Raw genomic sequence first — 135945 nt, 5'->3', positions numbered from 1 at the left:
CCTTCCCTTTTTTGTTCTTTTCTTCAGTTTAAAAATATATCTCTGTTCTCCACCTTTTCCTGTCCTTGAGGTGGCCAGAGGTCATAGAGCCTGAGAGTCCAAGGCAAAGAGGCAGCTGGAGGTCAGGAGATTGATTATGTACAGAGGAAGTGGGCAAAGAGCTAAGAATATTGACAATATTGGGATTCAGGTTCCTCTCTGTCAGAGAAGGAAGCTGCAAATATGGAGAGGAAGAAAACTAGAAGATTTGCTGTGGTGTTCAATTGGAATTGGAGGAATCAGTATGAATTCATGGTTGGAGAGAGAGAGAGAAAGAAAGAGGGAAATGAAAAAAAAAGAAAGAGGGCAATAGATGTAGATGTGTGTGTGTGTGTGTGTGTGTGTGTGTGTGTATTCCTAGCTATCTGTCGAAAGATCTTAGTATCAGTTTCTTTCCAACCAACCCAGATTTTGGTTCTTAAATACCATTCTATATTAAAAGGATAACGTTTCTTAGAAAAGCAAGATTCCATAAACAGAGATTCCAGAACTGATGTAGAAACTACAAGATAGGCCTGGATGTCTTAATCTTCCAGAAAGTGAAGTGCTTAAAAAATAATGGGGCTTGTGAAATATACTCAGGAAGAAGCTTGAAGGGCCACCCAGTGGCCAAATTTACAATTTGAACATAAAAATAAATGAGGAGGAAGATTCTTGGAAGATGGCAGACTAGAAAGCACCAGGAAACTGTCTCCCCACTTAGACAATGATTATACTGGTAAGATCTGTTTGATGTAGCTACTCTGGAATTTTGGAGTCTACTGAAGGCTTCCAATATCTAGGAGAAGTCTTAGAAGGAAGACAAATTGCCATTAACTTCAGTTGTTACCTTGGATACCCATTCTCTTCTTCCCACCCTGCACCAGGCAGGTTTGCACATATTTCAGAGAACCTTACATAAAGCTATGGGAGCCAGAGTGGGCAATAAGGATCCTGTCATGCAAATATCTGTATTATGGTCACTGATTATTGCTTCTAAACATGGAGGTGCAGATACAGAGGAGCTAAGACTTTGTTATTTCACGTCCTTTCATTGTTGCAAGTCTTTCCTCCTCCGAGTGATGTCCAGAGAATTTGAAGATTTGAAGAGCTAACACCTTCCCCCCCCTTTTCATATTTCTCTTTTTCTCTTTTTTGAGACCCATACATTTAAGGCTAGAGCATCCAAAAGCAATGATATGTTCTGGAGAAATTAGAAAGTTACTGCACAAACCCAGAGAAAGTAGTAGGAACAAAAAAGACCATAAGTGTTTGGTTTTTTTTTTTTTTTCAGCATAACAGTATTCATTATTTTTGCACCACACCTGGTGCTCCATGCAATCTGTGCCCTCTATAATACCCACCACCTGGTACCCCAACATCTCACCCCCACCCCTTCAAAACCCTCAGATTGTTTTTCAGAGTTCATAGTTTCTCATGGTTCACCTCCCCTTCCAATTTACCCCAACTCCCTTCTCCTCTCTAACTCCCCATGTCCTCCATGCTATTTGTTATGCTCCACTAATAAGTGAAACCATATGATAATTGACTCTCTCTGCTTGACTTATTTTGCTCAGCATAATCTCTTCCAGCCCTGTCCATGTTGCTACAAAAGTGGGTAATCGTCCTTTCTGATGGAGACATAATATTCCGTAGTGTATATGGACCACATCTTCCTTATCCATTCGTCCGTTGAAGGGCATCTTGGTTCTTTCCACAGTTTGGCGACCATGACCATTGCTGCTATAAACATTGGGGTACAGATGGCCCTTCTTTTCACGACATCTGTATCTTTGGGGTAAATACAGAGTAGTGCAATTGCAGGGTCATAGGGAAGTTCTATTTTTAATTTCTTGAGGAATCTCCACACTGTTCTCCAAAGAGGCTGCACCAACTTGCATTCCCACCAACAGTGTAAGAGGGTTCCCTTTCTCCACATCCCCTTCAACACATGTTGTTTCCTGTCTTGCTAATTTTGGCCATTCTAACCGGTGTAAGGTGATATCTCAATGTGGTTTTAATATGAATCTCCCTGAGGGCTAATTATGATGAACATTTTTTCATGTGTCTGATAGCCATTTGTATGTCTTCATTGGAGAGGTGTCTGTTCATATCTTCTGCCCATTTTTTGATATGACTGTCTGTTTTGTGTGTGTTGAGTTTCAGGAGTTCTTTATAGATCCTGGATATCAACCTTTTGTCTGTACTGTCATTTGCAAATATCTTCTCCCTTTCCGTGGGTTGCCTCTTTGTTTTCTTGACTGTTTCCTTTGCTGTGCAGAAGCTTTTGATTTTGATGAAGTCCCAAAAGTTTATTTTTGCTTTTGTTTCCTTTGCCTTTGGAGACATATCTTGAAAGAAGTTGCTGTGGCTGATATTGAAGAGATTACTGCCTATGTTCTCCTCTAGGATTCTGATGGATTCCTGTCTCACACTGAGGTCTTTTATCGATTTTGAGTTTATCTTTGTGTATGGTGTAAGAGAATGGTTGAGTTTCATTCTTCTACATATAGCTGTCCAGTTTTCCCAGCACCATTTATTGAAGAGACTATCTTTTTTCCACTATATATTTTTTCCTGTTTTCTCGAAGATTATTTGCCCATAGAGTATAAGTTTTCATTTATATCTGGTCCTTGGTACAGAAACAGCCTACAGCAATAAAAATGAACAAACAAACAAAAACAAGCACACCAGGAAACACTGGGGAAGAAAGAGAATTTTATTTCCAGAGTTACTACATTATTAGATTTCAATGTCCAGTTTTCAACAACAACAAAAATCACAAGGCATACCATGAAACAGGAAAGTATAGCCTATTTAAAGGAAAAAAAATAAACCAACAGAAACTGTTCTTGAAAAGGACCTGATGATGGATCTACTACACAAAAACTTTATAACAACTATCCTAAAAATTTTCAAGGAACTAAAAGATGTGGAGAAAGTCAAGAGAACAAAATATAAACAAAGTAAAAATATCAATAAAAAGAAAACTTAAAAAGAAACAAAAGAGAAATTCTGAAGCTGAAAAAGTAAAATAACTTAGGTAAAAATTCACCAGAGGGATCCAAAGACACATTTGAACAGGCAGAAGAAAAAATCAGTGAACTGAAAGATAGTACAATTGAAGTTATAGAATCTGTGGAACAGAAAGAATAAAAATGGAAGAAAAATGAACAGAGCCCAAGGGACCTGTAGGACATCAAACACAGAACAATATATGCATTGTGGGAGCCACAGAAGGAAAGGAAAAAGGAGTAGAAAAAGTATTTGAAGAAGTAATTATCAAAAGTGTCCCAAATTTGATGAAGTACATAAATACAAATATCCAAGAAGCTCAATGAACACCACATAGGGACCCCCTACCAAGACATATAATAACCAAACTATTAAAAGCCAAAGATAAGAAGAGAATATTGAACACAGAAAGAGGTAAATGACTTATCACATACAAGGATCTTTAATAAGATTAATATTAATTAATCTTATTGAATAATTGATGGATTATTATTGAATTAATAATTCATCTTCAAAAACTTTGTAGGCCAGAAAGCAGTGGGCTGATATATTTAAATGCTAAAAGAAAAAAAGAAACTTTCAACCAAGAACCGTGCATCCAAAGCAAAACTGTTCTTCAAAAATGAGGGAGAAATTAAGACATTCCCAGAAAAACAGCAGCTAGGGAAGTTTGTTACTACTAGATGTACAAGAAATGTCAGTTGAGATCAAAGGACACTAGATGATAACTTGAAATGTGTTTTTTGTGTGTGTGTGTGTGTTTAAAGATTTTATTTACTTGAGAGAGAGAGAGAGAGATCATGAGAACGAGGGAGGGGTATAGGGAGAAGCAAACTCTCCACTGAGACAGAAGCCCCATGCAGGACTCAATCCCAGGATGCTGAGATCATGACCTGAGCTGAAGGCTGTTGCTTAACTGACTGAGCCATCCAGGCACTTGATAACATGAAATCTTATGCAGAAATAAAGATCACAGTAAAAGACAATAAATGGATTATTATAAAAGTTAGTATTGTAAAAATGATTTGTAACTTTACATTTTGTTTTCTACATATACATATGAAACTAATGCATTAAAAACCAATTATTCATTCATTTTTATTTTATTTTATTTATTTTAAAGATCCATTTACTTATTTTAGAGAAAGAGAGTGCACGCACACAAGTGGGGAGAGGGGCCGAGGGACAGAGAATCTTTAAGCAGAATGCCTGCTGAGCACAGAGCCTAATGCAGGCTTAATCTGAGGACCCTGAGATCTTGACCTGAGCTGAAATCAAGAGCCAGATGCTTATCAGACTGAGCCACCCAGGTGATCCCATTTGTTTTTAGACACATGATGTATAAAGATGTAATTTTATGATATCAACAACTGAAAGGGGTGGATAATAAAGCTGTAAAAAAGCAGTGTTTGTATGTTATTGAACTTGAGATTATATAAATTCAAACAAGAATCATAACTTTAGGATGTTAAATGTAATCTCCATGGTAACTATAAGGAAAATAGCTATATTTATACATAGCCAAAAGGATAAATCCAAAAGAAAATGAGAAGGGAATTGAAATGTTTCACTACAAAAAAAAAAAAAAAAAAAAAAAAAAAAACCATCCACACACAAATGAAGATAGTGATGCAGGAAAAGAGGAATAAAAAAGCTATACAGCATATAGAAAACAAATAATATGATGTCAGAAGTAAGTCCTTTCTTATCACAGTAATTACTAAATGCAAATGAATTACTCTTCAATCAAAAAACAACTTAGCAGAATGGTAAAAACACACTATTCAACTATACACTGGACAAGAGACTTATTTTGATACAAAGACACAAAAAGATTGAAAATTAAAGGATGGAAAAGATATTCCAAAAGGGAGCAGCATTGACTGTAATATCAGATAAAGTAGATTTTAAATCAAAAGAGTTTATAAGAGGCAAATAAGGACATTTTACATTAATAAAAATTTCAACACTGAAAGAATATATAACATTTATAAACATCTATACACCTAATAACAGACCATCAAAATATATGAAGTAAAAATTGATGGGATTGAAGGGAGAAATAGTTCTTTTTAAAAATTTTATTTAATTTTAATTTTTTATTTTATTTTATTTTATTTTTTAAAGATTTTATTTATTTGTCTGAGAGAGAGAGCATGAGGAGCAGGAAGGGATAGAGGGAGAGGGGGAAGCCGGCTCCCCACTGAGCAGGGATCCTGATGTGGGGTTCGATCCAGGACTCTGGATCATGACCTGAGCCAAAGGCAGACACTTAATGCACTGAGTCACCCAGGCGCCCCTAATTTTTATTTTTAAAAAGATTTGTTTATTTATTAGCAAGAAAGAGAGTGAGGGGAGGGACAGAGAGAGAGAGGGAGAGAGACTCCTTAAGCAGACTCCCTACGGAGCTTGCAGTCTGATGCAGGGTTCAATCCCAAGACCTCAAGATCATGACCTGAGCTGAAGTCCAGAGTCAACCTCCCAGCTGCTCCAGAAATAGTTCTATAATAATAGTTGGAGATGTCAATACCACACTCTCAATAATGGACAGAACAACCAAGCAGAAAATAAGTGTGGAAATAGAGGACTTGAACAACTCATTAAACCAAAGGGGCATGTACAGAACACTCTATCCACTAACAACAGTATACAATTTTTTCTCAACTGTGCATAGGATATTTTCTAGGGCAGACCATATGTTAAGCAATACACTAGGTCTCAAAGATTTTAAAAGATAGATGTGATACCAGGATTCTTCTGCGACCACAATAGGATGAAGTCACAAATGAATAGCAAAAGGAAAACTGGAAATTCACACATCTGTGGAAGTTAAGCAATACATTGTTGAACAATCAATGGATCAAAGAAAAAATCGCAAGTGAAATTAGAAAATACTTAGGTATGAACGAAATGAAAACATAACACAATGTGGGACACAGCAAAAGTGGTCCTAAGGGGGAAATTTATAGCTATAATCACATTTAAAAAGATGAAAAGATCTCAAATCAACAGCCTAGTTTCACAACTTAAGGAACTAGAAAAAAGAACAGCAAACTAACCTCAGTTGGTAAAAGGAAGGAAATACCAAAGACTATGGTAGAAATGAAAGAAATAGAGAATAGAACAGAAAAACTAGAGAAAATCAATGAACCCTAAAGTTGTTCTTTGAAAAGATCCATGAAATTGCAAACCTTTAGCTTGGCTGACTGAATAAAACAGAAAGAAGTCTCAAATTACTAAAATCAGAAATGAAAGGAGGAACATTACTGATTTTAAGAAATAAAAATGATTATGAGATTATTATGAATAATAGCATGTCGACAAATTGGATAATCTAGATGAGATGGACAAATTCCAAGAAACACAAAACCTATCAAGACTATATCATAGGGTGTCTGGGTGGCTCAGGTGGTTGAGTGACTGCCTTCGACTCAGGTCATTATCCTGGAGTCCTGGGATCGAGTCCCATATCAGGTTCCCAATTCCATGGGGAGTCTGCTTCTCCCTCTGAACATCTCCTCTCTTATGCTCTCTCTTGCTCTCACTCCCTCAAATAAATACATAAAATCTTTTTGTAAAAAAAAAATTATTTCATGAATGGGGTGCCTGGGTGGTTCGAGGGTTAAGCCTCTGCCTTTGGCTCAGCTCAGGTCATGATCTCAGGGTCCTGAGATCAAGCCCTGCATTGGGCTCTTTGCTCAGCAGAGAGCCTGCTTCCCCCCTCTCTCTGCCTGCCTCTCTGCCTGCTTGTGATCTCTCTCTCTCTCTGTCAAATAAATAAATAAAATATTTAAAAAAAATACTGTATCATGAAGAAATAGAACACTGGAATAGATATTTATTTTGTAAGGAGATTGAGTCAGTATTTAAAAATCTCCCACCATCAAAAAACCCTAGATCTGATGTCTTGACTGGTGAATTCTACAATATGTTTAAAGAACCAACACCAATCCTTCTTAAACTTTTCCAAAAAATTTAAGAGGAAAGAACACTTTCTAACTTATTCTGATACTTATTATATGATATCATACTTATTCTATGATATAAAGCCAGACAAGGATGCTGTAGGAAAAGAAAACTAGAAATCAATATCCCTGTGAATATTGATTAATAAGTCCTCAACAAAATACTAGCAAACTGAATTCAGCAGCATATTATACACCATGACCAAGTGGGATTTATTTCTGGAATGCAAAAATGGTTCTACATATGAAAACCAATTATTGTAATACACATTAACAGAATGGCAGAAACCCCCCACATGATCATCTAAATTGACACAGAAAAAGCATTTGATGAACTCCAACATTTTGTCTTTCATGACAAAAAAATCATTCAACAAACTAGGAGTGGAAGAGAACTACATCAATACAGTAAAAGCCATATATGAAAAACCCAAAGCAGAAATCATATTCAATGGTGAGAGACTGAAAGCTTTTCCTCTGCAATTAGGAACAAGGCATTCTTTCTTTATGGAATAGAAGACTTAATATTGTTGTGATATAAATACTACCCCAAACATTTTACAGATTAAATGTTACTAAAATCCCAACTTTTTTTCCCCATAAATAGAAAAAATCTTAAAATTCAGATGGAATCTCAAATGATCCTGAATAGTTAAAATCTCTTGACAGAACAAAGGTGGAGTACTCAGACTTCCTGATTTCAAGAATATGTTACAGATACCAAGAGTATGGTACTGGCATGAAGACAGATGCATACACCAATGGAATAGAATAGAGAGCCCAGAAATAAACACTTGCATATATGGTTAAATTATTTTCCACAAGGGGGCTAAGGACATTAAAAAAAGATAGTCTTTTCAATAAACTAGACTGGGAAAACCAGGTACGAAGACATAAGAGAATGAAGTTGGATTCTCACTCAATATCATATACAAAAATTAACTAAAAACTATTTAAAGACCTAAACTTAAGGCTAAAAGTAGAAAAAAAAACCTTAGAAGAAAACATAGGGCAGAAGCTTTATGATATTGGATTTGGCAATGATTTCTTTGATATGACATCAAGACACAGGCAACAAAAGCAAAAATAGACAAATTGAACTTAATGAGAATTAAAACTTTTGTGCAACAAAGGATACTATGAGCAGATTGAAAGGCAAACCACCAAATGCGAAAACATATTTGCATATCAGGTAACTGATAAGGGGTTAATATCCAAAATATATAGAGAACTCCTACAGAAGAAGAAGAACAACAACATGGAACAACAGAAGAATAACAACTACAGAAGAACAAATAACCAATTCAGAAGTGGGCAAAGGACTTGAATAGACTTTCCTGAAAAGAAATTATACAAATGGTCAATAGGCATATGAAAAGATGCTCAATATCACTAATCATTAGGGAAATGTAAATCAAATCTATAATGAGATTAAAAAAAAACCAACAACCTGGAAAGTAATAAATGTTGGCAAGGGTGTGGAGAAATTAGAATCTTCTGTACCATTTGTGGGAGTGTAAAATGGTACAGCTGCTATAGAAAACACTAGGGAGATTCCTCAAAAAATTAAACATAGAATTATCATATCTTCAATGGTGTTGGGAAACTGGACAGCACCTTGCAAAATAATGAAACCGGAGCACTTTCTTACACCATACACAAAAATAAATTCCAAATGGATTAAAGACCTAAATGTGAGACTTGACCATAAAAATTGTAGAAGAGAACACAGGTAGTAACTACTTTGGCATCAGCCATAGCAACTTCTTTCTAGATATGTCTTCTGAGGCAAGGGAAACAAGCAAAAATAACCTATGGGGGCTACATCAAAATAAAAACTTCTGCACAGAGAAGGAAACAATCAACAAAACTAAAAGGCAACTTGCAGAATGGAAGAAGATATTTGCAAATGACATATCTGATAAAGAGTTAGTATCCAAAATACATAAAGAACTTATAAAACTCAACACCCGAAAAACAAATAATCTACTTTAAAAATGGGCAGAAGACATGAATAGGCATCTCTCCAAAGAAGTCAACCCAGATGGCCGACAGATACATGAAAAGATGCTCAACATCACTCATCACCAGTGAAATACGAATCAAAACTGCAATGAGGGGTGCCTGGGTGGCTCAGTGGGTTAAAGCCTCTGCCTTTGGCCCAGGTCATGATCCCAGGGTCCTGGGATCGAGCCCTGCATCGGGCTCTCTGCTCAGCGGGGAGCCTGCTTTCTCCTCTCTCTCTGCCTGCCTCTGCCTACTTGTGATCTCTGTCTGTCAAATACATAAATAAAATCTTTTTAAAAAAATCTTTCTTAAAGAAAAAAAAAAAACTGCAATGAGATATGCTCTCATACCTGTCAGAATGGCTAAAATAAAAAACAAAAAACAACAGGTGTTGGTGAGGATGTGGAGAAAGGGGAACCTCCTTGCACTGTTGGTAGGAGTGTAAACTGCTGCAACCACTGTGGAAAACAGTATGGAGGCTCCTCAAAAATTTAAAAATAAAACTACCCTATGATTTTTCAATTGCACTACTAGGTATTGACCCAAAGAATACAAAAATACTGATAATTCAAAGGGATACAACACTCTGATGTTTATCGCAGCAGCATTATCTACAATAGCCAAAGTATGGAAACAGCCCAAGTATCCATTGACTGATCAATAGATAAGGAAGGTGTGGTGTATATATACAATGGAATATTACTCAACCATTAAAAAGAATGAAATCTTGTCATTTGCAACAGCATGGTTGAAGCTGGGAGTATAATGCTTAGTGAAATAAGTCAGTCAGAAAAAGACAAATACTGTGTGCTCTCACTCATATGTGGAATTTAAGAAATAAAACAAATGAGCAAAGGTCGGGGGGAGAGAGAGAGGCAAACCAAGAAACAGACTCTTAACTACAGAGAACAAACTGAAGGTTACGAGAATGGAGGTGGGTAGAAGGATGGGTGAAATAGGTGATGGGGATTAAAGAGTGCACTTGTGATGAGCACCAGATGTTGCATGGAAGGGTTGAATCCCTGTATTGTACACCTGAAACTAATATTACACTGTACATTAACTAATTGAAGTTTAAATAAAAACTTAAAAAGAAGAATTACTACATGATCCAGAAATTCCACATCTGACTATATACTCAAAAGAACTGAAAGCAAGGTCTTGAAGTGATATTTACACACCCATGTTTATAGACATATTACTTGCAACAGCTAAAATGTGGAGGCAACCCAAGTGTTCACTGATAGATGAATAAATAAGTAAATATGGTAAATACATAGAATGGAACATTATTCAGCCTTAAAAAAGAAGGAAATTATTGACATATGTTACAACATGTATGAATAGTGGACATTACGGTAAATAAACTAATCACGAAAGACAAATGTTGTATGATTTCACTTAAATGAGGCACTTGGAGTGGTTAAAATCATAGAGCCAGAAAATAATGGGGTAGTTACCAGGGGCTAGGGGTAGAGAGAAATGAGGAATTTTTGTTTACTGGATATAGAGTTCCAGTTTTTCAAGATAACAGAAGTTCTGGAAATGGATAGTCACAGTCACACAACAACATGAATGAACTGCACACTTAAAAATGGTTAATATGATAAATTTTATGTAATATGTATTTTACCACAAAAAAATTGAAAAAAAAATGATAGTAAAGGATTATAACCCACTGAGAAAGATGGGAACCCTGAGTCCATGCTGATAAAAACAAATAAAAGGAAATAAATAAATAACTGGAAAACAGGAAGCACTTGTTTACTTTAGAATGTCAATTGATAAAAGCACAAAGAATGATATAAGCAGAAAAATCGCTATTTGGCAACCAATATAGTAATAACTGATCAAGGCAAGAGACCTCAATGAATGTTGAAACTAAGCAGTGCCTGTCTGAGGAGGAATAAAATATTAAATAGTGTCAACATATCTTCCCACAAACTACTCATTAATTAAGAGGAAAATAAATTTACAGTGTAGAAATCTGTCAGATACCACCTTAACGAAGCAAAGTTAAGAGAATTGATAATGAAACAAGTCACTTTCATGTTCCTTCTAATGCAAACCTGAGAAGAAAATGAGTTTTATTTTTTCTCTTTAATTCTTTTATATATTATATTTTTTCGTACATGACTGGATTGGCAAGATCCACAAGTAAAATGTTGAATAGAAATGATAAGAGTAGAACTTTTTCTTGATCTCAAAGGGGAAGCTTTCATTCACCATTCTACCACTGAGTATGAAGATTTCATATATATAAAGAGAACATTTCTTTAAAGTATTTATATATATTACACACACACACACAATTGGATTAAACATGTTTCCTAGGATGAATCTGCCAAGAGGTTTTAAAAAGAATGGTTGCTGAATTTTAGCAAATGCTATTCCTGTACTGACTGATACGGTTATGTAATTTTCCTCCTTTATTCTGTTAATGTGACCAATTATAATGATTGATTTTTCAAAAGATAACTTGCATTCCTGGAATAAATCCAACTTGCTAATGATTTAGTATCCTTTTTAGATGTTGCTAACATTTTGCTTGGAATTTTTACATCCATGTTCATAAAGGTTACTTTCTTTTTATTTTCATATTTATATTTTATATTTTTATATCATGTCCTTGATGGTTTTTGCTTTCAAACTATACTTACCAGCCTCAAAAATTAGTCAGGGAGTGCTCCTTTTTTTTTTTTTTCTATTACCTGGGAAAGTATGTATAAGATTGTTATAATTCTTTTTAAATGTTTGGTAGAATTCATTAGTGAACTGTCTAGCCCTGGACTATTTGTGAAAAGGATATTTTTGTGGACTCCTCTGGGAAAAGAATGGGAGCCTGAGAATCTTCCCTTGTCCAGGGACTTCTGAGGGATAGGACTGAGACAGAGAGAGCTGGTGGTGTGTGGCATTTCAACCGCCTGACATTTTTCTAGAAGGACAGTGCCCTTGGTTCTCACCTCTCTCATTGCACTCTCCCTGAGCAGTGGTCTGTGGGATAGCGGGTCTATGAGCATCAGTTCTCAGGCTACTGATCACCACCTTACCAAAGATCCAGACTCAGGTCTTTCAGAGGAGAAGCCTTGGTGTTAGGCAGAAAGCAATGAGGGGGAAGGCAGAGAGGGACTGGTTCAACCAGACAGAAGTTCTTTGTTTGCTCTGCTTCTTTGTAAATGAGGCAACATTTGGAAACAACAAATATTGGTTCAGAGAGCCAATGCATTCCTGCCCATCCCTTTAGGTCAGCAACCCACCCCTCACCCCCTGCACGTACACACAAGTTCAGCTCTTTCTACAAGAGACGCAGTCCCACTGAAATTTAAGAGTTCTATTCAGACTTAGGAGATTTGAGTTCAGGTCCTAGAGCTCTGTGAAGGAGGAGCTGTCATTTTAGTATAGAGTCCACATCTGAAAAATGAGGAACTGACCTCATCTCTCCAGGTAATTGGTCAAGATCACAAAGATCTTGCCCCAGAACAGTGCTTGGAACATGGAAGGACAGAAAATGTGATACTTTTGTTCCATCTGAGCACAATAAATTGGTGCATACCTGAGGTTCTGCAGTTGGGGCACTCAGGCTACTTCCGGAAGGACAAGCCCCTCTGCAAACTGAAATGTGGGGTAGTGTGTCTGTGAAGAAATGGCAGGGCTGAGAGGACCCTGTCTGTCCTTTCAATGTGAGCCTCGATGAGTCCCTTGGTCTCTGTATGTCCCCGTTTCCTGGGAGAGTCATTGTCGTTGGTGGATGGGTACATGCACTCTGGAACCAGACTGCTTGATTATGCATCTGACTCACTAGTTGATTTTGGACAAGGTGTTAACCCCTCACAGCCTCAGTTTCCTCACCTCATCTTTAATAGGGAGTCTCTCACACTGACCAGAAGGTGCTCCCTGTAAGGGGCTCAAGCTTGGCTGTGGGTCTGACCCTGGAGGAACTGCCTCAGGAAAGGCTCACTATCCCTCTGGTCCAAGAGTAAGAGCACTAGGGGCCCAGGGGCAAGAATCAAGGTCTCTGTCTTCCATGCCCTCCATGGAGCTTCCCTGAGTTTGTGGCTTATTCAACATTGGGCAACTCTCCTTCCTGCTTCTAAGCAGACACTGCAAGCTCTGTGCACAGCCTCAGGAGGCATCAGCTCCACAGGAGGCTTCTCCCAGCCAGGACTTCTCATTTTCTCCTCCTGTCTTCATCTCAGTACCTTAAGGTCTCCCACAGGAAGAGAGGTCACCCCCTAATACACCTGCTGCAGGGGGAAGTAGGAGTATGCCCTTCCTGCCATGATTCTGGGTTTTCCATGGCTTACGCAGGAGTGTCCATGAGGGGCAGGAACAGAGGGAGGGCAAGCAGCAGCTTCTCTTCCTCGGTGGTGAGGCAGCCTGGTTAGGCTTGTCTTCCGTCCCTACTGTAAACAGAAAGTCCCCGCTATAGCAATACTTTCTAAAGTGGGGTGTAGGTAACCCCTCGTATGTGAGACAATCTACTGAGGTGTGGGAGAATATAGCCTGACTTCCAGTTGTATTTATTCTTAATACAAAAGATTAACAAATGGACATACATTACTATTTTGTGTGAGGATTGGCACTGTCTCCCACTGGTCTGTAGGCCAGACAGACACAGGTCTTGTAGAGCCTCTGAAGTGTCCTGAGGAAAGGTGAGGAACACCTCAAAAGGGCAGGGGTGGGAAAGAGGGTGCTGGATGTTTGTGACTCTCTGACCTGTCCTTTGCTTTTGGCTTTTGTCGTTCCCTATTTTGTGGTGTTTGTGTGCCCAGGAAATTGGATGTACAGATGATGTGATGTGGTTTAACTCACCAAACCTCATAAAATGCACAAGTGCCTTAAAAAGATTTCTGCAAAGAAACTAGAATTAGAAGATGATTCTGATAACACAAACACAAGTGAACAAAAATAAAATGACGATACTGACATCTTCTAGGCCTGGTATAGATTAATTAGTGTAGCTAGAGCCCCAAACCACAATCACCTGATCAGACTGGGTAAGTAACTTTTCGAGAAACCTAAAATTATCTTGAGGACTTTCTGGAGTATTGACTTTTGTCTACTATCAGGACCCTTGCCCTTTCCCTAAGTGTATTATTTTGCCTTGAGATATTATTCAATGTATACAAGGCAGAATAAACAAAGGAACATTAAAAAAAGAATGTTTTATCTTTGCTTTATTGCTTCATAAATTTCTATTCCTCATATGGTTGAAATGTACACAATATATTAGTTTAAAAAATACACACACAGAATGTATAAGCTCACTATGTTTCCTGATAAGGATGGGCAATCAAAGCCAATTGGAAACCACTTAACTGGAGGGAGCCAGGGATGACCCAGGCATTGAGACCAGGCTACATCCTCCTCTGGGCCTGTTGCTTTGGGCTGGAGTGTGGATTTGTTCTGAGTCTCTAGACTTTGTCACGTTTCTGGGTAGCATCTTGTGGGAGAGAGTTTGTCTCCCCTGTGACTCTGTCCCTAGGCCGAGGTGTCTGTCAGGCTGCATGGAGGGAAGGAAGGTTTTCAGTCCAGAAGTTTTAGATCAGTGGGGCATATCAGGGGAGAGCAATGCCTCAGTTAGGAGGGCCTTTGAGAGCCCAGGAGCAGTGTTTCTGGGGACAGCTGGGAAGAAGTGAAGGGTGTTGACTCGACGCCAGCTTTATCTTCTCTGACATCCTCTGTAAGGAAGGTCTTTGCTTGTCATTCCGCATCTCTAGTCTGGATCTAGGGTAGTTCCTTCCCTCTTTTATCCATGGAATGAATGTGTCAGACTGGTGCAGGACCAGCTCTAGTAGCATCCCGAGATTTGGGAGCAGAACCACCCTCCCCAACACGCGCCCCCCCTCCCAAGCCCCGCTGTGGCCCTGCTCCTGGCACAGAGAGAGCACACATTAACAAAGGGTTCATTTTTCCTTAATTCCCTTACAATCAGCATTTTTGTGCTGGATTCCATCCGTGGGTCTCTCCGGAGCTCAGGAAATGAGGTGATCGGCCAGGGGAAGGAATGAAGGGGGAGGGGTGGGGGTGATTGGGCAAGCGGGCTGCGCAAACACAGGAGGTCAAAGATTCTGCTTGGCCCGCTGGGCCGGACATAAAGGGGCACTGGACGCGGGGAGGCGGCGCAGAAGCCCACAGGTCTGTGCTCCCGGCTCCTAGACACAGACCCAGGAAGATGAGGCTTGCTGTCCGCACCCTGCTGGCCTGCGCGGTCCTGGGTGAGTGCCGGCTCCGGGAAGGCTCCCAGAGTCGCCAGCTCGGTAGCTTTTTTGCACCCTCCACTCGGCCACACAGGCTCCGGGATTCCATCCACGCTTGGGCTGGAAAGCCTAGAGAACTTCCTTCGCTCTTCTCCGCCGCATCCCTGCACCTGGTTGAGAACTGCCTTAGGGTCAGCTCTGCGCCTGTGCGCAGCTGCTTGTCCTGCTAGTGCTTCTGCCCCTTTTCGTGCCCTCCATGCTTCCTTGCTTCCTCTCCTTGCTCTCCTCCTTGTTGTCCAGTAAATCCCTTAGTATTAGAATGCAATAAGAGCACTTCCATCATGGTTTATTAGATCCCTTCTATGAGGTCTCCTGAGTTGTGTCTGAACTGCTAAAAATGGCTTTCAAGCCCTCCTGAATCTGACTGCGCCCCCATCCTTGGTGGTCTGATGGCCCGTGGGTGCCCTTGGCACTGAAGATGTCCTGCTAAGAAGCAGGGCCACTGACGGATCCAAAGCATATTTGAATCCAGGCTTCTTGTGTCTGCACCAGTGAGAAGGCTGGGGCGGGGAGGGTTGGGTGAGGGTAAATGAGGCCATGGGTCCAAGCACCAGTGGAGTGGAGTCTGTGCACACATCCGTGCTGCGGGGTCTGTAACTGGAAGCCCTCTGCTACACGCATCACCTCCTGAGATTGTTTGGCGTCCTCTGTTCTTTAACTTCTGCCTCTCCTGGTGCATTCGTTATACCTTTGGAGCTTTGTGTTTCGTTATTTGTCTCTCCTGGAAAAGTTTACCCTTGGGAGTTGGCCCTGCATTACTTGCCTTTGGCCCTGGTCCCCTCCCACCCTCAAAGCACCTCACAGGGCTGTGCAAGGTAAATGCAGGACTCAGGACAAACTCCTGCCCATGAGACCTCAGGAAGGGCAGTTTGGGGTTGGGGGGGTTTGGGGCAGGGGTGTCTGCCACTGAATCCTGATGCCTCCCATGACTTCTCATGGGCAGAGGTGGGATAAAGGGTGGCTGGGACAGTAATTTCACAGTGGCTCCTCCTTATGCAACCTGGAGAAGTGTTGCCCTCCCCACTTCCTGCTTTGCGCTTTGTGGATATTCATCAGCTTCTCTGAGTCAGCCCTGTGCTCTTCTCCACAGAACGTGGAGATGAAAAAGAGGTCTTTGGGAGCAGTGCAACCACATGATTTTAATAGCTGCAGACACGGCTGCTAATGGCAGCCCAAAAGACTGATGAAAATTGAGGGAGGGGTCACTGGAAACAGAAAGAGCCACTGAATATGTGGAGTTCTACTTATTCCTGGAACAGAGGATGATAGATGAGATTCAAAGGCAAATTCATTATTTCATCAGTCATTTACCCCTACCTACTGGCCAAGCAGATGGAAAATAACTCAGAATGTCATCTTCTTTTCTTCCCTGGGCAGAGACCAAAGGCTGGAGACCTGGTTTCTAGGCCAGTCTTGGCCACTAACAGGCTGGATGACCTTAGGTAAAGCATCACTCTCTAAGGCCAGTTCCATCATCTTTAAAAGATGGTAATTCCTACCTTGCTAGCTTCCCCAAGTTGTCATATCGAGCCAATGCCTTCAAGTGGCTGAAAATGCTCTGTCACACTGATGAGGCTTATGTCCCAGGGCAGTCTCATGATGGTGAGATAAGGAGGCAGGGAAAACAGAGAAAAGCAGATTATTGTGGTCTCCAGTTAAGAGCTGATAGTCAAGCCAGCATCCCTCTGACTAGCATAGGGTGGTAAGCAGGTGACTAGGGGACCATTAGGGTTCCATTCTCTTGTCCCCAGCCTCAGAAGGCAATGGAATCTGTGCGCTGGGGTGTTAATAGGAGGAATGGGAGGAGGACAGGTTGGGAGAGATGGAGACTTCAAGAGCCTTCAGGGGGTGCTCTGTCTCTCCCACTAACACAACCTCTGAACTCTTTCTCCTAGGGCTGTGTCTGGCTGTCTCCCCTGAGAAAACTGTGAGATGGTGCACGGTCTCAAATCATGAGGCCAGTAAGTGTTCCAGTTTCATGGAAAATATGAAAACTGTCCTTGAAAATGGTCCTTTTGTCAGCTGTGTGAAGAAAACCTCCTACCTTGAGTGCATCAAGGCCATTTGGGTAAGCCACTGTTGCCTAAAAGAGAGTGGAATAAAATCCAAACCTTCTCTTCTGACATTTTGGAACAACTCTACTCAGGTGGGAGGCTGGTGTGTGGGACAGTCAACCCCCAGTGCTAATAAAGTCACTTCAGAAAGGGAAATTGGAGTAGATACCTTTAAAGAGTCTTAAAAACAAAATCCAACACACTCTGAAAAGGAAACTATTTTGAGGCACCAAGTTCTCTGAATTCAGGGGAAAAAACAAGAATGTTTACTATCAAAATTTCCATATGACATTGTTTTGGAAGTTCGTGGTACATCACGGGGACTAGATGAATGACGCTCATGGAGAAGAGGAACACAGTGCCAACGGCAGATGGTTGCTGATGTCTTTGTTTTTCAGATTTTCCAAAAACACTTTACTCCTTCATTGTTGTCCCTGCACATCTGAATGGGGGTCAGACCCTGTGCTGAGCAATGGGGCTGCAGTGGGGAATTTAAACACATCTGGCCCTTATTCTTGACAAGATAACATTCTAGTGGGGAGAGAAGAAAAATATGCAAACAAATAAATTGTAAATTTCAAAGTGTGTGATATACGATGAAGGGAAAGAGTACAATGCTCTGACAGAGACTTTCAGAAGAAACTTACTTTGGCCTGCGTGTCAGGCACAACCTCCTTGACAGGGAAGCAGTGAAACTAGGACCCCAACGATGAGCATGGGTACACCTGCCGGGTGCCACAGGTAGAACACGTCAGGAAGTGAAGAACAGTTTGTGCAAATGGCCCAAGATAGCAGAGCGGGAGTTTCTGAGGTTGCTGTAGGGAAATCGGGGTGAAGGAGTAGAGCAAGTAGGAAGGAGAAATGAGGAGTAATGAGGTGGGAAAGGTAGACTCAGCCAGACGGAGGATGATCGACTGAAGGAATCAGTGATTTGGTAAAAACAACTGGCCTGTGTGTGTTTTTTAGTTGGATCTGTTATGATCATGCTTTAAATGATCACCCTTGAATTGTGACACTTGTTTAGCTCTAGTCCATGCATGCCCCTTTTCATTTTTAAATTGCTGATAATATAAAATGATACTACACAAGAACCTAACACAGTTTCTCAAAACTTCATCAGTACCAATAGCTTACTTCTAGGGCTGCTGTGTGGTAGCACTGGATTCTATGGGAATGACAACCACGTAGTGTGGTGTAACCCACTGGCCCTACTTACAGTTACCGATGTCTTTCTCCATCCATTCTCAATCTTACAACTTTCTTGCCTTGTATTAGTTCTAAGATGTATATGAGTATGTGTGAATGACTATATGGTTTTGATTCGTAAAAAGTTTCATAAACATGGCATTACTATATGTTGTCTTCTCCTTGTTTTTCCCTCCTCAATATTATGCTAAGATTCACCCACATTGTTGAATATAGCTATTGTTCATTCATTTTCAGAGCCCACAATAGTCCATTATGTTAGTATAACACAATGTATTTTTTCTTTCCTGGTCATTAGGCATTTGGGTTCTTTCCAGCCTTTGGTTATTCTAATCAGGGCTTGACAAAAAAATTTTTTTAAGATTTTATTTATTTATTTGACAGAGAGAGAGAGAGATCACTAGTAGGCAGAGAGGCAGGCAGGGAGAGAGGGGGAAGCAGGCTCCCCGCTGAGCAGAGAGCCCTACATGGGGCTTGATCCCGGGACCCTGATATCATGACCTGAGCCGAAGGCAGAGACTTAATGCACTGAGCCACCCAGGTGCCCCGACAAATATTTTTTAACATATCTCCTAGGACACAAGTATTAATAGTTTCTCTTCAATATATATATATGTAGGAGCAGATTTGCTGTACCATGGGATATGTATTTGTCTTCTAAGACAATGCCAAATGTTTGATTTTTTTTTTAAATGAATTAACATATAGTGTGTTATTAGTTTCAGAGGTAGAGTTCAATGATTCATCACTTGCATATAACACTCAGGGCTCATCACATCACGTGCCCTCCTTAATGTCCATCACCCAGTTACCCAATCTTCCACTCTCCTCCCCTCCAGCAGCCCTCAGTTTGTTTCCTATAGTTAGGAGTCTCTTATAGTTTGTCTTCCTCTCTGATTCCATACGATTTTATTCTTCTTTCCCTTTCTTTACGATCCTGTATTGTTTCTTAACTTCCACTTATGAGTGAAATCGTGTGACAATGGTCTTTCTCTGACTGACTTATTTTGTTTAGCTAAACCCTCTAGTTCCATCCACATCTTTGCAAATGGCAAGATTTCATTTTTATGCCTGGGTAATATTCCATTGTATGTATACACACCACATCTTCTTTATCTATTTATCTGTTGAAGGACATCTCTGCTCTTTCCATATTTTGGCTATTGTGGACATTTCTGCTATAAACATTGAGGTGCAGGTATCCCTTTGGATCACTATGTTTGTATCCTATGGGTAAATAACAAACCTAGTAGTACAATTGTTGGGTCATAGGGTAGCCCTATTTTTAGGTTTTTGAGGAAACTCCATACTGTTTTCCAGAGTGGCTGTACAGCTTGCATTCCCGCCAGCAGTGTTAGACTTTTAAGCCAATTCAATGTGGTTCTTCCTTTTTTTTTTTTTTTTAATTTACCTATTTTGTTGGTTACCTTCATTTCTTTAAAAAATTTTTTTAAATTTAAATTCAATCTAATTGACATACACTGTATTATTAGTTTCAGGGGTAGAATTTAGTGACTCATCAGTTGCATATAACAGCCAGTGCTCATTACATCAAGTGTCTTCCTTGATGCCCATCACCTAGTTACCCCATCCTCCACCCACCACCCCTCCAGCAACACTTAGTTTGTTCCCTATAGTTAAGAGTCTCTTATGGTTTGCCTCCCTCTCTGTTTTCCTCTTATTTTTTCCTTCCCTTCCCCTATGTTCATCTGTTTTGTTTCTTAAATTACACATATGAGTGATGTAATATGGTATTTGTCTTTCTCTGATTGATCTATTATGCTTAGCGTAATGCCCTCTAGTTCCAACTATGTCATGGCAAATGGCAAGATTTCATTCTTTCTGATGGCTGAGTATTATTCCATTGTGTGTGTGTGTGTGTGTGTGTGAATGGACATCCAGGCTCTTTCCTCCTTTTTTTTGGAGTGTAGTTTTGGAGTGACCGTTAATGTGATTATTTCAATTTCTACTCCTACCACCAGCATATGAGTGAAAAATCCATACCATTCTTGGTGAATTTGGTATTTTATCTTTATGAAATTATCTGGCAGTGCTTTTTGACTAAACTCTATTTTTCTATTAACATACTACATCAACTTTCTTTGCTTAGTAGTCTTCTCCTGTGATTTCTTTCATTCCTTCATTTTCAGTTTTCTGTTGCTCCTGCTTCAACTGCATCTTTTGAAAGCTGTTTGTTGCTGGATTTTATTAATACAGTCTGACAATCAGATTTATTTACTTTACATGAAATCTCATTTATTTTATTATTATTACTGGTAAATTTGGACATAATTCTGCCATATTACTTTTTTATTTTAGTCCAGCCTTCCCTTGTTTTCTGATTTTTCCTCTTATGATTTTTAAAAATTGAGTTTGCACATGTGTGTGTTCATTTGCATTGTTTTCCCTTTATTCCACTTTCCCACCTACTGGCAATGAATTTAAACACTTTATTTATATTCCTTTTGAGTTCCTTAAATTTTTACTACATACTTTTATCTTACCAATGTATTACAGTAAAATAATCCTGGCCCTCCTTCTCAAACAATAAAATGACCCTGGGAAGCAGCCGCTCAGATTTCCCTCTTCCCTGTTTAAATATTACCATTTAATATTTTATGTCTATCTTTTTAAAACCCACAATGTAAATACTTCACGTATTTGTAGACACTATATAAAAATATATGTGGGGGGGGGCTTGTGGGTCTATGTCTATGTGTGTGTGTACACACACCCCAAAATTTAGAAAGAGTGACGGAATATTTGGATTTAACTATATTTTTGCCATTTAGTCTGTTTCCCATTCCTTCTCATTTTTCAGACCATCCTTCTGGGATATGTTTCCTTCTTGATATATATATTTTGGGGGGATTCTTTAGAGCCAATATCTTGGTGTTAAACTCTCTCAGTTGTTTGCTTGTTTCCTCTACAAATGCTTTAATCTCATGAATGGTAGTTTTGCTGAATGTATAATTCTAGCTTGACATTTTTACCCTATTTTAAAATATTATTCCACTGTCTCCTGACTTCCATTGTAGTTGTGGAGAAGAGTGGTATTATCCTGTTATTGCTTCAGTCATTTCTGACTGATTTTGAGGTTTCATTTTCTTGGTCTGTGATGTTCAATAGATTCACTATGATTAATTTGCAGTTGTGAAAATCTTGGTACCTCTCCTGCTTAGTGTATATTGGGTCTGTGGAATTGTGTTTTTCATCAATTCTGAAAAATTTGCGGCCCTCATCTTTTTAAATATTTGTTTGTTTCAGTCTCTTTTTTTAAAAAAAAAAAATTCTAGGATTCCAAGATGACACATGTTGGGTCTTCTTTAATCTAACCTTTTAATCTTTCTTTCATAATTTCCATCATCTATACCTCTTTTTGGCAAGATCTAGAGTACATTTTTCAGATAGAGCTTCTACTTCACTAATTCTTAATTTTAACATGCCTAATCAACTTATTGCCCATTAATCACTTTTTATTTTTTTTAGATTTTATTTATTTGACAGTGAGAGAGAGATCACAAGTAGGCAGAGAGGCAGGCAGAGGAGCAGACTCCCCGCTGAGCGGAAAGCCAGATGTGGATCCCAGGACCCTGAGACCATGACCTGAGCTGTAGGCAGAGGCTTAACCCACGGAGCCATCCAGGCGCCCCTCCCTTCATCACTTTTTTATTTCAACAGTTATATTTTTGTTTCTAGATGTACCAGTTCAAATAATTTTTCTTTTTATTTCTGATAATTTCCTTTTCTATGCTTTAACTCTGATTGCAGCCTTCAATTTGTATAGAAAAGTAAATCCCTCACAGGCAGCTCTTCTCAACGCATCAGACAGCTTCAACCTCCCTCCAGTGTTTTGGTCCTCTTGACACTCAGGCATTGTGGTTTATATTTTTCTGTGTGCTGTTATCTGCACCTGTGGGGGTTCTACTTGATTTTAATGCTCCCCCTCCTTGCTGGTTCAGGTTCCCCTTGGAATCCCTGCTGCTCTAGTAGATCCCATGAGTTAGGCCTTGGCTCCTTGGTTCCTTTGCCCCTGAGGCCACAGTGATGCCTGATCAGTATCCTGGTGTCTTGGCCATAAAGCCCCAGCCTCACTGCTCCGGGAAAAGTTGTTTGTTTGCTTATTTGTTTTTACTCTGTGGTGTGTGGGGTGGGTGGGGGGAGGCTAGAGGTTGTACTTAACTTTTTTTGATACCAAGGAGGACACAAAGATTGCTTCATATTTGGTGTTTAGTTGTGGAATACAGCTATTCTTCACCAATGTGAATGCATCTAATGGCACTGAAATGTATACTTACAAAAGGTTATTAAACAGTAAATTTTATCTGATGTATATTATAACAAAAACAATACCAACCCTTAAAAGTTGCTCCAAGATTAACTACCTAACTAAATATCCAGCAAGTAACTGTAATGGAAGAAATAAATCCAGACAACCTGAATTTAAATCCCAGCTCCATGACTTACTAGCTATGTAGCCTGGGGGAAGTAACAAACTTCCCATGCCTTAGTTTTTCAACTGTAAAATGGAGCTGAGTTGAACAATGGTGACCTCGACATATCTGAATAGTTCATTAAACAAACAATGAGCCATAATAGAAATAATAATCAGCATTTTACCCTTAGTTCATAGTATAAGTGAGAGGTAAAGCCCAAAGAAAGTATCAAATCCTTGAACAAGACTGTTGTAGTTATGGGGTCCCAGGACAGGAAGAAAAAGTACTGAGTACTGAATCAGAGTGGACACAGTGTCTTTAAGGCTCCCCATCCCCATAAGAAGGGCTTGGAAAGTGCCTGAGGAAGACCTCAGCAGAAGGCTTAAGATAAAGAGGTTACCGAAGAAAGCAATGTAGTATGAGTATGTAGTATAGATATGGCTCGCAGTATAAATATGTGTAAGAGAATGGTTGAAACTTCCTTCAGTGTCTGTTGTGTTTGTGTATTGTACCCAGTCTAGGGTTCGGAGGGCAGCTTTCCCCCATGAGGTCTGCCAGGAAAAGCTCTTCTAATTCATGTTGATCGTGAAAGACCACACATAGGTTTCTGGGTCAAGAACCAGACTCCTTACCAGGGGAAAGAAAAACATAATCCATTCCTACTCTATGTGGGAGGAATAGGAAAATGGTGGCCAAATCTTCTTACCACGAAGGTGAAGTCAACTGAAACCCTTGGTGTGATGTGTAGTTGGGCCAAGGTGAGGATTCTTCTGGCCCCTTCTGATCTAAGAAGGCCTGCCAGTCACCCTCACTTGCCCAGGTAGAGGTAGCCCTTCCTCAGAAGTAAGGACTTCATCAGGGTCTGGTCTGTTATCTTACAGGCAAATGAAGCAGATGCTGTGACACTGGATGCAGGCTTGGTGTTTGAGGCGGGCCTGAATCCCTACAACCTAAAGCCTGTAGTGGCAGAGTTCTATGAGTCAGGAGGAGGTAAGTTCTTCCTGGGGACCCAGGGGAGAGTTTGTGGCTCTTGTTCTCTCCTGGTAGATGCTGAGTGTGTTTTGCCCAGGCAGCTAATGTAGACTAAATATTGATAAGCATTTCCCATTGGGTGTCAGTGGGGAATGAGAGGCCCTATCAGCTGCCATAGGCACAACTCAAGGCCTCTGGGGCTTTGGGATGGTTGAGGACTGGTGCTCCTGACACTGACCTTCTGGGCTATGAAATGTGATTCCTGGAGAAACAGAGCAGACTGTGCACAACCTGACTTGAACCACTAGAGTTTAGAGATACACAGTACATACTTGGAGCCCCAACAGCCTTGCATCTCCTCTGAGAGAAACCAGCTTTCCCTGGGCCTGTGTCAGGGAACAGGAAGTGCTTAGAATAAATGTGGTCTCTGTGCTACAACTTCAGTTTCCTTGTGGGCCTGGTTGGTATGTGTAGGCAGACACACTGCAGGGCCATGGTAGGCAAAAAGTATTCGGGCCACATGTTTATGTGGCCTTCTTGCCCCTGTGTTTGCTTGGGCTATTACTGCAAAAGTTCTCCCTGTGGTCCTTTCTTCCCCCTGCAAGTCTAGGCAGGTTTTCCTGATCTCTCGCCCTGTGGATTCCCTTTCTTTACTCAGGAACCCAGTAGTGATGAGCAATGTTTCCCCGTGGCCAAGGTTAAGGGTCTTTCATTCACATTGTCTTTTTGCAGATCAAAAAACCCAGTATTATGCTGTGGCTTTGGTGAAGAAGAGCAGTAACTTCAACCTGAATGAGCTGGAAGGCAAGAAGTCCTGCCATACAGGCCTTGGCAGGTCTGCTGGATGGAACATCCCTATGGGCTTACTTTATTGGAAACTGCCTGAGCCACGCGACTCTCTTCAGAAGGGTAAGAAGGCAAGAGGGTGACTGCTATCAGGCAGGCCTACACAGGCCACACTGGGATCACTCAGACATGATCAGGTGATCGTGTATGATGAGTCTGGGGGGTGGAGGGAGGAGGTTCACCAGGTTTAAACTGGTCAGTTCTGCCATACTTGCAGCCCTTGGCAGGTGTCAGCTGAGTTTCTTCTCTGAGCTCTTAACACCCAACCAAAGGCTATCCTGAGAAGTTCGGGGGGAAGGTCATCAAGCCCAACAGAGGGCTTCAGTTAGGGCCAAGTTTGCTGGGCCCTACTGATCACCTTCCTGGGGTTCATTCCTATCTGTGGCTGATCTGCTGGCCATGAACTTGGCTTGCACCTACCTGGGTTTCCCATCTCTCAGATATGACTCCCAGAGGAGACCTCTCTCTGAGCTGTTCCAGTCTGACAGTGACCTGAGACAGGCCTGGGTCAGTGGCAGGCACAGGTCTGGTTCTTGGGGAGGGTGGTGAGAGGACAAATGTTAACTCATCCCTTTTGGAAAATCTTGATCTTGATCAGTGAACATATGCAAGGGTCTGCTGAGACTGGGTGTATTCATTTTCCTTTAGTCACTCTCTATTCCCTAAAAACCCTAGACTGGGAGCTATAATTGCTTGTGCCCAGGGTGGCTCATGACCTGTGTTACATGCCTTGTGTTGAACAGCGGTGTCCAGTTTCTTCGCGGGCAGCTGTGTTCCCTGTGCAGATCGGACAGCCTTTCCCAAACTATGTCAACTGTGTGCGGGGAAAGGGGCAGACAAGTGTGCCTGCTCTAACCATGAACCATACTTCGGATATTCAGGTGCCTTCAAGTGAGTGAGACCAGCTGCTGCTCCATGATGGCCAAACTGTCCAATGTCCTTGGGCTGGGAGACCCTACCTGGCCCGTAGCAGAGCCCAGCCTACAAAGAGGCATCCAGAGGCCTAATGCCCTTGCAGTGACTCAGTGATCCAGCTCAGACTCTCCAGGCCAAGCCAGTGCATATACCTTTTATGTGACATTTGACAAGGGAGCCCCTCTCCTGGAGATCTTTTCTACCTCCCCAGAGCCCTGGAACCTGCCCAGTGTGTTCTTTCGCTGGACTGGGCAGAGCCTAAGGAAACAGGCATATCCTAGTGTTTGAACCATTCTTCAGTGACTGACTCTCTGCTTTCTATTGTAGCAGGGTCTCCTGTTCAATGCACTCTCTCCGGCCTTCCCTCATTGCCCCTGTGCTGACAGCTCATGTGGCTGATTTTTCTCTCCCTCTTTCACCTTGGTTATATACTAAAGTTTGATGCCAGCCAAGGGACATTTCCTCTCTCGGGAGACTCTAGGTCTTTATTTTCCATTTCAGAAATTTACAATCTCTTTTCTCTATTAAAATATCTTCATTGACTTTTTTTGCTACTATGGGGCATGTGGTAAGGGATTTCTAGTTCCCATGAGCTCATCGCTCCTCATCTTCATGGTGTATCAGTGCCCTGTAGTGCTTCCTCAGCTATGGGTCGCATAGAGGCCTCCATTGGTCTCTGCCCTTGTCCCAGGCTGGATGGTGTGACCGGACAGACCCTCAAGCCTGAGGTGAAGGGCCTGCCATTCAGGAATCCTCTTAATGTATTTTTTTCCCACAGGTGTCTGATGGATGACGCTGGGGATGTGGCCTTTGTCAAGCATTCAACAGTGTTCGGTAAGGAACAGGAGAATCTACAAATTCCCTCCAGGCAGTGGGCACCCCCGCCCTGTACCCCTTCTCATGGACAGTGGTCACATATAAGCATACTGTATTCCTCCTTTATCGTTGCTTGGGTTTCTACTTGTGCAGAGTTGTGTACCTATGGAGTCTACAACTGGACACCTGGGGCTCTGTCCATCCTTCAAACTCCTAGACAGGGGGATCCTTCTTCCTGGTCAATGTTGCCACAGCAAGGGATTGGGGGCACATCTGGCTGAACTTGGCCTAAGTTGGTCTGCTGAGATGAGACATGTTGTGGGGTATGGGGCAGTTACCCCTGTACTAGGCATCAGACGCTTTCTTGCCTATAACTGGCTGTGGGATCTCAAGCAAGTCAGTTCCCTTATGTGCTCTGGCCCTCAGTGTTTGTTCTAGGTATTTCAGCTTGCACATGCTATAATTCATTGGGATTGCAAGAGATGAGGAGAGAGACTACAGAGCTCATGACTCTGTCCTATCTGCAGTTGGCTCATCCAGGCTTTCTTCCCCCAGAAAACCTGCCAAACGAAGCTGATCGGGATGAGTATAGGCTGCTATGCCCAGACACCTTGCAGAGGATGACAGTAGATAAATATAAGGACTGCCACCTGGCCCGTGTCCCTTCCCATGCTGTTGTGGCCCGAAGTGTGGGGGGCAAGGAAGACTTGATCTGGGAGCTTCTCAACCAGGCCCAGGTACTGAATTCACTGTCCTCCCTCCTGCTTAGTAGTCCCTGCTTGGATTTGGGGCATTTTCCTACATTCCCTTTTGTCACTATGGAATAACTTTTTTTTTTTTAAGGACATAATGGGAAATGTGCCACATTCATCTATTTGTTTAAAAGTGCCCAGTGGGGACTCAGAGTCGTACAGAACCTAGTCCTGCATGATTGCCTAGTGACATAAAGATGCTCCTTATTGTTTAGTTCTGTTTCTTTCCATCTAAACTAGGACTTCTAGGCCAAGGGCAAATACTCCCTCCCCCATAAGGCCTTCCATGACCTCTGCAGAAGGAAATGATCTCTTTCCTAATGTCCTCTCAGCCTAACTGCAAAAAAGCCACAAACACAGCCAGGTTTATTTCCCTAGAGCATCAGAATGCCAGCCCTGAGCCAACCTCCTCTCGTCCAGCCCTCCCATCTGTCTATCAAGGGCTGAAGTGGTAACCACACAGTGTCAACTTCTGAAGGAGACTGCATTTCTTAGACTCAGTGAGTGGTCAGCCCAACCAAGGAGACAGGCACAGAAACATATTCTGTGAAATAGGTTGCTGCATGACTGCAAGAAGGCTGGGAATGGGGATGGTGCTGGGTGGAGAAGGAGGTCTGACTGCCCTTTCTCCTGGAATCTTGACAACTTCATGGTTTTAATTTCATTCTCTGGGGTTTTGTTTCCTTATTCCCCTTTCACAGCCTTTCTTGCTGCTGTAGCCAATCACTGTTGTGTTTTACTATACACAGGAACATTATGGCAAAGACAAATCTAAAGCCTTCCAGCTCTTTGGCTCACCTTTGGGGAAGGACCTGCTGTTTAAGGACTCTGCCCAAGGGTTTTTGAGGATTCCCTCTAAGATGGACACCTGGCTGTACCTGGGTTATGACTATGTCACTGCTCTTCGGAATCTAAGGGAAGATGTGCGTAAGTACTGGGAAAGAATCATGTGACATTTTGGAGCCTGGAAACCTGGTGGGGGCAAGGACCAGCAATAGATGCTTTCCAGGTACTGAAAGCGCACCCTGACATTTATTTGCCCTGCCTTGCTGCCTAGTGTCAGACTGATGCTAAATGGTGTCAGTCATCATGAGATGGGCCTGGACATCACCAGAAGTCATTGAAGGAAATTCATGCTTAAAATGACTTGGGTTGATACTAGCGATATTTTCCTTGTGTAAATCAGGGCGACGGAGGCAAGTAGCCTGGCACAAAGTAAGTGAAATAGGATATAACTGCTATGGACTTGCACACTTGCTGCCAGTATGATGACCAATGTGCGCAAAGCTGGCGCTCTAGACGGCTTGATCCTGCTCCCGAATTTCCCTGGGTCATTGGATGTTTGCTTGATTATATTCATTCATTCAACAGACACTTATTGATCATGTAGCCATAGACTGTGCTAGGTGCTGGGCATGCAATGGTGAGACAAACATATATTAGATTCTGCTCTCATGGAACTTTCTCACCAGCAGAGAAGACAAACATTCTATGAAGAGTCACTCTATTGAATGACTGATTAAAAATGAGAGATTTGCTCAGAAGAAGGGAAAGCAAACATAATAAAACAAAATATCATGGTGTGATGAGACCATGAAAACAAAGAAAAATAGCTCCTAGAGCTGCGGTAAGGCTTCCTTAAGGCAGTGACTTGAACTGAGCCTGTCAGTCAATAGATGGCCATTTACTCAGTAGACATTAATTGCAGTGAACACAAGCCAGGCATTGCCTTTGAACAATGAGTGTGCCATAAGCCCTTGCCCTGGCTGAGTTTATGTTCTCCACAAGGAGAAGACAAAAAATAATGAACATATAAGTAAGAACAACCCAGATGGTTAAGTGCTATTTCAAAAATAAGAAGAAGAAGAAGAAGAAAAAAAAAAAAAACCCAAAACAGCCTGAAGGGATAGAGGGGTTGGGAGGAAAGTTGGCATCTAGGAAGAGATTATTGTAAGCCCTATCTAAATGGTAAGAAGCCAACAAAGAGATTGTTACTGTCTTTTTTTTCTAAGATGATGAATTCCTGGAATGGGACCTGTTTGTATATTGCTGGCAAATCCCAGCATTTTCATAAAGACAGTTAGCAGCATTCATAACCAGCAGGAACTTCTGGGGCTTCATCTGAAATCTGGCTCTTTTTCTTATGTCCTAGGCCCGGATACCCCAAGGGATGAATGCAAGAAAGTGAAATGGTGTGCCATAGGTCACCATGAGAGGGTCAAGTGTGATGAGTGGAGTATAAACAGTGAAGGGAAAATAGAGTGTGAAACAGCAGAGTCCACTGAAGACTGTATTGCCAAGATCGCGGTATGTCACTCCTGCCTTCATAGAGCAGTATTTCTGCCCCTGCTGCCTGCCTGTCCCTAAGGCTGAGGGAGTGTTCTTGAGAAAGATATAAAAACCCGGGTTCCCAAGGAACCCTGCCCTCATGTGGGATCCCAGCCCTATGGAAACTTCAGTACTTTTGAACTTATGGATCTGAAGGGCTCTTTAGGTCTCTGTTTCCTCCAGGTGTCAGCACAGGGTGGAGGGCACTCTGAGCTTTGTCCACTTACGGGAGATTGGACCATGGTGTGAGTGTGCCTGAGACCCGTGGTGTGACATGACAGGTTTGACAGGGCTGCTGATTGTACAAGCAGGTAGAAGTTTAGCTTTGCGTTCATAAGATGCTAGGTGATCACAAGATCATTCCATGATCTTGAGCATTCCATGTTTGCTTTTAGAGTTTTGAAAATCCTGAATGATACAAAAAGAAAATGAGAAGTACTTGTAATCTTCTAACTCAGAGAAAACCCTGTAAAATGGGATCATATCAGATGCACAATTTACTATATATTTGTACCTGATATCTAGTTAGCTTTTCTTATGTCACAAATAATTTTTCTAAATTAGGATCTTTTATTTTTTTTTAAATTTATTTGGGAGAGAGCAAGTGAGAGAGCAAGTATGCGTGGGGGGAGGGGCAGAGAGAAATGGAGAGAGAGAAGCAGACGAGGAGGGAGCCTGACGTGGGACTTGATCCCAGAGTCTGAGCAGAAGGCAGACACTGAACCAACTGAGCCAGCCAGGCACCCCCAAAACATGATCTTTTAATGTAATCTCTTTCAGAGCGTGGATGTGATGCAATCCATTTAGCCATTTATCCACATTATCTATAACATCATTTAGTCTGTTTCTGTTTGTTTTTTTTTCTGTTATCAATTATACGTGCATGTTTTACATTGTATGAATCACACTTGCACTTGTACTTTTAATCCAAATAGTTTCCCACATATTTGATTACTCCTTTATGGTGTATTCCTAGAAAGTAGATTTCTAGGCCCAATGGAAAGCTTGGTAATCTTGTGGAATTTAAGCATCTCTATAATACAGGGCTTATAAACCTGAAAAATAGATCATTTGAGAATATTTTACTCATTAACACTTTGTCTACACCAAGCACTGAAAGAGCACTCATCCACATGGCCTGATTCGGGACTCAAGCCCCCATCAGAAGGTGCTCTATGCCACAGACGTAGCCTCCTGTCCCTGACTCCACTCATCTGTCTTACAAATAAGAACCCTTGGTGTCAGAAAGTTGTTGTGGAAATATCTCTGGGACAGTGCATCTTATGAGAGAACAGGAGGACTAACTGGGTCTTTGCTCCTGAAGAAACTAAGCAAGGTACTCCAAAATAATCCTTAGTTCATCATGGTTCGGGTGAAAATGAGAGTACATTTTATTTTCTCTGCTGGGTATTCCTGGTGATAGACCCTTGGGGGTCTGGCACTGCACCTGCTCTCTCCTGGGGCCTTCATGGCCTATGCTGGGAAGGCTGCCTTAAGGAAATGGTTGGAAGAGTGGATAGGACAGGAGATGGCCTCTTTTCACCTGTTGTAATGTGCTGTGTTTTTGCAGAAAGGAGAGGCTGATGCCATGAGCTTGGATGGGGGCTTCATCTACATAGCGGGCCAGTGCGGTCTGGTGCCTGTCCTGGCAGAGAACTACAGTAAGTGGGAGGGGGCGTGCCTCTCTGTGTTTTATTTCCTCCACACCAGGGAGAGAGGAAATGGGAAAATCATAGCCTGATTTATACCACATTGGCCAGAAAGCTTTTGCTTACTGAGCACCTCCTACTTCCTAGACTTTGGGCTCTCTCATCTCTAATCCCCACACTCGTCTTGAAGGATAGAGTCTTCCATCACACCTTCCACCAGGGGGATTGGAATCTTTGCACTGGGAAGTTCCAGCTACAGGGGACCTCTGCAAAGGACAGCTGGGATTCTCAGCTGGGATTCCTGGCAGGTCTTCCTGCTTCCCAAATTCACAATTCTGTTGCCATGGTATAGGGATTCAAGTATAGTTGGCAGGCACCACTGTGGCTACAGGTCAAACAGAGCAAGAAACTTGAAATTTACAATTTTGGGCTAAATTCCAGAGGCCAGTGAGCAAAAGTGAATTTGTATAATCCAGACAGCCTGGACTGTTTGGGAATTGGTGAAATGTAGATTGTCTTCCTGGTTCTTTTTATTCTGAGCTGCACATGGGAATGGCATGACTTCCAAAGAACATATGCTTAATGACTTCTTCATTTTTTCCTCCAGAAACTCAAGGCGCTCAATGTAGCAGCACAGTAGAGGAAGGTGAGTTGGGGTTGGTAACCTCATGAGTTTAATTTGTATTGCTTTTTGGTATGTTTAAATTCAAATCAAATGTAGGTAAGGTAATGGAAGAGACTAATTTTTAGAATGCAAAAGAACCACAGAAAGATGATAACTGATAATGTTGGTTACTCTTTTACACTTGCCATGCCTTACACACAGGATTTCTCATTTAATTCTGTAAGTGGGTACCGTCATCCTTTAAGGATGTCTAAGAGGACCAACAGCTCACAGAGGTTACAAGTTGTCAGGGTTCCTACATCCTGCAAGCAAGTTCACACCCTCCCCAGCACTCCCAACTCCTTCACATTACATAAGGCCTGTACAGTTTTAGACAAGAGTTATACCAGCCAGGGAGTCTTGCTTATATGTGCCTGGCAGGGCTGAGCAGAGAGGCTCACACAGGCAGATGTCTAGGAGCATGAAATTACTGAGCCTCCCAGCCAGGGCTGGGCCCAGGAACCCAGGCCAATCTGGCTCTCAGCTGGTGCTCTGGTTGGGGTGGGGGGGGGTGGATCTGGAAAGATGGGGCAGGAGCAAGACAGGAAATCTTGCCAAGGTGATCACTGGGTCCCACAACCCCAATGCTCAGATCTCTCTGGTCATTTCCCAGCCATTAGTGTGCAAGTCTGTCCTTGTGACTTCCCCTAGTACAACCTCTTAGCCTTTCCCCATCATTCTAGGACCCAGGCTCTTTGGCCAAAAATAGGAAGACTTGTTCTTGATAAGTCTTGATAAGGCTTCTCTTGTTTTCTGCTGTAAATAGTTGACTGAATTAGCTCATTTAAAAAGTTGAAATCATGGGTTGATCTTCTATTTGCAGTTAAGGAGCAACAAGTATTTTCTGCTAAAGATGGCAGCTGTCTTATTTTGAATTTCTACTTCATATATTTATTTTGGTGCAAACCATATTCTCCATATCCCAAAATACCTGGCCAGAATATTCCCTGTAGTTTATTGGTCACTTACTACTCTTCCCTAATTGTTATTGTATAAAATGTTGGGAGTCACGTGCTTCTCAGGATCCACTCCTCTGATATTCCACAGTGAAGGGTGAGTTGCTAGTTTATAACTTTCATAGTTTTATGCATTTAGGGAAGTGTTATATACCAGCCATTCCTTTGATGATGAGGTTTTCTTACTATTTTGTTTTTAATGTTCAGAATAATCTCCATCTGACAGAGTGACTGGTACTTCATCTCAGTTTTGGGAAAGACCCTTTCAAAAACAGAAGGAATGATTTAGAATAATTTTGCTTTCACAGGCAGATGGCAGGCTTTGATTGCAGACATTCTCTGGAGGGCCTAGGGATGTTAATACTTTCTTTTTTGGTGTCTTTCTTGTAGGGTATAAGGCTGTGGCTGTAGTGAAGGCATCAGCAGATGAGAGCCTCACCTGGAACAATCTGCAAGGCAAGAAGTCCTGCCATACCGCAGTAGAAAGAACGGCAGGCTGGAACATCCCCATGGGCCTGCTCTACAGCAGGATCAACCACTGTGAATTTGGTAAGTGAATCCTGGGAGGATGCTGTGATCAGGGCCAGGCTGGAAAGAGGTGTTCTGGGAAAAGAGTAGTATGGAATAAAATGCTGTGTCCCTGGTTCTTTAGTAGTAAATTTTGGTCAAAGTGAACCTCAAGGAGATATCTAAAAGAGATGGTAGGGTTGAGTCAGAATGGTACGGTTGAATCAGAATGGTTCTTCTTGGCTGCATATATGGCTTCAGTAGATATATGTTTACTTTCATCTCTCATGAAAAGGACCAGCTGAGCAGTCCAAGATTGATATGGTCATTAGAAGCCTAGACTCCTTATCTCTTTCTGAGCCACCATTCGGAGCCTGCAGCTTCTGTTTTCAAGGTCAACCATGGTTGACATTCACGTCTGTTATTCAGGCAGCCTCCAGGAGCAAGGAATAAGGACAACTTGAAGTATATGTCATCTGTGGTTATTGTATTAAAGAAGACATCCAGGAAATAAAAATCAGTTACTTCAAGGAAATTTTCATTGCTCAGAACTTAGACTTATAGTCATACCGGGTTGTCAAAGAGGTTCAGGGATGTCATCTTTTATTGGGCATGTCTCTGCCACACCTATTTTGACCTTTATTTAAAAATCAAAAATAGAATGACCATATGATTCATCAATTTCACTTCTGGGTATTCATCCAAAGGAAATGAAAGCATTAATTGAAAAAGACATATGCATCCCTGTGTTCATTGCAGCAGTATTTACTAGAGCCAAGATATGGAAATAGCTTAAGTGTCCATCCATTGATGAATGAATGCATAAAGAAAATGTCATATACATATACATGTATATATATAATATACATTATATACATATAAAACAAAATAAACTTCTATTCAGCCATAAAAAGGGAAGAAATCTTGCCATTTGTGATAACATGGATGGACCTTGAGGTTATTATGCTAAGTGAAATATATCAGGCAGAGAAAGACAAATATTGTATAATCTTACTTACATGTGGAATCTAAAAAAATCCCAAGCTCAAAGATACAGAGAACAGACTGACACTTGCCAAAGGCGGGGGATGGTGGAGCAGGCAAAATAGGTGAAGGGGCAAAAGGTATGAACTTCCAGTTATAAACTAAATAACTCCTGGGAATGTAATGTACAGCATGGAGACTATAGTTAATAATACCGTATTGCATATTTCAAAGTTGCTAAAAAAGTAGACCTTAAAAGTTCTCATCACAAGAAAAAAATTTTATAATGATGTATGGTGATTGATGTTAACTAGACCTATTGTGGGGACCATTTTGCAATATATTGCAACATCAAATCACCTTGAACACCTGAAACTAATGTAATATTGTATGTCAGTTATGTCTCAATAAAAAATAATAGAGAAAAAATTAAAAGAATAAAACAACTAAGTCTTTGTTACTAAGGAACAGGGGATCCAAATGGCTGTTGGGTGGAAAATCCCTCCCACAGGCTTTTAAGCCTATGAGCTAGAAATGTGAGTGTGTCGATCTCTTTAAGGTCTTGACAGTCTCACTGAGGGAATGTCCAACATCTAGACCGCTTGAAAGGGATGAGAAATCAGTTAATTTTATGTCCTCTGAATATCCTCAGGTATGAAAAGTCTACATGTAAGTTATCCACAGACAAATGCTTGCTTTCCTTTTTTTTTTTTTTTAAGATTTTATTTATTTATTTGAGAGTAAGCGAGAGAGAGAGAGGGAGAGAGAAACATGGCATGAATGAGCTGGGGGAGGGGCAGAGGGACAAGCAGGCTTCCTGTTGAGCAGGGAGCCTGATGTGGGCCTTGATCCCAGGACTCCGGGATCATGACCTGAGCCAAAGACAGATGCTTAACCGACTGAGCCACCCAGCTGCTCCAGACAAATGTTTTCTAATGTTTATTTACATCAGCTTCCCCCTTACTACTTCCAAATATGTATAACTGCTTTAAAAGAAGAAGTCTCTAAAGACAGTTATGAATCAGACAAGTCCTGTGTGTGGGGACTTGGAGATGAGACCAGATTTCTGCCCTGGAGTGTTCTCTGACATGAGAGGAAGCAAACTGCGGCGGGGGTGATATCCAGAAATCTCTGGATCCCCACCAGCAACAGCACTATCTCTGCTTGTCTGAGCTTCCTGGCAATTTCACAGCCATGGGAGAGCAACTAAGCTGTGAGTAAAATCCCCTAGCCTTTAACTGAGTTCAGAGTTTAAAGTTCTAGCAAAATTTCTTCTAAAAAATAACAAGGGAGGGATGCCTGTGTGGCTCAGTTGGTTAAGTGTCTGCCTTCGGCTCAGGTCATGATTCCAGGGTCCTGGGATAGAGCCTGCTTGGTAGGGAGCCTGCTTCTCCCTCTCTCTCTGCCCCTCAGCCCTGCATGTGCTCTCTTTCTCTCTCGCTCTATTTCAAATAAATAAAACTTAAAAAAAAAAAAAAGGCAAGGGAAGGAGATTTCTGGAAATAAGTAGCACAAGCTTGCAGAATGAGACTTGCAATTTTATCCCTTTTAAGTCAATTTTTACGTAATTTCCCTCTCTTCTTTCTTTAGATAAGTGGTGACACATATAGGGTGCCCATGGAATCCTCTCTACCTGAATTATAATGGTCTATTAACTTCTATTCTCAGCCTCAATTAAGTTTCCTTTTAAAGCCTACAGCCTGGCAGGTCCTGAGTTGGTGGCAGGTCACTGAATATGTTCCAAGTATCCTGGGCCATACACACCTGTTATGTATTAGATGAAGGCTATTCATATTGACTCAGGAGAAGCTGACCTACTCTTGTCCTTCTGTACAGATAAATTTTTCCAGGAAGGCTGTGCCCCTGGATCTATGCAAAATTCCAGTCTTTGTGCTCTGTGTATTGGCTCGGCAAGCAGTCCAGGAAAGGAGTGTCTTCCCAATAACCATGAGAGATACTATGGCTACACAGGGGCTTTCAGGTGAGTATTTTAACCCTGACCCAAATAGAAACACAGCCCTGACAAGATTTCTTTTTAGGGACTAAGGTGAGAGTCTTTCATTCCTGGCCTATTAGTCTTACATGTGTTAGGGTGCCACAGTTAGCAATCATCTGTAGAAGCCTGTGTGAAGGAGCATCCAAGCCCCTACAAGACACTCTCCAGACTGGCAGAACAGTGCAGATCAGAGATTCTCAACAGGCAACGATTTCCCCTTTGGGGGAATTTTGGCAGTGTCTAGAGATGTTTTTGATTATCAAATGGGGTTGGGTGCTATTGGTATCTAATTGGTAGAGGCTGCTAAACATCTTACAAGCATAGGACAGCACCCTACAATAAAGAATTGCATGGCTCAAAATGTTACTATTGCCATGGTGAGGAAACCCTGCCATAGTTGAATACAGGAGTCAGGGTTCTGGTTCATGCTCTTCCATGCACTTTTGGGGAACCTAGAGCCAGCCATACTCACCTGGGAATGTACAAAAGTAAAGAACATGATTTCTACATTTCCAAATACAATTCTATTTCATGGGGTGTTTATTACTTTTATAAAGACACCTGTGCACCTTATGACTTTATTACCTTTTTTTTTTTTAAAGATTTCATTTATTTATTTGACAGAGAGAGAGAGAACGAACAAACAGAGGGAGCTGCAGAGAGAGGGAGAAGCAGGCTCCCCAATATGTGGCTTGATCCCAGGACCCTGGGATCATGACCTGAACCAAAGGCAGACACTTAACCTGCTGAGCCACCCCAGGCGCCCCGACCTTATTACTTTTTAATTGTCTTTTCTGATCCAGACTTGTGTTAGTAATTCAGGAGTCCATCTACGGCACAATGATAGTGGTATTGTAATTGAGCTTCTCGGTTGTGAAGGAGAAAACAAAGGTTATCCGAATTCTCCAGTTAGATCCACCTTGTGAGTTTGTGCAAATGCAATTCACAGTCCACAAGTTTCCAATTTTTACAAAGTAGAATGTGAGTAGGTAATCACCTTAATGGAATACTGCCCCTCTAATACCTCTATTTGATGACAGGGAAATGCTGTAACTCTACTGTGCCAAAAGTTAGCATTCAGTGTGTGGGAACTGAGATTGCATGACCACAAAGCAAACTGGAGGTTTTTCTTGTCTGTATTACTTACATGAGTGATATGTAAGATTAGTGATAGAATGAGAGTCACAACTGCTGAAATCGGATGGTTAGCCCTGGGTCTACAAGCTGACTCTCCTGAATGACACATGTGTCTCTGACCGGCTCTCTTCTTTCTCCCTGTCTGGCACTCTGCAGGTGTCTGGTGGAGAAGGGAGATGTGGCCTTTGTGAAAGACCAGACAGTCATGCAGAACACTGAAGGTACATTCACATGCTCCTCTGTCCCCACAAATTGGGGTTGCTGGGCTCACTTATGCTTAGGATGTCTTTGTGGATGTGTTATGGACTGTTAGTTTCCAGAGCTCTGATTCTCAATCTGTTTGTTCAGTAAAGACAGAGGTGTTTATCGGGGTAAGCAGAATAGTGGGGAGCATGAGGTTCTGGTGGTTCTGAATTCTCTTCCAGGAACCTTCCCATAGGTGCAGACATTGCCTTTCCCCTAAATACTTCAGGGCACATTTCCCAAGAATGAGGGCATTCTCTTACTTACCTACAATGTGATTACCAAGATCAGGAAATTTAGACAAACATGGATTTAATACTCACTGTGTTCATAGTCCATATTCAGATTGGGTGAATTATTACCAAAAGGTCCTGTTAAACTATTTCCTATATTTCTGGGTCCAATACATATTCCAAATAAATTCTAGGTCCCCCCAAAACACGTAGAGACAATAGTACACCAGTGGGAATGAACACCAAGATCTTGGTTTCTAGAACCATTGTCCAATAGGATGAGCCAGGGCCCCTTGGAAAAATAGCTGATTCTATGGCTGGGCAGGAAAAATGAAGGTGAGCCTGGATCATTGTGCTGAAGATGTTGGGATATGTCAAAATATACAGGAGCCATTTAAAGCCCCCCTACTGGCCAAATCTGGGACATCTTGAACACTAAAAGAAATAATAATGGTAGTAAGAATTAAGTAGGAAGAACATAGGAATACATGAGTCTATCCTGATTAAACAAATAAAGGCGAAGGGAAAGATCTTCCTTATTGTAGAACAAGAATAAATGTAGAAATAATCATGAAGTTAAAAAACTATCATTTGGCAAATAATATAGTAATAATTGTTTCAAGCAAGAAGCATTACTAAAACTAGTGGGTGAATATTAGATGCTGTGACACTGAAATACCAAACAATTTTTTTTTTTTTAAGTTGGCAAGAATGAGCATTCCACCTACCCCCTCTGTGTCACTAACTGCTTAGAGAACCCGCTACAGGTCAGGCAGATATTACCTCACTTCCTTTCACATGTCCCTGTGCCCAACCTCAGCTCTTCCCAGAAACTCACCTAGAGTGAACTAGCTCAGCACTGACTCCTCCGAGAAGCCTTCTCAGATGGCATCCATCCTACAATAGAATCTTCTGTCCATATGGCTAGCATTATTGGGTTCATCTCATTCTGTAAAAAACTGTGGCCACAGAAACTCTTTTGAGCTCTTTTTTCCCCTCTTATATCCCAACACTAACTATACTAAATGGCACACAGAAGCTGCTAAGTGCTTACTTGAAGGAATACTGTGTTGGCTGATTTTTCTTTCTTCTCTCCTATTATTTCTGCTTTTTCCTTGAAAGGCTGTCTTTTTTCCTACTACCTGAGTGTTAAAATTTTTTTAACACTACCTGAGTGAAAAAAATTTTGGGGGGGTACTCCTCTGAGTGGGGCTACTTTTGGCTTCACCTCTCTACCCAAAAGCCTTATACCCTGACGGCAACATACAGCAGAGGCCTAACCTCCCATCTAAGTAACATCCCAGAGTCTCTAATTGCCATGTGGCCAGTTTTATGTACAAAGCTCACTGGCACTGCAATCTCAAACTCTGTAAGCCCAAATTCCTCATAGTTCTCTCAAAATCCACTCTTATTCTCAGTCTCTGTCCCTGTTGAGGACTTTATCATATGCCCAGCCAGTCAGGCCTAGATTAGTCTCTTGGTGGTCAGTACAGCGGTCAGTATGTGTAACACACCTTACATGCCTAAAACCATGCCTCCTCCAGCCAGCTCTCCCTAATGAATATGTTCTCAGCCAGCTGGTTTGGCTCACACAATATGCAGAATGTGCTCCACAAAATATAAAATATTATATATATTTTATTTTGTATAGCACATAATATATTATACATATTGTTATCTGTACCCATATACATATGGGTACAGATATATATATATATACACACACACACACAAATATATATATATATATTTGGTATGTGAGCTGTTTTTCTCCTCCAATAAGACTGCAGCTTGCAGAAGGCATGCAGCATAGTATTGCGTAAATTCTTACATTATGAAGTGGAACAGAATTGGTTTGGAGAGAATGATGGTGGGTTTCATTTGGAAGGAGCTGAGTTAGAGGGACTAGTAAGAAAGGGAAGGAGAAATATTAGAAGATGAGCAAAGATGTATGAAGTTACTTGTGGGAGAGGCACAGGCAATTTGGAGTTTTCTATTAAAACTGTAAGTATATATTTGAGGAGAGTAGGTATTTTTATTTTACATATAATACATAATTTTATGATAGTGAAATCACATATTAGTTGCTCATTTAAAAAATTAAATGAGCATTAAATAAAGAAAAAGATTTGCAATTCTGCCTTTTAGATGAGAACTAAAAATTGGGAAAACATATTTGAGAATTGCCTCAGGAGGAAGGAGCTGAAAACCTGAAAATGGGTGCGATTTTCTTTTCTTCAGAGAGAATACAGAAATCATGAAGCTAGGGGCTAAGAAAAGGGTACGGATCTGTATGCACAGAGGCATGTGCACATTTCCATCTAGAACCAGTATGAGTGTGTCAGATTTAGAACACTCGTCCGGTTTACAAAAGGGCCTTTGGGAAAGGTCTTTTGCTTGCTAATGCCAGATGGTATTGCACAGAGATTATGAGCCTGCTTAGAGGGTCGCATTCTTCATATGGTAAAGTAATAAGCCCTGATGCTTTGGAATTCAGTAGAAATGAAGATGTTTTTGAACATCATCCAAGAATATATAGCTCACTTTCTCCTGGTGAGGTGGGGCGGTTAGTTTGGAAGAGGTGGTTGCTAGGAATTCCTGGTTGAGTGTGAGTTGAATCTGACCTATGTAGATGGGAGTCTCTTCCTCTCCACATCACTGTGACCCCAGTGTGTGTACTTCTGCTGGCCAGGTCCTTCACTAGTCCGTGGGTTGGTCACCTCCCCTCAGTGAGGGCACCTTGACCAAAGCTGTAAGCTGTGACTGACCCACTTTCTCTGTCTCCAGGAAGGAACACTGAAGATTGGGCTAAGAATCTGAAGGAAAAAGACTTCCAGCTGCTGTGCCCTGATGGCAGTAGGAAGCCTGTGAGCGACGCTGACAACTGTTTCCTAGCCAAGGCCCCAAATCATGCTGTGGTCTCACGGAAAGATAAGGCATCTTGTGTTAGCAAAACATTACTTGAGCAGCAGGTATGGACCAGCCAGGGCCTCCCATTCTTTCCTCCTGGGTGGGTATTATTTTTGAGAGTTCAGTGCTAAATGCAGCCCATACTCAAGCATTCTCTTTCTGGAAACTAAGATAGGGAGGCTGGATTTCTTAGGCTCAGCTCTACTTATAACTCCAGGTCACTGGAGATTAGGTTCCATGTGATCCACCTGTTTTGGGTCTACACATCTGCTTTCTTGCTCAACCTTGACCTTGCTCTGTGGTACACTCAATTTTCTCCACCTCTGTCCTTTTTGAAAACGAAGGAGAGTGATCCCGTGTGCCAGCCCTCCGTGATATAAGTCATGAAAGGTGGACTGTATTTCTCTTGTTTATAGAGTCCAAGAACCATTCCAACAGCCAGAAAAACACAGGATCCCTGTCCTCAGGGAGCTTGCCCTCTGGGGAGAACAATCAATCCAGGGCAGCTCTGCCAGGGAGGTGGGGGTGGGGGAGGCTTCTTGAATATTCTAAGCATCCTCTACCCACAAACATCATTTTCCCCTCAACAACAGCTTCCTGCCTGCCATTAGTTGTTCTTTTTTTAAATTAAGGTAGCATATCTTTGTGGGTCCTCTTAAGGTAAATAATAATAATTAGCATTCAATGGACATTTTTTAGGTGTTAGATGTAAAACTTTCCATATTCATCATTTCATTATAATCCTACATTCATTCATTATAATCCTACAAGATCTAGAGTTAAGCCTCGTAGGATAGGATCAAAGATGCAGTCAGACATGAAATTTAACAACTACCTGTACCACCTCTCATTGGGGGCAGGGGATCACATTTACTATCTTTTTTGACAGTAATTACTTGGAAGGGACATGTTTCTGTTCTCTCATTTCCTGGAAGCAGTCCCCGAGGCCATAACCAATGAAATGGGGAAGAAGTGACTGGGTGGGTGGGAGGGACCTCCCAGAGGAGGTGAGACCAGGATGAACCCCATAGAGGATGCTGGGGCCTAAGAAAGTATGAAGCTGGGGCCAAAAATGGGTAAATGCCAGGTGAAGGATATGGAAACACCCTGAGGCATCCTCTACACCTCCCTTTCGTCCCAGGGCTGGTTCCCAGCTTTTATCCCCCTCAGCCCCATCCTTGTATTCTCAGCTGCTCGCTGCCACAGGTCCTCATGCATTTTCCATCCATTTGACAGACTATGTTTGGAGGAAATGGAAATGACTGCTCAGGCAAGTTTTGTTTGTTCCACTCGGAAACCAAGGACCTTCTGTTCAGGGACGACACAAAATGTTTGGCCAAACTTCCAGAAAGCACCACATATGAAAGTTACTTAGGAGCAGCGTATGTCAGAGCTGTTGCTAACATGAGACAGTGCTCCACCTCGAGTGAGTAAGGGGAATGCATGGGGGAAGCTGATATGCAAACACGGGGAGGGAGGGGGGAGCATTTCTGGGTGGTGGGTAGATAAGGAGGAATGGGTTGTGGCCCTCCCGGGATGAGCAATGGAAATGGGCAAGATGAGATGATGAGAGAACACGGTAATCCCCGTATGTGTGAAAGGTTACTTGTATGGGTAGGTGGTAAGGCAGACACAGGCTCAGGGCACTAAGGTAATGAACCACTCAGACATGAAGAAATTCCATATCATTACTAAGACAAGGAAGAAGCTGCATGTGCCCATGCCCACTGCTCTGCAGAAACTCCCCCTTTTTTTTTTTTTAAGATTTTTATTTATTTATTTGACAGAGAGAGATCACAAGTAGACAGAGAGGCAGGCAGAGAGAGAGAGGAGGAAGCAGGCTCCCTGCTGAGCAGAGAGCCCAATGCGGGACTCGACCCCAGGACCCTGAGATCATGACCCGAGTCGAAGGCAGAGTCTTAACCCACTGAGCCACCCAGGTGCCCCAGTAAACTCCTTTTTATACAGAGCTGCATCATCCAATAAATACAGTAGCCTCTAATAATCTATGACAATTTAAATTTAAATTAATTAAAATTAAACAAAATTAAAAATTTAGTACCTCAGCCACACCAGCCACAATTCAAGTGTTCAGTGGCTACACGTAGCTCCAGATAGGTGAGCAAAGAGAAAGTTTCCATCATCGCAGAAAGTTCTTTTACACAGCATTACTCTTGTGAGCTTAACAATGACAAGTTTTATAACCATAAAGTTGCCATACCTACTGCTCATCTAGAACACAATTTTTCTAAGCATTACAATACAATAAAACACACCTTTGCACTATAACTATGTTGGACATCATTTAATCACTGAAAATCATTTGGAAGATGTGGGAGAAGAACATGTGGTTGGAGGGAGGTTGTGCTATAACTTTTGTGTGCATGTAAGTGAGCCATGGTCTTTAAAATACTGATTCCCAGGCCCTGGGGATACTGATTCAGCAAGTCTGTGCCAGGGTCCCATAATTCCGATGTAAGAAATGTACTTACCCAGAGCCACTGCTGTAAACACCTAGGTTACATTCACCTACCCTATATGCTCCATAAGGGTAGAAAGTCTGGCTCTGCTCTTCTCTGCTCCTTCTCCAGACCCTAGCAATGGAAACTGGCATGTTCTAGGTGCTTGCTGTATTAGTTCCTCACCTCTCTAAGGAGGTCAGAGAGGACAGTCCTACCAGGCTCCTCCCAGCTACATGGATTTAGGTGTGGGAGCCCTGCCTATGAGACACAAGGTAGGGGGTGATACAGGGCAGGGAAACCATGTTACCATCTTTGCTGTGTGGTACTGCCCAGAAAGACACAGGAGCTGTGCAGGCAAGTGGAGAAGGCTACTGGGAGAACAGCCCGGTCCACGCATCAGTCCCCCAATGGGTCTGAGTGCTTTTATATCAGGCTTAACTAATCATTCTCTCAACAGAAAATAAATATAATAGGTTTTTGACTGCCCTACCTCTCTTCTCTGTCTCACAGAACTCCTGGAGGCCTGCAATTTCCACAGATTTTAAAATCCAAAAGATGAAGCCACACCAGATGGAGATGGGAGCTCTCATAACCCATAAGCTTCCCTCTGGGTCTCACTGGCCTGAATGGTTTGTTTGGTTTCACAGTTCGGCGGTGGTACCTCTGTAGAACATAAAATAAAAATTATTATTGGTGTTATCTTTTAAAAACTTCATTGTTTTCTAAATGTTTGGCTTGGGAGGATTTTTTTTTTTTTTTGAGTACTGACTAAATACATGTACAAATGAGCCCTTCCTTCAGAGTTTAATGTTCATCTGACCCCTTCCATGGCTTTGGTCTTGGTGTTACAGCCACACCTCCTGGGTACAGTTCAAGTATAAATTCTTTCTGAAAGGGGTCTGCATGCTTACTGTAATAGAATCAACTGTATGTGGCTGTATGTGTGTGTGTTGCTAGCGAGGGGTTAGGAAGGAGAGTGAGATACTGAAATGGAGTGTTCAGAAGAGGACAGAAAAAGAATATAGAAGACATATATTTTTAAATTATTTTAAATGAATTTCATCAGTATATTGAATCAGGTCCTGATTCTAGCAGGTCAGAAAAGTGAACCACTGGAACATCTGAAATTATCGCTTGACCCTGATTCCCACAGTAGTCACTGCCTTGTCTCCTCACTCTTTCCATGCCTCACTTATTAATGATTGAATACCCAGAAACCAGTCTTTTGCTCTACTCACTTCCCTGCAGCTACCCTGGCCAAGGTCACCGCCTATCTGCCAACTGTGAAAACCAATTTTAATTCTTTCAATCCTGAGTCTGTTAACTGCATTTGATACTGCTGACCACTCACCAATCACATGACTGGAGTCCCTGAGTATAAGATCGTTTCCACCATGCTTTGGAGCTACTGGGAATAGAAGAGGGAAAAATATGTCTGGTAAATGAGATATTTTAATTAATAAAAGAGATGGGAAAAATTGTGTCACTGCATTTATTTCATTGTAACTTTCCATTTGCTATTTGGACGAAGAAGCACGACACTTTCAGCAAGCAGCAGTCAGTATCCGCCTGTCCTTCCTCTGGGTTCATCTCCACATACCTCCTGGAAGTGTGTGTTGGTGCAGATGTGAGAGGACAGGAAGCAGCTGATCCTCTCCTGCTCTGATTCCTGAGAACCACACCACCTTCCCACTTGACTGTGGAAGGCGTGCCCATTTCTTCTGACTTTACCCAGGAAATATACTGGGGGGAAAAAAAAAGTCTGTGTCTTCTTAAAACCTTCTTTCTTTCATCATTCCCAAACTTTACCACCAAAGCAGATCTTTCTCATTCACATAGCTCTGACTAAAAATTCTTACACAGTTGGGATAGCAACAGTAGATGTTCCCCCGTCTGGCTCTTCCTCCTTCCCTTCACTTTTAGCTCCTAGCAGAGGAATCAATGGTTATTGTAAAGGAGCTCTGTGTGTGTGTGTGTGTGTGTTTGTGTGTGTGTGTGCACGCACATTGTGGGTGATGGATACAGAGCAGGGCCCAGGACCACAAGAAAGAAAGAAAAAGAGAACGTGGTAAAATTACTGTCATTTCTGATAGTCTTAACTGATAATGTTAATTGAAAATAAAGTAGTTGGTTTACTTTCTTTAGCCTCACTTCTTAAGTACCCTTTCTTAACCTAGAGTCCCTATTTGCCTACATTTATCAATGAAATGCCTGGAAAATGAATTGTACTATGTTAGAGCATATGGTTAAGCATAAAGGAGCCCACTGCCTGGGCTTAATGGATAAGTTATTTAACCCCTGCCTCATTTACCTCTGTAAAATAGAATAATGGGTTGCTGTGAGGATTAAGCAAATTAATAAATTAAAATGATTTCAAACAGTGCCTGGCACTAGCAAGCACTCATTAATGTTAGCAATTACCGTCTAACCCTCTTCTCCATCTATCACACTTGCTTCCAAACCCATCCCTCCTCTCCATTTCTCCCCTCACTCTTCCCTCCAAGTTCGCTTTTCATTCAAGTCCTCATCATAGGAGCCCCTTTCTTACAAGAGCTGCTGCTGACCACTTCCAGGACATGCCTTACTTCTGTGCCACTGACTCTTCCTTTTTAGGTATCTTTGTGGGTTCCTTTCTCCTCACTTTTCATTCCGTCCCTGATTTTAATGACAACTTACTTATGCCTGAAACTCGGAGGAAAATATAGCACCTACTGCTGAGACTTTACATCTGTTTATTCTATCACCTGGTTAATACAAGATTTTAAAATGCCCTGAGGCACCTGAAACTCAATATATAGAAAAGAGAGGAGATTTTCATTCTGGTTATGACCTCAACCCCTCTAATTCACTTTATGCACTCTATTCTTTTTAGTACAAAACATCAACTACTTCAGATGCAGTCTTGTTAACTCTCCATCTTAACTCAGCACACCCAAATAATCACCACATCCTATTTTCCTTCTACACATCTTTCAGATCTTTGGTCTCATTCCACACCTACACCTGTTTTCCTGGTTCAGACCCGGCACATCTTTTGCCAAAACACAGCAACAACTCCCAGCTGGTCTCCCTGCCTCAGTCTTTCCTCTCTCAAATCACCTTTCTCCATTTATCTGCCAATCATCTCTATTACCCCCAACCGAAACTTCTTATCCCATTCTGGATATTGTCTAGGTTCCTCAGCATAGCACACAATCACTTCCGGTCATACCTGCCAACTTTTCTGCTTCATCTCCTGCCACTTCCGCTGAAATGACATCAGCTTAGTGACAGACTGCAAACTAGCAGCTCCTAGGTGGGCCCCTTCTGGGCCCCCAAGGTGTTTTATTTGGGTGACAAATTTTTTTTGTTATTGTTGTTGGTGGTAGTGGGTTTGTTTGTTTTTGTTTTTAGTGTTTTTCATTATTGCTGAAATTTGAAAAGTGGAACATTTCCCTTCTGGCTTCTCTGGAAAAACAGGCCACTTTGGCCCCACATACCTGCCTGGCAGAAGTAGAGGCTGTCCACTCTGGGCAAGAACGACAGCCGCACTTTTCAACAGCTTCACCCCACGCACTGATTTTCCTAGCTGCTTCCCACAATGTCGAAATCTCAGTTGCAGCCCTAGACTTACAGTATAGGGACACTGAGTTGCTCGTTTTCTTCTACATAGAGCACTTTTTCTCCTTTTACACCTGCAGAGGCTGACCCATCCCTCATGACTCAGTTCCTCTCACTTTCCTCCACGAGCTTTTCTCTGAACCAGTGAAGGATTATAAGTCCCTTTCTGTATTCCCATATCGCACCGTACATTCTCCGTCACATCCCATGCCACATTATACTCAGATGAAATATTTGTGTAATCCTTGAGTTCCTCACAAGACTCACCTCGGGAAGGGAGAGACTGGAAATTCTCAGTAAAGATTTCTTAAGCCATTCATTTTATTCATCCATCATTTCGTCCACACCCATTAAGAGGGAGGCGATATCCAACTCCTATCTTAAGGGATAAGAAGGTCCCTCGTGAAATTCCGCGAAACGCCGCTGGTTCGGTGGAAACAGTGCGCAAGAGAACTGCAACTCCCATCAGGACCTTCGGGATCCCCGCCCCTGAAAGAGGAAATATAAATTGAGGACTACCACTCCCGTGATGCTCCGCTTCGGACGCCTGCGCAGAGTCTAGGGCCACGTAGTTTTCGCGGCGCTGGAGACCACGCAGCTCAGCCATGGCTTCCGCGGACACCCGGCGGGTGGCGAATGGCGGCAGTGTCGGGGGAGCCTTCCAGCCCCACCTAGACTACTTGCGGCAGGAGCTGCAGCAGAGGGATCCGACGCTGCTGTCAGCCGTGGTGGCGATTCTCGCGGTGCTGCTGACGCTGGGTAAAGAGGCGGTGGGTGGTTTTGACGGGTGTACGGCCGGCGGGATTCCGAGTTTGGACTGGGCTTGTGCAGACCGCGGCCGCGGGGCGGCGGAGGCACCTGGGGGGCATCTAGAAGGGAGACTCACCTCTTATACCAGCCTGCCTTGCTTCCTGAAGCACGGGGAGTAACGTTCCATTAAAGAAGATTCCCTGCGACACTTGCAGTGACATCCTGGTCCTTGGGGGCGCGGGTTATTCTTTCTTTGTGGGCCCTGTTACGCCTGAGCGCGCGGTCCTTCCCTCCTCCCCCCCACCCCACCCCCGCCGCCCACTTCTTTGCTCTTACTACCAAGACTCACGCGTTCTTCACTCCAAATTTGCATGCTGGGCGCTGGGGATACACAGTAAGTCAAGATTGCACTTGAGAAGTCCACAACACAGACGCAGACACCGAAGGGTTGACAGTTGATAGTGGCTGGCACTTAGAGGAGTCCCTAATGATAGAGTAGGCGGTTAGTTGGGAGGAGGTGGAGGCAAGGACATTGATAAGTGGGTTACACATTGAAAGCCTGGGGGCACAACATCACATTTATGGGAATCCAAGAACCCAGACCTCCGTTCACTTAGCTCGGACTCTCCCACCCGTAACACTAACAATAGTAATGATTATAGTGATGGTGAAAACAATAAAAGAATGAGGTGTTCTGTGATTAACTTCTGTTATTTCCCTACCCCAACAATACAGGTGTACTGTTGATGATCAGGGCATAATTTTGGTTGTTTTTCTCTATTCCGCAGTGTTCTGGAAGTTCATCCGGAGCAGAAGGAGCAGTCAAAGAGCTGTTCTTTTTGTTGGCCTGTGCGACTCTGGGAAAACATTGCTCTTTGTCAGAGTAAATGCTTTGATTTACACCTCTTCTAAAGTTAATGGGAAATGTTAGGCCATATCGTTATTCCTGTGTGGTCGTAGTTCATTCTGGAAAGGAAGCTGATACAATTTGGGAGGTTAATTCTTGATTCCCTTGGAAAGACTTGAAAAAGTTGAACAGGCTCTTGAAAAATTCATAAACTGGGATTTCTTGACCGTTTCTGTTTTCTTGACTTGCCAATTACTAACATTTAGTATTTATCTCAAAAGTTATATAGTTTTATGGAACTACTTTCCTGTGGTGTCCAAGGATGCCAGAACAGCTGAAGAGAGAGAAGACAGTGATCTGTATAGGGTGTATAATCTTGTTTAACAAACTCGTCTGAGAGCTTGTCAAGGAAATTTTTTAAAAGGTTGATTCTTTGACATATTGGGCCACTGAGCCATCTTTTCACTAATATTTAACCTACTATTTTAAACAATTTTTCATTATGGATTGTAGCAGAGGTTTTCTTATTATTCTTCCTTTTGAGAAGATAAATTATTTCCTTTCTACTACAGAAATATAACTTGTAATCATTTGTGATGATTAAAAATGGACGTTTGGTGAATTTGGCCAGTAAGGATTTGAAACTAAGTTTTTTATTTCTGGTTTTTTGTTTTTTGTTTTTTTGTTTTTTTTTTTCCCCATCGTGGAGCGGGGAATATAGATGCAATGAATTAGATTTTTCTACAAGGGAAAAACAGTTGTTGCAAGCAACATTCATTTATTTGACCTGACCAACTGGAGAGTTACTCTCTTTAGGTTTGCTATTTATATATTTACTCTGATCTCCCTCAAATTGTTTTTTTTTTTTTTTTTTTTTTTTACAGTTGTTAACTGGCCTTTACAGAGACACTCAGACATCTATCACCGACAGCTCTGCTGTGTACAGAGTCAACAATACCAGGGTAAGGGGTTTGTAGAATGTTGGGAGTCTGACAATTTTACTTTGGTGCATCAGGGAAGGATATTTGTTATATGAATTAGTCTGATGGTTTAGGTACCATTCGTAGCTTATTTTTATGGATAGATAGAGTTCATGTGACAAATTCTGCTTTTGGTCATCCAAGCAATCTTGCCATCCCCTGTTTTGTTGTACTTCATACACACTGATGTTTTATCATTTTACTAGTTTTTGTTTCTATGTCTTCTTTCCAACTTTACCGTGAGTTCTAGAGGGTGAGCATTAAACCTTTCCCTTTATATTTTGAAGTGGTAATATATGTATATGGGACAAAAATTCAAAAGGTTAAAAGGAATATTCAGTGAAAAGTAATTTTGCCTTTCTTGTCCCTACTAGGTCTTCTCCTTAGAGGTAATAACTTACTATTTTCCTATGGGCTCTTCAGATGGTCTGTGCATATGCAAACCTATCTATATATCTGTTAATTTTTTTTTCTTAAGATTTTATTTTTAAGTAACTTCTTCACCCAACACAGGGCTTGATCCCACAAAGCCGAGATCAAGAGTTGCCTGCTCTACCAGCTGAACCAGCCGGCATCCCAATTATTTTCTTTCTTAACTCTTTGTTCTGCCCACTGTTTTTAGGTTTTTTATTTTATTTTTTATTTTTTAATTTTTATTTTTTAATTTTAATTTTAATTTTTTTAAAAAAGATTTGTTTATTTTAGAGAGCAAGAGAGAGTGTGAGAGAGAGAGAGAGAAAACACCCATGCACAAGCCAGGAGAGGGGAAGAGGGAGAAGTGAGGGGAGAATCTCCAGCAGACTTCTTGCTGAGCATGGAGCCTGACCTGGGTTTGGATCCCAGGACCCTGAGATCAGGATCTTAGCTAAAACCAAGAGTTGGGTGCTCAGTCCACTGAACCACCCAGGTGCTCCATATTTTATTTTATTTTATTTTTTTAACAATATGACTAATACAGTTGTGTTGTTTTGTTTTTCTCCCTCATTTGTACACATAGTACCACCTGGTTGATTTGTGAGCCACATAGTATTCCATTATGTGGCTGCACTATTCAATTAAGTTCTTGTTTAAGAACTCTGTTAACAAACATTTAGTTTGTTGTTACAATCTTTTGCTTTTACACTGTTGCAGTGGACATCCTAAAGAGTATACATGAGTATATTTCAAAAATGCCAGTAAGGAGATCATGAGAAGAACTTTTTATATACCTATTTAGCTCCAGAGTATGGATAGTGACTGCCAAGTCTATTGTAATGAATAAGTATTTGGTGAGTGGAAGAAAGGCTGGGGGCTGGTTGGAGGGGTAGGTGTATAGACGAATGAATGAGAATGGTTAAGAGACCTTTCCTGGTACTTTTTTTAGCCCAGTCCTTTTTAAACTCCCAAGAGTTAGATTTTGAAAGGTCAGTTTTGGGAGATCTTTAATTCTTGGAGGACTTGTGCCAGATTTTTTTAAGTAGGATATTCCTGGGCATACTTTAGACCCTTACTTTACAATGGAATAGCCATTGGCTGTGTGAGACATATTGAGCATCTGAAATGTGACTAGTCCAAATTGAGGGGTTCTGTAAATGTAAAGTATACACCAGATCTTGAACTTGGGATGAAAAAGTAAAGTATCAACAATTTCTTGATTTTTTTTTTTTTTACTTGTTTAAAAGATACTTTAGATATGTTGGGTTAAATAATATATACATATATATTTTTAAAGATTTTATTTATTTATTTGACAGAGATCACAAGTAGGCAGAGAGGCAGGTAGAAAGAGAGAGGAGGAAGCAGGCTCCCTGCTGAGCAGAGAGTCCAATGTGGGGCTCGATCCCAGGACCCTGGGATCATGTCCTGAGCCGAAGGCAGAGGCTTAACCCACTGAGCCACCAAGGCACCCCAATAATATATATTATTAAATTAACTTTGTATCTTTTTACTTTTTTCCTTTTGGAAAACTTAGCATTATATATAAAACTTGCATATTGTTACTGAAAATGTAACAGTTTGTGGGTGGCTCAGTTGGTTAAGCAGCTGACTCTTGATTTCCACTCAGGTCATGATTTTAGGGTTATGAGATTGAGGCCTACGTATGGCTTTCTGCTAGGCATGGAGACTGCTTGAGATTTTCTACCTTTCCCTCTGACTCCGCCCCCTGCCTACTCATGTGTGCTCTTTCTAAAAAAGAAAATATAGAGCATTCCTCCCTTCTTTATTACCTCCTCCCACCCCCCCATATGTTTTGGATGTAGTCTGTCTCTCTCAAGTTAGTAATGTGTCCAATATTGTGTCTTTTGAATTGCTTGTGGTGGTATAGTGGTGATAATGAAATGTCCCTAGACTTTTGTCAGGATTTTTTTTAAAACTACCGTACATCATATTTTTACCCATGAAAGACTGCACAGACTACATGATGGCTCATAATGAATCCAACTATAATTATGTGAGATCAGTGCATGATACTGACTCCCTCCTGCTGAACAGTGGTTAAGGCTGGCTATGGATGAGGTAGAGCATCTGAGAAATGTTTGTGGGCCTGGTAATTGCACCAGGGTTATATCAGAGTCTTACTGAGCACAGCTACATCCACACTGAACCTGAGCTCAAGGCCTGAAATGAGTAGCTCTTAGGTGGGTGCTTAATGAGTCAGCTCAGTATGGGCAGAACACCTCACGGTTTGAATGATTGACACGAAATATTGACAGTTGGAACAAATAAATGGTGTGTCTAGTTGTCAGATATTCAAAAGTTAAATTATAGTGGAACATGTAAAGGAATGTTTTGTTTTTACAAAGGTCCCGTAATGGTAACATGGTATATAATAAAGTATAGATCTCCTGTCACATCATTTAGTTTGTGAATATTTACTGCTGTTTTCACATGTTTTTGTTTTTATTCATACTAATGTATTTCCCCAGGCTCAGGTGGACTACACTTCCATGACTCCCCCAGAGAGGGTCATTTTCTCACATACCCTGGGAACATTTATCAAAGTTGTAATTTTACATTTATTTGTAATTTTACATTATGTTGATATTTCTGATTATATTATAAACCCTGTTGGAATAGGGATTATATTTGGTTTTGCTCACTGTTAAATCCCCGGAGCCTCTACTAATGATTTATAAATACAGGATGCTTTGTGAACATTTGTTTGATTCATTAATTAATTATGGTGAACATTTTTTTGATTCATTGATAAAAATGGATGCTGTTCTGGTACCTGAAATCTCATATGAGAAGTTTATGTTGTGAATGTGAGCCAGGACCAAAACACTGATTTAATGTTATTGTTGCCATCCTTAGGCCACTAGCCTGACCTTGATTGATCTCCCAGGCCATGAGAGCTTGAGACTTCAGTTCTTAGAGCGCTTTAAGGCTTCAGCCAGGTAAGTAGGATTTGGAGTGAACTTGCGTGAATCTCTTATCAGTGCCACCCATACTTGCACCGGTGGGGAAAAGAGCATGGACCCTGGAGTCAACCATTTCTGGGTTGCAAGCCCACCTGTACTAGGATTTTATGAAGATTTTATGAGATAATGTTTGAAAGTATTTCTTTTTTTTTAAAGATTTTATATATTTGACAGAGAGAGATCACAAGTAGAGAGAGAGAGGAGGAAGCAGGCTCTCTGCTACGCAGAAACAGGCTCTCTGTCTCTCGGCCTAGCAGAGAGCCCGATGCGGGACTCGATCCCAGCACCCTGAGATCATGACCTGAGCTGAAGGCAGAGGCTTTAACCCACTGAGCCACCCAGGCAGTCCTAAAAGTATTTCTTAAGAGTGTTGAGAAAGTGTTAACCCTCACCATATTAGTAAATTTTTCATTTACTTTGAGGACAAATTTTAATGTGTGGAACTATTAAAATCTGCAAAATGAATTGGAAGGCTAGGTGAAATCCTAGAAGTTATTTAAATCCAACATTATATATTTCTGTTCTTAAATTACCTAAATTTAGTGTCTCAAAAGTAGAGAACAAATTTTTATATTTCTTTTACTATTGTCCTAATGTTACTCTTAAAATTCTTGTGCTGCAGTTGAAGATACTTGTTTCTTGTTTTGTCTCTAACACTGATAAGAACTTAAGAGGAAAATCAATATACCACATTTAATTGATATTAAAATATTTTAATGCCTGTGAAATTAGAATGCTAGTTATAGTTGTTTGTGTCATAGTTTAATTGGTAGTATTTTCCCTTTCTTAGTAGTACTTGAAATAATAATGTGTCTTTTAATTGGTGGAATCTTAGGTTTGATGGAATGAGGCAGTTGTTTCTTTCCTTAGTTTTGAAGATGTCTTGACTTTTATTTTGTTGTTGCTTCCTTGCCCACAAGATGGTGGTGATGAGCAATCTGTCTGTTCTGCAAATTAAAAAAAAAAAAAAAAAAGACTATTTTTTTGAGCAGCTTTAGGTTCACAGCAAAATTGAGCAACAGGTCCAAAGACTTCCTATATTACTCTGCACTCCACAGACATGCATAGCCTTTCCTGTTATAAGCATCCTTCTCCAGAGTGGTTTGTTACAACTGATAAACTCCTACACCGACACATCGTAATCATTCTGAATCTTTGTTTTACATTAGGATTCACTCTTGGTGTTGTATATTTCTACACATTTGAACAAATGTATAATGACATATTCACCATTTATAGTTTCACACAGAGTATTTTCACTGCCCTAAAAATCCTCTGCATTCTGCTAATTCATCCCTCTGTTCCCTAACCCTGACAGCTACTTAAATATTTTGATGGTCCCCACATGGTACTTTTTTTCAGAATATTTGGAATCATACAGTAGGTAGCCTTTCAGGTTGGCTTCTTTTACTTACTAATATGCATTCAAGTTACTTCCATGTTTTTTCATTGTTCAATAGCTCATTTCTTTTTAGTGCTGGATAATATGTCATTGTCTGGAGGTATCACAGTTTATTTGTCCATTCACCTATTAAGGACTTCTTTTTTTTTTCTTTTTTTTTTAGATTTTTATATATTTATTTGATAGAGATCACAAGTAGGCAGAAGGCAGGCAGAGAGAGAGGGGGAAGCAGGCTCCCCGCTGAGCAGAGAGCCCGATGTGGGGCTCGATCCCAGGACCCTGAGATCATGACCCGAGCTGAAGGCAGAGGCTTAAACCACTGAGCCACCCAGGCTCCCCTCACCTATTAAGGACTTCTTGGTTTCTTCCAAGTTTTGGCAATTCTGAATAAAGCTGCTGTAAACATCTGTGTGCAGGTTTTTGTGTGGACATAAGTTTTTGGGTAAATATCAAGGATTGCAGTTGTGGAGCCATATGGTAAGAAATATGTTTAGTTTTTATTTTTTTTTAATTTTTTTTTTTTTAAGATTTTATTTATTTATTTGACAGAGATCACAAGTAGGCAGAGAGGCAGGCAGAGAGAGAGAGAGAGGAGGAAGCAGACTCCCTGCTGAGCAGAGAGCCCGATGTGGGACTCGATCCCAGGACCCTGAGATCATGACCTGAGCCGAAGGCAGCGGCTTAACCCACTGAGCCACCCAGGCGCCCAGAAATATGTTTAGTTTTGTGAGAAATTGCCAAACTGTCTTCCAAAGTAGCTATACCATTTTGCACTCCCACCAGCAATGTATGAGTGTTCCTCATACTCCAATGGATGAGAGTTGCTCTGCATCCTCCCCGGCATTTAATGTTGTCAGAGTTCTTGATTTCAGTAGTAGATCCATAGTGATATATAACTGCTTTAAGTTGCATTTCCCTGATGACATTGATAGGATGTGGATCATCTCTTCATATACTTATTTGCTGTCTATAGATCTTGTTTGGCGAGGTGTCTAAAGATCTTTGACCCATTTTTTCATTGGGTTGTTTTCTATTGTTGAGTTTTAAGAGTTCCTTGTATATTTTGGATAAAGTTCTTTATCAGAAATATGTTTTGCAAATATTTCCTCCCAGTCTTTGATTCATCTTCATTCTTTTGCTGGTGACTTTTGTAGAGCAGAAATTTTTATCTTTAATAAAGTTCAGTTTATACTCTTTTCCCCATGAGTTATGCCTTTAGTGTTGTATCTAAAAAATCATTGCCAGACCCAAGATGTCTAGATATTCTCCTGTGTTCTCTCTCAGGATTTTTATGATTTTGTGGTTTACATTTAGATATGTGATCCATTTTGAGTTAATTCTTGTGAAAAGGATATGGTCTGTATCTGTTCATTGTATGTATTCATTTTTTTACACGTGGGTGTTTAGCTGTCCCAGCATCATTTGAAAAGATATCTTGTTCTGTTGTACAGATCTTACTCAACGATGAGGTTACATTCTAATAAACCTATAGTAAGTTGAAAATATCTCCAGTTGAAAATACATTTAATATACGTACTGAATGTCAGAGCTTAGCCTAGCCTACCTTAAATGTGTTCAGAACACTTAACACTGGCCTACAGTTGGGCAAAATCATCTAACACAAAGTCTGTTTTATAATACAGTGTTGAATATATCCATGTAACTTGTTGAATACTATACTAAAAGTAAAAATCAGAATGGTTGTGTATATTAGTTATTTACTCTCTTGATCCAGTGCCTGACTGGAAATGGTGGCTCAGTGCTGCTGCCCAGTATCACGAGATTGTACTCCATATTGCTAGCCCAGGAAAAGATTAAAATTCAAAATCCAAAATATGGTTTCTGTTGAATGTATATTGCTTTTGCACCATTGTAAGGTAAAAAGTTTTAAGTTGAACTGTTTTAAGTCGGGGACCATAGTAGGTGTCTCTTTCTGGACTTTGTTCTGCTGATCTCTACTGATCAGGACCATGCTTTCTTGATTACTAAAGCTTCATAGTAAGTCAGGCAGTGTCAGTCCTCCAGCTTTGCTCTTCAGTATTGTGTTGGCTATTCTGGGTCCTTTGCCTTACCATATAAATTACAGAATCAGTCTGTCAACATCTGCCATAAGTTACTAAGGTTTTGATTGGATTTCATTGGAATCTATAGATCAAGTTGGGAAGAACTGACATTTTGAAACTGTTTAGTCTTCCTGTCTGTGATGGTGGAATATCTCTGTTTATCTAGTTCTGCTTTGATTTTGTTGATCAGTTGTATAGTTTCCTCATATAGATCTTGTACATATTTTATTATATTTATACCAAAGTTTCATTTTGGGGGGGATGATAATATAAATGGTATTGTGTTTCTAATATTTTGTTGTTGTGGGTGCTGTTTTTTACTGCTATAGGATATGAAAGCCTCTCTCCAGAATGGGTTCATATTTCCTTCTGTTGGGGGCTCTTGGAGTTCATCGAATCTGGCCCCGTTTTTATATAAATCTTTCTGCATCTTACGCCGTGAAAGAGTAAATTCATACCCCTGACCCCCAATCTGTGTGGCACAGGAGGCCTGGTATTTCAGTTCCTTTTGCATTATTTTCCCACACCTCCACTAGACAGCTTTTAAGTTGTAGGCTTTGTGCAGAGGGTTCAGCTCCAGCTCCCTGACTGCATGTTGGCCATTGCTCGTTTCCAGATATTGCTGAGCATTCAAACCCTGGTCCCTACAGTCTGTTATCTGCTCTTTCTCCTGGACTGTTTTGCTTTAGCTTTGATACCTCTTTACTTGTGCCACATGAGGATTCTCACTGTTGCTGCCTTAGGTTGGGCCCTGCCCGGTCACTGTGCTTCTAGTTTGGTTACCCTCTTAGATTTATCTGTCTTCCATGAAGCACCAATATTCTTTATAATAGAAGGGCACAAACTCTGGAGGTCAGTGTCATTCCCCTTTGCTGCTTGGTCTGGTTTCCTCCCTGTGTACCAGCCTACCTTGAGCTCTGTAGGCCACGATGTTCCACTCCATTGTGCTCTGCACATACTACTTTCCAGGCAGTCTGTGTCCCAGTTTTTTTGTCTGGCTAAAATTTAGCCCAGTTGTTGACATCCTCCATTAAGTCATCTTGACCTTTTCTCATGTAAATGTTCTTGTTTGTTCCTGTTGGTGCATAGGTCTGTTTTAGCATTTTATGACATAGTTTTGTATATGATGACTTTGAAATGCCAATTGAATATTACCCCCACCTTAAAAGACCACCAGAGACGTGAGTCAAAGCCAATCAGCAAGGGTCGTTTATTGCAGGTTCGAACCTGGACCTCTGTGCCGGACCTCTGCGCCACTCGCTCGTTGCCGATAACGCCGAGAGGTCCAGAGCTGGGTTGGTGCAGGGGTTTTATAGACAGGTACAAACAAGTTTCGGGTGGGGCTGAGCTGATTGATTGATAGTTTGAACAGGCATACTTGGAGTCAGTGGATTGGGTCAGGGGACCGGTGTGCGTGAAAGCAGACAAAGCAATCTTACAGAAGCAGAACTGGCCGGTTAGCCCACGCATGCGGGGTGGGGGGGGGGCGGGGGGGGAGCACTATCAGGATATTGAAGGCCTGGTTACTATCAAGTAAAGACAATTGGGAGTCTCCTGGTGGAATGTTACATTCCTGCTATGAAGCATCCTTGTTAATGAGATTTAGGTTTAGAAGAAATTTAACTTTATTTACTTTTCCTTCTACCTCCGCCTCCTTCCGTTTTTCATGGAGGGGAGGGTGACATTAGGGCTATTGATAAGGTAACTTCTTTGTTGTAAATCTCAAGGACATTTGCAAACCAAGGGAGACTCCTACCTTGCAGGACTGTGATCTCTGCAAGTTAACTATTTATCGTTTTATGGCAGTCAGGGGTGCCTGAGGAATGCTACACGTATGGAGGGGAGCGGGTGAAGGGGGGGGTGCAAGGCGCCAGCTTTTGCTTTGTCCTCAGCCAGCCTCCTGCTCCTTCAATTTCCTGGTCTTTGGGGGGCAGGCATGATTTCCTTTTTTAACTTTTTGGATTACTCATTGATAATACATTAACACTAAGTAGTCCTTTGTTTTCTGTTGTTGTTTTTGCATTTTTATAAAACTTGATAAAAAAATTTCAAACTGTACAGTCATCAGAAATACATAGTTAACCAAAAATGCACACACTTGGCATCTCCTCAGTAGTCCTTTGTTAAATGAGTATTTGTATGGTATGATTACATGTGTGCACACTTGCATTTGAGCCTGCTGTGTGTTACTAATTAGGATTGAATTGGATGAAATTAAGGATATAACTTTTCAGTATAATGCTGTACTCCTGCTTGCTTACATGCTGGTTTTTCTTTCTCCTCCTTCCAGGGCTGTTGTGTTTGTTGTGGACAGTGCAGCCTTCCAGCGAGAGGTGAAAGATGTGGCAGAGTTTCTGTATCAAGTCCTCATCGACAGTATGAGTCTGAAGAACACACCATCATTCTTAATCGCCTGCAATAAGCAAGGTGCCATCATGTTTTCCAGCAATAATAATTGAGATTTTTCTGGGATTGCTACTAAGAGCTAATACATTTGTTATTATTGAGGATGAGAGATGATTGTTAAGGAACTATGAAGGATTTTAAATCTAAAAGTTGTTTATATACCTGCATTTTTATTAGGTTTTTAAAAAAATTTTTATTAATTTTGTTAGTTTTACCAGTCTGTTCTAAGGAGTGTCTGTTACCAGTTTTTCTTTGATACAGTGTTTTACATTTCACAAAATTATAAATCATTTTACTTTATTTACCAAGTTAAGTTTGTCAGATTGACAGTATGTCCTATCACACACAATTGTGGAGGGCCAGGGGACCATCTGTCTTTTCAGACACATTTACCTTCCAGCACATTTTATCAAGGAGGGTTTTTGTTTGCACAAGTTGTGTTTTCTTTAACCTCATAACCATTAAACATTTTCTATCACACCCAGTAATCTGAGGCTTCAGTTTCATTATCTCTAGCGTAAGATAAACTAGTTGATTTTATAGTCTTCTTTCAGATTAGAATTCTGATTCTACAGCATTTGTCAGAAGTGATCAGGTAGTTATAACCCTAACAATGCCTAATCAGGAAGTGGTGTTAGGATCATTACTGGCCTCTCGGTTTCTTTTCTTTGGTGTAGGAGAGAAGGTGATATTTATTTGGCTTTTGCTGGAAGCCAAACCAGCAAAGAGGGTGTTCCTCTCTTACCAAGGGGCAATTAAGTGACATAGTATCTTAGTATCAGCTGGAAATGTGCTTAGTTTACTTTTATATGACAAGTAGGATGTTTCTATTTATAATCAAAAAGCTCTTAGGTTTTCTCTCTGATAGGCTAGCTGGACTTACATATATTTTGTAAGATGTAGAAACTTTCATGAACTAGTCAATTTTAGGGATAGGAACTTAATATATTTGTAAGCATTATTATAGGAAAACCCATACCTGAAAATTAGAAAGCTTATTTTAGTAGTTAAGCTACTAATGGTAAAAAGCTCTTTAGGAAAAAAAAAAAGGGGGGGGAGAAACTTACTGGTTTAAATTGGAATTTTCCATATGTGCAAGAGGTCTTGGGAAAAGACCCTTTCCGGTTTAAACTATAACAATGTCTTTATTTCTTTACAGACATTACAATGGCAAAATCCGCAAAGTTAATTCAGCAGCAGCTTGAGAAAGAACTGTAAGTATGAATAAGTCATATTGATTAATGTAGATTTTAACACTTAGGAAATTTGAATATATTGCTTAAGGTCTTTGGTTGTATATAGCCCAAAGAATAGTGTGACATATATTTGTTAAATAATTGACAAAATTAATGGAATTCTAAAAGGCATCGGTGGGATGTTTATGGATGCTTTAAAAATTCGTGGAAAGAAAATCTCAGGTTTATTGAGACCATAAGCTCAATTTATTTTCCCACTGTTTCTAGTTCATTTATAGTAGATATGAAAGGTTTTAGAAACTAAAAAATTTGAAAGCCATGGAAATTTTTGTTGACAAAATAAGGAATGCTTTAAAAGAATTTAAAAATCTATTATACTATTTTATAGCTTATTTTATCATTTTCTAGCTACATTGCAATATCATTTAGCTTATTTTAGTGTTTAAAAATTTGTAAAGTGAGCTGTAACTTCTTGAATTTTAAGAAATCTACTAGCATGTCTATACTCTCCCAGTTTATAAGAGCTAGCTACAGCTTGCTTACCCGGGAGCTACCATCAATATTATATGAAGCAAGTAATTTTTTCTTGCTGCTGTTATGTAGACTTTTGTGTGTGTGTGTGTGTGTGTAAATTCAACTTTGAGAGGCACCTGGTTGCCTCAGTCAGTTAAGTGTCTGCCTTTGGAGCAGGTCATGATGCCGGGGTCCTGGGATAGAGTCTCTAAATCAGGCTCCCTGCTCTCCAGGGAGCCTGCTTTTCCCTCTGCCCTTCCCCCTGCTCATGCACTCTCTCTCAAATAAATAAAATCTTAAAAAAAAAAAAATTCAACTTCGAGCACATTTTTTTCCCCCACCAGGATTTACTTACTCATTTATACATTTAACATCTAGTATATGGCAAGCCCTGCTTTCAGGATGTGGCTGTAGGGGGAACTGTGATATGGTTCCTGTACTCAGGAGCTTAGGGTTGACAAACTCCTGCTCGGGGTGTGCAAACAAGAAATAGGTTAACATTTTTAAAGGGCAGGTTAAAAAAATAGGAAAAGTAGAAAAATATGTGACAGAAACTAAATGTCACCCACAAGCCCAAAACATTTAATTTATGGTTTTTTACAGAAAAATTTTATCAGACCTGGTCTGTCATTTTCTGTGTTTCTTTTTTCTTTTAACTGAGAATGATATATTTAATTTCATATGCTTTAAACTTTTTAATATATGAATAGAAGAGTAAAGTTAGCGGTTCAGTCAGATTTATCAAAGACCTCCTGCTTTCAAGTTGAATATCAAAAAAGATTTTTTTAAACACTTTTATGGGGAGCAATTGATATGTAAAAAGCCGTGCATATTTAATGTGTACAACTCCATGCATTTGTGGATAAGTATCCACCTTTGAAGCCATCACCACCATCGAGGCCCTAAAAATACCATTATTTTGTAGTTTCCTCCTGCTCTCTTTATTGTTTGTGTTTGTATGAGGGTGAGTGAGAGAAACAGAGTGTTTCATGAGAATACTTAAGATCTATAGTATTGGCAGATTTTAAGTATACAGTGCAGTATTGTTAGCTGTACACACTATGCTATATAGATCTCTAGTATATACTTACTTGCATAAGTGAACCTTTTTTTAAAAAAATATTTATTTGAGAGAGAGAGTTGGGGGAGGGACAGAGGGAGAGGGAGAAGTAGGCTTCCCTCCCTGCACGAGCTGAGAGCCCAACATGGGCTGGGATCATGCCCTTAGCCGAAGGCAGATGCTTAACCGACTGAGCCACCCAGACACCCCTGTATAACTGAAACTTTATAACTTTTGACCTAATAACCAAAGGCTCCCCATTTCTCCCTCTCCCCCCACTCCAGTAACCACCATTCTACCCTGCTTCTATGTGTTTGTTTTAGATTTCATATGTAAGTCTGATTATATATTATTTGTCTTAATTGGGTTTGTTATATCACTTAGCATAGTAGGTTTATCCATGTTGTTATAAATAGTAGGATTTCCTCCTTTTCAGGGCTAAATAATATTCATTGCATGTATGTTCCACATTTTCTTTATCCATTTATCCTTTGCTGAACATTTAGGTTGCTTCCATATATTGCCTCTTGTAGTAATGCTCCAATGAACATGAGAGTGCAATTACCTCTTCAAGAACCTGATTTTAATTCCTTTAGATAAATACCCAGAAATGGAATTGCTGGATCATATGGTAGTTTTATTTGTAATTTTTTGAGGAATCTTCATGGTGTTTTCCATAGTGGCTGTATCAATTTACATTCCCACCAACAATGTACCAGGATTGCCTTTTGTCTGCATCTCTACAACTTAACTTGTTTGTTTTGTTTTAATGTTAGTCACTATCTCAGGTGTGAGGGTTTATCTCATGGTGCTTCTGATTTGCATTTCCCTAATGATTAGTTATGTTGTGTACCTTTTCATGTACTTATTGGCATTTGTGTCCTCTTTGGAGAAACGTCTGTTCAGAAATGTCTATCCTTTGTCCATTTTTCAATTGGATTATTATTTTTTTTTTGTTGTTAGTGACTGGTAGGAGTTTCTTATATATTTTGGATATTAACCCTTATCAGATACATGGTTTGCAGGTATTCTCCAATTCCAGGTTATCCTTTTATTTTACAGATTGTTTCTTTTGCTCTGCAGAAGTTATTTAAATTAGCAATCACATTTATGTTTCCTTCTGTTGCGTATGCTTTTGGTGTCATATCCAAAAACTCACTGCCACAACCAGGGTCACCGAGCTTTTCCTTTGGTTTTCCTTCTTGGGTTTTTGTGGCTTAAGGTCTTATGTATAAGTCTTTAATTCATTTTGAGTTGATTTTTGTGTATAATATAAGATAAAGGTCCAATTTTATTCATTTGCTTATAGATAATCCAGTTTTCCTAGGACCATTTATTAAAAAGACTATCCTTTACCCATTGTATATTCTTGTCATCCTTGTCAAAGGTTTACTGACTGTATGTGTGGGTTTATTTTTGGCCCCTCTACTATATTCTACTGGTCTGTGTGTCTTCTTATGTCAGTATCATACTGTTTTGATTACTATAGCTTTTTTATATAATTTGAAACCTGCAAGTGTGATGCTTTCATCTTTTTTGTCTTTATTCAAGATTACTTTTATTATTATGGGTCTTTTTGTGGTTCCATATGAATTCTATCATTGTTTCTTCTATTTCTGCAAAAAATTATTCCATTGGAATACTGATATTGCACTGCATCTGTAGAGGACTTTGCATCATACAGACATTTTAACAATATTTAATTATTCTAATTGAGGAACAAAGATATCTTTTCCTTTATTCATGTCTTCAGTTTCTTTCACAGATGTCTTATAGTTTTCAGTATATAGATCATTTGCCTACTTTAGGGTTTACATTTATGCTTAAGTATTTTATTTTTGATGCTTTGTAAACAGGATTGGTAATTCCTAATTTCTCTGATAGATCATTAGTAGGGTAGAGAAACATAACTGATTTTTGTATGTTGATTTTGTATCCTGAAACTTTACTAAATTTTTTAGTAGTTCTTTTTCTTTGATGGTGATTTAGGGATTTATATATATAAGATTAAGTCATCTGTGAACAGAGAGAATCTTCTTTTTGATTTTCATGCTTTTTATTTCTTTCTTTGTATAATTGCTGTCTCTAGGACTTAAAGTACTATGCTGAATACACGTGATGAGAGTGGGCATCCTTGTGTTGATCTTAGAGGAAAAGCTTTCAGCTTTTCACTGTTGAATATGATATTTTCTGTGGACTTGTCATATATGACCTTTATTATTTTGAGCTATATTCCTTTTGTGCCTATTTCATTGCATTTTAATCATGAAAGGATGTTGATTTTTGTCAAGTGATTTTTCTTTATTGAGATGATTGTATGATTTTTATCCTTCATCCTGTTAATGTGGTGTATCACCTCTATTGGTTTGTATATGTTGAACTGTCTTTCCATCTTGAGTAAATCCCATTTGATCTTAGTGTACAATCCATTTAATGTTTGTACTGTTGAATTTGGTTTGCCAGTATTTTGTTGAGGACTTTTGTACCTATGTTCATTAGGTATTTTGGCCTATACTTTTCTTGTAGTATCCTTATCTGTCTTGGCTATCAGGGGAAGGCTAGCTAAAATGAGTTTGGAAGTGTTACCTCCTCTTTAATTAGGAAGAGTTTGAGAAGAATTGGTGTTGATTCTTCTTTAAATGTTTGGTAGAATTCACCAGTGAGCCATCACGTCTTCACCTGTTCTTTGCTGGTCGTTTTTGATTACTGATTCAGTCTCCTTCCTCATTATTGGTCTGTTCACATTTTGTTTTTTCAAGATTCAGTTTTGGTATGTTGTGTGTTTCTAGGAATTTATCCATTTCTTCTAGGTTGTCTAATTTGTTAATGGACTCTTATCCTTTGTATATCTGTTGAGTAATTACCCCTTTCATTTCTGATTTTATTAATTTTAGTCTTCTCCTTGCTAAAGGTTTGTCAATTTTATCTTTCAAAAAACTCCTCTTAGTTTCATTGATATTTTCTATTGTTTTCTAGTCTGTATTTCATTTGTTTTTGCTCTGATGTTTATTTTTTCCATCCTTCTGCTAGCTTCAGGGTTAGTTTTTTCTTTTTCTAGTTTCTGGGGGTGTAAACTTAGCTTGTTTATCTAGATCTTTCTTTTCTCCTAGACTAGATATTTATTGCTATAAACTTCCCTCTTAGAACTGCCTTTTGCTGCATTCTGTAAGTTTTGGTGTGTTGGGTTTCCATTTTCATTCATTTCAATATTTTTTTATTTGCCTCTGGATTTTTCCTTGACCTTTTAGTTGTTCAGAAATGTGTTATTAATTCCCCACATATTTATGAATTTTCCAGTATTCCTTCTGTTATTGAATCCTAGGTTCATATCATTGTGGTCAGAAAAGATACATGACGTGATTTCGGTCTTAAATTTGTTAACTTGTTTTGTCACCTAACATGTTATCTATGCTGGAGGACTGTTCTATGTACACTTAAAAAGAAAGCATCCTGCAAATGTTGGCTGGAATGTTCTGTTAGGAATATTTGGTATATAGTCTTGTTCAAATATGTTGTTTTATTGATTTTTGTCTGGATGATCTATTCATTATTGGAAGAGTGGTATTTAAATCCCCTCCTATTACTGTGTTGATATCTACTTCTCCCTTTAGTTCTATTGATATTTGCTTTATGTATTTAGATTCTCTGATGTTAGGAGCATATATGGTTACAATATCATACCCTTTTGATGAATTGACCCCTTTATTTTTATATAATGACCTGCTTTTCTCTTGTGACAATTTTTAACTTAAAGTCTGTTTTGATGTAACAGTTATAGCCAGGCCTGCCCTTTTGGTTGTCATTTGCATGGAATGTCTTTTTCTGTCCCTTCACTTAGAACCTTTAATCTAAAATGTGTCCTGGAGACACATTTAAAGATTTTATTTATTTTATTTATTTATTTGACACAGAGAGATCACAAGTAGGCAGAGAGGCAGGCAGAGAGAGAGAAGAGGAAGCAGGCTCCCTGCTGAGCAGAGAGCCCGATGTGGGACTCAATCCCAGGACCCTGAGATCATGACCCGAGCCGAAGGCAGCGGCTTAACCCACTGAGCCACCCAGGTGCCCTTGATTTTGTTTTTTAATACATTCATCCACTCAGTTTTGATTAGAGAATTTAAAGCATTTACATTTAAAGTAATTACTGGTAGGTAAGGACTTACTGTGTTTTGTTGATTGTCTTCTGTTTTATAATTCCTTTGTCCCTTTCTTCTTTCTTTAATGATTTGTTTGTGGTGTTATACTCAGATTCCTTTCTCTTTATTTTGTGTATCATAGGTTTTTTCTTTGTGATTATAATGAGACTTTTATAAAACATAGTATTGGTAATCTTATTTTAAGCTGATAACAGCTTTACTGCATGCAAAAATTGCATGCATTAACTTCTTCCCTTCATTTTATACTATTGATTCCACAATTCACATTTTTATCCACAGTTCACGTCTTTTTTTAAAAAGATTTTATTTGTTTATTTGACGGAGAGAGGAACACAAGCAGGGGGAGTGGGAGAAGGAGAAGCAGGCTTCCCGCAGAGCAGGGGACCCGTTGAGGTGCTCCATCCCAGGGCCCTGGGATCATAACCTGAGCTGAAAGCAGACACTTAACGACTGAGCCACCCTGGCACCCCTCCACCATTCATTTTTTATATTGTGTATCCATTAATAAATTACTGTAGCCATAGTTATCTTTAATACTTTTGTCTCTAGCTTTCATGGTAGACTTAAGACTTAAGTGATTTATGTGTCACCGTTATAGTATTAGAGTATTCTGAATTTGTCATAGTGAGTTTTATACTTTCCTATGTTTTCATGTTGTTAGTTAGTGTCCTTTTGTTTCACCTTTAAGAACTGCCTTCAGCATTTCTTCCAAGGCAGGTCTAGTGGTTATGAACTCCTTCAGATTTTGTGTGTCTGGGAAACTTTGTCTCCTTCATGTCTGATGGACAGTTTTGCTGGGTATGGTATTGTTGGTAGCAGTTTTTTTTCTTTCAGTATTTTTTTCTTTTTTTTTTCTTTCAGCACTTTGAATATATCATTCCATTCTGTACTATCATACAGCCTTTCTGCCAAGGCTAAGAAATTTAGTCTTACGGGGTTTCCCTTGTTTGTAACCGTTGTCTTTTCTCTTGCTGTTTTCAAAATTCTCTTTGTCTTTGTTTTTTTGTTAGTTTGATTATAGTGTGTTTTGGTGAAGCTCTCTTTATGTTTAATCTATTTAGGGTTCTTTGGGCTTAATGGATCTACCTGTTCATTTCCCTTTCTAGATTTAGGGTTTTCTGTATTATTTCTTTAAAAATAAGTTTTCTCTTTGTCTTTCTCTGCTCCTTTTGGACTGCCATAATGCATGTATTTGATTCCTTTAGTGATAAAAGTTATTTAGTCTCCCTTTACTCTTTTTTTTCTTTTTGTTCTTCTCATTAGGTAACTTCAAATTACCTGCCTCAGGCTCTCTGGTTCTTTCTTTGTCTTAATCAAGGCTGCTGTTAAAGATCTCTGAATTTTTCACATCAGTCAATTGTGTTCTTTAGCTCTAGAGTATCATAAAAACTTTTTATGGCATCTCTTTGTTGAGCTGCTGCTGTTGTTGCTTCTTCTTCTTCTTTTTTTTTTTTTTAAGTAGACTCCATGCCCAACATTGGGCTTGAACTCACAAACCTGAGATCAAGAGTCTCCTGCTTTACCAGCTGAGCTAGCCAGGTGCCCTGAGCTTCTTATTTTTATTCATATATTACTTTTCTCATTTTGTTGAGTTGTCTGTTCTCTTCTTATAGCTCAGTGAACTTTCAAATGATTATTTTGAATTCTTTGTCAGGAATTTCATAGATCTCCATTTCTTTAAGGTCAGTTATTGGTTCTTTATTTTGTTCCTTTGAACTCCAGCTTGCTGCTGGAGTGCTTTGGCAGACTGGCCTGGCTCCTAGGTCCATGGGTATGTGGGTCTACTGTCTGGGTTCATGGAAGTGGGCCCGGCACCAGGGTCCACTTGGGTGGCCTGGCCAGGTGCCTGGTCTACTGGGGCAGGTCTGGTGCTGGGGTCCATTGGGGTGGTCCTGGAGCTTGGGCCCATAGGAGTAGATTGGGGCCATTGGGGCGGTCAGCCTGGTGCTGAGTTCTGTGGCTTAGTGAGTGCTTACTTCACTGGCCTTCTCCCAAGTGAAGCATATTTCTCCGTGCTTGCAGGAAAAGTAACGTGGGTAATGTGAAACTGTCCTTCCTATCCTCTTTGAATCCATCCTTTCTTATTTCTGTGTAACACCCAGTTGTAATCTTGGACCCAGATGCCTGCTCTCTCATGCATGTGTGTGCTTATTCAAATTGATGGTTCTGTGAGAAGAATTGTGCTGGAAACCCCTATTCTGCCATCTTGCTAATGTCAGTGTCAGTGGTTTCTGTCCCTTCTGAAATTGCATGTTTATCATTTTTCCCTTACTTCTGATGGTCACTCTCTTAAGACTATAAATTGCTTGTTGTTAGGCTAAGGAAATTAGAACAATTAGATGATTTGGTTTTTCCAGAAATTCTGGTGCAATTGTTGGGAATTGGGGGGGAAAGTGATCATAATGTTTGTGTATCCATTTTGGCTTTTTCTTCTGGTATAGTCCAAGTCTTCCTAGGTTCAAAAAATGTATTTTCTTTAGTCCATTTGCTTTTCACTCTAAAGAGCCATAGAAAAGCAATACAGACAGAAATGCTATATTATAAGGTAGTGAGGTAAAAATGTTAAAAGTTGGGAAGGTGAACATCAATTAAATTAGAAGTCAGATTTGATTTGATCTTTAAAGTTTATTTATTTTTATTAGTAATCTCTACACCCATTTTGGGGCTCAAACTTATGACCCCAAGATCAAGAGTCTCATGCTCTTAGAACTGAGCCAACCAGGTGCCCCAGGAGTCTGATTTTTAATTAATGTGAGAATTCGGCCCTGTCAGCATTGAAGCATTTCATAGTCTTCTGAAAAACTTCTGAAAAGGCTATGTTCACATGGCCTTATGGTAAGAGCTGAATATAGGTGATGTTTGGCCTTTTATCCTTAAGTTTTTTTTAATTGTAAAATATCTTACATATAAAGGGATACATGACACATATATTGAATTTAAAGAATATTTAAATGAATACCCATGGACCCACCACCTTGCTTATTAGAAGGCTCTAGGGGCTCCTCCCTATTAATCTTGAATTTAGTATCTTGAATTTTGTATTAATTATTTTTTAAAGTACTTTTACCGTGTGTGTGTGTGTTTCTAAACCAAGGTATCAGTTTTTCCTGTAGATTCTTCACGAATTTTCATGCAGTCTTACAGCTCCAAGAAATGCTTTATTTTGTTAAGAAAGCACATTGGGAGCCTGTTTTCCAAGGCTTCTGGATTGCAGAAAGGGCGGGAGAAGTATATGCAGGAGCATTGCTGTGCACTCTTTTTTGGGGCCAGCAGGTGGCAGTAAGACAACTTAAGTTTGGGAAGGTTTTCCTGGGTAAAGAGGTTGGAGAATAGTAATTGTGCCCAAACTGGATATGAGAATCTGGAGTTTGTAGATTTACTAAGCTCTGTATCCACATAGACTCGTGATAAACATAAATACTCTATTTTCCCACACTTAACTTTCAGAGACTTAAGTTACTTTAACATTTATAGCATGTATTTAAAAAATATGTTCAAAAATGGCATCATGCAGATGATGTTAGAGGAAGGGGATAAGGTTGCCCTGGGTTGAGAGAGGTTGGTATGACCTGGGCACATGAGCGATCTGCTCTTATCAAGCCAAGTCTGGCTAGACCCCCGCCTCTCCTGTCGGAGAGCAATTTCTGAATGCAAGGGGTTAATCGAAGTCTTAATAGTGTAATTGACAGTTGAATGTCTGGTACTTAAATGAGTGCTGAAATGTTTAGGAATGTGTGTGGCTTCCTAAGGCCCTTAGTTGCTATATAAATGCTATTGCTCTTTTCCTGACTCATTTTTCTTTCATCTTACAGCAACACTTTACGAGTCACCCGTTCTGCTGCCCCCAGCACACTGGACAGTTCCAGCACTGCCCCCGCTCAGCTGGGAAAGAAAGGCAAAGAATTTGAGTTCTCACAGTTGCCCCTCAAAGTGGAGTTCCTAGAGTGCAGTGCCAAGGGTGGAAGAGGGGACACGGGCTCCGCAGACATCCAGGACCTGGAGAAATGGCTGGCGAAAATCGCCTGAGGGGCAGGGCCAGAGCTCAGGACATTAATGTGAATATGTGTGGCCCACAGTTTTGGAAAAGGGTTTGGTAGCCTGGAGATGATAAAGAAGTTGATAAAGAATGGGTACGAAATGTAATTAGAAACATTTTCTTGTTCTGGAAACAAATTATTGTTGAAAGTAACTTGGAATTTTTGTTTTTCAGTTTAGTTCTCCCTCAGTGTTTTCTAATCACTTACCTGCCTGTGTTTCTTCCCTTGGTTAAGGTTTATGTCATGTCCCTTTAGCAAATGCTTCACCTAGGGTCAAGGTCTTTGTGACCATAACAAGTGGATCCACATAGAGAGGATATTATCATGAGAGTACGGTTATCATCTGAAAAGTTTCTTATCCTCTGCTTCTGTGTGTTAGTCCCTTTTCCTGAAAACAAACCTGTCTGTGTATGGAACCAGTTGATTCCATTTGCCCTTGATGTTCATGGGCAGTACGTCATCTAGTCCTTTGTGACTTCTCCGAGGTGTGTGTGTAGTTACCATGCGGTTTCCCGACATATGAAGAAGACAGGTAGGAAACAGCAAGGCTGTGTTGACAGTGGGTCTGTTCTTCATCAATGTGGTGACTTGTCTACACTCCAGCCTCACAGCACTCAGGTTTTAAAAACTTGCCCTGAACCCCTGGAGTCATTCCCAGATGATAGAACTATAAATGCTAAATCCCCACATGGCGAGCATCTGATGTGCTCTCGTGGCTTCCCTTAACTGAGGAGTATATAAAGATTTAGAAGCTGTGTGTGGTTTTTTGGATGGCCGAGGGCCCTGGGGCTACGTTTCTATACTCTTTGACCAGCCCCTATTTTATACTAGGAGCTAGAATGCTGTGGAACCCACACGAATTAAAAAAGTTCTCCATAGTTTTTTAAAGTGCATATTCACTCATGGTTGAAAGAAAAGTCAGCTTTTTCAAAGTGGTATTCTTTGTTGTCTTCTTAAATGTTGACTTTTTTTTAATGGCTTTTATAAATTATTAATGCGTTTCTTGGTAAATAAACAACATGTCTGGCTCAGAGCAATCGAGTGGAATGGTAGAGTGAGTACAACTGGGAGCATGTGTTAGGGTGCAGGCTGAGCTCCATTATTTCCAGGGCCTGAGGATTGCAGCATACACAGGGACAAACTGCTGTCCCTACTTCACACACTCAGGGACAAGCCACACTAAAGCTTCAGAGGAGACAGGAGTAGCTGAGGTGAGGGAGAAGCTGGTCCCAGAACAGTGTGGTCAGAGCCAGGACAGGAGAGGTGTCAGGGCTCGGCAGGCGCACAACAGGGGCACCTCACCTGGCTGTGAGGGGTCAGGGAGAGTCAGATAGAAGCATGGGGCCGAAACCATCCCAGGGAGTGCAGTCCCCTTGTCTGTGCACTACAGCCCAAGCCTCTGCCTTCCTGCCTGCCTGTGGGTCATCCCAGCTCTGCGTGAGAGCCCTCCAGCTCCCCGCTGCCCCCAGCCCTGGATCCTACGCCTTGCTGCTCACTTGTGGAGGAAGTGCGGGCAGAAATGGAGAAGACAGTGGGCTTTGACCCACGCAGAGTTCTTATTTGAAAGCCTTATTGCTACTTGTGTTCTTACCATCCTTTGGATTCTTGGTTTTTGTCCTTTTTAGCCAGCAGTAATTTAAGGAAATAGGTAAGAATAATGAACCAGAAATCAACAGAGAATGTGATGCATGTGACACGTTCACATAGTCACAGTAGGTGCTTGTGTGAATAAAAATCAGAGGCTTGACGCTTCCATTAAGAGGCATGTGTGCTCAGCTTCGTTTTGTTTTCCTGGCTAATAAATTGTTTGCTTTACTGGAGGAAGCAATACACCAAAAAAGTCAAGTTCTCTCTCAAGCAGTGATTCTCAGATGCCAGTGGGCATCAGAATGATGTGTGGTGCCCAGCAGACAGGAGCTCCTAGGAGCGCCCTACATACTCACCTGCCCTGGAGTGAGTGCCATACGTGCCTTCAAGAAGCTGGATTTTTAAGTCCTTGGGGCCACATGTCCTGTTTAGTTTTTCTCACAGGGTGGGAAGTAAGCAAGCAGGTGTCAGAGTCCGTCCCAGGTGCTCTCATCCTGCTTCCTACTCCTGTGCTCTCGTTATCCCATTGGTGTGCATTTGGGCCAGGGGGAGATTGTGGAGACCAGTTCTTGGGTGCTGGGAAGGGGTTCCAAGAGGTCCCATGTGGTGTTCTCTAATCATGGTATCCTCTTGTGGCCCTGAAGCCGTTCAGCCATGGGGACTGGCAGACGAGGCACAGCTATGGGTCAAAGATGAGACCACTGTGGCTTGAAACAGCTCCTCCTTGGGAACACAACAGTGTCTGAGCCACTGGATATGTATGGGCCCTGACACCTGCTCACAGGCCAGCTGCCACCTGATAAAAATAACCCCATTCCTTGCTAAGGGAGAGGTGCAGGATGCAGGGAGGTGCCATTATGTGTGTGTGTGGGGGGGGTGGCTGTGATGAATATGCCGTGGGCACACCATTGCTTCTGGAATGGGGTCTTCCATGGGGTGTGGAACACGTGCAGACTGAGGGGTCGGGGTACTGTTGGCCTTACTGTTTATTCCAGCTCTTTTTTCAAGCCCTTTTCCGAGGGGTCTGGGGCCTTGGTAGCCCCGCCACTGCCAGTAACCTGCCCGTTTGCTGGAGTCCGAGTCAGCAACAGCAGTTCTTAGTAGGGAGTGCCACTTACTTTTTCCCATGGCTTCTGTCTCAGCACCTCCTGGGATTCGTGTCCCCCTGAGGTCCTCTTACGTGTGAGGCACTTAGTGTTCCATTGACTTGAGATTATTGTGTTTCAACTGAAATGTGTGTTTGTGGTATTTTTGGTATATGTGTGTATTGGTGTACTTTGGTATTTCTAAATACAGTTAAGCATAGGATTATCAAAGCTGCTTTCTCCACTCTTGCTCACTGGACACAATGCAGCTACAGTGATAAGGAAAGCCACCTCGAGCAGCATCCTTCGGACAGGTCATCACCAACCCTCTGTCATCTTCATATTTGTGTGGGGAATGTCAGGGTGCTCCGTTCTTCTGGCAGGGGCCGGGGCTGCTGGACGGTTTTGTTGATGCTGTGTCCTACATTATTTCCTCCCCTTGCTATCTCAAGTCCTGTTATCCCGAACACAGTAATCCTGGGAAATGGTTGTGGGCTTGGAAGAGCTTGCCTCTGGCTTCAGTCTGGTTTGTACAAGCGTGTGCACTTCGGCTGTCAAGCCTCTCCCCCTTGCTATCCCCTGGACCCCTCTACCTCATTTTACATCTGGCAGCCAGAGAAGTGAGGATTAGCGGACAGAGCATCCATTTCCTGTCTCTCCTAATTTAGAGGTGGCTTCTCTGAGATGGCAGATAGGAGGGTGTTCCAGAAACTTTAGAACCTTCAAAAGGGAAAAATACGTAGTGAGGTTGAACTCAAAAAAATGAGACCTGGTGAACTTAGCTTACTCCATAGCTCCAGGATTCCCAGCATTCTCAGGCCAGAGCTGTTCTGGGCCTGATCTTGGCCTTTGTGTTCTCTCTGGATTGGTCTCACAGTTGTTGAGGATTTCAGGGCATCTTTTAGTCTGGAAATGACTGATATCTGAAGGGGCCTCTCAGGGATGTTCTCTAATCAGTGTGGGGAAAAGCAGGAGGGCGTATGTGGCTGCTTGGTATCACACCAGGATGATTAGGCTCACCTTAAATTCTTTAATAGCTTTCTGGACATCACCAGAAGGGAGAAAGATTCAGTCCCTGCCCCCACCCTTCAAAACCCCCAGCCGTGGCAAGTGGGGACCAGGGATTAAAGAAGTTATTACACAGCCCTGAGTCTCAGTTCAGCCTGGGGCTTCCCTTTCCATTAGCCTTCAGACAGTGGAGATGATGGAAATGAGTGAGACTTTCGCCTCAGTGTGTCTGAGGATGTGAAGGGCCCAGGTGAAGAAGAGGAAGAAGCAAAGGGCATTGGGTGGTAGACCCCCAGACGGGAGACCAGGGTTTGTGGAGCAAGCAGGTGAAGAAATCTGGTTTGGCACAGTGCCCCCCCTCCCCAACTAGCCCCCCATATATGACTGCACCACTTAGAAACACTGGACAAGAGGTTTTGTGTTGAGAATCAGGACAGTTTATTGTTTGATCAACATGCTGAGTCTTCCACATTTTACACAGTTTTATGTAAAGTCAGTGTGGCCATTTATGTCTGCTGAGCCAGTAAAAGATGGAAATGCCACCCTCTGTGCTCCTCATGGCCAATTGCTTTCCAGGGATGGGTGAGGGAAAGTGAGAGGACAAGTTGACACACCACACGATGCAGGCTGGCCTTCCGCATCTGGAAGCTTCCTGCTGGAAGGAAGCTTCCCAACCCCACTGCAAGGATGAGCCATGCCCTCCGGGGAATGTCACCCATGCAGAGGTCTGGCGCCAGAGAGTTTACATGTGAGAGCCCAAGGTTTTGGAACACCTAGATAGTTCATTTCAAACAAAAACTCAGAGGGTGCCTTGGTGTTTGGGTGCCCATGACAATCAGAGTGGACTTGGGGACTGGCCCTTCTTGGCAATCAGGAGTGTGAAATGGACATGCATTCTTTCCCAGCTCACTCAGCTACGCTGGCCAGAGTCCTAACCAGAGTAGAGGTGGTCTGAGGAGCACCCGTGCCCGGCAGCCCTTTACGTGTAAGTGCACCATCACATCTGCACACACAGGTTGATGATAGATAGATAAAGAACAGAAACACCTTGGCTCTGATGGCTTCTGGCTTGCTGGATGACCAAAAGCAAGTGGCCCATCTCTGCCTTGGTCTTCCTGCCTGTGAGACAGGAAGGGTTGCAAGAGCTCCATGTCATGCTGCTATAGCGAGGTGGGGATGCCTCACGTGATCGGGGGAGAGGTAGTTTGGAAATTAGCATATGGCCCTGCTTGGTTGCTGCACCAAAACCTGTTGGGCTGCCCCTCACGTGGCTCCGATGGGACTTAACCCTTGGCTACCTGTTCTCACATCCTAACATCCTCACCTGCCTTCTGCCATATGAAGGAATGAGGCTGCTCTGCCTGCAGGACACCGAAGCCAGCGGTGCCTGGTGTCACACCTGGTACTTGAGGGCAGGCGCTCCCAGCACCGGCTTGCCATCGGGAGGCCAAAGACGTTGCACTCAAAAGAGGTCTGTACATTTAACTGCCATTTTCATTCTTGTTTCTGTTGCCTGAGATTCTCGAACTGACCTGGCCATTGCTCCGCAGACCAAGGAGTGTTCCAGAATGTTTGAGGATGTTGACAGGAGAGCGGGGACAAGGATGGCAGAGAGGCCTCTGACCAAGAAGGACTTGCTCCTAACTGCCCAGCTTGCTAACCGTGGCCTCCACGCGGCAGTTCTCACACTTAAGCTGCTGCCATCACACCTTTCTTCTGGCATGTGTGTGCACTTATAAATACGCTATCTGCTTCTTGCATCTTACACTCTTTTTCAAATACCTGTGGAAATAGGAGCTTAACTGACAGCTTTTGAGACTGCCCCCACTCCAAGGGGAAAAAAAAAGCCTGAAGAGGAGGACTCTGGCCATCTCCCAGGTGAGGGCTAGTCCTTAGGAAGAGGGACTGAACGACGGCTTTGCCTCAGGCTAGCCCATCTGGATTTGGCAGGGATGTACCACTTGCTGGGGATGTGGAGGCAGTTTCATCCCCTTTTCTTCAAGGGAACCTGACCATTATATTACTGGACCTTAACTCCCAAGTCAAGATACTACCTACAAGCAAGAGAACAGTGATGGTACCTGCTCAAAATGAGAGCCAGGGAACCAGCCCACTTCTATGCAAGAGCTCTGGCTGCCTCAACAGCCCAGGAAGGGAGGGGTGGAAATTAGGCCTGAGAGAAGGAGGGTCCCGGAATGGCATGGCACCACTAAGATAGGACGGCAAGAGAGACAACTGCCCTTGCCTGAAGCCCACAGGGCTGGGGAGAGCCTGGACTCAAGAGAGGACCTTGTGTATACGCTAGGAAGGAAGGCAGGGCTCACCAAGGCCACGTCAAGCCATGTGACATCTATCTACTGCATCTCTTACTGTTCCCAGGCTATGATGGTAGAAAAATGTTCGTGGTGCCTTAACTATGTGTGCACATGAGAAGGGAACTGAGTTTCTGCTTTGTTTTTACAGGAATGTTTCAGAAAAGCTACTCTTTAGTACCAAGAAAACTAAAATCCACCATTCATTCATTTACTGGGACCCAATGCAGATCCCAGCAAATGGGACTGTCCCAGAGGCCAAAAGCAATGGCCCTCACTGCCGACCAGGCCGGGCGCTATATTGTGGACTCTTATAAATTCTCACAAGGTAAGTAAGCACTCTTTCAACAAGCACCACTTGCGGGGGTGCCGTGGTTGGGGGTACTGGCCCACAGGGGCATGCACACCTATGCATATAAGTATAGAGAAAAATGGTGCACATATTCCCATGGCTATTTTTGCCTGTAGTTGAACACATCTATGCATTAGTTTATTGATGGCAAGACAATCACAAGTTTTTTGACAATATTAAGTATTTCTTATTTCAACACGTTGCAGTACTTTTGAATTTCCAAAACTGTTATCACAATGCAAGTTCCAACTTGAGAGCAGGAAAAACAAGAATATACACTGAGCACATGTATCTCTGTGAGAATGTGTGTGTGGAAGGTGTATACACAAGTCTATCTCTATATATAATTATGTACACACATATAAAAACTAAACACATGACACTGGAATTACGTTCGTACATCAGTCTTTGCCTTCTGGAAGAGGAGCTCAGTGAGAATCCTACTTCTCTTCTTCACCTGAAGATAAATTCCTCTCTAAAGATCAGCTCCGACATACACAATCTCCTTAAGCTGAGAGTGTGTGACAGGCCCACTGGACAAATACCAGTGAGTCCTGTCCACTTATTGGCTGCCATTTTGGATTAGTTTCTGAGAAGTTCCAAAATTCACTGCAATAACTTGTTAGAGTCCTGTTTTGTGGAGGAATTCCCCCCTCCCACTCCCAGATGGTCGTTTAGCTCACCTAGGACATGCCCAACAGCAGCCTGGAGGCAGAGGCCATGCCAGCTTGGGAGGGCAGGGTTTATGGGTTTCGGCCAGAGTTGCTTCCCATGGCCTGGCTCTACGCAGGGTCAGGTTCAGTAAACCTGGATCTATTTGGAATGCTGGCCAAATGGGTTGCATTCCCTTAGAATTCTCTTCAGAGATTTTATAGGCCCTTAGGACTAAGCCCTTCTCAGAAATGAGTCAAAATGGCAAGGATGGCTCTCTGGGCAGCCTTCTGGAAACCCCACATCAGCAGCACCCTCAGGCAACCAGAGCGCGGCTGCAATATCCTCAGGTACGTGCACAATGACTACAACTGCTTGATGCCAGTGGGGCAAGTCAGCTTTTCCAGAACAGTGCTCAATGGTATTAGCAACCAAGAATCTGAACATGCATCTTCAAAGTCGTGGTACCGGAATCCACACCCCCTTCCCCAGTCACAGACACATACCATGCGATATAGGCTCAAGCTTCCCTGGCGTGCAAGGCCGAGGGCTTCAGGGCAATACACACTGAATTTCTCTTTGCTGTTTCCTTAGACTCAACCCAGACACGGGTGCTGACTACTGGGAAGGTTGGTTAGAACATTTTCAGAACCACACATGGTGCCCCAAGGCTATGAACCACAGATAGACCTGTACAAGCCCACAGTTGCCAACAGCACCCCATCCTTCCTTCCGATGACCTTTTGCTCTGTCAGTCACTGAGTGGGCCACAGAGGGCACAAGATGCAAGGCAACTGCCCTCCATGCCTTCAAGGCTTGTCAGCGAAGGGAGAGGGGGAGGCAGGAGTAATTCCAGTGAGGCCTCTGGCTGGGCTCCCTGCCATCCACAAGGCCTTAATTTCAGCTCAGGGCCATGGCTGATGTCCCACTCTGGCCACAGAAGGAGGACAGAGTTAAAAGTTGCCTCTTCAGAGGCTATTTTGTTCACTGTTTGATTTAACCAGGTAGGGCCTGTTTGGTGGGTGGGGCTTGGGACTGGAGCCTAATTAAGTTGCCCCATTAATTGTAATTTATCGGGCTAGGGTGGAAGGAGGGCAGAGGTGATGACCATTCAAAGAGGGCAGGAAGGAGGAGGTGGAAAAGGTTCTCTGTAAGTTTACAAATATACAAAAACAAAAAGCACATCTTTTAAATAAAAATGACTACATTTTTATCTGGCAAAAAGTTGTATACACATGATTTAAATTTTTTTTTAAATTTTAACAGTTTTTGGCAATCTTAATAAAGTACAATATATTACAACCAAACCAAAAAATAGTTGTTTAAGTAACAGCTGTTAAGAGTGACGTGATCCCTGATGCCCAGCCTCCCTCCCCACCCCACCCTACTCCTAGAGACAGAGAGAAAAGAAAAATCCTCCCATCTTGATAAGCTCATTTCCCACCCCCCTTAGGAAGCTAACCAATAGGAAGCAACACAACAAGCGAGTAGTGTCAAAGGAAGCCGGCAGGTCAGGCTGCATTAGCAGGAGCAGCCGCCCTCACTGGCTGGGGGCTCCTGGGGTTTGTCCAGCTTGATGTCAATCACTGCGGGAGGCTGCGCTAAGGAAGATGACTGATGAGAAGCTGCCACCTGGCTCCTGTCCCTGGGCACCCCTCAGCTGCCCTGTGCAGATCCTCCGTCCTTCCACAAAATACCTAAGGACTCTTGTCTTTGCTGGGTCTGGGGAGGAAGGACGCAGTGTCACCAGCCCCCACCCCTCTTCTTCCCACAAGCCCTCCCCCTCATCCTCCTGAAGCAAAGCTGGTCTTGGGCTGTGGGATGACTGCACAAACACCAGCACCACGGGCCCTTCCTCAGAAGCCTTCTTGGTAACCAGTGCCTCAGCCTTGTCAGCAACCCCTTCCATCTTCAAGTGCACTGAAGTGAACAGCCTGCTGGTCAGGTATGAATCCCACATCTCAGCCCAGGGCGAGGTGGGCCTTGGCCTAGCCAGTCGCAGACACACTAACCCCTCGAGCTCTAGTCAGAGTGTCACTTAGACTCTGAGGATGCTGTTGGGGGAAGGCACAGCCCCAGGAAAGGCCTCCAGCCCTTCCCACTGGTGCCCTGAGACTGTGGGCGGGAGAAGCACCCATCAGAACCACCCAAAGAATGGCTTCAAAATGCAGAGCCAGGTAGCCCCTGTGCCCTCAGCAGGCTGACAGGGCAGCGGGCTTGCTGAAGGAACCCCCAGGGCAGCTGACAGGATGGAAGTGTAGGAAGTGCTGCCGTGGGACCTGCTGTGGCCATCCTAGGGATGTTTGCGTGGCCCCTGTTTCAGGCCTATGTACTATAAAGAGCCACACTTCTCCTAAAGACCCCCTTTTCTCTCCTTGCCACTCTCTGGCCAAGACATATATTTTGAATATGACTTTCTCTGACTTTCCCTATTTTTATTTTCCCTACACCTACATAACATTTTTACCTCATGTATATATACATGAACATTTTTTTTGGCAACATGGCAGAGAATAAACTGCCTTCCTTCCTACTTCCTTCCACTGGGCCCATCGGACTACCTCTCTGAACCTCCATTTCTGCTTTGGGGTCTGGTCTGAGGTTTGGGGGTGGGCTGTGCGAGTGGCGTGCAGACCCTGTCCCACAGGGTAGTGGGCATTCCAGGGCTGTGCAGGGCCGGGCTGAGGAAGTAGGCAGGACACAGGAGGGGGGTTTCTGCTGGGGAGATGGTCTCATGCAGACTAGGCTAAACCATGTTCTGGGTGTATAGAATCCTTCCACGCAGTGGAGAGTCTACTGGTACCCATGGAATACAAAGTGATGCTCACTGCGAACCTGGGCAGTTACTATTTCTCACTCCCCACCCTGCAAAGACATTCACATCCATCTGGTCCACAGCCCCGCACCGCCCCCAACACCCCAGCCCCAGCATTGTTTTGGAAATAGAAGCTTAGACTGTTCGAACTGGATGAGGTCTTAAAGCCCTTGGAGTTCAGCCTTGTCCCGGTCCAGAGGCGGGCCCACACCATACCTCTCAGCAGAGAAGGATGGGCTGGAGACCAGGCAAGGGCTCGCTCACTGTTCTGAAGTACTAAGTGAATACCTCAATGGATAAATGGCTTCTCTAGCACATCTTTCACTCACTTATCAAAGGAAAAGGATACTCCCTTCTTTGCTTTTCTCCTGGACATTCTCCATTCCAGGCAGAGCTGATGCCACACGTCGGAAGAGCTAGAGAGGGAGGAGACGCAGGATGAGCCCCTGGCCCCATCCTTCCTGCCCCACACTGTCTCCACCATCTTACCTCTTCTAATCCTGACCCAGGGCCGTGTTCTCTTGTCTGTCCCACTAACTGTGCCCTGGAGGGCAGGGGCTACACCAAACTCCTCTCTCCCTTGCCCCTAGGGCCTGTCATAGGTTTGGGCCCTGACAGGCATCTCAGGCAACGGCTGAGGTCACCAGGTTCATGGGTCACTAGGGGCTGAGTGTGGGTCATGCTGACTGTAAGGGACCTAACCCAGTGCAGAAAATGCTCTAGGCCCTGTGAGACAAGCCTTAGGCAGGTTTCTGTCCCACTCCCTGAGGTTGGTTGCCCCCACCTGGTCCCCCAGTTTGGACCTGCCCTTGAGACAAATGACCCCCTGCTCAGAAGGGTCCTGCAAGTCCACAGCAGGGTGCTGGGAGCCAGGGCCACACAGTCATGTCGGAAAGAGAGACTTCCAAGAGAATAAGCATACAGCATGTGAATTCGTGATGCTGTGGGTTTGTTTTGGTATGGGTATTAGTGTGATGTGTATGTGGTGTGTAGAGATGTATAAGTGGAAATGTGCATGTGAATGTGCGGTGTCTGAGTTTGTGTAAGTGCACAGGGAGAACCATGTGGTGTGGTGTGTGTGTGCGTGTGTGCGTGCGCACATGTGGGCATGCACACTGGGGAGGGGGTAGGCAGGGATGTCAGGGAAGACATGGAACCTAGGAGGTGTCAAGTACAAAACACCAGTATAAGGCACCAGAAGATTCTGAATACTCCCGCTCTCACTTCTCCCCGCATAAAAGCCAGCTCTGGGGACTCAGTGAGCTCTATAAGGAGAGTGCGTCTTGTTCATGGTCTCACCCTAGAGCCCAGCTTTGTGGGAGCACCCAGGCTAAATGGCAGGGCCAAAGGTGGTGAGGATCTAGGTGGGGAAGTCACTGGTGGGCCTGGGAGGGTATGGGACCCTCTGGGCAGGATGCAGAGGCCTGGTAATTCCTTCATGGCCTTGCCCCAGGTGGCAATGTCCTGCCTATCTGTCAAAATGGTCACAGTCTCTGCCAGTGGCCAACCTGCCAGTTAGAAGGAAACTCTTGGGGTCACAGGTGGGGCTCCAAGAGCAGCTATGATCAGGCTTGGAATCCAGGAGTCTGCACTGCATGAGGACTCCTCAGAACCACAGAGTTTGACCTAACCACATATAATTCGTGCTTAGACCATCACCTGGGCTCCAGAGCATTCTGAAAAGGGAGGCATTGGCGTCTCCCTGCCTCCGACTACTAGGGCAGAAGCTGCCTGCCTTATGGACTGCTGCCCACTGCTTCCCCACATCCCAGGACTTTCCACAGAGAGGGCCACAGAGAGCAGCAACCCACTGCCTCCGACATGCCTCCAGGGACAGGTAGCTCCTGCTCCAAGAGACACCTCAGTGGCACTGGGAAGGGCATGGAAGTGAGCAGAGCCACACTGAGGGTGCTCTAACTGGGGAGGAAGGCACTGAGGCCTGGGGACTAGAGGGCCCCTCATCTGTCTCTCTGCTCTTCTGCCACCTTCCCCAGTGCCATGGGCGCTGCCCCTGTTGGGTGAACTACCATGATCTCCAGGCCAAGAGCTGATGGGCAGCTGGTGTAGTGCTCCCAGGTGCTGCTGGGGCCGGTTGGGTGGAAGAGACACCCCGCCAAGCCAGGCTCTGCACTCAGAATCCCTTCCCCAGGCCACAACACCCCTCCCGCCGCACCTCTGCTTGCATGCTACCCTGGTCTGGAACAGCCCCCCACTCTCTTCATTGAAGGCAGGGGCTCCTAACCTCTTGTGAACCAGAGACTTCCCTGGCAGTCTGCTGAGCCTACGGTCTCCTCATAAGTGGGTGATGTCAGTGACACAGGAGTATAGAGAAACCCATTCAGAACTGAAAGACACTTGAAAAACCTCTAAAGACACCAGTTGGTTATGCACCAGCATTCTTCTGGCAGCAGGTCTAATCACCCCCATGAACTGGAGCAGCAATGCGTGTAAACACCAAGAGACCCGTAACCCCGCAAGGGGACAAGATAACGGCTGGGGTCTGTGCTGTGCCCAAGCCAGCAGCATCCTGCTGCCCACGTTCCTGGCTGAAGGAGGTGCTGAAGAGCCGCAGAGGTGCATGAAGATGGAGGGGCAGTTCTCTCCTATGCAAAGCCCCTGAGCTGTGGACTCCCATCCCTGGGGGTCCACGGACCTAGGGAAGCCCCTGGCTGCAAGGGTTGGCCATAATCTCCTCCACGGCTTCTCTGACTGTGGTGATTCCCCAGGCTTCTCCCCCTGTAAACTCCAGTCGCACCAGGGTGGGCTCCTTTCTCTAAGCCTGCCTGGCCCTCCACAGCTCTGAGCACTTGCTAGTGCCCAGGCATGAACCCACAAACGCTGGTTGGACTGAATTTCCCACACCCCCATCCCAAGTGAGGTAAGATGCTAGAGAGATGCTGCTTCTCTCTCCTGGAAGTTGGTGGCTGGATGCCCGGCACGTTATAAGGCCTGTGACTGGTTGCTGTGTGATGTAACGAGGACATGGTCCAGACACGCCCCAGCCCCCAGAGTGAGTGCTCTTGCCCTCTCTCATGCTTTCCCAACGCTAGAGGTTAGCTTGTTTCCCATTAGGTGGGGTTCAGGGTGCTCTGATTGCTTGCCCCAATCTGCACTAGTCCCTCAGGGCAAGCTGGAGCTGGGCCCATGAAGGACCAGGCCAGAAGCCACACATGGTCCCTGGGCCAGATTAGCACCAGGTGCGTCCTACCTGCTTCACGTTGTAGCCGGTCTTGGCGCTGGTCTCAATGAACATGACACTCAGTTCTTTGGCGCGCTGCTCCCCCTCCTCGATGGTTATCTGCCTGTGAGTAAGGGGAGAGGGGAAAATGAGTCCCTGGTAGAGGCAGAGGAAGCAGCATGAGATGAGGAGGCCTAGGTCCAGGACTAAGGTCCAGGTGAGGAGGTCTTGGGTACAGGACGAAGGATACGGGGCCACAGCAGTACATCAGCCTGCCTCTGCCCTGTCAGGTTTGCCTTCCATGGTGCCTCTCAGCTTAGGAGCAGGCCCTGCAGCAGGCAGTAAACCATCCTAACAGGTGTGTGCTTCTGTGTCTAGAAAGCTCTTCGAGCCACACAGCGCCCCTTGGGTGGTGTCATCAGTCCCCATCTCCACAGGACAGTGAGGTTAAAAGCGACTGCCTGCAGGTTGTATGGAGACACACTTAGCAGTAGAACTGGGCTGTGAGTCCCATTTCCCTTACTTCAAGGACAGACCTCAAATGAAGCAGGCTTGGAGTCGGATATTCGTGTAGATGGCCAGAGGACACTTCAGAAGGCCAGCGGTCCAGAACCTGTTGCTTTAGCTGACCAAGCTGGGTCCCCTGATGTGAGTGAATGAATGGGTGCAGGCGGCACCTGAGTCAGCCATTTCTGCACACTGGAGACTCAGTGACAGACAGGAAATTCTGCCCGTTCACGGGCACAGGCACTTCATGGGGACAGAGACACAAAGCAGAAGCAGAAGCCAATGGGGGCCCGAAGGACTGACATCTGCAGCTGTGCCGTGGCCATGGCCGGGCCCCAAACCCCGAGCCATTGTGCAGCCCTCTCGCAGAGCAGTGCCCCTGCAGACCATGGAAGGTGGGGCCTCAGAGCTGAGCCACTGCCATGGGCAAGGGTCTGCCAGGCGCTCGCAAAGCCTCCAGTGTCCCTAGGGGACCCTTATCAGATGCACGGGGACAAGTCAGAAGCACAGACTCAACATTCCTGCATCCCAGAACTCCTTCTCTAGGAGGAGCTGCAGGGGACTGGAGGGCAGGCTGGGCCCGCCAGCACCCTGCACCTTGCACACCTACCTCTTGTCAGCCAGGTCCGTCTTGTTGCCCACCAGCATGATGATGACGTCGCTGCCCCTCTCTGTCCTGACGTCATCGATCCACTTAGAGGTCTGCTGGAAGGAGTTGAGATCTAGAGGTAGAAAGTGGGGAGACAATAGAGGGAGAGTCACCCTGAGCAGTAGAGGGCAAAGGTGGGAGGGAGCACGAGATCAGGAGCAGGAGGGAGGAGACTGTGCACCCTCACACCCAGACCGGTGAGTGCGGACCTTCTAGCAGTGGGGAGGTGAGTGGGGGGACGGGGGGAGCATGTGTGTCTGGGCAGCTGCTGCCCCAGGGCCCTGAAAGACCCTCATGTTGCTGAACGATCCCAGGTTGTGGGGGTCACCCTGTTGGAAGGTCACTGTCATGATTTGCTGCATGGACTAGTGGTTTTAGGGGCCCACCTGAGAATCAGACCTGACTTCATGGGGCAGAGTGGAGTGTGAGAAATGGTGCTTGGCAGCCAAGCCAACTGGACTTGGCTGAGCTCAGAAACAAGTGTGCATGTGTGTGTGTTGGTGGGGAACCAGAGCAGCTCCTGGGGGAGAAGGGCCCTATACAGTGGTCTCCCACTGAGGGGGGTGGCACTGGGAAAAGTGAGTTCCGAAGAGAACCCTCGATCTGTAAGTAAGAGGAGGGGAAGGTGGCCCCAGGAGAGACAAAAGCCACGAGAGGTAAGTCCATTTCAGGGCAGCCCTCTCCTCAGTCAGAAGATGTGACAGACCTTGAGGAGTGGCCGCAAGGGCAATGCCCACCACTCAGCAGCCCATGCACCTGAGAAGGGGGAGGAAGCCTGTCCCAGGAAGCCTCAGTTTCCCCCGGCCTGCTCTCCCTCCTGCTCACATCAGGCTGCACAAACCCAGGCTGAAGGGCCCAGCTCCCACCTGTACTCAAGGTGGAGGGGGTGTGTGGTCAGAGGGAAGCATGGAGAGAGGAGATGGGCAGAGCCTGGGGCAGCGGGCTTAAAGTAGTGGGGTACACGTGCTTCCCCATGTGATTTCAGTGCTGTGGACAGCACCCAGGGTGTCCTCCCTGCACAGGTGTAGGCACAGCACAAGGGCTAACCAGGTGTGCTCTGTTAACACCTGTCCACACAGCTGAGGCTTCTCACCAGGCCCTCTCCCTCCCCCAACCATAAGTCTTCCTCAAGGCTGTGCAGTTCTCTCAGGAACAGCTGTCCCAGCCAGAAGAGCTACACTGTGTGGGAAGTGCAGCCCACCCTTGGCTCTCCGACCCGCTCAGCCTCCCCTCCCAGGAGAGCCTATGAGGAGCTGGCATGTCACCTGACAAAACCATGGCTGCTGGGTCATGGCTGGCCCAGAGACCAGTGTCTTCCCCCATCCTGACACATGCACACACACAAGTCGCTCCATAAGGGTCTTTCTGGCCATCAGGGCCAAAGGGGGCACAGAGGGGTGGGAGCAGGCCAGCCTCATCTCTGCTCACCTCTACACACAGCACCCCTCCCCGCCCCCCCCCGCTCTGGGCAGGGCCAGCTCAATCCCATACACCCACGCCTGTCCCAGGAGGATGGTGAGACTGAAACCCATGCTGGTGTTGGAAGGCAGCTCACCCCCTACAGCAAGCACCTGTCTTCCTGTAGTGAGAAGACAAGCATACACAATATTTACATGTGCATGTACGTGCGTGCACACACACACACCCCCTGGAGCCTCTGTGAGCCACCCTCCCTCTGGCACCTGAGGCCCAAACTCACTTGTGATGTCATACACCACCACAGCCACGGTGGAATCCCGGATGTAGCTGGGAATCAGGCTACGGAACCTCTCCTGGCCAGCTGTGTCCCAGAGCTGCAGCCGCACCTGTCATAAGGAGAGCAGGGGGTCAGGGTAATCCTCATGGTGGGGTGGGGCCGGGGGAAGGCCCCGGCTCTGTGAGGTGGGCACTGCCAGCTCTGTAGTAGGCACGAGCCCTCTCGGTGGTGCCCGGCTAAAGGCTCCAGGTGGTTAAGTCCAAAGGAGCCCTCCCTGTGCTTCTGGTTCTAAAGTCAGGCACTCACCGTACGATCTTCCAAGTACATGGTTTTTGACAAGAAGTCAATCCCAATGGTTGCCTATTAGAGAAAAACAAGGAAAGGTTAAAATGGAAAGGTCTCAGGCAAAGGGGCAAAAGCTCAGTGATCCAGACAGTGACAGCCAGCAAGAGAGGGGATACCCGTGCCAAGCCTAAGGCAGGTCCTGCTCTGCTGTCCCTGCCTGCTCCTCACAGTCAACAGTGAATCCAGTCATGTCTCTCAGAGGAAGCAGGTTGGAGTTAAGTAAGGATGAGGACGGGTTTTCAGGGAGTGACAAAAGTGCTTTGAAAAGGCGACAAGAGCCAGGTGAGGAGGCCTCCTCAGAGTCAAGGCCACTGGCAGGTGTATCTCCTGCCCTGCTCAGGTGGGGCCCTCAAGGAGAATGGGCTGTGCGGTCTCCCAGCCCAAGCCTGCTTGGCCTCACCTGCCTCCCACAATCACAGCCTCCCCTCGAGGCTCCTGAGATTCAGGCACCCAGACTTGGGTTCACCTCTGCCTCCAGTAGGCAGGGACAGAGTGAGGATCAGGGCAGCTTGCTGCTGTGTGGGCAGCAGAGAGCAGCTGGCCTTCCTCAGGGCCATCACAACCCACCTGGAGCAGCATCTTCCTGGGAAAGTGCACTCTTTCCTACCCAAACCAACATATTAGGAGCCAACTGTCCCCAACACAAACTATGCCACAACTTTGTGCTCTTTCCTGGCCTTGGGCAGAGGCAGCTAGGTAAGGTGCCATCAGCCTTGTGGCCAGATGGCCAGGACCCACCACTCACTTGCTGTGTAGCCTTGGGCAGGCCACCCAACCTCTCTGGGCTCACCTGCCCCACAGCATCTATGATAGGAGCTCAATGCTGTTGGTGTGAAATGGAGATGACACTGCTATGCAGTTCCTAGTAATGAAGACTCAGACATGGACTGAGAGCCCAGGGCACTGATTCAGTACAGTGTGGCACACCCATGGGATTAGAATTCTTAAAATCATGTTCTTGAAAAAATATTTAAGGATTTGAGGAATTAGGTTATCAAGTGAAAAAAGGTTGTAAACATCATGTATAGTGTGACCCCAATGTGACGAACTGAAGTAGAAGTATTCTTCATATTTTCTTAGATACTAAAATGAAGGGCATACACTAAAGCCTTAATAACACCAGTGTGAATAATGACATTATGGACAAATTTTTTTTTTTTTTTGCTTCCCTCATTTTAACTTCCTCTATTTTCCACATCTTCTACAATGAAAGTATAATAGTTCTAGAGGTAGAACTAGAGTATTTTAAAACAAAAATAAAAGACTAAAAATAAGCTTATTTGTATGGGAAATTGTGCAGCGACTTCTGATTACAAAAACCACAACCCAGGGAAGCCTGAGGAAATAGAAATATCCACGTCCACAGGTCCCAGGTTGTCTGCAAGCATACATGCACTTTGGGACCTCCAACTCATTCCACAAAGGAGTTAAAGGAGCTATATCCACCCAGAAACCTGCTTTAATGCAAAGTTGTGGAGTGTTGAGGCATCTCACAATTCTAGAACATGGGTGCTAGGCACGCACCTTAGACATAATGTAATCCAACCCCTCTGGAGATGAAAGATCAGGGAAGTTAGAGGATACACACCTAATGTGACTTTACAAGTCAGGGGCAGAGCTGGAAGGGTTGGCGCCAAAAGCTTTGCAACACTTGGGCTTTTTCTGCCCCAGCTTGGCACACCTTTCCTATGTGGTGTAGTCACTGGGCAACAAGTCTGGAATTAATAAGTGGCTTGTGGACCCAGCCTTGTTCCTTAAGTCATGTAACAATCACTAATGAATGAAGTGCAACAGTCCTCATCTTCGTATACCCTTAAGGAGAAACGTGCAGACCAGGTGGAAATCTCTCACTTCATCAGTGCTCCCTGGGCTCCCCAGGGAGTGCCAAGATCCTTCAGTAAAGTGATCCGGGAGCTGAAGACTGGGTGTTATGACCTCAAGGACTGGTGGCAGGGACTGCTGGCTGTCCTCCACATGCAGTCTCCTTTTCCACTGTAATAGGATTCTAGATGTGTAGATGGGTCAATGGCTAACCCAAATAAAGGTAATATTTCCCAGCTTTCTTTGCAGGTAGGTGGCTAAAGTCTCGTCAGTGGGATGTAAAGGTGATGTATGCATCTCCTGGGATGGGTCCTTCATGGGGGGATGGAATGTAGTGACATGCTCACAGCTGCCCTCTTTCCCTTTCCTGTGGCTTAGAATGAAGACAGGTAGAGAGATGGTGGTGAGTCATACTGGCCCATCCAGATGAAGGTGATATAGGAGTGATGACAGAGCAACCAGATGGAGGAAGCCTGAGTCCCTGACCCAGGAGAGCCACCTCAATGCTCTAGACTGCTTACACCCACACTTGGGTGAGAGTGAACAGAACTTCTATTTTGCTTTAGCTACTATTATTTTGATTGCTTTTAACACAGACTAACAACAGTCTATCCAAAAGAGCAAAGAACCATGGAGAAACATATCCCTCAAAGGTAAGCAGCATGGACATAGTGATATTCTTGAGGACAGTGTAACAATGAAAACCCCAATCTACTTCATGAGGGCACAAGCCACATCTACTTCCATGGAGGGCTGAGAAGTCATCAGATGACATGACAAGAATTACGCCATTTGGACCAAGCCTTAGCAAAGCTCAACTCAGTGGCCTCCACAATCATAAATGCCATTATTGGACACCCACACACTTTATCTCCGTCGCTCCTCACAAAAGCCTGACCACATGAGTGGTACTGAGGAAACAGTCTGGAAGATGCCAACCTCCTCCCTCTTCAGCTCGCTCCCCGCTTTCGTCCCACTTTCATGCTTCTTCCACATCATAGAGACTTCTGATTCCTTAATTGGACCACTCTGTCCCTAGCAAGTTAGGCCACTGAGCCACAGCAGACCTTCCCCATGGCTGTACAGATTCTTGCTAAAACATAGACATTGTCCCTGGGAATGACTGAACCATCAGCTTGGCCCCAAAATGTATTCCTATGTTTAGTTTAAATAATGGCTGTGTAGTTTCTATCAAACTAACCCTCCCACAGATAACTATTCCAAAACTGTGGAGAAATACAAGAAATAACTTTTAAGCACTGAAGACTAATCAAAAGCTGACAGAAAATGGAGAGTTACAATCTCTGAAGGAAGGAAAGAGAACAAGGTACAATGCAACATCTAACCAATTTTTTCCCCTGAGGTTAACTTCCTAATCATTTAAGTTAGAAGGACTTGGTAAACACCTCAGGCTTTCCATGGGAAAACCACAAGGGCTGGCTTTGGGAGGAAGGTTATCATCTCAGGACTAAGGGTCACACCAGAAGACTGAGAGAAAAACCGAAAGTGACCTATCTTAACAAAATTTAAACATGGCAGATAATCCCTGCCCCCTTATCCCCCCCAAAACGATTAGCTGTCTATAATTTAATTGCCTATTAAAATAAAACTCAACACTCTTCAGAAGAAAGTAACAGAACCTAGGAATCTCTATAACTTATTACAAGCACACTTCATTTTACTATGTTTCACTTTATTGTACTTTGCAGAAAACGGTTTTTCACAAATTGCAGGGAACTCTGTGTAGAGCAAGTCTACTGGGGCAATTTTTGCAATAACGGTTGCTCACTTTATGTCTTTGTGTCACATTTTGATAATTCTCATATTTCAAAATTTGTATCATTATTACATTTTTTCTGGTACTCTTGTGATGAGTGATCTTTGGTGTTACTATTATAATTGTTTTGGAATGCCATGAACTGCACCCATATAAGACAGTGAACTTAACTGATAAATGTTGTGTGTATTTTGACTACTCCACGGCAATTGGCCATTCTTCCATCTCTCCCTCTCCTCAGGCTTCCCTATCCCCTGAGATACAAGAATATGGAAATCAGGCCAATTAATGACCTGCAGTCATTGCCTCTAAGGCAGAGTTGCACATCTCTCACTTTAAATCAAAAGCTATAAATTATTCAGCTTAGTTAGAAAGGATGTCAAAAGCTGAAATAGGTTAAAAGGTAAGCCTCTTGCACCACACTGTTAGTCAAGTTGTGAACGAAGGAAAAGTTCTTGAAGGAAACTAGAAGTGCTACTCCAGTGAACAGACGGGCCATAAGAAAATGAAACAACCTTAATGCTGATACAGAGAAAATGTTAGTGGTCTGAATAGAAGATCAGACCAGCCACAACATTCCCTTAAGACAAAGTAAAATATGGAGATAAGCCCTAATTCTCTTCAATTCTATGAAGGCTAAGAAAGATAAGGAAGCTGCAGAAGAAAAGTCTGAAGTTAGCAGAGGTTTAAGGGAAGCAGCCGTCTCCATACATCAAAGTGCAAGGGGAAGCAGCCAGTGCTGATGTAGAAGCTGCAGCAAGAGATCCAGAAGCTTGAGCTAAGATAACTTGCAAAGGTGGCTGCGCTAAGTAACAGATTTTTAAGGTAGACGAAGCAGCCTTATGCAAAGATACCATCTAGGGTTATCTAGCTAACTACTGACTGGCTGATTGATTTGAGAGAGAGAGCGCACAAGTGAGGGGGAGGGGTAGGGGGAGAAGGAGAAGCAGGCTCCCCACTGAGCAGAGAGCCCAATGTGGGGCTCTATCCCAAGACCCTGAGATCATGATCTGAGCTGAAGGCAGATGCTTAATCAACTGAGCCACCCAAGTGCCGCTAGGACTTTCGTAGCTAGAGTCAGTGCCTGACTTCTAAGCTCCAAAAGATAGGCTGACTCTCTCGTTAGGGGCCAGTGCACATGGTCACTTTAAGTTGAAGCCAGTACTCATTTACCATTCCAAAATCCTAGGGTCCTAAAGAATTATGCTAAATCTACTCTGCCTGTGCTCTATAAATGGAACAAAAAAATATGGATGACACACCTATTTACAACGTGGTTTACTAAATATTGTAATACTAATACTAATATTAAATGTTGAGACCTACTGCTCAGCAAAAAGGATTCCTTTCAAAATATTATTGCTGATTAACAATGCACCCAGTCATCCAAGAGCTCTGATAGAGATGTACAATGAGATTAATGTTGTTTTTGTGCCTGCTAACACAACATCCATCCTGCAGCCCATGGACCAAGTTGTAATTCTGACTTTAAAGTCTTGTTACTTAAGAAATACATTCTGTAAGGCTTTAGCTGCCACAGATAGTGATTCCTCTGATGGATCTGGGCAAAGTAAATTGAAACCTTCTGGAAAGGATTTACCATTCTAGATGCCATTAAGAACACTTGTGATTCATGGGAAGAGGTCAAAATATAAACATTAACAAGAGGTTGGAAGTTGATTCCAGCACTCATGGATGACTCTGAAGGATTCAAGACTTCAGTGGAGGAAGTTAACTGCCAATGTGGTAGAAATAGCATGAGATCTAGAAATGAAGCCTGAAGACAGGACTGACTTGCTGCAGTCTCACAAAAAATTTGAACAGATGAGGAGTTGCTTCTCATGGATGAGCAAAGAAAGGGGTTTCTTAAGATGGCATCTACTCCTGGTGAAGATGCTGTGGAGATTGTTGAAGTGATGACCAGGGACTGAGAATACCACTAAACTGAGCCGATAGAGCAGCAGGAGGGTTTGAGGGCACAGACTGCAACTGTGAAATAAGTTCTACTGTGGGCAAAATGCTATCAAACAGCATCACATGCTAGAGAAATTGTTTATCAGTGAGTCAACTGCTGTGACAAACTTCCTTGTCTTATTTTAAGAGCCACCCCAACCTTCAGCAATCACCATCCTGATCAGTCAGCAGCAACCAAAAGTGAGGCAAGACCCTCCACCTGCAAAATGATTACAACTTGCTGAAAACTCAGATGATGGTTACCATTTTAAAACAATAAAGTTTTTGAAATTAAGTTATGTATGTTATTTTTTAGTCATAATGTTATTATATGTTTAATAGATGACAGTGTGGTATGAACATAACTTTTATATGCACTGGGAAACCAAAAAATTCATTTGCTTCATACTGTCATGGTCTGGAACCAAACCTGCAGGTATCTCCAAGGTATGCCTGTTTTTGCAATGTCCGCTATGCAATAAAACAAGGTTTAGGCAAGTGAAGAGGAGGAAATTCAAGTCATAATCAAGAAAACAGACCCCCAAATGAACCAGATGCTGGATGTGCAGAGAAGGGCTTCAGAATGCTTGTTATATATATTTTAAAAATACAAAGGAAAAGATGAATGATGAATTTCAAGAGATACATGGAAATTCTAAAAACAAAAACTGAAAATCTCAACACTACAAAATACAGTACCTGAAATAAAAACGCACAGGATTTCTGTAACAGCAGCTCGAATGCTGCAGAAGAAAGGTCAATGAACTTGAAGACAAGCTAAAATGAGCTGTTCAAACTGGAACACAGTGAGAAAAAAGATACAATAAAAATGAAGTCTCCTGAACAGCTAGGACAGTATCAAGTGATCTGCTATACATGCAATTGGTGCCTCATAATGAGAATAGACAGAATAAGCAAAAAGATTTTTGAAAAAATAAGTTAAAATTTTCTCCAATTTGGTTAGAAACATCAACCCATGGTACCAAGAAGCTCAGTGAGCCTAAAACACGATAAATACAAAGAAAACCACACATGGGCATGTCATAGTCAAATTACTGAAACCAAAGATACAGAGAAAACCTTGACAGCAGCAAGAAAACAGAAAGACACATTTGTACAAAGGAATAATGCCGAGAATGATGGTTGACTTCTCATCAGAAACAATTGAGGACAGAAGACAATGGAAAAGAATCAAGTTCCAAAAGAAATAGTATCTCCGCCACCATTATGTCAGCCTACGATTCCACAGCCAGTGTCACTTTTGTTCAGAAATGAAAAACAAAACATTTTCAGATAAGGGAAAGCTGTGATAATCTGTCACCAGTGAGTCTTAATTATGAGAAATACTTTAGGCCAAAGGGAAATGTCACAGACGAACATTTGCATCTTTAAAGAAGGAATAGAAGAGTACCACAGATGGTAAATCTATGGGTAAATATAAAAACAGGTGACTTGTCCTTGATCACCACCTAACTTCCACCCATATCAGCAACAGTTCATAACATTCTCCCCTCTTCTTCTGTCCTCAGTGTGGCTCCTTCTCAGAAATGGCCTCAAGTCCTACTTTTCAACATTATTTATAAAGCACTTCAATTCCTTGTGTTTACCTTTAGTACAATAACAGGGGTAAACATGGTACAATGATGAAACATCCGAGTACTTAGCCTTTGCCAGCTATCGTGCAGAGCACTTGACATGCCCTACTTCATGTATTCCTGATAACCTCTGTTACGAGCTACGTTCCTCAGTATGCAAACGCCACTGCTAAGACACCTGAGTGAGAGTGAGAGGTGCTAAGTTACTTGCTCAAGGTCAACAGCTGCCAATGGCAGAACCAGGACTGAAAAGGGTATTTGCAAAGTTGTCTACAAGTGTCCAGCCCTACCCCACATCCTTCTGGACTCTGAGTGTTTGTTCCTCCTGTTCAAAGCCAGCCTCTCCCTGCGGGTCCCCTTGTCCCTAGCCCCCTCCTCCCAGATGATGTTCTGTCAGCCATCTCCTTTCTGTATTTTCAATCTTTCATGCACTACTCACTCTTTGCCTTTGTCCAAGAAGTATTCTCAGAAATCTCACGTCCCTGTCACTAAATGTTTCTCTAGCTACTCTTCAAGTGATATGCTTTCTGGAAAAGGACCCCAAACCCAGGCTCCCCTTCTTCCCCTCCCACCTGCTGCTTGACTAGGGTGGCATGGCTTCTGTCCTCTGCCTACTGGAGCTGCTCTTGCTATGGTTGCCAGGAGCCATTTCATCTCCAAACTGTAAGGACACTTGCAGGCGAAGCTCTGTTTGATGCCTTTAACCCTGATGACCAGTCCTTTTCCTTGGCACACCTCCTTCCTTTGCATTTCATGATACTACTTGTTTCTGGCTTCCCTGCCTCTCTAACTGCTGTTCCTCATTGATCTCTCCTAGGAACTTGTTCCTTTCTCTAACATGTTGCTTGTCATTCCCTGTTCTGTGTCAGGGGACCTCATTACTCTCTCAGCTTCAGTCCACATCCTGGGCTTTACCTCTGTCCTGCACCCCAAGTCCAGGCATCCAGCTGTTCACTAGACATCTCCCTAGTCACAGTGTGTCCCACACAGAGCCCACCATCTCCCTCCAAACCAGCTTTAATTCTCCTCCCTCCATGAACAGCACCGCTACCACCCCAGGTATCCAAGCCAAGGGAGTCTTCCCGAGTCCCTGCTGGTTGCCTGCTCTCTCGTCTGCTCCCTCAAGTCAGAAGAATCACTGAGCTGATGGCTTCACCCCGGAGCATTTCGCCTCTCTGTTCTCAGCATCCCCCTAGCACTGCCCTGGTTCAGACCTCCAACTTCTCTACCTGAATAACCTCAACAGCTTTCTAACTGGTCTCTCTGCCCTCAGGTCCTCCCCCTTATAACTAATCTGTCATCCAGCATGAGGGTTAGCTTTCTAAAACATAAATCTGATCACTTCCCTCCCCCTGTCCCTAGGAAACAGTCTAAATGCTTCACTTGGTCTACAAACAGTTCAGGGCCTGCCCTCACTTCCTCTCGTGTCCAGCTGTTACTTTATACTTTACTGACCATGCTCTGGTCAAGACACCACACACACAAGTCACTTTGTATTTCTTAGTGTTATCTCGTACTGTTCCCTCCTCAGAATGTTCTTCCATGTGGCTAAAACCTATTCAGATTCAGTTCCTCTGCAAGTCCTGTTCTGGAAGTCACTTTCTGCACCCTCAGGTTGGCCCCAGGGCCCCTCATTTAACAGTTGCTATAGGAAATAGGGAAGATCTCATACCAGTCAGTCTCTCCTACTGCCCAAGCAGTGCATGGGTCACTTGCTTCAGAGACCAGGATTCCAAATAAGCCTGCGGTAATTCATTTGTGCAGGTAAGTTTTGCAAACAACTGCCTAGTCTCTGAGCTTGGGCTGTAATCAGCCTGAGGTATCCAGAAGGAGGGGCACATTCCCTCCCTGGAGTGAGAGACAGAGGGAGATGCCCATGTATGCGGACGGTGCTGTTCATGAGGAAACCAAGGCTCACCCAGAAACCGAGGTCACACAGGTGCCCTGTGTGGCAGAAGCAGGATTTGAACGCAGGTCTCCGTGACTGCAAAGCCTCTGCTTTTGACTACTTGGCTGTACTCTCTCTGCTTCCTGAAATCCCTTCATTTCTGAAGCTGTCACTGTGCCCTGAAGCTGTCACTGGGTTTGCATGGGGGTCACATCGTGTCTGGCTTCTTATTGTCAGACTCTTATGGTCATTAGCCATAATAGCTCAGCAGAGCCCACTTAAGAGGAACTTCATTTGCATTTTAACGAGAACTACAAAAGGCGGCTCTCTAAGGAGGGAGCAAAAACAAGAACTTTTAAGATGGCCTTTACTGGGCCTTGGTTACCAGGAAATCTCTAGCTCCCTGGCATCATCTATTTTCCCAGACACAAGGCACAAGCAGTTGGCCCCACACCACCACCAGCTGGAGCCCGTCTCTCTCAGGCCCTGGGCAGCTCCTTTCTGGCAAACACTGTGAGTAAATAATAACTCATTCACTTTCTCATCCTTGAATGCCTACTAATTGTTAGGTCCAGAGCAGAACGAGCCCCCATTCCTGCCCATGAAGACCCATTCCCTCCCCTGGAATGCTCTTCCCCATGGTTAATGCTTATTTAGAGTTTCAGATTAAGCTTTGAACTTCCAACCCAGTAGAGGAGCTAAGATTACAGCACACAGAACTGCGGTCCTTGACAGATGGGAAAGGACCAGTACTGTAAGAAGGACTCTAAGAGAAAGGGACCCTGATTCTGATTTCCTGAGACAAGATGAAGGAACTATACAAGTCCTCGAGTGAATGCAAACTTTCCAGCAGGTGAAAATGGGGGTGTATGGAGGATGGGAAATGTGGGGAGAAAAGCCCCAGATGGAGGGAATGGGAGAGTTCTGATTTCTGTCACGGCAGAGCTCCTATCAGAACAAGCCTCTTGCAGACTGCTATCATAAACTCTGAACAGAATACAACCAACAACTCTCTGAAGGCACCGCAAAGGGACCAAAAGCAGGTAGAAACTGGAGGGGAGTCAACTTTAAAAAAGGGAACAGCCCTGGGTGAGATTCCTGCTTTTATGACTGAGGGCAGCCCTGGCTGGAGCCCAGGGGTCACTAAAATTTGGCAAGACACCCACAGTCTTGCTATTTGAGAAACAAGTCAAATCCCAAAGCTACCACAACAGCCAGAAAATGTGGGAAATCCTAAACATGAGAAAGTCACAGAGAGGGCACTCCAAATTCTACATGTGAAAGCTGCCCAAATCTCTGACTGACCCAAGCAGACCTCAAGCAGCCTACCTAAAACTGAAAACAAAACAAAGCAAACAAATCTGATAAAACTTTAAAACGTGGTGCCTACTACACGGAAGAAAATGGAGAAATTGTGTCCAACCAATACTCTTCCGAAGGAAGAAACATAATCCACAGTCTAAATTACAATGTGTATGATAAATATTGATGTACTCAGCATATTTAGTGCAAACCATATTCAAGGAAAAAGAGAACAGGTGGAGACCAACATTGAGGTGACCCAGATACTGTAGCAGAGTTTAAAGTAGCTAATATAATTATGCTCAAGTATATAGAGAAATATGCTCAAGGCGCAGATTTTAAGAAAATCTCAGCAGAGAAAGAGAAACGATAAAAGAGAACCAAATACAAACTTAGAATTGAAAAATAAGTATCTGAAATCTTAAAATCACTGATAGGTTTGACAGCACATGGCAGCTGGAACAGTGAGTGTAAAAACAGAACAACAGAAATTATCTGACAGGATGATGGGGGACACCAAGCAAACAGAACAATTAGCTACCCAGGCAGAATCCTCTGTGATTCCCTCTTACCTGCCACAACCCACACTCCCTCTTGAAGGCCAGCACATGTCACAGAGGGTGGTGTGTGTTGACGGGAACGTGTGCATGTGTGGGTAGACCCCTGCACAATGGAGATACACACGTGCCCATGCAACTACGTATTCATTTGCAGGTATAAGTATGTGTATGAGGGTAGGAATGGGTGTGGTGTGCTTGTGTGGGTGAGTTGGGATGGGGAGAGTCACTTTTGCTTTGAAGGTAAAGCCCAGATCCACGATATGCCCACAGACCTTGTGCTGCCAGGAGGCTCAGAGGCTGGAATGATCAGGAGCCTTCATAGGCTCTTGGGGAGGGGGCAAGGGTAGATTTCTGCCAGCAAACGTAGGCTTCCTTCGGTGCCTCCCTGGGCTGACCATGACCAGTTCCAGAAGCTGCAGCTAAACGGACCTGGTGGGATCATGTGCTGTTTTCAGTGACCTCTGCCAGTGTTCTGTGATGGGCTGGGAAAAACACTGGATTGGGAACTTCTTCTCTCTAAAACGGGGATTATCATAGCCTCCTTGAAGGACTGCAGATCACATGAGTTAGACTACACACAGGTACTCTGCATATACAAAAATGAAGGCTGACCAACTGACCAGAGCATTTCTGAGAGAAGCTGTAAAAACCTGCCATGGAGAAGACCCTCCCTCCCACGTTTCTCAGACTTGGCTCTTGGAAATACATCCCCAAGCGGTAACCTACAGGACAAAGGTAAACTGTAATCAAGTGTTTCTAAGAAAGGCTGCATGTTCTAACTCCTAGTGGAGAGCCATAAAACATGCTGGCACAGTAAAGTTTCTGAGAAGTCCTGCACTGAAGAAACATGAACAATTACACGGAACCCAACATTTCCCAAGCTCCCTTGCTCTAGAAAACTTTGTGCTTACAATCCTTATTAACATCCCTTATTAATAAACTAGTGTTCCCTGTAGGAAAGGCTGACTGGATTCTAAAGGAGACCACATCTCTCTTCCAGCTTGTCATGAAGTCTGAGTCAACGTATGCATTCTCTGTTGTTCATTTCCTCTTATAAATAAATTAGTCTTGCTGGTAACTATGCCACAGGAATGCAAAGAGGATATCAAGACACATGAGCGAAAGGTTTGATTTCAGGGGCTCTCCTGCCAGTCCATGATCCCTATGGACTCAGCTGTGAGTCCTCAGCTGTGCTGCCTGCTGCCTGTCCCCCAGGAGGATGGGCTGCGCTCTGGACTCCACTATTTATTCCTGTAGTATCATGCTTACCAAATGCACTACTTATGAAAAATGGCAGGCATTTCATTGTACACAAACTATGAGAAATCTTAGCAAACACAGATTTCCCAGCTGCGTCTACAACTTCAGAAGAAGGTGGTGTTACACAGTGTCAGCGGGGGCTCAGACACCCATGCAGAATGATGGTCCGTTGTACATCTCCCTCTGCACAAGACAGCCACCGGCCCAGTGGATCCCCAAGAAAAGAGATGTTTCCTGAGGCAGTTGTTGACATCTTTTTTGTTGTGTGCTTCTATGATGAAATATAATTTTGCATCCACGTTCTGGCAAGACACAGTAATAAAGTCTGCAGTGGAAATCTGCATGGTGATTTGCATAAATTGACTCAAGACTCTTCTCAGGAAGAGAAATCTTGAAAAGGAGTGTGTGTGTGTCTTTTTCTAGTGTTGGCCAGGCCTTGGCCCATGGCTGGGGAAGCATCCACAAGTGGCAGAAAGCAGCTGGGCATGACAAGCCCTTGACAATGAAGCTGCTGTCTGTGCTCTGTACCAACCATCAGATGAGAGTATAGGGTAGAGTCATGCAAATCAGCATGCAAATGAGGCTGGCAGAACTACGGATTCAGACTGGCAAGTGGGTGCTGTGGGGGAAGGAGGCGGCAGCCTCTGGAAAACATGCTGGTCAGGATCTGTCCTTGCCAGCAGCTCAGCACTGTGCTCTGAGGGAGTAGACGCTGACTCAGGAGGCCACGGCACAGGTACCTGGCTTCTTTCAGCCACTTCAGCCTCAGAGTCTACACAGTCTGGGGGCCACTGTCCTCCCAGTGGAGAGTAGCTTGTTCCTGTCACCACCCAATTTAAGTATCTATATCAATTGGTCTTTTATCTCCTGTAGTCTGAAAGGTCAACCAAACAGTATGTACCTTCTGACTTATATAGGGGTTAAATTTCATCAGAATCAGTCAATCCCTTCAAAGCCATGCAGATGGCCAGAGATGTGTGGCCTGAGGGCCACAAAAGGGTCCAAGCACAAAAGCCCTCTCCTTAACAGGGTGAAAGATGCTCCAAGTGTTGGACTTTTGAGGGTGTCTAAGACCCATCTAAGGGTCACCTACAAAGTGAACAGGACAGACTGCTGACATCTGGGGCAGAGAATGGCATCATGAGCCCCTTTAACTTATAAAGCATAACAGGCACTGCTGGTGGACTCACCAATACCTACCAGTCACCTCTTATTCCTCTACTTGCCTAAAGAAGGTCATGGAGATCTTCTGCTCTCCCAGCCTCTCCAGAGGCTAAGGGTGGTCGGGTGACCCAATTCTGGCCAATAAGACTGAAGCTGCAGTCTGCTAGAGAGCAAGGGCATTCCAGGGAAGCACTTGCTTTCCTTTTCTGCCCTGAATGCAGAGGTGATGTCTGGAGCAGCAACAGCCAGCCTGCATGCAGATGAGAACCCACAGAGCAGAAGGAGCACCAGAGTGGGAACCAGAGCCCAGGGACTACAGCACACTTGTGCAGCAGTGCCCCTGCAAGTCCTCCCCATGACTGCGTGCACCTGGAAAACTTCAACCCCTCTTCTCAAGCCACCATTAGTCAGAGTTCTGTACTAAGAGGGGACCGCATTCCTAATTTGTATATGCTCAATGGAAGAGAGGCAGGAAGAGGAGAGAGGAGGGCAGGGAAGACAAGAGGTCAGAGCCAGGGCAGGTGTACCCTCAGTCCAGAACCAGATCATTTCCAGATGGAGCACGTGGGTGACTGGTAGCACCCCAGCGGGTCTCCGAAGGCATGGACATCTTGCCAAGCAGCCTGGCATTCAGAACATTTTGCTGTATAGGACTGTTGCCTCCCATTTTGACCACAGAACTTAGTGTTTCCAAAGATGGAACCCCACTCTACGAACATAATAAAATCATCAGCTTGCTAGACTTAAGTGAGGACTTGAGGTCCAGCTTCTGCCAGAAGCACAGCAGCATCTGGCAGAGCTGCCAATCCCTCCCCGGGGGTAAGCACAGGGACGGTGGGGATGGGGGCACGATGTCCTAGCCAGGCACTCCATTAGGGAGGTGTTGTTAGCGCCATCTTGTCACTATCGACCTAGCTGGAGGTAGAGCCGTTGCTGTTGTTGGTGAGGTTTTGTGCTGTTCTGCTTCCCTACAGAGTATACCATGACACACATCTATGCCAACGGTACTGTCGGCCTGTGGTTTTCCATCATCTAGACTTTAAGACCCATGTGATGAGCTATGGTCGAAATACAAATGATCCACATTCTTACTGCTAAAGTTAGAGGCAACTGGTCTAGGTCGTATAGGGGTTAAATCTTATCCAAATAATTTCCAGGTTAAAAGAGACTGCAATACTGAGAAAGTAGGATGCCAGCCGAGAGTCTCTGAGCTAAGTGACAGAGCTGGGCTCTTACCCCAGACCTCCTCAGTATGCAGCATCATTCTGGAGGAGAAAGAGCGAGCTAAGGTAAGAGGGAATGTACTGCATCAGTCTCCTCGGTGTGTGACCCCACTCGGACCACCTCTACCATGGGCAGAAGATCCTATCCCTGTCTTCCCCAGGTGCTGGGCAGTTCCTGGAACACGCCATGTGGATGGGTGGCATCTTAGATTCTGTGAAGAGAGGTCCCTCAGCCTGGACCCCCACCTCCTTTCTACACTCCAATCCACAACTCATCATTTCTTAGGGCTTTGGGAATCCAGCTTCCAGGCAACCATTCAAGGGTCTGCCCAATGTAATGGTCATTTTCAAACATTTCCCTTGGCTGTTCCATTATTCCTTCCCACTCAACTCTTCGTTTTTCTTGGAGCTGATGGCACTGACGGTTTTCCCAGGTATCTAGACAGAAACCTAGGGCCCATTTCAGCCCCACCCTCTTCTGCATCCCACCGACCCTCTCTGTTCATTCATGCCTTCCGCTGCCTTTGGTGTTTCTGTCCTTGGCCCAGGCCCCTCACTCACCTCCCATGTGGCCCTGCATAACTGCTCCGTCAGACTCCTCCCTGCTCTGCCCCACACAGGAGCATCCAAGTCTGTGTGAGCCCCACCTGCATCCATCAACCCTGCCCCAGTCCAGCGCTCCGCATCTGTCTCCTGCAAACTCTGAAATCTTTGATCCCATCAGTGGAACCCTCAATAGCTCTCTGTTTCCTGCCTCCTGAGCCCAAGTGCCTCTGAGCCTCCAGGGCCTTCCCCAGGCCCAAGCATCCAGGCACATGTATCCACGAGGCAGGGCAGGCTCAGCTCCTAGGGCACAGGGTACTTTTAGGGGACCATAAAAATATTTTTTGACTTTTAATTTCTTTGAAAATCAAGAGAAAAGTGAACATAATAAAAATATATAATAATGAATCTAGTTGGGATTATATATTCTCAACAACAGCTGTAAAATATAATTTCATATATACGTATATATGTATATATATATTTAACAAAGGAAGGACCAAAGTACCCATAAAGGCAAAAGTGCATAAGGTCCATGAACATCAAAATGCAGCCTGCCAATAACCCACACAAAGGCCCTACTCTTATCCTCCACTGCCATAGGCAGACCCCTCCCCACCACACACACACACACACACACACACAGTGACGGATCATCACACTTGGAATTTCCACAAAGGCTTCTCCTTCAGCACATAATCATTCCTCCCTCCAGCACAGCTACAGTCAAACTGTCCCACGCTCCCCTGCAGAACCTTCTGTGCCCACCAGAACAGCCACCAACCCCTGCCTTGTCTAAAGCTCCAGATGGAGCCAAGGCCCAGGCCAGAAGGTCTGGTCCCCACTGGGATCAGACTGGGAGATGCCATAGTGGGCTGAAAAATGTCCCACCCCAAATTTATATCCACCTGGAACCTCAGAATGGGACCTTATTTGGAAATACAGTCTTTGCAGATGTAAGCAGTTAAGAACCTCAAGATGAAAAACCACCCCGCATTTAGAAGAGGCCTCTCAGTCTAATGAGTGGTGTCTTTTCAGGAAGAGGAGAGGACACACAGAGGCCCAGAGAGAAGACTGCATGAAGACAGAGGCAGGGACTGGAGCTTCGCAGCCTGACAACAAGGGTCTGCAGCCTACAGCTGCAGGATGCTGGGGGGAGAACTTCAGAGGGAGTGTGGCTCTAGACTTCCAGCCTCCAGGACAGTGAGAAATTAAATTCTATTGTTTAAAACTACTCAGTTTGTGGTCATTTACTCTGGCAGCCCTGGAAACAAATCCAGAGCCCAGAGGTGGGAGGAAAGCCTCAGGCAGAGTGGCTGGCAACAACAGTGCAGATGGCTGAGGAGTGAGGGGCTCCTCGGGCATCCCTCGGCCTGTGCTGGCACAGCAGTCACTGCTGTTCTGTTCCTTTCCCAGAGGCTCTGTGAAACCCCCGGAGTGACCCAGCATGGGCAAAGCCTCTCAGTCCTTCAGGAAGGGTCCTGTGCTCCTGGGGCAGCTGAGTAAGCTCCAGCAGGCCAGGACCCTCTCCTAGGAACAGCCGCTTAGGTCAGCCACCTCCTAAGTTGTGCTGCGGTGGGAGGTCTAGGGATGGGCTGCTGGCTCAGGCCTTGGCTAGAAGGTCATCTCAGTCACCTCAGAGATTGAAAACCACTACTGCCTGAGCCAGCCTATGGATCTCTGGGCCATCTCCGCCGTAGGTGATGTTAAGGTACAGCCAAGACAGAGAGCCTCTGAGGGACCTATGAGAAACCCCAGAAGAGTACTGTTCCCAAATCCTGGTCTCCCCTCCCAGTGGCCGCTGCAGGGGCGGGAAACCTCTCACCATGGCGCTATGCAGGTTTCCAAAAGGCAGCCCAAGAACCAGGCCTGCAGGTGTGTTCTTCAGGCCTAGGCAGAGGGTCAAGTCTTATCACAGTACAGGCAGCAGCAGGTGTCTTCTACAACAACTTTTGAAAGCAGTTTTTTAGTTGGGGTTCTGTACAAGAGAATTACTGCAGAGTTCATCTCACCAGGCTGTAAGTCTTGATTTGGGGTTTAATCAGGTAAGTGGATTTCGATGGGGGGATGGGAGGGGTCATGAGAGGCTGGTTAGCAAATGTGTCAAGAGAACAAGGGGCTGTGCCAGGCAGGAGTGGCAGGAGACCCCATCTCCTGAGGCCCACCAGCTGACAAGGTGGCATCCCCCCAAGGCCTGCTAGGCAGACAGGCCCCCTCCAAGGGGTGGAACAAGGAAACCCAGCTCTGCATGCCCCTGGTCCTCACAAGTCCTCAGGCCAGCCCCTCAGGGCCTCAGGCTTGTCCAGCACCAGACTGAGGGAGGAGGAGGGCTCATGCACTGCCACTCAGGATGAGGTTGAACCCCTTACTCCCTGTCCCCCTGCTGAGGGCAGGACCAGATTCTGCGGCCAGGCCATTGTCTCCCACTGTCCCTCCAGACACAGAGAAGGCACTAGACAAACACCTGCTGTCTGAATGAGTGAATGAGAAACACAGGGGATGAGAGACAGAGCCAGAGAATTATAAAAGGATGGGAGAGAGGGAGGGATGATTCTATCCTGGGAACTGAATGTCTCAGCTAATGGGGAGGGAGGGGGTTCTGCCAGCTGATGGAGAGGAAGTTTGAGGGGGTTGGTGGGGAGAGGCCAGGGACAACTAGCAACATTTCCCAGAGCCCCTGGGGATCTTGTCTACTTCCCAAATGTCTCTGCCACCATCTTAAGATAAACAAAATAAACAATACCATTTCCCCCTCTTTCTCCAGAGAGTTCATTAAAATGGCCTGTGTATGCACAGAACTGGATCCCTGGCCTCCCAGCCTAATTATCATCGTAAAGAGCATTGGGAAAGAAATTCTATCTGCTGCAATAACAAAAGTCAAAAAAGCCTACGGTGGGCAAGGTCTTGCTTCCCTTTGGGCTTTTTCTCCTTCATGCTAAGACATCTGGCCTCTGTGGCCTCCTGGCCTGGTGGGGTCTGAAAACCAAGGCAGAGAGTGCTCCTCCGAGCCGCTCTGGTGCCAGCAGGCACTCGACACCAGCGATGTCCAGACTCTATGCTGGGCCTACGAATGCAGGGGCAGATCTGAGGGGTGCTGGCCTCAGTCAAACGCCGAGCCCGTCCAAGGAGCCAGAGCACACAGGAGTTGCTGTGAACTGGGAGACTAAAGGAGGCCTGAAGACAACGTGCTGGGGCCAGAGGGCTCCAGAGTAGAGGGAGGGGGGAGGGCCCCACCCACAAAGCAAACAAGTGCTCAGAGTCTTGATGAGCCAGAAGACTTTCTCACAGCAGAGAAGCAGAGGGGGAAGGTCATTCCAGCTGAGGTGACACTATGAGCCAAAGTGTGGAGGCGTGACTGTGGCTCATGTGGGGAGCAGCAAGCAGAGAGAACCATGGGACCAACGGGTGCAGGCCAAGCAGCAGGCCAGAGGAGAGGCCACCGGAGAGGATGTAGGAGGAGATTCTGAGAAACTCAAAGGACTTGGGGAGGAGTTAAGGCCTTGGTCCATGCGCACGAGAATCACAGTCACTGCAAAGGTCCTGCGGCCACAGTTGCTGCTACCCAGCACCAAGAACAGCAGCCAGCCAAGAGTCCCGTTGTTTTCAGTGGGACACCAATGAGAGGCATTATAAATAACTTAGAATTTTTAAAAAATCAAATAATCAAAATAAGATCTGCCAGGTCATTTGCATACAAACATACACACACACACACACACACACACACACACACACACAAATAAATGCATCTCCAGTTAGACTTCAGAACTGAAGTGTGTTAGAACTGTAATCTCAAGGGAAGACTGATGTGGCAGAACTCCCTTATGGGGGCCTCTGGGAAGCCCTGGCCTGGAGAGAACACAAAGTGTAGCCAAGACAGACATTCTAAAGCCACTGCCCAGGGTTTTGCAGAGAACTGAGGGCCCCCTCTGAGAGCCACATGTTCTTATCCTCTGTCAACTCTTCAAGGCCATTAGTTATCTGGTGTTTTAGACACAGCAGAGGTAAAGCAGGGAATTAAAGCAGGCAGAGAAGAGTGTATTCGAGGCAAAGACAATGACTGGTCCTGAGGGAGACAGACAGTCTAAGGAGCAGACACAGACCTGTCATTTGCCTTGAGCTGCGCTCCATATCCTGTGTAAGTCTGGGGAAGCAGAGGGACCTCTTAGCACAGCAGTCCCCAGTTTGTGCTATAAATAAGTGTCCTCTGAGGACTCGGGAACAAAAGGATCCCATGATCAAACACCGCTGGGAGATCCTGCACACTATATCCCTCTTTCAGCAAATCAAAACCATCTATCAATGTAGTAAAAGCCTTGAGAAGTCCTGCAGCAGGAAAGTCGACTGACTTTTGTATACCAGTGTTCCCTATATCTGTATAAGCACCGAACCTTCATTCCTACCTTTCCCACTCAACTGACATCAGCTAACATCTCTTGGAACTCATAGCTTACAGAACCCACTGGCTTAGAAAATGATTACTTGTCCTTTGGTTAAGGAAGAAAATATCTTTTTTTCCCCCTAAACATAGCTGAAATATTTTCAATTTTGTGCATTTCACAAAAAGCTAGAGTTGCAGGGGAAACTTCCTTTATCTGCATGATCCTCCAGACCCACCAGTAATGCCAGCAGAGTGCAATGTTAGTGAATCCTAGGAGCTCAGTCTTTGGGCTGGTTGGCCCCAGACCATTCTCAAGAGCCAGGAGCTACAGAAGTCACTCTGCCCAGCCTCCTGCCCTCACAGAGCAGTGCAACCCCATCACAACCAGCCTCTCCAGGAAGGAAGTACCTCAGCCACTGTGCACACATGCCCCTGTGTGCAGGGGTGAGTCAACATAACCATGCTTGAGGAGCAAGTTCTCTTACTGCTCTAATTTTCATCTCCACTCTCCTCTACATGATGACACTCCAAGTAATGAAACAGTGTGGTGGTTTAGACCTGTCCATGGGGAGCAAGAGAACAGAGACTGAAACGTGTCCTCTCTGTTTCTAGAATTTTCCTCTTGGAAGTGTTTCCTTTATCAAGGTCTGGACTTTCAAAAGGGCTCTGGGTCTTTAGTGGGCTGGGCCCAGCACACAGAGGGGAAGCTCTTCCGAGACAAAACAGATGTTGGCATGGGGTCTAGGTGGTCATCCCGGCTGCAGACACGGTGGGGAGGCAAGGGCACCCAGGACCTCACCTGGTACGTGTTGTCGAAGCTGTCATACATGAACCGCGTGATCAGAGACGTCTTCCCGACTGCAAAACAAGAAGAAGAGAGGGGTTCAGCTGGAGCAGGTATGCTAGACTCCTCTAAACACATACCATGTGAAGCAAATGGATAAGGAACCAAAAAAGCCTAGAAGAAAGGAGGAAATGTCCCACATGGGTGTCCCATGGTGAGGTGGCCAAGGCTCTACCAGGTGGGCTGTAGGGGAGTTCCTGCCAGCACCAAGCAGGAAGCCTCCCCTGCCTGGAGAAGTCTCACCGCCCACACCCAGGTCTTCTTTGACCCCCAGAAGCCATATATGAAGAATCAGAGCAAGCTGGTACAAGACAAGATGCCCTGCTCACTTGGGCCCACGTCCACCTGGAAATATATCCTTGCCATTGGCCACAAGCTGGGATGGAGGCATGCTCTTTTCCCCCATTCACTCAGCCTGGGGACTGGTAAGGAGGATGGCTTTCCAAGGAATTGGAGGGGCAGCGGAAGTAAGTGGACTACCCCCCTAGTGGCTCAAGGGCAGGACTGGTTTTTGTAGTGTGTGCCTGAGGGTCTAGCTCCTCACAGGATGTTTAACATCCTTGGACCCTGCCAGGTAAATTCTGGCAGGATCCCTAGTCAGGTGTCAATCCAAGACCCCCCTCCCACATTTACAGAAGCCCTCTGAGGGGCAGTAACACCCCCCAAACAAGAACCACTGGCACAGCTGAGAGAAATCAAGTAAGGCTCTTGGGAATTCCACAAATGCTGCTAATTTCCCAAACTGCAGGGCTGGGCTTCTGACCTAACCCTGTGCAGGTCCCCTGGGGCCTGGCAGTGGCAGAAATACCTATGGCTGCATTTCTCATTATCTGGGATGGGAGGAAGGGTGACAAAGGAACAGCTGTTGGGTCAGACCCAACAGACTACTTCTCTACACTGTCCCATCACGTCTCTGCCATGGGCCTGGGAGACTTGGAGGGGGGACTAGCCCAGCTGAGCTTGGCTCAGAGCCCCTCCTGCTCTGGGCTGCTAGAGATAGATGACCCTGGCAGGGAAAGCAAGAAAATCAGCTCCTGAAGGTTCTCTATTCTGCCTCTCCCTGATTCTTTGGTGGGATGTCCTTGGGCTGGGACTGGTGGGGGGCTGCTCACTGCCTGGATGGAGCAGGGCAACCCAACTCGGCTCCTCCGGGAAGGGTCCTTTGCCAGTTTTGAAGCCTTAGTACTACACCATGTAAGAGACAAGCAACCATCTTCCAACAGCCAACATTTCTAAAGGAAAGGCATCGTCTTCTAGCCAGAAGGCATGTCTGACAGACTGGGGCAGATTTAGATGGCCCCATCTTTGACCCGGAAGTGATTAGCTGGATTCAAATCCTAGCTGGGGTGCTATTTAGCTGTGTCATTTTGAAGTGGCCATGGCTCCTATGGACCTCAGTTCCTCATTTTAAAGTGGGTACAATAACATCAAAGACTTCAAAGAGCAGTGTTAAGAATTAAATAAAACAGAGGAGTGCTGGGCACATAAGAAATGCTTAAAAGAGGAAGGAGGCAGCAGGCAATGGAGGTATTGAGATAATTTCCAGAATATCAGATTAAAAAAAACCACTATCACAGCCACTGGCTTGACCTTGCCCATCATACGTCTCTTCATTTGGCTGTTTCTGATTTGCATCCTTTATATAATCAAACTATAGTCGTAAGTAGAACACTTTCCGGAGTTCTCTGAGTTGCCCTAATAAATTATGGAACCTGAGGAGGCTCTGCGGCCAGCTGGTCAGTGTGGTGTCCTTGGGAAGCCCACTTGTGGCTGGCATCTGGAGCGAGGGGCAGTCTCACAGGGCCATGCCCTTGAACCGGGAATCTGAGGCCAGCTCTAGTTGGTAGTGCCAGCTCATATCCCAGCTGGCGTCACAAGAGCCACATTTCTATCCCAAATATCTCTGGCGTGAGCAGTAACAGACCCATGATGTCTTCTAATCTAACTTGGAACCTGAAAGGTATGAATCTGGTTAGGTGCTTCCTAGTTGCTTTAAATCTCCCCTTACCTTTCACATGAAGGTGAGAAATGGAGGTTTCCCGCACAGAAAGGCCTGGCTGGAGAGGGCTCAGGGGACCACAGAGTAAAACCCGGAGCCAGCAAGAGGCAGACAAAAATCAAAGAGAACACAGCACCCACCTTTTCTAAGAGACAGTGGAAAGTTACAACCTCCTCAGGAAGAGAGGGGTCGCAGGGCGTACTAGTAATTTCCCCAGGTGGTGACACACCACATCTCGCATCTCAGGGGAAAGGGGTGAGCATCAGGGAGCAGGACGGGAAGAAGGAAGGATGACACCAGCTCTCTTCCTGCGCTGGGTTTTCCCTGGGGCAGCCATGCAGGAGGGAGGAGAGCATGCAATGGCAGAAAGTCACTAGAAGAGCGGGAGGTTCCATGGCGTGGCTGGGAACTTAGAAATCCCTGCTAGGGCTCCAAAGGCCAAGTTACCCATCTCGAGACAGCAGCCACAGGCGGTGAGGGAGCACAGGCTGGCTGGGTGACTGCCAGGTGGCAGAAGAATGCCCTGAGACAATAAGCTGTTCCCTGGGGTTGTGCAGGAGGAAATTTCAGGTGTGGAGTCCTGCCAGAGCTTCCTGGCGTTCCCCCCGATAACCATGATGGGCAGCCCCTCCCGTATTTGGAGTGTGCTCCAGGCATGCATCTGGCACAGATTTACCTCACGGCAGTGAGCAAAGGACGCGAGACCCCTCCCCGCTGGAAGCTTGCAGGAATTCTGTGCCTGCAGCAACCCCACACCAAGTCCTTAACACGGTTTAGGCCTCAACTCCGAAGCAGGTGCTCACATCAACCTCATTTTCACACGTGGGGAAATGAGTTGACAACTACTTGCCCAGAGCCAGCTGAGTGAGGCCAGGCTGGGGCAGGATACAAGCTCCTCTCCCTGACCTGCCTCAGCATCTTGGGGGTCACACTGGGTCTCGGGATTTTTCTAGGTCACTGCTACCACCACCATGGATGTCACAGGATTCTGGAAATGGCCCCACCAAGCCAAGGCTCCTTTTCCCTAGGACCAGACAGAGGTGGGGGCTTTGCCCCCCTGGGGTCTTGCTTGACCCAATCTGAAAGGTCAGAAACTGGGAAGTGAGAGGCACGAGGTGGGCTCAGCATGTGAGGGTGAGTGAGCTTGAACACCTGGGAACTAGCACTTGGCCTCAGGCCTGGACTGAATGACAGGTTCATTGCTGATTTGTTGCCAAAGGGAATTATTTCCTTCTGTTCCTCCAGGTCCATCTTCCTCATTTCTCAGAGCAGAAGCTCACCCTCTTCACCGCCTCAGAGCTCGCCCCAGACCACCCGTACTCTGCCCACAGCTGCCTGGATAATGTGGCTCAGACCCTCCACCCCTGCCCTGGGTGGAAGTTTCGGGACCCTGCAAACGGAGAGCTTGCATCACCCACCTCCTCAGCAGCCTATTCTCTCACTCTCCCGGTGAAGGGTGGCAGGACAGCCGCAGCGTCACCTGACTGGGCACTACCACTGCGCCAAAGGCGGGGGAGGCCTGCAAGGGGCAGCCACATTGTGCCTCCAACCAGCTCCTGCCGCCTCTGGGAGCTGGCCTCCCCTCGCAGCTCTGTTCTCAAGGTCACACTGTCCCACATGCCTCCCAACAGCAGCTCACGGACACCACTGCAGCAACGCAGAGCTGATTCTGACGACAAAGATTCAGCTCCACTGGCAGGATTATATTCAATAACCAGGCATATCGTTACTGAGCTCTTCTCTCTGCTCATGGCTCAGCAGTATCTTCTGGTAGTTTAAGTCCCACATGATTAAGCAGGGAGATGCATTTTTCCTCTTTCAACCAAATGAGGGTGAGAAAATTCATTACTGAGCATTTGCCAGGAGTCTTTACAAAGGAGACCAACTCTCTAACTAGGCTTCTACTCAGTGCCAGACAAGAAATGTGCTGCCTAACTTAGGTTCCCTCAGTGAACCCCGATCATGGTCCAGTGGGTTAGATACTACCGCAAGGTCACAGAGCTGGTAAGCTCTGGAGCAAGATCTGCTGCCACCGTCCACACCCCAAGCACGACGTTGTGCTGGTTTATGAAAAGTCCTGACTGGCAGCAAAGCAGGAGATTGCTAAAAACGGGCCCAGGTGGCTGGGCAGTTGGGAAGGCCACAAGGTGGAGGCAGGGCAGTTGCCGAGCTGTAGGAGGGTGAGGGAGAATGGGTGTACCAGGTGGAGAGAACAGTGTGAGGCAAGGCAGAGAGGCAGAGACACAAAACTCATGTGACAAGGGAGGCAATAGATCAAGGGGAGCAGAAATGTGTCTAGGAGCCATGGGGGACACACTGTGAGGTCTTCACATCTGAGTTTTATCTCAGGGATAATGGAGCCCGATCCTGTGTGAGGAGAGGCATAAGTGACAAATACTGTTCAAGGAAGCTCTTTGTGGCCAGTGGGTTGATTTAAACCAAAATCTATGTCGGCCCAGCTGTGGAGGGAAGGAAGGAAGGGAAGACGGAGAGCGGCAAGACCCGCAGGGCAGGGAACACACCAAAAGGATGGATTTTCTCCCAAGGGCGGCGGCAGCTTCTGAAAGGTCTCAAGTAGAGAGGCGGTGGGAACAGGGGTGGCCGTTCCTAGCTTCCATGACGGCTCACCAAATATTCCCCATCCCCATGCTCTTTGTACAAGGTGCCACCGACACTCTGTCTAGGGGTGAACTTGGGTGGGCCTGTATGTATGGCAGAAATGGCACTGTGACTCTCCAGGCTGGTTTAGGAAAGGTGGCACAGCCTCTGTCTGGAATGCTTCTGCTCTCTCATGCTCTGGAAGCTGTCCCTTCAACACAGCCACCATGCTGTGAGGAAGTCCAAACTTCAACACAGCCACCATGCTGTGAGGAAGTCCAAGGCAGCCTACCTGAGGGAGGACCACACAGAGACGTCCACCTGGCAAGAAATGGAGGCCCTCCACCAGCAGCAGATCTGTGGGTGAGGGAGCCATCCAGTGACACCAGCCCACAGCCTCAGAGCCATCAGCTGATGGTCAGTGAAACAGAAACACACCTTCCCTGCCAGGAGCTGCCCAAATGATACAAATTCCTGAGTAAAGTAAATATCCATATTGTCTTATGGTACTAAGTTTTGGGGTGTTTATATAAAACAGCATTATGTAATCAGAGCAAAAGAGCTGTGCTTCAGGAAGAAAACTTAACAGCACTTTGGGGAGAATGGCTTACAGGGGCCAGACTGGGAAGAGCAGTCCAGCAAAAGACAGCAGATCTCAGTGAAAGCAGAGACAGCTGCGCTGGGGAGAACAGAGCTAGGGACAGCAGGACCTAGTGACAGGTCAGATGCACAGGAGAGCCTGGGACACCTCTCTGTCACCTGGCTTTGTGACCAGCAGACAATGGAGCCATTCTTTAAGCCTAAGTAAACTGGATGAGGAGCAAACACCGAGTAAGTCAAGTCACCTGGATTCAGGTCACCCATTAAAGTTTTTTTTTTTTTAATTGTCAGGCCAAAGCACAAATGACAGCATTAATCCAGAAAGAAAACCATTAACAAATGATTAGTAATAATTTTTCAGTCCCATGAGCTGAGAATCTAAACTTATTATTCATGATTGTCATTATCATAAAATAGTTATTTTCTCACCCGAGTGTGTACTGTGGATCCAGAGGTTTTGCAAACGTGTCCAGATGAGCTCAGTCCCACATGCCCTGAAATTCCACCAGTGCAATGTAGACTGAATGCTGGCCTTTCACAATCAGCTACCAGCACACACCTGGACCTCACTCCACCAGCCTCCCATAGGCTCCAGTCCCCATCTCAGTGGCAGGTCCCAGATAAGTAAACCTTCGTACATTTGGGTGGCTTCTAAGTAGCTGCAGAGGCCTCTCTACCCACTCAACACACACACACACTGGGGGCTTACTCTGCCAGGTCCATGGGTGGCACAGAATTCCCAGCGAGAAAGCAGGTGCACCTCTGCTCTCTCCCGTGCCCTGCTCCAGTGGGGGAACTGTTCAGGTGCAGATTCCTAATGGGCCAAGCAACTTCGGAGGGATGGTTGAGAGCCGACCAGAAGACAAGGCCACTCAGTTGGAGAACTGCAGTCATCGCCTGAAAGAGGTGGCCATTTGAGCTGGGTATTAGTTGGTGGGGACAGGGCATCAGGTGGAACAGGGTCCTCAGGGGAGGGGCTGGATAGAGCTGGGGATGTGAGGCTGTATCCTTTTCATAGAGCTGTCACCCACACTTCTCCATGGAGACCATGTGAAGCCAAAACCTCCCAGGACCTTGGGGTCAGTAGCAATGAGGGCCCCCGGGCTTGGTTTGTGCCCCGGTCATAGGCTGATAGTTGAATGGATCTTGAGCCCCCAGACTTTTGCTCTAACACTGTCTCCCTGCATGAAGGACCCCTGTTATCTCTACCTGTTATCTCCATGGCAGGTGTGGATGTGGTGGAGAGATTGCTGTGAGGACCAGAAATGGGGCAGAACATGAGGGAGAGCACAAGAAATTAGCTGGAGACTTCATGGAAGGTCTGGCAAGACTGGCAGAGCAGGAACTGCCCACAGGTTAGCCCTTTCACTGAGCCAGAAGCTTGGCCCATAATCTGTCCTAGGCCACACACTCACATTTACCACCCACATCAGCTACGGGATGCTGCTGGATGGTGGGGTTCTGCCTGGCATTTTGTGGGACCACAGAGCTAGGCCGAGTAGGAGGCAGGAAAGACCTGGAAGAGCCCCCTGCCATTTCTAGGCCACCCTGAAAGGCTGCCCACTTCTTTGATACCTGTGTTTTTAGCAGAGCAGTCCGCAAGCCAGGGAAAGGGTCTCTGCATCCTTGGCCCACAGCCAGGCCCAGGTTAGAGAATGTCTGTAGCTGTCAGAAGGCGGCCCTCGGGACTGAAAAAGCAAATCTACTTCCCCACAGCTGAAAAAGCAAATCTACTTCCCCATAACCCGTTCCTAGGTTAGACCCAGGTGACTCGGGTATTCCATCAGCTCAGTTTCCAGAACACAAGCTGTATGCGTGCTGGGGTCGGCCTGTCTGCTGAAGGGCTCAGTCCTTGCCCTGCAGCTAGGAAGGAGCCCGGGCCATCCTGGGCCAGTATCTCTGTTCTGCAGGGGCCTGGAGAGAGGACTCCATTGTTCCCCTGCACCCCCATGCCCACAAAGTACCCCCATTTGGCCTGCCCATGGGTGCACAACGCCTGCGTCCTACAGTGATGAGAGGAACCAGTGAGACACCAAGCTACATCTGTCTAACCCTCATTTCCTTTTGTGCTGTTTTCACAAAACAGAAAGGTCGACTCTAACCTCCCTGCAAGGTTGATAAGACTGGAAGGCTAGGGGCCAGGCTCCCCATGCCATATCCACCCTGCCACCCCACATTCAGAAAGGCAGCTCTAAACCAGGGTTTTGCTGGCTCCTACCTGAGCCCTAAGGGGCCAGCTGGCTCACTGTAGGCTAAATGAGGAAATGTGAAAAATCCCATTTCAAACCATCCCCCCAAAGACTCAGACAGTAATTAAGAAATATGCAAAGCTCTTCATTGGACACTTTAATTAAGTGTGTTAATTCCCTCTGACAGAGGACGCTCAGCCACCTGGGCCTCACTGAGGGACCCAGGGAAGACAGAACAGAGGAGGGAGAAAGGAGTGGGAGGAGGGGTCGGCAGGACAATGACTGGGGCTGGCTTGGCTGAGTTCTTCTCTCCTCTTCCAGTTGGGAACATGACTTGTTCCTGCCCCTCTCTCTTTCCCAGTGTCCTCCATCCATCCCTGTCTCCCATGTGCAAGCGCAGGGATCCTAGGAGAGCCTACTCTGCATCAGGGGCATGGAGTGCCATCCCCTCCCTTGGCCCCCTACCAACATACATCTCAGCTCTGCCATTCACTAGGCTAAGAGGTCATTATTCCAGGGAGGTTGGGCTAGATGGTCTTACAGGTCTGCTTCTGCTCTGGGGCTGGTGACAAATGCTTACCAAGCCTGAAATACAGCCTAATGAAAGCACCAACATGAGCTCCTCTCCTGTTAGGCCAGAGTCTCTCTGACCTTGGTTTTTGCCAACCTTCAAACATTTCATCCCATCCCCACTGCCGCCCCAATTGGCCTGGAGCCCTGAAAGCCCAAAAAGGGGCTGTTCTCTGGCTGTCTTGTCTGGAGAGAGGGCTGGGGCACTGGATCCAGGGAGGGGGCACTGGCACAAAGGGAGAGGCTGTGCTATCTGCATGTGACTGCTGCGTGTGAGAAGTGCCTATGCTTATTGGATAGCCTGGCTTAACCCCTTCTCCCTGACTTTTTTCCTCCAAAAGTGTTATTGGTTATTTTTGAAAATATATCTGCTTAAAATAGTATCAGGATATAGTAGTTACCTATCAGTAACAATACTGAATAGCCTCCCAATCTTTTTGAATACCCCTCTTACATCTAAGAAGGTCCGAAACCATCCTCCCCAGTAAAGGGCCTTTCTTGGAGCTGTATTATAGGCACCTGACTTGGCTCTCCTATGGGACCCTCACATGAGACTCCCCTAGAAATGGCCAACATAAATCTCTGGGAGTGGGGGAGACTCCCTCCTGGTTCTGCATATAGAGGCAGCCCTGATGTGAGTTTTAGCATCAGCTTATACCAGTACCCAGCACAGGAACAGTGCCTCCTCCTGGATCAGTCCTGGTGTGACTCAGGCTGCTGCTCTAGGCCTGGTCCTTTGACCCTCCCAGTGACTCTGAACTTCCCAATCACTGCTCACATTCATTGTCTGCTCTGCTCAAATCAGCTGGATAGTAAAAGCAGATGTCTCTTGCTTGCAACTGAGAATTCTGAGAGGGATATAAGGCAAAAGACAAGTAAGCTAAAAAGAGAAGGCTAGAGCAAAGAGTTTGTTTACAAAAGTACATATTATAACATCTCAACAGCTCCAGAAGTCAGACTAAGAAATTATCTGAGCAACCTGGCAGGCAAAGGAAAGAAAGAAACAAAGAAAAAAAGAAAGAAAGAAAGAAAGAAAGAAAGAAAGAAGGAGGGAGGGAAGGAGTGGGAGGGAGGGAGGGAGGAAAGAAAGAAAATCTCAAAAACAAAAAAAATAAAAACAAACAAAAATCATGACCAATGGTAACATTCATGATATTCATGAGATTAACCAAACTAGTTGTTAATACTAAGCTTTTTATACAAGCTGGACAACAGAAAGTTATTGAAAAGAGTCTGAAGGGCAGAAATCATGTGGCCCGTTGAATTACATGCTAATATAATCAACAGGATGAACATCACTGATGAAAAGCAAGGGTGCTACCAGCCCCAACGACACCACCTGCCCAAATCACTGTTCACAGTCATGAGTCCAAACCAGTGTTTCCTATGAGTAAATGGTTAAATGAAAACCAAAGGCCCAGGACTTTGGCTTGTGGTCAAGATGGAATAAAAGGGACCAGATTTATCATCTCACTTGAAACAATAAGAAAACAGACAATATATATGAAACAATGATTTCCAAGACCCTGCAATAAAGAATAGTAAAACCTGAAAAACACAGAACAAATGACATGAGCCCCACAACTGCCCTCAAATTGTTGTTCTGAGGACATTTCAGGCCATGGCACAGGAAGGATGGAGCCAGGTGGACTCCTTGAGTTGAGGAGATCATGCTCAGAAGTCCAGAGAAAACAAGGCAGCTAGAGTTCATAGGACAGAGTGCTGGAGAGAAGGGAGATGCATAGAGAGAAAGAGAATTCCAGGCCATCCTCAGTCTTCAGCTAAGGATGGATCAGCAAATGCATATAAGGAAACCACTCAAGACTGGGGAAAGAACCACTCAAATGAATTAAAGGAAATTGCCTGGCATCCATGCAGGCCTGGGGGTAGTACCTGTTTCTACCAGCTAGAGTGCAAAGCCTCATCATTTACAGGACACTGGGCTATGCCTCAGAAGTAGGCAATAATTAGCCCCACTCTGGTGAGCACCCCTCTAGTCCCAGCTAATAAATCTTAAGAATATTTATAGGAATACAAAAACTATCCAATACACACCAGGGCAAAACTCACAATATCTGAAACCTACTTAAAAATTACTAGGCATGCAAAGAACCAATAAAATAGATCTCCAATGAGGAAGAAAAAAACAATCAAACCAGGCCCAAACTGATGCAGATGTTAGAATCAGCAGACAGAGACATTTAAAAATTGCTATAACTCTATTTCATATGTTCAAAAAGTTAAGTAAAGATGTAGAAGACATTTACTGACACAAATCAAACTTCTAGAGGTATGAGATTTAAAAATACACCAGCTAAGATTAATAAGAGATTACTCCCAGATTAAGTGCAGAAGAACGGATCAATGAATTTGAAGACATGGTGATATCTAAAATGAAACAAAGACAAAAAAGAATAGAAATAAGGGGTTGGAACCCCAGTGAGCTGTGGAATGATGTTAGGTGGACAAATATATACGTAACTAAAGTCCACAAAGGACTGGTTGTAGGGGAGCAGTGACAGAGAAAAATATTTGAAGAAATAATTACTGAAAATATTTGAAATTTGAGGAAAACTATAAACACACAGATCCAAAAATTTCAATGAGTTCCAGGCAAAGGAAACACGAAAGAAACCATACCAATGCACATAACAATCCATTTGCCAGAACCAGTGATAAGGAGAAAATCATAAACGTAGTAAGAGAAAAAAGATACATTATGTACATAGAAACAAAGATGAGAAGACAGCAATTTCTCCTCAGAAACAATGCAAGCAGGAAGACAATGGAGCAATATCCGTAAAGTACTGAAAAAGAAAAATTTATCAACCTAAAGCACCATAACTCTCAGATATATATTATCTAACATCTGTCAAAACCAAAGATAAAATAAAAATTTTTTCAAACATTCAGACACTGACAGATTTCATCACCCGCAGACCCTCACAATGAGGAACATTAAAAGAAGTCCTCCAGGAGAAAGTGAAATGACACCAGATGGAAAGGTGGATCTACACTAAAGAATGATGAACATGAGGAATTGTTAATATGTGGTTAAATATTTCTTTCATATTATTTAAAAAGTCTTTGGAGGCACCTGGTTGGCTCAGTTGGCATGCTGGTGGAGCATGTGACTCTTGATCTTGGGGTTGTGCACTGGGTGTAGAGATTACTTAAAAATAAAATATTTTAAAAAAATAAAAATCTTTAAGAGATCATTGACTTTGTAAACAAAAATAACAATATGTTGGATCACAGACCTAAGAAAACATGGAAGAAAAAACTTTATGTTTCCTTCTCAAAAACCACACAAGCAAGAAGAAAATGAAATGACATTTTTCAAGTACTGAAAGAAAAGTACTGTCAACACAGAATTCTATACCCAGCAAAAATCTTTTTAAAAATGAAGGTGACAAAAAGGAATCAAATGCCAAAACAATTTCTGCTAGGAGACCTGTAACACAAGAAAGTAAGTTCTCTGGGCAGAAGAACAGGACACCTGCATAATCATGCTTACATCACACATATTACATGCACTTAAAGTCTGGCGGATCTGGATTTGAGTCCTGGCTCTGCCACTTCTTTGCTATGTGATCTCAGGTTAGTTACTATCCTCTCTGGGGCTCAGCTTCCTCATATGTAAAATGTAGGTAGAAATGCCTAGCCTCACCTCTCACATTATGAATTCTATGAGAGCAGTGAAAAGTTAACATTCTGAGTGAAACACACCTGGAAGTCTTTGCACTATTCTTGTATCTTTTCTAAAGGCCTAAAATTATTTCAAGATAAAAAGTTAAAGGAAGAAAGAAATATGGTGATCTTTTTTTTTTTAAACAACATGCATACGTGCACACATCCATGTCTCTCAGATTCCTGGCACATTCAGGAAATGGCTTGTTCTGATTTATTAAACATTCTGGTAAACATGAAGTTTTCCTAAGAAACCAGAATATAACTGGACTTGGCATCAACTTAGTCTTTTACAGAAAACCAGGAGCCTTTCTAACCATGGGCCAGGGGACTGAGCAAGCCTGGACAGATCAGCTCAGTGGGCAGAGCCTGTGTGAAACCACCACTTGTTTTTGCATGCATGTGCGTGGAGATGCATGCAAATACACACACGCACAAACACACAGACACAGAGCCATGCTCAATCCATCAGGCACAAGAAGCCTTAGTGTGCATCGGAACTGAGACAGCATCTGTGGGATCTTCTTGACAACCACTTGAGATCTGACCACACAGCTTTTGTGGACTATAGAGATCGTCCCAACCACAACTAGTGCACATACTGTCTGTACCTTCTCTGCCTCACTGAGTCATCTCAGAGACTCCTGTCAGCTTCAAAAAAGGTGCAGTCTCCCCTCCAGGTCCCAACAGCAGCACCAGCACCTGCTAGCTTTGAGTACTAGCCACCCTCCACTCCCTGCTCGGATCAGGAGCCCCCACCCACAGCACACAGTTAGCCTCTGCCATGGCTTCCCTGGAGAGCCAGCCCAGGGTGGGCAGAATGACCCGAGGCTCAGTCCAACTCCATTCAGACCATACACAGGCTAGTTGTGTCCGCATGCCTGAGTAGCTGCACTCATGCTGTGAAAAACTGATTCATAGTGAGGATATGTATGTCTGTTTGAGAGAAAGAGGGAGCACAAGCTAAATTCCCACCACCAGACGATCTTTTGACAAGGCCGGTGTTAAAGCAATCTGGTCGTTTATTGAACTGATAGGAACTCTTGGCCCATCCACAGCACAGAGTCTGGCAAAGCCGTATTTGTGCTCATGTTTATCCCTTCTTCCCGAAGCAAACTGCTGGTGTCATTGACAGTAAAAGCCTCGCTAACAGAGAGAGAAGAGTGGGGTAGTGAGAATGAGCAGGCAGTGCTGAGAGGCATGGCTTATGCTTCCAAGGCTGTCAGCTGAGGTCCAGTCAGAGCGGCCCTGAGACGGTGGGCCCACACCTACCCATCCATGGGAGCACTGCTATGGTCTGGTCAAGAGAGCAAGCTCACTCGGGAGGTGAGAGTGGTGTCTAGATTGCAGGCTAATGTGGGCAGGGCACCTTCCCAGATGCCCAGGCCCCTCAGAGGACCCTGGGCTGACATCCATGGGTGTCCATGAGCACAGAGAACTATTCTTGGCATTCTTCCTGGCCCCAGCTTCTCCTCCTCTCCTGTGTACACCCTCACACAGCCTCACACAGAGGCTCACCTTGCTGCTTTGATAAGGAGGCAACAGGCAGAATCCTAGCCCCTGCACCTCTAGAGCCAGCTGGAAAGGGAAGAATGGATATACAGAACTTGCCCTTCAGTCAACAAAAGAAGCTCTCATGAGGGACTCAAGGTCACCTACTCAGGGTTCACTCCTGGTGAAGTTGAGAGATCGGCATCATTGTTACTGAGGTAGAGAAGGTGCTCTAGATCTCCAGGGCCCTGGGCCTGGGACTGGACACAGGGTCATCCAGTAGGGAGAGAAGAACACTATGTCTCCAGCCCCTGTGAACCAGGGACAACTGCTGACCGGGCCCTGGGATGACCTGAGGGCCAGGCAAAAGAGGGAGCGGAGTTAATCCTGAGGTGTGCCCTCTGGACTTGGATGTCTGGGTCCCAGGACAAGGAGATGGTAGCCAGGCTCATTCAGTTCCTATCCCACAAGTTCTGGTTCCCTAATAAGCCCTCTAAAAAGCTGCACCAGAAGTGCTGTGAGCCATCAAGGACTCTAGAGTTAATCTTGCCCAAGTCCCTCATTGAGCTGAGGAGATGTGAGGTTAGAAAAGAGGGGCCACTTGCTCAGAATCACATAGCACCAGGGCCATGGTCAGACATTTTCTCTCCTGGTTTACAGCCAGATCTCTTCTGGTTCACAGCCAGATCTCTTCAAAGGTTTCTCTGAGCCTGTAAGGCTTATGGAAGTGTGCTCAGGACAAGGAGATCCTGCCTCCTGAAGTCCCAGTGGAAACATGCAACACAAAAAGTGCCAAGGAGCAGCAGGGAGTAAACTGCATGAAGATGCAAAAGCCTGGTCCCAGAAGGCTTACAGATCAGAGTGGCTGCAAAATACCACATCAGGGCAAGAAGGTAGGTAGAGAAAGTCTGACCCAGCCCTGACATGTGACATGATCCAGCATGTGGTGGGGAAAATGGAGGTTCAGGGAGCAGGAGGGTTTGTTCAAGGCCACATGAAGAAAGCAACAGCAGAGCAAGAACCAGAGCCCCAGTCCCAGGGGCCTCCCTCACTCCCTTTGGGTGGCCTGAGCCAGCGGCTTAACCTGGAGCTGGTCCTGGCCCCACCCTGGATGCTCCAAATCCTTGTCTGCAAAACTAGGGCATCTCTAAGGTGTCTCCTTCCTGGAAAAACGTTACCCCATCGTATTAGTTATTGGTTATCATGTAATACCACAACCTTAGTGGATTAAAACAACAGCTGCTGATTATCTCACGGTTTTTGTGGCCACAAGTCTGGACACGGCTTATGTGGGTCCTCTACTCAAGGTCTTAACAAGGCTGTAATCATGGTATCAGCGTGGTAGCAGCACGTTTTTCTGGCACATGGCGTCCAAGCTCTTCTAAGCTCCTGTGACTGCTGACAGAATTCAGTTCCTTGTGGCTGGAGGGCTTAGGCCCCCATTTTGTTGGGGCTGCCGGCCAGAGGCTACTCTTAACTGCTAGAGGCCCACTCACTGTTCCACGCCACAAAACCCCTTCCAGGCCCTCTCACACAAGACAGCTTGCTTCTTCAAGGCCAGTAAGAGGACTCTTCTACAGGAACAACCATGGGAGGGACATCCACCAGTTCTACCATACCATACTGGGTAGAAGCAAGACTCAGTTTCCATGCGCACTCGAGGGGATGGGCTATGCCAGATCACGACTCACTCGGGGTCACCTGAGGTGGCATGTGACACACTATCTCACATTCACATATTCCTAAGAGATACCATCTCTACCCTTCACTCAGCCTCTGCTTCCTCTCCCACAGTGGTGACAGGCTGGTCGTCTACAACAGAACCTCACGGGCCTCCCTGCCTCAGGACAGAAGCTACCAGCCCCAGAGAGAGGCTTGGGGTGGGGGTGGAGGGGAGGAAGGCTGGACCCCTGATGTGTCTACTGCACTGGGCATTTGCACCCTGCTCTGCCCGGTTCTCACACACCACATCCAGCCCTCCCAAGCCAAGGTGGACAGACGTGCTGACACCGTCCAAACTAGAACTCTGGTTTAGAGTAGCCCTTCTGTGGCATGATGGAGGCAAGAGGGAGCTGAGATCTGGCCCCGCCTGGGGAATTCTGCCCTCTTCTGATGTAGGTGGGAGAGAACCAAGTTGGGTGGTTGGCCTGGCACTTCCTCAGGCCTGCATTTCAGACTCTGATCTGGGCAGCAGCCTGCGGCACACTGGCTGGCTGTGGGGGAGGAAAGGAGGGACCTAATGAATCAGAATCAGAGAATTTCTGGTTCCTGGTGCTACAGGTAGGATCTGTTAATATTCTAAAAATTCAGCTAATTTTGGGGGAGGGGGCCTTTTTTCCTTCCTAAAAAGAAGCCCTTCTCAGAGGTGCTCTACGCAGGGAAGAGCAGAACTAAACAAAGAACTCCTGCTCCCAAGACTTGACCCTGCTCACAGCCACCCAGTCTGGGAACCGTAGGGTTCCAGTGGGGCAGAGCCAACCCGCCTCAGAGAGGGAGAGACAAGGCTGACACTGCTCGTCAAAGCACAACACTGGGGCAGGACTGCTGAGCATCCTCTCTCATTGTCCCGGAGAAGGTGAGAGCCCCTCTCTCCATCCCTGCTCTGCCATGCTGGAGGTCAGCAGCCCTCCACAGGTGCAGTCCCCGCTGCTCACCTCATCCTCGACCCAAACACAGGTCCCTGCACTCCTGTGCCAGTACACATCAGTGCATCCGTGGGAACCTCCAGCCTTTCATTCTGTTTGGACAGCACCTGGGCTGGAAGGTGCCGTCACATAGAGCAAACCACCCTGGTTCTCCCATTGCCTCGGTGCTGCTCCAGGAGCCCTGTGACCACACACCTAGGTCCGTCCGTGTCTTGGGGAGTGCCAGCACCCCCCGCCCCCGTCTCAATGCTTCCACGGCTCTCCCTTCTCCATTCTTTCCCCCTAGCCCGCTCCCTTCACCGGATGCCGAAACAAACAAGAAACACTTGTTCGAAATGCTTAGCTTTACGCTCTTCAGTCTGCGCAGTGTTTACTCCTCGCTCATCAACAGGGTCAGAACAGAACATTCTATCTCTGTCTCTCTGAATTAGCACACCATCCTCAGAGGGACCTGTCTCTCATGCAAAGGGCACAGTCAGAGCTCTCCAGTCTGAGCCCTTCAATCTGTGAAAAAGCTGTCCCCTCTCAGAGACACACTTCCTTCATCTATAAAATGGGTATGCAGCTCTACTCATCAGATCACAGTGTGATCAGATCAGATCAGTGTGGGCTCTGCAGCTCACTACACAAAAATGACCCATCAGTGATTCTCAAAACCTCCACCCCTACTTCTTTCTTTCTCATTGATCTACAAAAGGAGGGACTGTGATCACTGTTTCATTAACAAAATTACCTATGACTTGAATATTTACCATGAGCCATGCATGGATGTATTGATCTTCCTGCAACCCCTGCTGTCTGGTGAGGGAAATCAGCTAGGTGGTCCTATTCCGCCCCAGCCCCACCCAGAGAATGAGGAGGAGAGCCGGGGGGCGGAAGTGCAGGGAACAGGAGCAGGGAGTATGTAGGTGATGGGGCTGGAGCAGGCGCTGGGGCTGGCCGGGTAGGGACACTGCATACACTCCACGTGGCGCTAGCCATTTCCCAGCCCTCCCTGCTCACCACCCACCCACTGACTGCAGAAAGAGGTGTCCTGGAGTAGGAGTACCTGGGAGCTGTCCCCTTTTCTGTTATCTCAATAAAAGGTCCTCTCTGTACAGTTAGGAATAACCGCATGCCAGCGGGAAGGGCAGGACAGCACCATCCCTGTTGCCTGGCAACCTGAGTCAAACACACCATCAGAGGGGATGAGCCACAGCACCCTGGGGGCACACCAGGGAGGAGGGCCAGGAAGGCCTCCCAGGAGAGGAGGTAGCAGGCTGGAGAGGACCCTGCACTGGGGCCTGGCCAGGGAAGTTCTGGGGGAGACAGTTAGCAGCAGCCGTGATTACATGCCTTCCTCTCTGCAGTCCCTCTCACCTTTCTAGCCAGCAGTGCTGTCTCCCAGCTGGGAGTGTTACTGGCTTGGCATCATACCCCATGCTGGCGCTGAATTCCAGGACCCGAGTTAGAGCTCCATGGGCCTGAATGGTCACCCAGCCCAGTACCCTCTGAGGATATATCAAGAAAGCCAGAGAATGGCTGGGGCTTATCCAACTAGAGACTGCTGCTGGCTGACCCCTGAACGGGAACAGAGTCTCCAGGGCCCTGATATCTCCAGGCCTGGGGGAGAATGAGGCCAGGAGAGGGGTGACCCCAGACCAGGGGAAAGCCAGCCACTTGGTATGGTTGGTTCTTCCCTACGTAGGAATTCTCCACTAGAACAGGGATGGCATCTACCTCCATACGGCAATGCAGGGCTGACCTGGGAAGGCCTTAGCCGCCCCACACTCTACACAACTAACTCCTTTCAAACCACCCCAAATCAGCAGTTCATTCTGTGTAAGAATGGAGGGTCTGATATGCAATCCAGCTCCAGCAGACTCCCACACCGAGATCCTGCTTACTTCTTAGAGCAATCCCCCTGTCCTCCTCCCTGCCCCAGTGTCTCTCTCCAGCCGAGGGGAATCAGAGGCCTCTTCCCACTCACCCCCATGCTGTGATCCACTGGCCAATCTTCAGCAAAGATCTTGGCATGTAATTCCCCAGGACACACTTATTGCAGACTTCAAGTCTCTAAGGCCTCGGTGTTCTTCTGTCCTCTCTTCCCCACAACAGGGTCTGAACCTGCCTTTGAGGCATGAGGTCCAACAGATCACTATGTGTTTCTCATAGTGACTTGGGTTCAACTTCAATGCTGCCACACTAGCAGTGAGTCTGAGGCCATGACCAGCTCTCTCTGAGCCTCTGTCTCCTGATCTGCATATCAGGGAAAATTTCACATCTATCACAAGATACTAGGGAGAAAGTACCCTGTGTGGAGCCTAGGGAATAGCAAGTATTCCTAACTGCTACCGGGAGGAAGAACACAGAAACCCTGCAGAGTCAGCTCCATTTACCAGGAAAGGCAGACCTCTTCCCATCCATTATCCTCTCTAAGCTGTTAGAATGAAGAATCCTTCCTTGGTGTAGATGTGACTGTGACACTTCCCAGCTGAGGACCCTCCACCAGCTCCCCACTCCCCTCAGAATCAAGTCCCAGTTCAAGGCCAGCCTCTGTGACTTGCCCTCTGTGACTTGCCCCACCTCATCTACAGCCATGGGGGAACCTGGGTGAGCCGGTTAACCCAATACTGGAAGCCCCCTTCTCTGGGGAAATCCTAGTAAGCCATCATGTCCCTTCACCAATTGTCCACCCAGGCCCTGGAAGAAACCTGTGGTCTCTAGCACAGAATGCACACAACTCAAGTCTTCCTCTCTCCCTGGCTCACTACCCACAGCACCTGCCAGGGCATCAGACTGCCAGTCCTCCAGTGCATTTCCTGGAAGTAACCGTGGCTTTTAAGGCTCTCTTCTGCCCTTAGGTGCAGGGTATCATCTGTTTTCTCCTGTACCCTGGCCTGTCCCTTGGGCCTGCCCAGGACACGTGGTCATGTCACCTGGGCTCCCACTGGTCTTGTTACCAAGAGCCCAGGATAAATACGCTTTTTTACTAAAAATAAATCACTTCACTAAAACGATAAAGTATTCACAGCAGTGAACATTTACTTTTTAGGAAGATTCCACTTAGTTTAGACCAATAGTTATGGAAACAAATAGGAAAATTGGAAGCTTCAAGCCCTAAAATACAGTAAGAAACTCCTCCTACGAGTCCATAGACACTATGAATCTTTATCCTCTCCTTCCCTGTCCCATGAAGCAGAAACTCTGCCTGGTGCCTGTCTTTTTGGCTCTAACCAAAGCTGCTCATCTCAGAGGGTATCTGGTACTTCTCCCTGACAACCTCCCCCATCTTCTCTATTCTGTGCTGATAAATGGAAAAGGAGGACAGACAGACAATTGAGAAAATGCCCAGCACAGTTTTTCAAGCAGTCCACTCTGGATGTCTATGGATTTTGCTGTTCACCCTCCTTCTCTCACCTTGATCAATGGTTCTGCCCAACAATTTCTCTAAGTGATTTACACTGAGACCAAACAGCCTTGCACATTCAATGGTTCATTCATTCAGCAACAGTGGAAGACACAAAGGGTGGGGGGTGGAGAGATGCTGCTGCCTGGATGGACACAGAAATTACCACTCTCAGGTCTGCCCCACGTGAGTCTGCAAGGTCAGGGTAACACCTATAAGGGTAAATATTCATGGACTGACTTCAGGGATGTTATAAGTAACAAAAGGATGATAAGGTTATTTTGCTGTATTTTAATTTGGGAGCTAAAAATGATCAGGATAATCAGATCAGGCACAGGATGGTACTATTACATTTGCAGAACCAGAACACATGCAAACACTCTCATTTTTCTCTTCTGGTTAGTTCTCTTGTCTCTGACTCTCAGCATCGAGGGCACCATGCTTATCTTATACCCAATACAGGTTAATTCTCACCTTGGGGTCTCATCTGACTCTCTCTCATCTCATGCACACCTCTTTAAAGAAACATAGCCAACATTCTGGGTCCATACACAACACCCACGCTTCTCCCCATCATTCCAGCCACTGAGAGGGGAGGAAAAAAAATTGGGAGGAGAGAAAACAAGACCAAAAAGCTAAAGCACAGAACCACCTGATGATTTACCCCAGATCTTCAAGTGAACTCTGGCAACCTCTGGTTTGGGCATGTCCCTTCCTTCCCACCTCGGCGGTCTTGCTGCCTTCTCATATTTCTTTAGAGAGGGTGGTGGGGATGGGGGGTACCCTGAGAAGTTCAGCTTTTGTGAGATGAACTGTATTGGGCACAACCAAGGCTCAATGCTCCAAACCCCAGTGAAAGATTCGTAAGTGTTGCTAGTAAAGATCTTTAGGCTTGAGAAAGCAGCAGGTGTCAGGAAGAAGAATCCGGTTTCAAAGCTACCTTGACTCCCCTCACTTTTAATGGACTATCAGTACCTATCATCTAGTGAGGATAATCTCATCATTTCTAAATGCAGATATTTAATGAGCATGAACCCTCTGCAGATGGGAAGAGGGGAAAGGAGCTAAGACTTGGTCCTCTTAGATGTTTAAGTTCACCTTTAAGGGGCTTAAAATTCAGTTAGAGGTTTTGTATCTGAAAGAAAGCTAATAAACATTTGAAAACCCAGAGTGACTGAGACAACAGAGAGGTCATGGGGCACGATGTGATAGTTTTTTAAAAATGCTCAGAAAGAAACCAAAGCTATGCCACGGTGTGTGCCCAGGTGGGCTGGCCACAGCAGAGCAAGTGGGTCTGGGAGGTGGCGGGGAGCAGACTTCTGAGATGGGCCTTAGGTACAATGCCCAGGCCAGCAAAGGGCTCCCTGTGTGATTAGGAGTGGTGTGCGGTGGATGGTAACGGACAGGCTGACCCATGCCTTGGGTGGGGCAGAGGGAACCCTCTGGGCGGGAGGAAGGGGAGAGGAGGACTGACCACTCCTTAACCGCAGGACTGAGATGACTGTGGGGGAAAGCCCCCACTCAGCACTAACAAGCCAGATACCCTTGTCCTCCTGCTCCCCACCCCACCCCTTTTTTCTCCACAGCAGGGGGAAGACAGACCAAGCCCCCTGGAGAGGGTGGGCCCCTTGTTAGACCTACTCCCTGCACTCAGCCCACCGAAAGAGTAGCAGCTGGCTGCCTACAGAAGCATCTCCTCTGAAGCCTTGGAAGCCATCTCTGACACCTGCCCACAAAGGTGGGTGGGACGCCCTGCTAGGCTCTTCCGTGGCAGCTGTTCTTCCTGTCAGAGCATGCCGAGACCTTTACTGTAATTACAGCCACAGATGTCTGCACTCCCCAGTGGACCATAAGTCCTGGAAGGCAGGGATATACTCAAAGGCCTGACTAAATGAATAAATGGATGATGGAAGGAGCAAGGGAGAGAGGGAGGTAGGGAGAGAGAGAGAGATGAGTGAACAAATGACTGAGTGGCCAAAGGCAGCCATGTGCAGAATCACTGTGTTGCACAACTCTGGGGACGCCATTCACATTGTGCTCCCTGTGATGGCCCCTCCGGCAGCACAACTGTCAGGGACAGGACAAGGAGGACGCATGTCAGAGGGAGACGCAGTCATGTGGCCTCAGCCTGGAAAACCAGACCGAACTTGTCGTGGTCCCTCAATCTTCCTGCTTTGGCTGGAGGAGTCTCGGGGAAGGGAGGTCAGAAGGGGCCGGAACACCCACAGGTCTGTCCACATCCTTAGTCCCTAAGACACATTCACATGCACTGAGGGAAGCCTAACCCCCCACAGAACACCATCAGAACTTCAGAGGAAGACGTGTATCCCCCAGGCCTCCTCTCCGTCCTCATACACCGGCCCATCTCGTCTGGATGTTATCAAGGGTCACCGTGGGTATCAGGGTGCCTGCCCTACTACTGCCACCAGCACAAGAGCATGGCCAGCAGACCTGGGACAGCCATCTGAACACCAGCAGGACTGCACCGCCTGCCTACTGGAAGGAGTCCCTTCATTCTGGGTCCACAGCCCTCTCCACAATCCCACCCCTGCTAGTCTGACATTGCCAGCCAGCCAGCCTGTATTCCATGGTCTAGGAGACAGCAGTAATTCTGCTGCCAGGAGGGGGGTCTTCTCACAGGCTACAGGTGTTCTCTCTAGAGTGGTTCCTTAAGGGCTTCCCACTCAAACCAGGCCCTGGTATTTCTTTTTTATTTTTTTTCTTCAAAGATTTTATTTATTTATTGGGGGGGGGGAGCGAGCACAGGCAGACAGAATGGCAGGCAGAGGCAGAGGGAGAAGCAGGCTCCCTGCCGAGCAAGGAGCCCGATGTGGGACTCGATCCCAGGACACTGGGATCATGACCTGAGCCGAAGGCAGCTGCTTAACCAACTGAGCCACCCAGGCGTCCCAAGCCCTGGTATTTCTGAAGGCTTCATGCCCTCCTGGGATTATCTATTTCAGGGTGTCCTCTGTATCACTGGGCTTCAGCTCAGGGACACCTTTTTGGAGTCCAACTATCTTTACCTACTAGCCTAGGGAGGTGCCACCACTATACCAGGCACAAGAAACATGAGAAGGCCACATCCCTTCCCCTGGCTTCTATCCAGGGAAGTCAGCACTTATATCCAGACCCATGTGGCTCTAGAAGGTTCGGTCAAGCTCAGCTGGCCCATGTGTCCGAGGTACAGAAGGTGACGGACCTTCAAGGTCACATAGGGAGGGAGAGCCAGGGTAGAGGGAGGGCCAGACTTCAGAAGCTCCCTGCAATACACAGGCTGCAGTGACACAAAGGACCAACACACACAAAACTTTAGTGCAGACAAAACAGAAGCAGTGTCTACAAAGGCAGTTCCCCAATCCCCCCACCCCCAGGCTCAGGCATATGTCCCCCACCTAACTCAGGGGCCCCAAAAGACACATGGGCCAGCTGAGCTTGACCGAGCCTTCTAGAGTCACATGGGTCTGGATATAAGTGCTGACTTCCGTGGATAGAAGCCAGGGGAAGGTATACAACCCACTATACACTCAAGTAGGAGAAAGCTTCTCAGGGCCCTAGGGTTCCCAGTCAGAAGGGACCAGGTCCAATAACCAATCACACTGATGGCAGATTGTTTGTCTCTAATGACTTGTGTTCCAAGGGCCCACAAACCCTGCCCCCAACCCAAATAGCCCAGCATTCCCACCAGGTCACAGCCACAAGTCTGGTCAGAGAGTGACCTTGATTCAGGAAGACTTCCCCATTCTTCGTTTCCCTGATTCAAGGTCATCTTAATTCCCAATGACATATTTTTTTTTTTAAAGATTTTATTTATTTATTTAACAGACAGATATCACAAGTAGACAGAGAGGCAGGCAGAGAGAGAGGAGGAAGCAGGCTCCCTGCCGAACAGAGAGCCCGATGCGGGGCTCTATCCCAGGACCCTGGGACCGTGACCTGAGCCGAAGGCAGAGGCTTTAACCCACTGAGCCACCCAGGTGCCCCCCCAATGACATATTAATGATTGGGAACAGGAGATGGGGTTCCAGCCCCAGAAGTGCTGGGAACTCACAGCACTTTTTGTGGGACTCTCCACAAATCCTTCCCATCCCTGTGCCTCAGACCTCTAATCTATACATGTAAGGTGGCAGCTCCATCTCTGAGGCCTTAAGCTCTTATTTCTGTGATTTAGGAACAGAGAGGATTGGCATGGATCCTCGGGGGCCTCAGCCTATTAGAGATTCTGAGGGAGTCCAGAGTTTTCACTCAAACTCACAAGAGACATTCTCCTCATCAAAGCCCTGGTGCTTTACTGAAGCATGTTCAGACTTAGAATAAATGAATGTTTCCTGAGATCCTAAGGCCAAGGCCCTTTGAGAGGCGCTGGGGGAACATAAAGGAGTATAAGAATCTCAAACAACCATTTCACAGAGACAGAAACTGAGGCTCAGAAAGGCCTGGAAATCTGCTCAAGGAAACACAGATAGGAATTCAACTCCCAGGCTGCCTGATTAGGCTTCTAGCCCAGGGCTCCAGGCCAGGTAAGATTAGCACTGAGATACAGACTCCTGAAATCCTTTCAGGCATGGGAAATAGTGAGCTCTGAAGCTGGACTCTATAAGAATCAGAAGCTCAGAGTCCAGGACACAGGGCTGGCTGGCTGAATTGATCTTGTTCTGAAATACCCAGCCTGGTCCCAGGATCCATCCCCCTGTTAGGACCTGACCTTCTGACATCCTTCTCTGATCCATCCATCCCAGGGAATTAGCAGCAACACAGGAGACTGCCATGTGAACTTCACAACCCACTTGTACCCACACTAGGTGAGCACTGTTCCCTGAGCCCATCAGGTCCTCCTAAGGTTGCTTGTGTCTTGGCCCCTAGTACAGATAGGCACCAAACCAGGTGAACTGGACTGGTCTGCAGAGCTAGCGCTGGGGATCCCATCCCCAGTAGCCACCTTCTTCCTGAGGTAAGCTGGCAAGGCCCAGGAGGTCTCTCTGCAGCCCCAGGTGAGAGGCCTCTGGAGAGATGCTCTGAGAACCACTCCTTCCTACAGGTGTCAGAGGGGTCCATGCTCTTCAATCTGGTCCTCCCGCCTTGGGCCCATCCCGGGTTTCAGAGATGCTTCCCCCAGGGAGGCTGCTGGGCGGCAAGGAAGCCGTCTGTCTCCCCCTCCCCCCCGCCCGCCCCTGGCCGGCTGCCACGGTGACCTCCCCTCCCCCAAGACGGGCGGTGAGCTAGGTGGTGGGGGTGGGAAGACTCCTCTGCCATCAGCGCTCTCAGGAGGGGTGCTGGGAAGCCAGGCAGGGCGTGTCGCCTGGTCCTTTCTCTGCCCAGCTCCAGGCTTCGCCGCCTCTCGGTGCGAGGCACCCCTGTACCATCCCCCAAATCTGCCTCGCACCAGGGAACCCTGGCCGTCCTCGCCCAGACCCTGAGCCGGAGAGACGCTCGCACACGCTGGCACCGGGCAGCGTCTAGAACCTTCCGTGCCCAATCCGACGTAGGCCAGGGGGAGGTAGGCACCCTGTTCCCTTGCAGCCAGCGCCCGCTCTTTCCACAGGAGACAGGTGCCGGCCTTCCCCCACGGCCCTCTGCTCCAGGGCCTGGACGTGCCTGTCATTCAACATGGGTCCGGGCAGGGTCCGCAGGGAGCCCTCCGGCGAGACGCCCGCCCCGCCTCATTCTCCGAAGAGGGGCGCCCGTCCTCCCCCGGCCCCCGCCGGCTCCTGGCCACCTGCGCGGTCGCCCGCAGCCCGTGCCGCATTGCGAGGGAGCGGGCGAGCCCAGCTCCTTCACGCCCCGGCCGGCGCGGCTGAGCGAGCCGCCGCCCTCCGGCCTCCCCGCCGCGCTGGCCCCGCAGCTGCTCTAGCCCCGCACCCCACCTCCCACCCTCACCCCCACCTAGGGCCCAGCGCCCCCTCCATCCCTTCCCCGGGCCCCTCCCCAGCCCGGCCCCGCCCCGCCCGAGCCGGTCCCGACACCCACATCCCCGTCCCTCCTCTCCACCCGGGCTTGGAGGGGCCTTTCCGGGCCCGGGCCGGGGCCCCGGCGGGGCGGAGGATGTGCCGGCGGGGGTCGACTCAGCGCCAAGCCAAGAGAATAAGCGGGGTACTTACCGCTCTGCTCCCCCAGGAACACCAACTTGAATTTTCTCAGTGGGTTCCCAAAATCTCCCCCTGCGGACATGGTGCTGGCAGCCGGGCCGTGCAGGAGGAGGAGGAGAAGCGAAGGAACAGGGAGGAGGAGGGCGAGGGGAGGCGGCCGGCGGTGCGGGAGCCGGAGGGGGAAGGGCTGGCTGCGCGCGTCCCTGACTCCCCAGCTGCGTCCCGGCCCCGGCCTGCGGCTGCGTGTCCGGCGGCGGCGGAGGAGGAGAAGGCTGGGACTGGGCTGCTGCGGGCGGCGCTCGCTGCTGTGCGAGGGGCGCGCTCTGGACGCCCGAGGCGCGGCGCGGACAGCGAGGCGCGGGCGGAGCGGGGCGCAGGGACGGCGCGCGGGGCGGAGGAGCGCTCTCCCGAGCCGCGCGCCGCGGCCCCCCTCCCGTCTCCCTCCTCGCCGGCGCCTGCGCTCTGCGCGCTCCCCAGCCTCTGATGTCATGCGGGGCTCGCGCCGCTGCGGGGCAGGGGGCGTCCGCCCGCTCACCCGGAACCCGCACTTGGCAGTAGAGAAGCGCCTGGCCGGGCCTCCGAGGGACCCCCGGACCCGGCCGTCTCTCGCTGCCCGTCTACGTCTGTCTTGCCTACTCCCTCGACCCCTCCTTTAAATCCAGAGAAATGACACGAAATTGTCAGGGGACATTTGTTTCTGGTCTTTTAAAACCTAGATGCCGGTCCCTTCCTCCACCTCCCGCGACGCCGATGCACGCTCCCCCACCCAGAAGACCGAAAGGAAGGGAGGATGGGGGAGACCAAGGGTGTGGTGGATCATGTGGGGGATAGACTGAATTGACTGTGACCCCATGGCGCCTCTAACCCTCCCTCCCTTCTCTAGATCCAGGTCCCTCCTCTGGGCGCCTCTGTGAGATCATAGGTGTCCCGTTAGACCTCTCCAGCAAGAGAGGAGGACCAGAAAAGGTGCACCAATCTCAAACCAACCGCCTCCACAGATAATTTTATCCTAAATCTGCTGTCCCGTGGGATACCTGAATATCAGCGTGGCCATCTCTGGACAGTGCTCTGGAGTTCCTGACTCTGGGGCCACCAGGCTGACAAGGCCACTGCTTGCCCTGGCAATTAGTTGTGTCTGAATAATTAGCTCCCAGAGGACGGCCGGGTTGCTTCCCATTCCCCTCTGCATTCAGCTGGCCCACTGAGGCACATGGGACCAGTTGTGAGTGGGTGAGAGCAAGAAGCTCAGGTGTTATGATCACTCCCAGGACAGCCCAATGGTAAGGCATTCCCATTGATGGAGGGTTCACAAAACTGCCTCTTACCGTCCTAGTGCCACATGGTCTCCTTCTTTATAGCGGTTCGAAGAACATTTATTTATTTGGGAACGAGCTGTGTGTGTGTGTGTGTGTGTGTGTGCATGGGCATGTACATGTACATGTACACAGAGAGAGAAGAGTGAGAAGCAAACTCAACCCCCAGAGACTAGCAAAGGACAGTGGTTATCCTCTTTCTGCTGTCCATGGCTTGACTGGGGTATCTCCCTATCTCCCTGATTTTTTAATCTTAAGTCCCTCTCTCACTGCTTGTTTGAAAACTAGAAGGTGAGTTCCATGACAGCAGCTGTTGAAGGTCCACTTCACAATCTCAAGGACCTGAGAACTTAGTAAATAGTTTTGAATGTTTGAGTGAATGTCTAAAATGCAAATCAAAACAACTGTTCTATTTCTCAGAGCCTCCCTTGCTTGGGAGCTCCAGGGATTGGAGGCCAGCACTCTGGGATATCTACCCCACTGTGTCTGGCATCCGGCTCGGGGGCACCCTTGAAACTCCCACTCTCCTGCTCTGGGGGTTCTTGCCCTCTCGGGTGACTGCATCCAGCTTGGGGCTGAAGGAAGCTCTAGAAGGAGAGGAGGCTCCCATGCTGCCCCCCCTTCCTCTCCCTGAGCCCCCTCTCCACTGAAATTCCAGAGGAGTTATAGGCAAGCTGCCACCTGGGGCTGTCTTCCTGCACCCTCACATCCTGTGCTGAGGACATTGTCAGTGTCAAGACAAAGCCACTGAAATGTGACAGAAAAAGGACCATCGTTTAGGTAAGCCTGGGCAAGTCCTATACCTTCTCTGATCACCTGGTCTTTGTGGTATGACAGGAGGCGAGGGATAGATGGGACCCACGCCCCTCTGCACACCTAGAAGCTCAAAGTCAGACCCAGCTGGGCTGACTATGGGCCAGGATGCGTCTGGGACTCTCAGGTCTTCAGTTCAAAGACGAAAACCCAGTTCCACCCACTTTAAGCACAGAAGACAGGTTGGCTCTTGTTGCTGGAGCTGATACTGGTATTATTCACAGAATGTGGTCATTGTGCTTGAAAGTCCGAGTCTGCTCTGCCCCATGTCCCCCTCCTTCTCCATCTTTTATCATTATTTGTCTCCCCTTATTTGGGGTCTTGTCCTTAACCTGCCCTAGAGGAGACAGGCTTTCTTCCAGTGGTAAAACATTGTGGAACATGGCCACTATGGCACTCAGTTTGGCAATCCTACCAGAATGAGTTACTTCCACATAGTATCTTTGTGTTCTTTTATTTTTTTTAGTTAAAGTTTTTTATTGCATATGTACAATGTATATGTAAGTTATAAAGAAAACCTATCATTGTGAACGCCCATTGGGCATTCCACCCAGCTGGAGAAATCAAATGCTACAATACTTCTGAGGTCTCCAGCTACTTCCCCCCCCCCCCCGCGTCCTTTTCCCTTCCTCCCTCCTCAAGGCAGAAATGCACAACTCTGGCTTTTCTTTGGGCATTATCGCATTTGGATGTATCCTTCAACAATAGTTTGTTTTGTTTGCGTCTTTTGAACTTCATGTAAGGTATCAAACTATATAGTCTCTCTTATGACTTGCATTTTTCTTAACATTATGTTCCTAAGATGTGTCTGTCAACGCATATAGCAGAGGTTCTTTTGCCTTCACTGCTATTTCGTGAACATTAGAGTGTATGCTCCAGTTTTTGTACCATTTCCAGTAAAATGTGTCCAGATAAAAACCTTTTTTATTTAAAATAATTTTAGATTCACAGTGATACCATCTCCCGTTGCCATCATACATTAGGGAAACCAGGAAATGAGCATCAGAAAATGCCCAGAGTTTTCTTTGTGCTACTGCAAATGCTGCTGTGAACATTCTTTATGTCCTTCCTGATGCACCTGGGAGAAGTTTTTCCAAGATATGTATCAAGTAGATGCATTGAGGTATAGAACCAACCAAGTATGTTTGATTTTAAGACAAACTGTTTTCCAAAGATTGTCCTCAGGTCACCTGCTTCTCCTTCTTCCCCTATATTTGTTATTTCTTTGAGAAAGTCTTGGCTAGTCTTATCCCTTTGCTATTATATATACATTTTTAAAATTAAACTTTTTATTTTGAGGTCGTTCTAGATTCACAAGTAGTTGTAAGAAAGAAGACAGATCCTGAGTATCATTTATCCAGATTCCTCCAGTGGTAACATCTTGCAAAACTGTAATACAATGACACAGCTAGGGTGTTGTCACCGATCCATCTCTGTTGCCACAAGGGTCCCTCACAAGGTCTTTTAATTCTCCTCTGGGAAGAATTCTCCTCTGACTCTCCTTCTGCTCCACCGTGCGCCCAGGCTGTTGAACGTCGAAGCTGACTCGTTTTACTGCCGTGCACTATTGCACTGTGTGAATGTACCGGTTAGTTATCCCTCTATCAGAGAGGGACATTTTGGTTGTTTCGAGTGTTTGCTTATTACAAATATTGCTGACTTGTCCAGAATCATTAAATGCTTCCAGGGCAGAAGCAGTCTAAATGCTGAGCATACTTTCCTGAATTCCCATTTTCTCCGAGATCTCCAAGCTCCCCTGCCACTTCTTTACTACCTTGTTCTCTCTCCATTATCTTTAAGTATGTTTTTAAAAACTGTGCCTGTTTGTCTTGCTGTCCTGAATGAATTTCCTATTCTTCTATCAGAAGAGGCACAGGTTTGTCTTCTTTGATTGCTTCTTGTTCTTCTTGTTCCTTCTTTTCTTTTTTTTTTTTTTTAAGGTTTGTTTGTTTGTTTGTTTACTTATTTATGAGAGAGAATGAGCCATAGGGAGGAGCAGAGGCAGAGGGAGAAGCAGGCTCCCCGCTGGGCATGGAGTCCGATGAGGGGCTCCATCCCTGAGATCACGACCTGAGCTGAAACTGAGAGTTGGACATTTAACCAACTGCGCCTCCCAGGCATCCCTTCTTCCTTCTTAATTTTAGCAATATTCTCTCATGTCTCTGAAAGTCTTTGTTATATTTTGTATACTTATCTTGGGCTGTTGATCTGTCTGCGGTCTGCATTGTGTTGTTTGTTATGTATGTTTTTAGTGGTTTTACTCCTCAGGTCTCCGCTGACTCTGACTTGTGAACTCAGGTTTCTCTTGTGGTTATCAGCTGCCC

At 45.3% G+C, this 135945-nt stretch overlaps 2 protein-coding genes and 1 long non-coding RNA gene across 3 annotated transcripts; 1 reads left to right on the top strand and 2 right to left on the bottom strand.

Moving 5' to 3' along the window:
* The first annotated feature begins 15066 nt into the window (after nt 1-15066).
* Nucleotides 15067-70776, top strand: LOC101675764 (serotransferrin). The gene is given in 24 exon segments (XM_045088893.1): nt 15067-15223; nt 17161-17333; nt 23843-23951; nt 24666-24842; nt 25523-25670; nt 26473-26528; nt 27066-27247; nt 28012-28189; nt 29415-29569; nt 31161-31251; nt 31847-31885; nt 33250-33408; nt 36187-36331; nt 37640-37704; nt 40747-40931; nt 42106-42295; nt 47428-47517; nt 47520-47690; nt 48470-48564; nt 49413-49490; nt 52803-52885; nt 58665-58801; nt 59940-59994; nt 69519-70776. Coding segments are annotated over 24 exon segments (3018 nt in total). The 5' UTR covers nt 15067-15180; the 3' UTR covers nt 69733-70776.
* Nucleotides 36847-44631, bottom strand: LOC123394451. The gene is made up of 3 exons (XR_006609232.1): nt 43822-44631; nt 38798-38918; nt 36847-38394 (listed from the first exon to the last, which is right to left on the bottom strand). It is a non-coding gene; the product is annotated as an uncharacterized LOC123394451 (long non-coding RNA).
* A 3061-nt stretch (nt 70777-73837) lies between the features above and the next one.
* On the bottom strand, nt 73838-131924 carry RAB6B (RAB6B, member RAS oncogene family). The gene is made up of 8 exons (XM_004762476.3): nt 131508-131924; nt 106195-106253; nt 85890-85943; nt 85587-85692; nt 83849-83960; nt 82762-82855; nt 79903-79969; nt 73838-78324 (listed from the first exon to the last, which is right to left on the bottom strand). The coding sequence occupies exons 1-8, from the start codon at nt 131575-131577 to the stop codon at nt 78260-78262; spliced, it is 627 nt and encodes a 208-aa protein (XP_004762533.1). The 5' UTR covers nt 131578-131924; the 3' UTR covers nt 73838-78259.
* Nucleotides 131925-135945: the final 4021 nt, after the last annotated feature.

The sequence above is a fragment of the Mustela putorius genome, unplaced genomic scaffold (genome assembly GCF_011764305.1).
Source record: "Mustela putorius furo isolate JIRA1106 unplaced genomic scaffold, ASM1176430v1.1 tig00003834_pilon_pilon_pilon, whole genome shotgun sequence".
Classification (NCBI taxonomy): Eukaryota; Metazoa; Chordata; class Mammalia; order Carnivora; family Mustelidae; genus Mustela; species Mustela putorius.
Note: the sequence above shows the minus strand (reverse complement) of the source record. Positions and strands in the feature narration are given on the sequence as shown.

Coding starts and splice junctions, on each gene's coding strand:
- RAB6B (XM_004762476.3), bottom strand. CDS start 131,577: ATGTCCGCAGGGGGAGATTTTGGGAACCCACTGAGAAAATTCAAGTTG. Junction 82,856..83,848: donor ACGGACCTGGCTGACAAGAG/GTAGGTGTGCAA, acceptor CCTTACTCACAG/GCAGATAACCATCGAGGAGG. Junction 78,325..79,902: donor GGAGAAAAGCAAAGAAGGGA/GTATCCTTTTCC, acceptor AGCCTCCCGCAG/TGATTGACATCAAGCTGGAC.